Raw genomic sequence first — 144179 nt, 5'->3', positions numbered from 1 at the left:
TAAGGGAAATAATTCGAAGAAATCCTGTCCGAAAGCAAAAGATTTTATCTCGGGAGATGAAGATAGCACCTAGAACCATGTCGCGTATTTTAAAAGATGACTTAGGACTTGCAGCCTATAAAAGACGTGCTGGTCATTTCTTAACTGATAATTGAAAAGAGAATAGGGTGGTAAAATCGAAACAACTACTGAAGCGGTACGCAAAGAGAGGTCATAGAAAAATTTTGTTTACGGATGAGAATTTTTTTACAATTGAGCAACATTTTAACAAACGAAATGACCGTATTTATACTCAAAGCTCTAAGGAAGCTTCCCAATTAGTCGACAGAGTGCAACGTGGGCACTATCCGACTTCAGTGATGGTTTGGTGGGGTATTAGCTATGAAGGAGTGATTGAGCCATACTTTTGTGAAAAAGGTATCAAAACATCGGCACAAGTGTATCAAGATACCATTCTTGGGAAGGTAGTGAAGCCCCTTAACAACAACATGTTCAATAATCAAGAATGGTCCTTCCAGCAAGACTGGGTGCCAGGTCATAAAGCTCGGTCTACGCAGTCTTGGTTGGAAACGAACGTTTCGGACTTCATCAGAGCTGAAGACTGGCCGTCGTCTAGCCCCAATCTCTATCCGCTGGATTATGATTTATGGTCAGTTTTAGAGAGTACGGCTTGCTCTAAGCGCCATGATAATTTGGAGTCCCTAAAACAATCCCTACGATTGGCAGTGAAAAATTTTCCCATGGAAAGAGTGCGTGCTTCTATTGATAACTGGCCTCAACGTTTAAAGGACTGTATTGCAGCCAATGGAGACCACTTCGAATAAGCTTTTTATACTTTAAATCTATATCTATACTAATATTATAAAGAGGAAAGATTTGTTTGTTTGTTTGTTTCGAATAGGCTCCGAAACTACTGGACCGATTTGAAAAAATCTTTTTCCATTAGAAACCGACATTGTCCCTGATGAACATAGGCTACTTTTTTTTTTTTTTTTTTAATTTTTTTTTTTTGGTTTCATGTGTGTTTTAATGTTTCCGAAGCGAAGCGAGGGCGGGTCGCTAGTTGTTTTATATTTATGTAAAAGTAACAAATGTTATTTGCAATACAATTTTTTTATTTTTTTATTGTAACAGTATTTATGGCCAGACTAAGTATAGATTTAAGTAGGTACGTATCAGTCTCTGTTTCGCGTACAGGCAACATTACAGTACAGGGAATCGTAGTTTGGGATCAGATGACTGTGTGTGACTTGTTCCCGGTTATTACCATTATTAGCCACTAGTAAACTTCAAGTTAAAACAAGCGGTACATATCCTCCGAATACCCAAGTCAAGATGAGGTTCTAGCTGGACTTAGTGGCATCAAACTATATCAAACATGAGCTCGTCAACATTGGTCTTCCTGTCGAGCCCGGTTGCGTATTAACTCTTATCTCTCGAAATGAATCACAGAAACACAGGGAAGATCGGCAGATATTTCTCTCTATGCAATTTCCGATTAAATATAATGATAGTGTTTCCTGATAGTGTTTAACGAAGGATGTTGCCAATTTATATCATCAAATTATGTTCGTCTCACATGATACAAAAAATGCAAGGTAATAATACTGTCTACGACGCCATTGTCTGTTTAAGCTCAAAGCACTTCGCTGCTGTTCTTTATTAAGATCAAATCGGTAGACGGTTTCCTCATTGGAAAACTAGACTGTACATTAAAAACTGAAAGACCACGCAACAGTGATACATTAAATGAAATGAATATTTGAAACATGTCATATAGAAAAAATACAAATAAATAAATTAATAGTAATCACTTTTTCACTGCTGATAGCGAGAAGCTTAAGATCTAATATCAACTTTTAAGTTTTGATTAAGGCTTGAGAGATGAATTATTTATGATTTAAACCGGGCTACAAAACAGCTGATCAGTGGCGTTGAGTGGCGTTGGCGATAAGTGGGTAAGAAACACCTGACTCCGCCTTTGGATGTCGGTTCAATACTTTCTTACAGGAGTATTGTTCATACTTATCGTATAATAAAATGATCATTGTTATCCCTATACATTTGCGTGGTATATCATTTTATATATCCCGTCCACCCGTAGTTGGAATATTTACTGGTGGTAGGACGTCTTTGGAGTCCGCACCGGTAGGTACCACCACCCCGCCTATTTCCGCCGTGAAGCAATAATGCGTTTCGGTTCGAAGGGTGGGGCAGCCATTGTAACTATACTGAGACCTGAGAACTTATATCTCGAGGTGGTTGGCGTATTTACGTTGTAGATGTCTATGGGCTCCAGTAACCACTTAACACCAGGTGGGCTGTAAGCTCGTCCACCCATCAAAGCAATAAAAAAAAAAACATGTCTATAGGCTCCAGTAACCACTTAACACCCACCTTAACACCACCACTTAACTCGTCCACCCATCTAAGCAATAAAACAAAAAAAAGTCCCGTAGTCTACCAAGCTTACATAGGGGGGAAATAATGATATATCATATTCTATCATATTAGATATGTCATATCTTTTTTTTTTATTGCCCTTGTAGGCAGACGAGCATACGGCCCACGTGATGGTGAGTGGTTACCGTCGCCCATGGACTTCAGCAATGCCAGGGGCAGAGCCAAGCCGCTTTATTAATTGTTCATATACTAACGATTAATAAATTATACTGTTTTAAAATATTTAGTATTTGTTTTGGGTTTTTATGTAAATATTATTATATTTGAGAAAGAACAAGCTTAATTTGATTTTCGTTTTGATTTAAAACAGGCATTAGCTTTTTTGTCTTCGGCTATTATTTAATATAATATATCATTTGCACCCTGAATATATTATTATGTATTAGTGTACAGCTGCACTAAACACTGAAAAACACTAAAAATATGTGGGCCTTGAACATTACAAGTCAAAACAATTTAGAATAGACTTAGGTTTAAAAAAAAGAAGACAGAAAAAAAACACCGAAATAAATTATACCTACATCCAGTAAAATTGCCAAAAAAACGAATGTTGTACCCAGAAATACGATTATAGTGTAGTGCTATTGTTTACAGCCACAGTAATATTTAAACAAGTGATTACTGTCACCTTCAAGTTAAATCATACAAAAATAACGTCACTTGTATAATATAATGTGTATTGTATCTTCATCTGTTCATATGTACCGAATCGACTAATTGTCCTTGAAAAAAATAGTAAAATTATTTTAAGGACACTGGTAACAGCAACAATTTTTTTTTATCACATTTTATATCTTGAGATTAGCCAGTGAACTGGCCATCTGTCTGTTATAAAGTGTTACTGGAGTTACAACAAGACATGAATATCGCCGCCCACCTTGAGGTATGAGGTTGAAGCCTCAATTGTGTAGTTCGATCGCCGTCACACCCTAGAAATCAGAACTCAATACCCTAAATGATTCCGAAAAAAAAAAAACATCTACTTGTTTTGGCATTGAACAATGACACAAATGCTAATTGTGTGAATGAAACCTCATTTAAAGAAAAATCATATTAGTGCTTGGAATACATACAATAAGGGAAGTTCCATGTTTAAATATATTAATAATGCTTACTCAAAAAACGAGTATTTAAAATTGGGAACAGAAACAAATAATTCGATATAAAAAAAATATAAGTATATGTCTAAACATTACAATTCGATACAGTTAGGTTAACTTTTCACATGTTACTTGACCCGTTTTCATTTTTAATAATAACTTTTATTTAAACACGTGGTTGAATTAAAAGTAGTTATTTAATTCATTTCAAGATGGTCGCACGATTTTCCTTTCTGAAAAACTCTAAGCTCACATATACGTGTATGATAAATAATGAATACTCACGTGTTATTGAAAAAATCGTAGCTTTATTCACAGTTACACTAATCTAAGAATATTAAATTGAACCATTCTTTTTTTTTTTAAATTGAAAAGGGATTTATAACGAGACAGCTTCAGTTAGCACGTTCAATTTATTTTCACAGCAGTGAGGCGTCTGCGTTCGCGCCATAGAACCAGTGGCCGAATGTGGCCGCGTAGCAAGATATGACATAGCACTCCCAACAAAAAACAGTACAGTTCATAAAGATATACAAACAGTGCACCTGTTTTTGTAGTTTAAACATTTAATATTTGTATAGTATTTAATATGTAACAGAATTGGTGCAGACGTATGTATACTGTAAAGTTTAATAAGAAATTATTCAGTTTGTTGTACTAGTAATTGTTTTACAAGATATTTTTAGATTCTTTTAATAGAATTTCAGAATGCTATATTATTTTGTTACTAGGGTCGCTGCATGACCCAGCTGATGGTTACGAAAGTCCATAGACATCATAGCCTGAATGACGCAATCTACCTTGAGACATGAGGTCGAAGTCTCAAAATTATTGTATGACGACTATTTCACTCTTCAAATCGAATTATTACTTTGCGGCATAAATAGAATAGAAAGAATAGAACCTACCTACCAGTGAGGGCTTACAATATGCAAACACAATTATTACCAATTGTATTGAAACAACGATTATGACAGTTTTGTCCATCAACGTGGAATGCAGGTTTAATTCGCGGCAGAACTAGATAGAACGGCGGTATAGACCCACGGTAGCCCAAGATGCCTCCTACTTCCAATACTCAGGATTGTAATTCGAAGTAGACACCCACTGAGCTTCTCGCCGAATCTTCTCAGTGGGTCACGTTTCCGATCCGGTGGTAGATTCTGCGAAACACTGCTCTTGCTAGGGCCAGTGTTAGCAGCACTCCCGGGAGCCCCGTGAGCTCGCCTACACGTCAAGAAGAAGCTGAAATAGCCTCTCATGGCTATCATCATAGGTAGGAGGAGAAAAAAATCGAGGTAGACTTAGATAAGGCAATAAAAAGCAAGGAATGATCATGGAGAAGTCGAAGAAGTCGAAGAAGTCATTAGCACGTCGAGAAACCGAACAGAATATCGTCATGTCAAATATTCCGGCCACGACTGCTCCAAATCGAATCGTGACGCAATCTAAAATTAAACTTTCATATCAAAGCTATCGGTAATGGAACGGTGCTTTAAGATAGGAAACATTTTATATTTCACTGGTAGGAAGTATAGTGTGACAAAAAAAAATTAGTAAAATAAAACTCTTATCGACGCATTAAAACGTTCTGTCGTTCTTCGTATGAGTTATTTATCCTTTTAAAATCAAGTTAGGCCAGTGACACCGGCCTGCCAAGCGCCACTTTTTGTATTAATTAAAACGGACTCAATCCTAAAATAACGGCGCACACATTACTATGCTAATTTATTATTAGGGTATTTTCTTGGCATCCGCAATGTGACATACATTTTTTTTTTTAAACGTAACTGTAGCGGAAATATGATTGATGTTGGCCAGTTAAGTGTGCTTCAGTAATCCTTATCTTTTACATACAGTCACCAACACAACACTACGTGAAAACATAATTTTAGGCGGCTGTATTACATTTCATTTGAATTACGACAATAATATTAGAAGATAATAATATAATTTTTTATTGACTTGTAGCCAGACGAGCATATGGCCCACCTGATGATAAGTGGTTACCGTCGCTCATGGACGTCAGCAATACCAAGGGCTTAGCCAAGTCGCTATCTATTGTTGATCACAAGTTCATGAAATATAAATATATGTAAACTTAATGTCTTAAGGCAGGTAGCTCGCCATTCTTGTTTTGATGTCTGTGCGGCACGGCACGGACGATCGGCACCGCTTAACGTCAGTTGAGGCTGTAAGGGTGAATACCCAGAAACAATTAAAAACAAACATGAAAACATGCCCATGATTTTATAATAGACTCAACACTAATCAACGTTACATAAATTATAAATACAGCAAAAAAAAATGTTTCGGTGAGTTCATTTGGGATCTTTTTTACATAGACATACCCAAAAAGAGCATTGTAAAAGAAAATTTCATCTTAAATTTGTACTGATTTATTTTATTAACAAAATAGAATAATATAAAAGCATGAAATCGTAAAAAACTCTGTAATGCTTGTAATGCACAGAATTAAGGTCCGTTAAAAATGCGCGATAACAATTAGCATTCTTCATACATACAGTCGGCAACGACTGTACATACGGACTTAAATTCTATGCAAAGCTTAATCTCCGTGCTAAATCACAAGCACTTCATTTACGAGACAAAAATCATTTTATCAGAGCACAATAAATCAGACGAAAAATAACACAGTCGACGTAGCCAGACTACATTTTTGCTGGGAATAAAATTGCAGTCAATGCCTTACTACATAGCCTCAAATAAAAAAAACCGCAACTCTCACAAAATACCCTAAAAGATTCATAATCTATAGAAACTGCTGTTCCGGTTAAAATTAACTTTGTGTTTGTAATTTATCTTTTTACCTCCATTTTTTTACAGTAACCAAAACAAAACCGTAAATTTGACATTTTCGTCTTACGATATTAACCGCACTAGTGACTCGTGAACGTCGGCGTAACTTCGTTAAAGAAAGATACCCACCCGAGCATAAAGAAGCGTGGCTGTGGGCCCGCCACCTGCTACTGAGATAAATATTGGGCACACAGGGGCGAATGTAAGCTAAATAAAGGATCGCAATGTGTGCAGAATCCCCGCGGCAGCTTGTAGGTACCAAATATTGATTTTGTCCACCCCAGACCGATCCCCGCCACTGAATGCATCGTGTTCCGCCTAACACTTAATTCGATTTGTTATTATTATTGATTCCTATCGAAAATAAAACTTATATGGACGCATGACGGGCTTTCGATTTTTTTTAAGAGAGAATTAAATATTGAACGAATGGTTAATGACCTTTAAAATTTTTATCATAGATTTTGAAAATATTTAGATAGAGATAAAAATAGATATGTATATACCTATATAATTGAAAAAGAAATAGATCCATTTCCTTTAATTATTTACCTATAATAAATTTGACATTGCCTACTAAGTATGTAGTACGTTTATCATTTATAAAATATTTCTTGTCATTAAATGAAATATTCAGAGAGCGGAGATCTTTGAACTTTGATCCTTAAATGTTCGATGCCTTAACGCTCCTTTTACGCACTTTGCGTCTATGCAAATCGTTCATTGAATCACGATCTAATGTGATAGCTTTTGTGAGCTCTAAACCACCATTCTTTTGTTTTAGGGCTTCGTGAGCAAACGGCTTAATTAAGAACTATTCGTTCTTTAAGAACTAATTCGTTCTTTAAGAATTAAAAACTATCCGTTCTTAATAAAGCTTAAGTAAAAAAACAAAGAAATGAATTTCCAAACTATTAAGATGACAGTTTCCAAAGCTGCCACGGCGTTTAATCTACTACGTTAAGGTTTTTTGTAAGTCCGTATTATTCCGTAAGTATACGGACGCAAACGGTGTGCGGTCGTCGCAATTCACAAAAACGCACCCCGAATTGAGTTTATTGTGATTATAATGTCATCACCAGCCCTTCTGCACATCTTCGTTTTTTTGTAATGGTTACAATACGCTCTATATAAATAAGTAAATATGTAAACAAGATAGTTTCTTTGATAATATTTAATTTATTTGAAACAATAAACACACTATTTAATAAATAAACATACTAAAACTAATAATAAAGTCTAAACCTAATCAACCCCGCATCGAAATTAGGAAAGAGTAAATGGAGGTGGCGTGTGTACGGAGTGTCTGCCACCCCTAATTATAACTATGCGAATTGCGTGCACATAAATATTTCTATGAGATACTGGATATTCGATTTGTTTAAAAATTATATGCAGGTTACAGATATATATTATTTGTTTAATAGTCCTGTGGTTCTGAAGGGTTCAGAGACAATTATATAGCGCAAAGATTAGAATAAGAATAGATTAAACTTGTTTTTTTTGTGATAAACAGAAATATACACATCTTGTATCTATAACGAACATCAAGAATTATTATATAAAAATAAAATAAAATAAGGATTTTTTCATTATTCGACATAATGTGAAATTTAAATTTTTTGTATATTTAAATTCAACAATTCAACATTTCACCATTAATTCGGAATTTATTTTTGTCATCGAGAAAAATCGGCCATAACCCCTTTTTTTTAATAACTTATTAAATTAAATGAAATAGGTCGGCATTACAGATACTGACATCATAATATACTTTGTAACGATACATTCACACTAAAAGTAATAATTTTTCAAGTACAGAAAGAATTACTCGCACTACGACGCCGCGACGTTCCGCAGTAAATCCTTAAATGTCCAATTTAAACTTAGAAGAATAAAAAATTAAAACAGATTTTTGTCTATGGAATATATTTTTGTTCACTATTTCCATCTCGAATCGGTTTTTTTATTGCCTACATTGGTGGAAGACCTCACGGCTCACCAAGGCTTACTAAGTGTTTACCGGAGATCATAAGCATCAACATAAATGCCGCCACATATAATAAAGGTTGTAAGTAAGTAAGTAAATCACAAGTAAACCTTGAGACAAGAGTTCTCTTAGTTTTACAGTACAACGGCTGCCTCACCCTTCAAACCGAAACATATTTTCAAAGTTTGAAACGTAAAGGAAGCAAATACAAATATTTCGCTTGTGTTTAACAATGTTCTCAAACAGCTTTAGAATATACATATTTTCCGAATTATGCACGAACTCATTCTGTTCGTGCATGCTTATTCGATTGTTTCCTAGAAGTATGCGTACTCATACGAAAATTATTTTGCTTCAATTAATGAGGAAAAAGGAATACATTAAAACACTAGCAAATAACTTCGATGCTATTTCTCATTTTTATTTAATTTTGATAAAACTAAAAATACGTATATAATATGTATCGTACATTAGGAGCTTATTTTGTCGATGAAATGAAGAATCGTATTTTTCTTTTATGAACGTATATAGCCGACGTAACCTAATAGGTGTATGTATGGCTCTAATAAAGTATTAAAAAAAAAACCTATATTTATCTAGGTGTCTTTATCTTCTGTGACGTGTGATATTCAAACGGTGTATTAAAATATATTAGATAAAAACTAGACTCTCACCGTACATTTCAAAGAAGCTTTGTTCTTACAAGAATTCAAAATCGAGATTAGGGTCCTAAGGGAGAAATGAAGGTTTTCTAAGTATGAAATGGAGGCTTTCTACGTATTATTCATATTTACCAAGCTAGAAATAAAATTATAATTTGTTACCATTCTCCCTTTTCCATTCTCCACTAAAGTCTTGTCTTGAGAAACATCAATTATATTGGTGTGCATCGAACTACTGTTTTAAGAGTCGAAATCTAACAGAGTTGGTTAAAATTGGATCAGTCAGATATATGTGTTATATAACATTTTAATTTTTCGTTTTCTAAATTACTACTATATAACACTATCGTTAATACGACACAATATGAAGAAAAGTAAAACTGGAATCTCGAAATACCGTATGACTTTTTACGACAGTTCGCATGAGCTAGACTTGTTTAAAAACAGTTGAACACCACAAATCCGAATACTAAACGCGGCACGGTGGACGTGATCGTAACGGTTTTCTCATTTCCGAAACAGAAATTCGTTAATTACCAGTACCGAAGAATATTCGCACGGTTTGTATAAATTACCAAATGTAAATCTCGCCGGTTATTTAAATACGACTCACGCAAAGTACAACACATGATGACAACTTTTTTTGTTGTTGTTAATAAATTTGCAAAACTTTTTACTAACGTAACTGTACCTTCTCAACTGATATCATGTACGTCGAATAATTAAAATTGATTGATAAAAATGAAATTTATCACTAAAAATCTACCGCACACAAGATCGTGCATTTTATTCGTCTCCAGTATAACTTCCATCCGTTTTCTCACACGAGATTGCATTCGAAGTCATACAAAACAACAGTAAATGGCTATTATACAAAAACGTTCGAATATATTACGAAACTAATGGAGCAAACACCGTTATTATAGGTCCAATACATTTTGAGGAAAGCCGAGCCAAGAATTTTTACTCAAAATTGTGTTTGATTTATGTACCATTCTCTGGAGGTATAGCTGTACTATGCTGATGAAACTCGTTACCACTTAACAGACGTCTACAATTAAGAAAATTATTTCAAACATAAATGCAATTCAGAAGCTATCATTAAATAAATAAAATTAAGCTATATTTGGATTGAGAATTTTCACCCACTGTCTTTGTCCAATTGCCTTGGGGGATCTGAAAGCGTGGCTTAGAGATAAGTCAACTACAATTAAATGTATCTGTATGTAATTTCTGTTGCATTGCGAACCGTTACACTTAAAAAAATAATAAGCAATAAGCCATCCTGCATTTCGTAAGATATTAAAAACACATCATCAAGTATTTTAGAGACGTCGAACATAACTGCTAACTATAGGTGGGCGGAGAGTATCCAAGTTAATTGCCGCTATCCATTAAAGGGGCAATTAGTCTGCTGATTTAAGTCCATAAAAATTCTATATCTCCAGTTTTCTATCTTTTGTCCACATACCGGAATCCAATCAAAATTTATGTTAAACTAGAAATTCGTCTGGTAATCGGACCGAACATTAAATGTAGACATTTCGTGTTTGGTTGTATTTATGTTATTTCTGGTGGCCATTACAGAAAAGAAAATCCCAACTATGGCCCATTCAATGTGGGATCCTAGGAATAACCTTCGTACATATAAATGTTTGAGTTTCAATCAACTCAAACGATGCGACTATGCCGGTGTTAAAATCATGCAAGCAAGTCCCAAATTTAAAGGAAATAATACATCGTAGTAATAGACACATGTCCACGAACGACATCCACGATTAAGGATGTAACAGCATGTAATAGAAATCAAACCTGAAAAAATTGTAATTCGCGTAATTACTAGTAGTTGGGCGTATTGTAAGGTCGCCCGGCTAGGGATCACCATCCGGCTTACTTCAGTCGCGGAGCCCCAATCTAGCTCTCCGGTTTTAAGAATGGGACAGCCATCATACAATACAATTGAGACTTCCATTTCTTGTCTCAAGATTTGAGGTGGCGTACGTTGCGTTGTTTTTTTTTGTGATTGATGGATTACTGGTGGCCCGGAGGCCTTTCCAGTTTCACCAGGGCAGATGGCCGAGAGGGGTGGAATTTGCTAACAGCTGCCCGATCGCCTCCGAAGAAGAACTAATAACTCAAGTTTTTTTATTTTTTTTATTTTATTGCTTAGATGGGTGGACGAGCTCACAGCCCACCTGGTGTTAAGTGGTTACTAGAGCCCATAGACATCTACGACGTAAATGCGCCACCCACCTTGAGATATAAGTTCTAAGGTCTCAAGTATAGTTACAACGGCTGCCCCACCCTTCAAACCGAAACGCATTACTGCTTCACGGCCGAAATAGGCACGGTGGTGGTACTTACCCGCGCGGACTCACAAGAGGTCCTACCACCAGTAAAGCTGCTGGAGCTGCTTCTCGAATGAATCTACCGGATCGGAGTCGCAATACGCTGAGAAAATTCGACGAGAAACTCAGCGGGCTGATGGATGGGTTAGGTTGCACGTCGAACTCTTTGCCGAGCTCGACGAGTACGGTTACCGGGGTCCCTGAGCCTGCTCCTAGTGTTAGAGCTGAAGGCGTCTAATGCAAGAGGGATTGGATCTGATAGATCCCTAAGGACGTGTCTAGGGCGACGACGGACACTTGCTCCTGCGTGATCAGGATTCGGGGAGACGCCGCGTTGTCTATGGCTCCGGTAACTACTAAAGGCCATGACTCGTTTACAATTCTATTTTTTTATTTTTTTATAAATACATAAAATAATTAAGTAAATATAATTATGTATGTACTTCTTGACTTGTGATATTTCAATAAATGATATATCTATTTTTGTTGTTGTCATTTTGTGTCATTTTCTATATTTTATTCATCTACATCTTTAACTTCACTTCAGATCCTACATGATAATAAATAACTTTGTTTTGACTGACGTGTGTTGAACAGTTTTGTTTGTTCCTTATCTAGGTGTTTACTATTATGTACATCTCTTCAAGCTACGGTCAGCGTCCTCGTCGAACTCGTCGACTAGGACGAAGAGTTCGACGTGCGAACTAGCTCATAGACCCAACCCACTGAGTTTCTCGCCGCGACTTCTCAGTGAGTCGCGATTCTGATCGAGTAGTAGATTCAGCGAAGTTATGCTCTTACTAGAGCTGGTTTTAGCAAAACCTCTGAGGTTAGGCTCGTGAGCGCGAAGGAATACCCCGACGATTAGAAAGGGGGGGAAAAAATTGGGGCTAGATGACAGTGTGTGACTCGTCCACGGTTATTATTATTGTACTTTATCGAGGTATTGGTCAAAACAGATAGGTTATTGGATAAATATTTCTAATTCCACCAGTAATGAATGACAGAAAATTGTATGACACCAGTTTTTTTTCCTTAAATTATCTTTATCTATATATATATAAATGAATTGCTGTTCGTTAGTCTCGCTAAAACTCCAGAACGGCTGGACCGATTTGCCTCATTTTGGTCTTGAATTATTTGTGGAAGTCCAGAGAAGGTTTAAAAGGTAGATAAATAAGCAAATGCTCGGAATTATATAAAAACAAACAATTTTGTTTTCCCTTTGATGTCCCCCCCGTCGGACGGATTCCTTTTGTTTGTTTAACGTTTATTTTATACAAAAGTTTAGGTCTTTTATTTAGCGATTGAGGCACTACGAAGTCTGCCGGGTCAGCTAGTTATTAATATTAATTGATATGTTTTACAACATAAACGAACTGAAGATGAAGAGACAAAGAAAAGAAAACCTAAAATTGAACCGTGTGAGGTGATTGAGACAGCCGTTATGTAATACAACATCGAGTTAAAGTCTTAAGTTTGTAGGGGGCATACTATGGCCTCTTAACTGAACAACGAATGGGCCAAAAACACTACTACCCAAAAAAAAAGTACATGAAAATATATTCAGCTTAGGGAGAGAGCAAAAATCACATCATGTATAGAAGCGATTCTTGTCACGTTCAAAAGGATAAGGGAGGAGCCTTGCCATAAAACCTTGTTCGGATTCACACACTTAAACACATCTGCGTTTTAGTACGGCCTACGACTGTTTTTTTAACACGTTTTTATTTTCCGTCTTCCTGCGGCCGTTTATATATTGTTTACCAATATACAACCATTGACACTCGTATTAGAGTTTGTAACATGTGTGAATAGTCTGGTACGTTCGTCTTTTCTAGTTCAAACTTGTCAACATTGGAATTCACTTCCTCTAAATAATATCAGAATGATCGTTGACCGCTTAGCTTTCAAAATAAAGGTTCGGCAAATATTTCTGAACGAATTGGCAATAAAATCTAATTATTAGACTTGCAATCAATCTATACTAATATTATAAAGAGGAAAGATTTGTTTGTTTGTTTGTTTCGAATAGGCTCCGAAACTACTGGACCGATTTGAAAAATTCTTTTTCCATTAGAAGCCGACATTGTCCCTGATGAACATAGGCTACTTTTTTTAATTCTTTTTAAATTTTTTTTTTTTGGTTTCATATGTGTTTTAATGTTTCCGAAGCGAAGCGAGGGCGGGTCGCTAGTTAACTATATTTTTACTTTTATTTTTAGTGTCTAGTAAATGTTATGTAAAAATGTGTAAATTTTAGATTACGTTACGTTATGTACGTATTGTTTGTATGTATTTACTGTGTATGTGTTCGTATATATATAATATTTTATTATGATTATTTTTCTCTTACTCTCAAATAGAGATACACCTACCACTCTTGGTGGGCTGATAGAGAATGCCTTAGGCATTAACTCCGCCACTATGGTTTTGTGCACAAAGTTAAATAAATAAATAAGCGTCGGTTGTATATTAAAAAGATTATAATACTGTTATATTCGAAGTTGATATTAATACAGCAATGCATCAATATCTAGTAAAATATTACGATATTAATGTTTGATATCGCAAGTTAGAAGTGGAAGGAGGCCGCCGAATGAATAAGGCTCGGCGCCAGCGACAATTCTCGTTTGCACGATGGCTATCAGAAGCGCAATCCTCTATTCCTCGCAGTGCTAATCAATGAATAATTACTCTGTTTAAGGGGCATCTCTATAAATAGCCGTCTGGAGCGCTGACCTGGAGCGACGAGTTAGTCCGGCCTGACAGCCACGGACACTCGCAGCAGCCTCACTCCTTCACCCCCCGCTGCCGCCTCCGCTGTGGCTGCCGGACCACATAGGGCTGCCGTGACACTTCCTAGAACAGGAAACGAACCATAGACATAAAATCGATTTAAACTCTCATTTTCTTTGTTTGATGTTAGACTATTTATGCCTTATTGTGATAAAACATGTCGAAAGCGTGTCAAATATTTCATTTCACATACTTTTTTATATTATCATCAAAATTGTGGACTTTATCTATACTAATATTATAAAGAGGAAAGATTTGTTTGTTTGTTTGTTTCAAATAGGCTCCGAAACTACTGGACCGATTTGAAAAATTCTTTTTCCATTAGAAGCCGACATTGTCCCTGATGAACATAGGCTACTTTTTTTTAATTTTTTTTATTTTATTTTTTTGGTTTCATTTGTGTTTTAATGTTTCCGAAGCGAAGCGAGAGCGGGTCGCTCGTTCTTATATAAAAATACCATTTTATGTTACTTTTTGTTATTGCTTTTTTAATAACAGTTATACTTGAATATCTGTTTAAATATTAATGGACATTTGTAGCAGTCGCTAAAGGCTAACGTTTTGTTTAAAGTTTCTTTTCAAGCTAATTCTACGTTATATTGATATTGATGATATACAGGCACTGTTTCGCACTAAGAAAGTTATTGTCCTAAAAAGAACCGACGAAACAGGATCAACGACATTTATATATCACTATAAAATCACATTTACATATCGCTATATATGTATACGAGTATATGCACATGCATATGCATTTGTGAAATAATTGTAGAATTTGTTAGAACTATTCGTTATCTTACTTACTACCTATCTCAGATCATACTCTCTCAGATACATTTCTCAGATCATACTATCCTGAAAAAAAAGAAATTGTAGGGTATTGATTTAGACAATCTGTAAATGTATTATTTATTGACGAATATGGATTAATGAGCTCACAGACAACTTGAAATCACAGATGCCCTAAGACACTTAGTATAAGATCTTAAAATATGACATTCATTTTTTTAAATGAGGACACGTAAGGATTCCTCCGTTCCTATCGGACTCTTTCGCAACGAAAAAAGGCAAAATTGTAGTGCTTACCCGTGTGGGTTTACAATACCTCCAAACACCAGTAATGTCTATTGTATTAAATCGATGATTAGATAGACATTTAAGTCATAAGAAATTACTACTTTTCAACAGAGATAAGCACGAGTTTCAAGTTTAAAGTCCAAAGCATCGTGCAAGCTCAAAGTATACTCTATCTTGAATCAGTCAATTAACATTTGCATAATTACTAAACGTATTTCTTTTCAATAATTTCAGTAATGATATCGATTTGGCTGGAGTAGCAATGTCAAATTTAAATATCGCGGGACTTAACATCGATAGCAACGTGAATGAAATGAAGATGCCTTCCGAGATGTCTTCTTCTTCGTATCATATGTGTGCATGTTCTTCTGTTTTTCACCTTCGCTTATACTGAAAAACCCAGTCTACTCTTTAACTTAAACAATTACATGAGGAGGCCATTGCAGTTTGAATCCACCGTTATACTAAGGAAAGCAGTTGAATCAACAAGCTTCAATATCTCCCCGCCTACTTCGACGCGACTACATGTTTACAATTTATTATAGTAAATTTTATTGATTTTGTTTGCCTGTTTATTAACGATTTAAATTGTAAACATTGAATTTAGTACACCCGTGATAATTTCATTCGTTTTATTAATATCTCTAATTTCCCGTTTGATTTAAATGTGTATGGCTGGCTGCTTTTGAAATAAGATTTCGTAATTATTTAAAAAAAAATGCTACATTATTAATCACATTGTTACAGTCCCGACAAAAAAAAATTTTTAAAGAAATATATTTTCAGTGAACTTAACCTGTTTATTTAGTGGGAGACTAGAATATGTATGTATTTTGTGTTGTAGTGTTTATTTAGTTTTCGTTTCACGTTCTTTCGAAATTGTGTACGAAATTGACAAATTTTTATCCCCATTATTTCATTCTGAAGGCCATTAGCTATATACCCAGGAGCCCAGGAATTATTTACACTTAAACATTTGAGATTGCTGTTGTTAAAAAAATATTGAAATTAAAAATCGCGTTGTGGAAGCACCACTTGTTGCAGAGAGAAATTTAGTGTGTTTTTAAATATGAACTTTAAAATAATATAGGTATAACGAAATCAATCTAATACTTTTTATGTCATATACAAACGAACAAACAAACAAACCATTAAACAGATTTGCAGTCCACTAATGTATTCTGAACACCAGACTTAAGTGGTTTGTACCAGCGTCCATAGAGACCATTACGAGAATGCCACTGCTTACGACGAAGTCTCACTTGTATTTTAGTAATAGCTTAATTCTAACCCCTAGAGATGTACCTATACTTCAAGGCGGAATTACTGAATTCGGTTCGTGACAAAATATAGGCAGGATTGTGGTAGCTATTTCTACACAACACGCTACCAGCAAATTTATAACTTCACAATTATAACGACGCGTACCCTTCGAAAATTTAAATCTTAGAGATGTGCGGAATAATATCATTTTACTACTCGATTATAAACCAATGTTCAAGTGTACAATTTAATGGTAAGTATAAAATGTTTCTCCGCTGAGGAGACTTTAAACGATATTTTCTAAAAAAAAACTTAAAAAAATCAAAAGATACATAATCTACAAATGAGGGCATATTGTTTTAATACGAGAACTTGATACTCGGCAGCCCTGTCTCATAGCTGAACTACTCGACACGCTTGCGACTCAACATCCTGTCGCTTTTTGCAAAGTTAGCTACAGGGGATCTTTGAAGACAAAATGAGGACACGGGCTCTCCTAAACTGTTTATAGGAATTAATTTTAAAAATACGACCTTGAACGTTGGGCTTATTGAGTCTATTTTGAATTGAACGTTTCAAAAACTAAAATTAGAAATAGTGTTGTGATTCGTTCGATAAATGTCTGGTTGGCACTGGTAATGCAATGTGAGGAGAATTGTGCGTGTGATTTTACATGTAACGGCAATTCTAATCGAGGCGAACAAGAAACAACGTACCCACGGTGCCAAGGGGTTATCGGCTGTTGAGCCCTTTACACTGTAATGACGTCTGCACACCAGCTACAAGAATATTAAACTGAATTACAAGTGGACGTATTATTACTCTTATAATAATATTAAACTAAGTATCATTTGATTTAATTTACTTTTCCAATTAACTTGAAAAATAAGCAGACAAAGTACGGGTTTATTGATGAACTAGCGGCCCGCTCCGGCATCACTCGAGTCTTTAACAAAAATTTCAACGATATTTGACATTGTTTTATTTTTTAAAATAAAAGAACACTTATTGCGGTATAACTATAATAGTTAGACAATGCTGCCGCGACACTTTTTGTAATTAATAATGTGTTCTACAAAGTCGTAATACATTATTTTATTTTATTATCAATAGTTTTCGCAGGGCACGTAATATTGTAGGTATTTTTTTACACCTTGAGTTGCATTATTGGAGTTTTAGTAAAGATCCCTATATTTTTTTCAAAAAAGATTATAGCCTATGTCACTCGGGAATTGTGTAGCTTCCGAGCAGTGAAAGAATTTTTCAAATCGGTTCAGTAGTTTCGGAGCCTATTCAATACAAACAAACAAACAAATCTTTCCTCTTTATAATATTAAAGTATAAAGTATAAAGAATAGAAGTATAGATTAGTATAGATAAATAAGATATTATTTTGCAATGAATTAGCGTGAAACGACCTACAATGACAGACACTGTCAAGATGACATGGCAAGGCTGAATGTGGCGCGATCCGCGACTGGCGACCGACCGGGCAGCGTGCACCGGCCTGGAACAAATGCGGAGACGACGCCAATTTTGCCGCTCTCAACATGACCGACACTCGCCACCTTATTTGTTTAACGTTACTATGCTTCACTAAATCCATATTTAATAGACACTAAAACAAAAAAAAACGAATCATTTTATTTTCAAGAAAAAGTAATTAGTGAAATACAAGAAGAGTTAATGGAAAATTGTAGCTATTATCGCAAGATTCTTCGAAACCGATTTTATATTGGGGATATGACCAAGGTTTCGTTGCGAAGCCTTTGATCGTAAAACGAGGTGAAGATCTTGTAAAGAAGAAAATAACGAAACTAAAAGAATTAACCTCGTAAGGACGATCAAGGACAAATACACGTATAATGAATTACGACATTGCAAGGACGCAGTAAAGTTGAATATTGCATCAGAACGATTGCGAGTAAGGGAGGCAACGATCGCGCGGAATGTTGGCGGCCCCAGGGTCGGGAGCCAGTCGCCTCATGCGCTGGTTACGCGGTCCGCGACCGCCTGTGACTCATCTCACTGATATCTTGCTTCTTTTGGGGAAGTACGCGCCAACGTTTCCAATAATCGCGCCGTTTAACATTTATACCGACGTCAGAAGCAATCAAAACAAAACAAACGTTAAATGAACTAGTTTTATGAGTCATCAAAGTGGTTAGGGTAACTTATTTTTCGTCATGTATTGCAAGTGAATATCCTATCAGGAATGTCTCATGAGAATCGTCTTCGTGCCCTCTTTGTTTCCCGCAAATTACACATAATCACGCTCATACCCTCGAAACAACATAATAGACTGTAATCTGTTGACATAATTTATATCATGTATTGTTTGTTGTATGTACATGTACTAGCCGTCTACATTCACACGCTTATGTTAAATTCATTTTCATTAAATATTCTCGAATCAGGTTTATCTTTCGTTATATTATTTATCAAACTATCAACATCATATAACACGAATTCAAGGGAGATAGAAGAACGTGTTTAATATAGCCCTGTTGATAAATAATCGATTGTGTAGCGCGGCAGATGGCCGGTCAGGAAATCAGGCCTGCAGTCTGCGACCCTCCCGCGCTAGCTACCACCGTCCTCACTCCACCCCCGATCGACATTTATCCTTCCAAAAGCATCCCCTGCACGAGAATAAATTGGTTTATTTCTATTAGATTTCCGTAAGTTGTGGGGACATAATTCAACCGTTAGTTGATTTCTATTTTGTAGAATAAATGCAAGGGAAGACAGGTGCTGCGAAATACGGCGAAACAATGCATTTTACGATTAATATGAAAACATCTGTCGTATTGCGAGTATAATGCTGACTAACTATTTTATCAAACATCTTAAGTATTCCAAAACGAAAAAAACAAAACAAAAAAGCTTAGTACCCATTTAAACAGAAAATAGGAGCAATTCAATACGATAGCGTCCATAAGTTCGTGCAAATTGTGCAAATAAAATAATATGATTCGAAATAGCAGCACTCTTTGTGTTATATTTTCGCTGCGAGTATAGGATCTGTAGTCCGAATAAATTTTACGTATAATCCTTTAAATATTACATATAATCTCCACATAGAGCAGAAATCTACTTGCGGATTGTATTCTCCTATTGAAAGCGGCGAAGACCACACCTATGCAATCTGAGGACTGACTATTATACTCGTAATATAAGAATAATTTATGAACCTCTTACACAAAAACGTTATTCGTGCATACGCCGTTTTCTTTGTTACTAACATATTCTAAATAAGACAAATATACTTTAAAAATGTGAAAATTGTGAGCCTTCCTTTATATTTGAGGTCGGCTAAAACTATATACGGCTATACTATAAGTATATAAAACGGCTATAGAGTAAAAGCATTTTAAATTCTAGGCTGGATCCTAACAATGGACAACACGATGACCATTCTTGATTAAGTCAAATTAAGCCCAGAGGGTTGTACAAGGATGGTTATACAATAAACCCTTTGAGCTTAGGATCCTTAATTATTATTAATTACATTCAAACGAGACCTTTAATATTGTTGATCCTTTTATTAAAGGTTCCTTTATGAAACCGTAGATATTCTGTCACATTTTGTGTAATTGCAAGGATTACCCTCTAATTTTATATTGTTATTGTGTTAGATTATACAAATATATAACAGTCTTAAAATCATGAAGAATGTTCCGTTTTAAAACAGGAAAATAATGGAATTCACATACGACATAAGACAGTGTTAGTATAATGCCATAACAAGGCACTGCCGATATACTCTCGTGACCACTTGAGACTTGGTTAGACGAGTTTGTGGACAAAGAGAGAAATGGGATTTCTTGTGTCAATACAGTTCGATTTTGTTCTACCGACTGAAATAATACAAAATTTTCATTATGACGGAAATTAAAACTTTAAAAATTAAAGTACATTTTTATGGAGAGCACAAAAATAATTTATGCAACATAATCTCGAATCGTATTTCCGTGGAAGCTTGTATCGTACATTTGTTAATGATTTGGGCTTCCGTTTGGTTCTCATAAAGTTTTTACTCGTTTCTCGCGCTTGGTGTAGCGGATTCAGCGAATTAATTTGGCCAATGAAAAAGACTACCGATCTCACACAACAAGTCTCATTATATCGAAGGATTCCAACACAACCGGGTTTCATGATATCGGCATTGTCCAAAAAACAACATTATAACTTTCTTCGTTCTTGTTTTTACTCGTAACAGACACAATGGAGAGCGAAAATATGCCGAAATTTATTACAAAGAGAACACGCAATTCATTTTTTAAAGAAAACTTACTAGTTAATTTTTTGTCTGTAATATCAAATATGTAAAATGACATACTGACATATGTACATATATGCATTGTAAAATTCCTATAACAGTGAGTAACAGTTTTATTGGAACTTATAGAATTAATAGGAAATAATTACCGTTATAACCCATGAATATTATTATCATTATAATCAACTAATCACAGTTGGTAAGTCCAAATGTGATGACTAATTTTGCAAATTGACTCAAAAACCCCATTAGGTATCTGAAACCTCATTATAACATTTTTATACGAAATCGGTATCACTTTGCTTGCCATTCTGATGATATCATATTCTTGCCGGGTTCGTTGAAGCATGACACTTCAAGTTAGGCTCCGTGACGAAAATCACGTTAAAATCTAGTCTTTTCTATGTAATTTATGGATAAAATCTATTATAATTCTTACAACGTAAATTGATATAGAAAACAATATGTTTTGCTAAAACATAACTGAAGCCATCATTAAAACAGCTTTTACGGTTTAAGCCAGCCTTTATTATTGTCACTTTAAGTAATTGCTTCAGACGTTTCAAATACTTTACATGACATCGATACGATAAATTGATAAAATGACAATGATCCTGAATTAAACCGTAAAAATAATTCTAAGTGTGTACTACTCGCGAAAACCTGATTATTTTTTTAATTGAAGTGTTCATAAATTAATCTTTAGTTAAAAAAAATGCTTTAACTTGAAAATGAGTTTGAACTGTGTACAAAAGTGTCATTGAGCGGCGTCTGATTCTCGGTTCGCAAGCATTATTCGTAAGAATTCTAAGGCGATTTACATACCCAGTTTAAGATTCAAATCTGCTGAATAAGTTAAACCCGTGAATATAAATAAGGTGGGCACCGATCTCTTATTTATATTTTAAGGCTCTATGTATAAACGTTGACTGACTATAAAGTTGACACCGAAGACGTAACTAACTGTACCTATCTGATACCAAACTATTCAATGAGATAAAACGGTAGGTATGCAGTTATTTAGCTTAGTCATAGCAAATATTCTCGATATGTTCCCAAAAAACGCGTTTGATGACGCGTTTCGTTTAATACGGTTTATTGCTCACTGTTTCCTTGCCATTCACCAATTAATTATCTTGAATTTGTCTGAAAAAAATAAAAACTCGGAAGTGTATTCATATTGACTGATCAAACGGCATGTCTGGATTTAAATCCAGACGGAAGGTATGTGTATATTCTTTCTTGGTCAATACATACATATTACACATACATTATACATACATATTTGAAGGTCCAATCGATAAATTTGCCTACGATTAAGTTCTTTTTGCGATTTAAATTTCAAAGTAAATTATTCGTTTACATTTCTGATGTTTTGAATGTGTTAACTCCCAATTTCATATTGTAATGGATAACTACTTTTTTATCGGTGGTAGGACCTCTTATGAATCCGCCCGGGTAGATACCACCCTGCCTATTTCTGCCGTAAAGCAGTAATGCGTTTTGCGTTTTGAAAGGTGGGGCCAGCCGTTGTAACTATACCTTAGAACTTATATCTCAAGATGAGTGGCGCATTTACGTTGTAGATGTCTATGGGCTCGAGTAACCAGATAACACGATTTGGGCTGTGGGCTCATCCATCCATCGAAGCAATAAAATAGAAAAAACTAAGGTGTTACACGAAAATGAAAAAGACGAGTAACTATAAAACTAGTCTCACACATAAATGATGTCTCATCAAAATATATTTATTTCTAAATTAGAAATTGCATTACGTCGAAATTAAATTATGATTCTATGAAATAATTTTTCTGTCCTTAAATTACTATGAAACGTCTTAAGATTCTCATTCTAATATCAAGGCACTTTAGTTAGATAGCTCAAAGCGCTATCGCTTTGAGCAAGGATTGATATATTTTCTAATGATTATATATCTAGTTCTCTCTTGAACGTTTTAGATCAATAGATTATTCACTTTACGTATCAATGTTCCAAGACTCCATAAAAGTCGTGATTGTTTACAAGTATCGCCATAACAAACTCAAACTGCCCCGTAATAATACTTAAACATGTTCTTCCTCTTCCCAATATTTAATTCAATGTAAATATTCCAAGCTAACATAAAATGAATGTGTACATAGTTTCCAAAGCAAACGCACAGTTCAGGATGTAACCTTTCGACTTTTTTTTTTCTCGAGTCGAATTGAATTACAACCTCCCTCTCATGAACTTTATATAACGCTGCACGAATATAACACAATTACACTGTTACATTATCTGCTCGACATACCAAATTAAGTAACTCACTTTACAGGCAAAGGGATGAATTTGCGTGCAAAATATAAAGTGGAGTTATTATGTTAATGTTGCTAGCGTCTGTAAAATTTTGCTGTACATGGAACTGTACTATTGCCGACTGTAAGGTACTCTGAAGTCCAAGCTCCTCTGTGAGTTATAGTTGGGCGAAGCCAAGACCATTACGATGTCGCAATCAATAACCTCCGTGCGACAACTGATGAATTTAACTTATATCTAAAACCTTTAAAGTGGTTGGTCTAAACCGGTACATATAACTGTAAATTTTAACGGATAACAATGATGTATGCACATGTTTATTTATCAAAATTTAATGATATAATGGCAACATTCAAAGAATAAAAATTCCAAACTCGTTTTACACAAAGTTATGTTCTGATTTATGAGCGTAAAGTTGTGCATGGAGAATACCTTTAACCGCGTCGTGAGCACTATGGAGGGTAGAGGTAAGATGCACCAATTTTGTTTATCAATCTCTGTAAAAAGGCATAAAGTAACCGCCACTTTTAATTTATTGCTTCTAGTTCGGGTCGACCAGCTCACAGCTCACCTGGTGGTAAGTGGTTACCGGAGCCCATAGACAACTACAACGTAGATGCTGTCACCCACCTTGAAACATGCGTTCGAAAGCCTCAGTTATTATACCTATAATACAACGGCGGCCCCACCCTTCAAAACGATTACTACTTCTACTACTTCTCGGGAGAAACAGGCGGCGAAGTCCACCGCCAACCTACCTGGTACTCACTACACTACCTCACTACAGGTCCGATCACCAGTAATTACGCAAATTATAATTTTGCGGGTTTGATTATTACTACACGATGTTACTCTTTCACTGCAGAAGTCAATCGTGAACATTTTTTAAGTACTTATTTAATAAGGAAAATTGGTACGTGAATAAGGGATTCGGACACCACTGTGGCTCTTGTAAGAATGTAACGGACATCTAATCTATTAGACTATGACGACTTCAACATAATGTATCATAAAAGTGTTAATTTCCTTACCACTTCTTATTTGTCTTTCAAAGTTTTTAAAAAAGTGTTTACGCGATTTCGTCCTTTAATCTAGTCACTATAGTATATTTTTTCACACTGTGTATGAATGCTAAATCAAGCCCTTCGGATATACTAGCACTAATCTGTTTAGTACTTTTAGAATATCATATATTTGGTGTGGTTCCCATGAAGAATGGTTCTCTCCTACCTCTGCCCTCCTAGTAAAAAAACGATACTGATTATCCGTAGCACTGGAAAATACGTTTAATAAAATTACCTTTTCATTTTAAAACATAAAGTGATTCATAGTATACCAAAAACCAAACTAATTAATTATTTTGTCACCTTTATACCAAAACCCAAAATACGTTCATATATCATTTCAAATGTTTGAATATTTTTTTTCAATGCCACCATTTTTGTGTTTTGATCCCGTATGCCATCAGTCACACCTACAAGATTATTGATTCTATAATGAATTTGAATAAGCTGCAAAATATGCCAATCATATGTAAATGAGTTATTCGGCGTTACCTTCTCGAGGTAAGCAAATAAAGATGCTTGAACTATCTTGCCTCAACGGTACATTATAAGATACATATTTGAAACAATAATATTCTTCACACTGAATTTTTAATTAAATACTGTTAATCTTCTTTAATTGTCCTTCGAATTGAAAATAAAAACAACAAAAATGATATATGTAATATAATATAAGATATCTTATATTACGTATATCCGTAAAAACCATTGTAGATTTATCTATACTAATATTATAAAGAGGAAAGATTTGTTTGTTTGTTTGTTTGTTTCGAATAGGCTCCGAAACTACTGGACCGATTTGAAAAATTATTTTTCCATTAGAAGCCGACATTGTTCCTGATGAACATAGGCTACTTTTTTTATTTTTTTTTATATATATTTTTTTTTGGTTTCATGTTTCCGAAGCGAAGCGAGGGCGGGTCGCTAGTATATTAGTATAGATTGTAGGGTATAATTTAAGATATCTATATCTGTTATAACTACTGAACCATGCATCCGATTGACTTGAAACTTGGTATCCATGTAGAAAATACATGTATTTAATGGATAGGCTAATATTTATATGAGTGTTGAACTCCCTACACCAGTTGCGGGGGCGTTAATGATGAGAATCTTTGTGGGGTTGAGAAATAATAATGTTAATTTTAAATGCCCAGCGAAGCGGACGGGCATAGCTAGTATAGGATATTTGTAATAATGCCAAGATCTTATTTTTATAGTATGAATTATTAGCTAGCTATGAATTATTCTGCTACATAGCTGTTTACCAGAGCAGTTCCAGGGAAATTTTAAATATTTCGTAGGTCTTTTTTTTTCAATTATTTTCTATTGCGTTATAAGGTGGCTGAACATATGGTGGTGGCATAATGCATTTACGACACGCTTTATTCCTTTAAAAAACGAGCAAAGACAAATTAGCACCGCTTACAAGTGTTATTTTTTGATAAATGCATTCGCAGATAAAGGGACATACGACCTACCTGATGGTGAGTGGTCACTATTGTACATTGACATCAGTGATGCTAGGGGCATAGCCGAGCCTCACCCTAATCAGTGAGGAGTTTGAGGAAGAGCTTTAATACGATAGGTAATCGTAATCAATTTAAGAACTGTTAATACACAAATGTTTTAGAGTATTATTTAAGTACGCCGTAGACTTATAGGAAGAAGAAGAACTAAACTAGATAGTGGAATATGTGTAGGGCCATTGGAATTGTTAGAATCATTGAAATTTGTATAAATTTAATCTGTTATGTGACATTTTTTATTTACCAGTACGAGGGCTGCACTAAAAGTATCGGGAATGGAATATTTCCACTGTTCCTGTCATATTAAAATATTTTTAATTGAAAACTCCTTGGTTTTAAAAATCGAATACCATTTATTTATTTAAAAAAAGATTCTCGGTCTTGTCACGAGGTTTGGTCAAACTTGTTTAGTCGTTGAGAAAATGGAATTGACTCGAGAAAATTCAAGAGCGATGATTTATTATGACTTTCGAAGTGGTTTAACACAAAAACAGTGTGTTGACCGGATGATTTCTGCATTTGGTGATGAAGCCCCATCCAAAACCACAATTTATCGCTGGTTTGCTGAGTTTCAACGTGGACGTGTCAAGCTCAGTGATGATCCCCGTCAAGGTCGTCCAAAAACTGCAGTCACCCAAGAAAACGTTGATGCTGTGCGTAAGCTGATTGAGGAAGATCGACATGTGACATACCGCGAAATTCAGGCAACTTTAGACATTGGCATGAGTCAAATACAAATAATCTTGCATGAACAACTAGGTGTAAAAAAGTTGTTTCCCGATGGATACCGCATTCGCTCTGTGAAGAGCAAAAAGCGACTCGCGTTACTTGGTGCGTCAGAACTCTCGAAAGATTCCACGCAGGATCCTCAAATGCTGTATACAACATTGTATCAGGTGACGAATCCTGGATATACGCGTACGAACCCGAAACAAAAAACCAGTCACGAGTTTGGGTGTTCGAAAATGAGTTAAAGCCAACAAAAATTGTTCGTTCACGGAGTGTTGCAAAAAAATGGTGGCCACGTTTGTCTCCAAAACCGGCCATTCCTCTTGAGGGACAAAGAACGGTTAATGCAGAATGGTATGCTAGCATTTGTTTGCCACAGGTCGTTTCTGAACTCCGTAAAGAGAACTGCAACCGCCGCATTATCCTCCATCACGACAATGCGAGTTCTCACACCGCGCACAGAACAAAAGAGTTTTTAGAGCCAGAAAACATAGAATTGTTAGACCATCCGCCGTACAGCCCCGACCTAAGCCCTCATGATTTCTATACTTTCCCTAAAATAAAGAGAATAAATTGCGTGGACAGAGATTTTCATCACCTGAAGAAGCTGTGGACGCCTACAAAACGGCCATTTTGGAGACCCCAACTTCCGAATGGAATGGTTGCTTCAATGATTGGTTCCATCGTATGGAAAAATGTGTCAAATTTCGCGGAGAATACTTCGAAAAGCAAAATACATTTTTAAATAGTAATGTTGTGTCACTTCGTTAATTTCCCGAAATTTTCAGTGCCGCCTATGTAGTTGACGTTGTTTTTGTCGTTTGTCGTTCAGGGCAAAGTAGAAAGCACCAAACCGCGTGGAAGGTTGCCCATGCGATGGACCGACCACGTCAAGTCGGCAGTTGGCGGTTGTTTACATGAGTGTACCAGGCTCACTACAAGCCGTGTGAAATGGCGATTGCTCGTGAGGCACATAACATCTGTCCACAGCAATGATACTGAATGATGGCCACGACCAATCTAACAAGAGTGATACGACAAAGAAAAAAAAAGTTGACCCGTATAGTCACCTGCATTGGCAGACAATTCAAATATACCTCCCTATGTTTACCTTACAACTTGACATAATATTGATAAACATTATTTATACTATTAAAAGCTGAGTTCTTAAAAATATCTTAACATAAGTGACACCGCTGCAATCTTTACTTACGGATTGCTTGCAGAGGCATAATCCTCTTCACTAATGCACGCCACTTTAAAATGCTTTCTACCATCTAAGCCAGCGGCTCCCAAACTTATTTTGTCTACTACCCTACTACTACTTTGAGAATAAATTATTATTTAGCGCCCCCCTTTTTTTAACCTACTTAAAAACTACTATACCGAGAACTCAGTCGGTGTCTAAGAGTCCTCCTAAGTGAAATTACAAATCGCTTACCAAGCCTCTATACAACACCCCCTTTTTTTTCTGGGTCTCTTACCGCCCGCCTTTAGGCTGGCAGCGCCCACAAGGGGGCGTTATCGCCCACTTTGAGAAAGGCTGATCTAAGCACATCGGCCACCGGCATTTCGTGTTACCATAAACGCAATTTCATTGCGCTGAATCCGTCGGAATCAGATTAGCTTCATAGATGGATGGTTGTGGATAGTCTCTGATTGGCATAAACGAGAGATTCGCCTGTAGTTCAGAAGGAAACAGTAACTCATAATCAGAGGAGCTTAATTATGTTCGGCTGTTAATTTGAAGACATAAACATACGGCCTTGGCTACTTCCAATTTACTAGTTCCCTTTCTTCCGAGAATTGTTTGTAATATATTTCTTAATACCTAACTGTCTACACTATCTAACGTAAGTAATAGTTGTAGTGCATATTGCAGGCCCATGCTGTCTCTTGATACAACTTTAAGGTTAGAATAAAACAAAAAAACTAATGAAGTATCTATACTTTTATTTATTTATTTATTTATGTACACACAAAAAAAAAAGACATAGTACAGAGTAATAGGAAAATTAATTACAAAGGCACTGCTTATTTCTTTAAGAAATCTCTTCCAGCAGACCTCTATACATTAATTAACATGATAAGAAATAGAAAATGAATGTTTGTGCATTGGCTTGTGGCACTGAATGTCTGTGTGCTTCACTAACCACCTAACATCAACTGTACGGTGAGCTCGTCCAGCCACACGCAGCTATAAAAAAAACTTAAAAATCGATTCGATCGAATTGCATTGGTTTAGTACTAGTAATATTCACGGTCTCAGCACTAAGCAAAACAAGAATACTATGCAGTTACAAAATATTTACACAGGTGACGTAAAAAAAAATTTTTTTATTATATGATAATAAAAAAGTAATTAATTTCAAATGGCAACGAAAGTAATTGTCTATAATTCGAGAACAGACACAGAACGCAACAGACGTTCGAAATCTTAGAGATGCTCGAAAGCTCCACGAAAGTATTTCCCATTCATCGCGCACGAACATTTCACACGCCAGTACAGTTAAAAAATTAAAGTACTCGTCATACATTTGCTCACAAGAATTCCGTATTTACTTTAGGTGATTATTTACACAAAAGTAGTTAGGAGGCTCGCGGTCGTACGGGCACCTATCAGCCTACACTCGTATATGGTCAAGAGAACGGAGGTCTGTCTCAGCCGCCAGAACGTCTATTTGTCTTAACGCAATACCTGTCAATACCCGTCCTAAGTTCATTGGCACTCGCTTTGGCGCATCCGTTGCTTAGATTTGTGCACTCTGGTTGCGCCTGCGCACGAGCAATTGTTTAACAGACTCCCTCCAAACTGGTACCGATGCTCGTAACATGATCTTCGGTATGCCATTAGCTTGTTTACTTATAAAATACTAAATAATCTTACTCGACAAGAGCTTAACAACCTTTTAGTTTGTTAAGCTCTTCGAGCTTCGAGAGCTTCAGTCGTAAAATATTTTAATGGTTTAATTAATTCTGTACAAAGTATTGCATTTAATTTATTATTATAAGAAAAGCTACATGAAAAAAACGTTGGTTTTCGTTTAAAACGAAAACAACAGTATTGATGAATCTGTTTAAATTTTAATAAGATCGTGTATGAATCATTTGCATCTCTTAACTCCTTTTAGCTGAAGAACCACTCCGAGCGTCATTGCATGTCGACCACCTAATTTGAATATGAGTGTTAAATAAAACGGTGTTCAATATTTTGTAACAAAACAAGGAACACAAAGGGCGTTACACTCTATAAGTAAACATAGAGACCGATGGGTACGGGCGCACGACGACACGCGGCTCACACCAACTCTTCGATCATCAAAATAAATGACCACATTGCATTCACGGCAGCCACAACCGACCATTCCGACTGTAATCTTTTAATGATTTTCATTGTTTATAATAGATGATACAAGATTAACTTATGTTTTGCGATGTAGTGCGATCTAGATCATAACGCCGAGTCGACATTATCGTTATTAATCAAATTCAATGTTTCAAATGCCAATACAAATCGATTATTTATCAACGATATGCCAGACCATAGCCTAGGAAAGCACAGTTACGTATTTCTAGAAACTTAACTGTAAGTAAGTTTAAAATTAAATTTTCACACGTATTTAATGAGTTGAGTACTAATTTACCGCCAAGTAGATATATTACTATTCATTTCTTCAAAGTGAAACTGCACTAGGCTATTTGAAGTCCTCCAGTTAAAGGAACTTATTAAAATAACAAATTTATGTTAAAATAAATTGCAAGTCGTGATTAGTCCTTTGTAAATAATTTAAACTTGTTTTTGCGAATAACGACACTTTTAACTGCTTTTAATTTAAGTCCCTAAGAAGCGCTCACATGTAGCACAGGTTTTATAAATTATATTTTCGGATAATCTATTCATTCTGAGACCATTGTTTTTGAATGCGTAGAGAAAATTCCTTGGCGGTTAAATCGTTTGGTGCAATAAAATACCCGTTTTGGAAAAATTTGATGTGCCTTTTGAATTCTAATGAAATTAATTAATTTCGATGCATTTATTAGTCATTTCACACGTCGTTTATCGAGATTGTGCAACAGTTATGTTAAATTTTATTGAATCAATTCGTTTTAGTAATTGATAAACGGACAGCTATCGGATAGTACATAATAAATAACGAAAAGAAACATTAGAGCATATTTTGTAATTTATTTATCAGTAGTTATGTATATGTAGTTTTAATTGGTACATCAAAATCTTCCTACATTCTTTATGATAATCAGGTGCATTCCTTTTTCCAGTATTGGGTGAAATAATCGTTGAGTTAAAAATGAGTTAACAAAAATTCGCACAATGTTTTGATTTATAGAGTAAAATTGGCTAAAAGGGCAATAAAAAAAACCCTTTTTGTTCGAAAGGCATGACAAGATTATGGACACAAAATGACTACAGCATGCAGCTTAAGCTAAACAATATGAAGTCGTCGTGGCCTGCGTGATAAAACGCCCGGTTCTTTCGTATCCAGCGATGAGACTATGCCGGTGTTCGAATCCCGCAGGCATTTACCAATTTATCTGATGAAATACGTACCTACTTAACAAATGTGCACGAACGAGTTCCACGGAATGAATATCAGCGTGTAATCAAACCCGCAAAACTTTTAATTTGCGTAATCACTGTTAGGGCGTCTTATGAGCCCGCACGGGTAGGTACCACCACCCTGCCTATTTCTGCCGTGAAGCGGTAGTATGTTTGAAAAGTTCCATTGTACTAAAAAATTAAGAATGAAATAGAACTTGATAACTTAGAACCCATATCCCAATGTGGGGTGCAGCATCTGTGTTGTTGATGTCAATTGGCTTCAGTGACCACTTAACTATGGACCGTGAGCTCATCCACTCATGTTAGCAATAAAAATGCTGCTCACTATAGAATGAACAAAATACTATGCTGAATGCGAATTATATTAATTATTATGCCTTGGTTCCATCATAATAAGAATTAAATTTACCAACATATAAGATTGGAAATGAGTACACGAGCGAAAGTTCGAAACATCAATGACATAAAAGCTGAAGAATACTAGATTTCACAGTATCATAATGTTAGAAAAAGGAATGAATGGAATGTGGCTCGAAAAATGTTAAAGTAAGTGAATATAGCAGTAGAGAAGGACAGCAATGAAAAAAAACAGATTGTGTGGAAAATTAATGAATGTAAATTTAATTTGTGAGTATTAAGATGATAGATGATTGAACCTCTGAATTTCATCCCTGATTTGCGGCAAATAATCCTGTCTCTAATAATCCTTTGTGTCGCAATAAACACACCTTTAGAAATCGTAAATAAATGTGATAATTTTCTGTAATAGTACATAATAAAAGTCATTTGAATCCAGAAAGCGATAAAACAGTGCACCAAGCAAAACCGGACACAAAATACTTACTACTCTATATAGTAGGGTTTTTTCTTTGTTAAATTATTTACAAAATTGGATCGGTGAAGTCTTCGCCCTAATAGATATCTCTACTAATAGATATTTTAAACGCCTTCACACGTATCTCGTGTGAAGATTAAATTACTTACTTGGATACTTTTAACGTTCAGTAATTATTATGTACCACCACATTTTTATTACTTACCCAGCTTGTAAAAACAAAATGCTTGGACCTAAATGCCTTTTCTTACTTGAGTCATAAAATTAGCTACGGACATTATTAATATTTTCGGTTAATCAATATGCTAATTACGTTTTCTTATCTTCGTTACGCCGAATTATCAATTTATTTACCTAAAGACTGATGTTTGTGAAATAGCGACGCGGATGTGGCAACGGGAATAATTGAATACCTTCCACAAAAGCCAGGTATAATTTTTGAAGGTGCGTATGACGAAGCGCAATCAAATCCGCGGTCAATGATCGACGCCCATCATTTGGAAGGTCGCCGCGCGGCCTTCTTTCGGCGAAATATCGTCTAAAATACTCGTGATGTACATACATACACCCTGTGTTTATTTCGATACTCTGACAGTTATGAGAGCTTCGCATGTGTACATGTAGGTTATGTTTCTATGTCGATGCGCATACTCGTTGTAACACATTTTACTAATAAATTTAATTGAAATCTTGACGATCGCCGAAAAGTATTTCAATTGGATTAATTGTAGCGTAACGAATGCAACAAATGCACAGTGATATCGCATTCCGTCCGAGTGTATTCTCAATTTTGTAATATTATCATAATGGCTCAATAACTCTTTCGCGCGAATACCTTTGTGGGAACGTCAGGACCGAAGGCTGACTAAGTAACAAGCATCACATGCGAATCCTTTATGTTTACGAATCACATACTTAAGTATTCTCGTGTCTGTGTGAATAACATGTTCATTAGATGGTGCATTGACATATTATTTGAAAAGGCTATTTAAAATGCTCACGAGAGGTGAAGGTGCCGGCCAACATATAATACACAGCTTCCATTCGTCGTTCGTCGTCTATCACCATCCTTTGCTTCTTCAACATCTTGAATATCGATTGCTCAAGAAATGACTTTTAAATTTAATTACGTGTGTGATTAAGACTTATTCATCGGGAAAATAATACGGACTATTGCTAAACACGTCTCATTGCAGTCTTGTTTCATTACTTTACAATTCACCGAAAAATTTATTCAAATCATGAATCGACTAAATAGCATGTAACATGCTTCACAAAGAAATATAGTGACCTCGAAATGAAAATCATGCAGCACTCCTAACCGTTATAATAACGAGGTCATTTATCAACTTTGTATTTGTTTGTGTCCATATGTATGAGATCGTATTAAGAACGAGTAGATTATAGACTTCGGTCCATACATTTTGTTACGTACCTTTACGGAGCTTGGAGATGGAATTTCACTTTATTTGCTCTAACAATTGCGTGTGTTGTACCTAATCGAAAAACTAACTAACAATCATACAGGAAATGGCTATTACTTCGAATAGAGCTTTGTAATATCATTTGTTAATGAACATACCAATTATTCCTCTAAAATTTTGCTACGTTTAAAATGAATAAATTAATAAATTTTACATTATCAATCTCGTTCCAAATAAACGATAAGATATTTGTAAAAATTGCATCAGTCTGAAATTTAATCCAGTTACAATTTAGTTAGTTACTGGTGCTAGGAGGTCTTGTGAGTCCGCATGGGTAGGTACCACCACCCTGCCTATTTCTGCCACGTAGCAGTAATGCGTTTCGGTTTGAAGGGTGGGGCAGCCGTTGTAATTATACTCGTACTGAGACCTTAGAACTTATATCTCAAGGTGGGTAGCGCATTTACATTGTAGACGTCTGTGGGCTCCAGTAACCACTTAACAACCAGGTGGGGCTATGAGCTCGTCCGCCCATCTAAGCAACAAAAAAATTTAAAAAATAGTTCCTACAATCCTTAGTTTAGGTTTGAAAAATCACGGAACCAATTCAATAATATCAAAAGGGTTATTTAATATGAAACTTAATTAATCGGTTCTTAAATCATTTGCCAAGGGCAATAATACTTCAAAAAGTTGGAGTCGTGAACCTGCTTGTTCTAAATAATAACCGTTAAAACGAACGATCCATTACATAACATCTTCTGATAATTTATAATCTATAAAATGTATTAGTGAAAACATAACGTTATCTTTTTAGCATGGACATCTTTAAACAGAGATTTTTCTATAAGTGATAGTCAAATATAAAAGTCCACGTATGCCGTGAAGAAGTCACGTAGTTACTGAACAAATACTTCTAAGAGCAGGAAGTAGTTAGTATCAGACATATCCCATGCTAGTGTCGTGACGTCTTCAATTGGCCATTAATCAAGTAAATACCGTATTCACGTTTTATTTAAGTGCGATTTCAAAATGATTGATGAATGATTGAAACCAGCTATGATTGGTTTTACCGGTCAGGAAATGCAATTCAAATAACAATTAAACAGCGGAAAATCGACTAAGTCCATGTAAAATTGAAGCCTACAACAACATATTACCTGATTCTATACAAACGTTAAAAATTCTTGTTGTACATATGTATTTATTTATAATTTACATTTTTATTTATGTATGTATTTATTTAAAAACGTATAAAAGTGTATCTATATCAGTTTCCATGGTACCCATAACACAGGGAATCTTAAATTCGGACTGAATAATGCGTGATTTGTTCACAGCTATTTATTTATATTTTTTTAGCTATGTCATTGCTTAGAACAGCACCAACCGATCACTTTGCGTGTCGTAAAAGGGAACTAAGGTATTCACCAAAGAGTGGGCAGCAGCGTTATGTGAGTATTATTTGTATCAGTGTATTGCGGTCGGGAATTCGCTGGATGCAAGGAATACAGATCTGGTCGTTGCGGCGAGGCTTGAAGAAGACCTATACCCAGCAAGGCTCACTTCCATCTTATTTCACATCTAGGCAGCAATACCAATAAACTTTCAAGACAGCAACTGAAAACTTATGTTAACCAATGACATGCATAACGAAAAAGTTCTTTGCATAGATAATTCTTCTCATATAAAACCCATTTTTCAAACAACCTTTCAGGAACATCAAGAATAACCAAAATTCAAAACCAACAGAATTCAAAATCGAATTAAAAAAAAAAAGCATTTGAAATGCAAATAAATTAATTCATCGTCGTGTTCAAGGCACTAAGGAAGTACTTGAAATAAATTGAATTCAGATGGAAAGTTAAGAAGAGATGTTAGGGGACGAAATAATAAAATTGTCAAAACGCGCTTACTATGTCCCCAAATAGTATAACTTTAAACAAACCAATTTACTTTTTACGATAGTTTACCTTTTTATTATTACTATTTTAATTTGTACACATCACTCTGTACTCGTACTCTTTTATAATTAGTTAGTTCATTGTGCTGAATGTAATAATGATATATAAATGTAATATTTCTAATAATAATATTCCGCCTTGTATCGTCTGCGTGAAGTACAATTTATGTCGCGTAGGCGGTAAGCCGAAATGGTATGACAAGTAAGTAGCCTATATTCCTTTGTAGAGAATAAACTATTTCCATACCGAATTTCGTCATAATCAGTTTTGTAGTTTAGGCGTGAAAACGTAACAGACAAATCAGCTACTTTGATATTAGTATAATAATATTTATTAATATATAATTTCGAAATCGTCGTGGCCTAAAGAATAAAACGCCTGGTGCAATCGTATCAAGCGATGCAACTGTGCCGGTGTTCGAGCAGGCAGGTAACAATTTTGCTAATGAAATATAATACGTACTTAACATTTGTTCACGATTGACTTCCACGGTAAAGGAATAACATGGTGTAATCAAAATCAAACCCGCAAAATTTACGTAATAAATTGCGTATTATAATTCGGTGGTAGGACGTCTTGTGAATCCGCACGGGTAGGTACCACTACCCTGCCTATTTCTGCCGTGAAGAAGTATTACGATTCGGTTTGAAGGGTGGGGCAGCCGTTAAACTATACTGCATAAACTGACACCTTAGAACTCATCTCTCGAGGTGGGAAGTATAATTTACGTTCTAGATTTCTATGAGCTCCGGTAACCATTCAACACCAGGTGGGCTGTGAACTCGTCCACGCATCTAAGCAATAAAAAAAAATAAAAAAATAAACAAAAAATGTATAAATTATATATTTTCCTTTTTACCGCATTTGATGAAAAAAACCCATATTCCACTTTAAAATAATCACTGCCGTCCGTTCGATAGTTGCGGAAATGTGTGCGAACACATGTACAAACAAACAGATACACAGACAGGCAGATTTTTGAAATAATTTAAAATGTTCTCCATTACTCTTCTTTATCTCCTTTCTATTTTTAATACGCTTCAGACTTATGTGTGTAACGGAATCTTTGAACATTATTTTGACCCCCTTCAAAACGTCGGATTAACTAGAAATTTGGTATACTTATTAAGGACCGATGACAATTCAAAATAAAAAAATAAAAATTGAAATCAACAGAAAAATGAAAAATAAATAATAGTTTGAAAAAACTAACAAAATACGCTTTTATAGAAAATCCAACTAAAAAATAGAAAATAAATTTTAATAAATTTGAATTAAAAATAGTGTAAGAAAAAATTATTTTATTGTAAAAAAAGCGCGGGGTGCATGGTATCAGTAGCTATAAATATTCTATGAACAGATATGACTAGAAGGGCTATCTTGATAATATCCTGAAAAGCACCCCACGCTTTTTACAATAAAATCATTTTTTCTTACACTATTTTTAATTCAAATTCAATAAAATTTATTTTCTATTTTTTAGTTGGATTTTCTATAAAAGCATATTTTGTTAGTTTTTTTTAACTATTATATTATTTTTATTACCTTTCTTCAGTGTACACAGCGAATTGTATTGTTTCATCACAAACATTGATAATTTTTTAAACTTTGTAGAAGCTGTAGGTAATACTGCTTTTTACGCTTCTTTAAAAGTGACGAGATTTCCATACTTCACCCACATAGAAATAAAATATGAATAAAATCCATAGCGCGTACCTATCTGAATTTTCAGGCTTATTATTTTTAACATAACGGACCATAGAACCGTACTTTTGTCATTTTACTCCTTACCAGTAAGATTTCCAGAAACCTTTCCTTAATAAAAGCTTAAAGAGATTGCCAAAATTTTAAAACTTAAGGACCCAAGTGCGTTAATGAATGAGTCAATCATTACAAGTATCAAATAATACCTAATAAATAAAGTTAAGGAATTTCAATTATTTTAAACAACAAAAACAATCCCAACACAAAATCATAGTCTGCGTATATTGCATGATTAATTAAAGCAATCGTTTTATCACGGCGTCCTTGCGAAGGCCGCTCGCTGCACACAAGTTATGTTAAACCGTATAAATTCTAATCGATGGACAGGTACGTGACGCGTCTCTCCATTACCCACACTTGAAACACGAAGAATAAGGAAATAACCTTTAACATCTGAAACTGTTCAAAATAAACATAAGTAAGTATTAGGCACATAACTATTAGGCAAGCACGATTTTAAGAAAATAATCAAAGTTTTGATCGTTGATTAAAGATTAACACTGAACATAATAAGTTTTTTTTTTTATCTTAGATGGGTGGACGAGCTCACAGCCCACCTGATGTTAAGTGGTTACTGGAGCCCATAGACATCCACAACGTAAATGCGCCACCCACCTTGAAATATAAGTTCTACGGTTTCAGTATAGTTACAACGGCTGCCCCGCCCTTCAAACCGAAACGCATTACTGCTTCACGGCAGAAATAGGCAAGGTGGTGGTACCCACCCGCGCGGACTCACAAGAGGTCCTTCCACCAGTAAGTTGAAAATAAATAATGAAGAAAAACCACCTAAACCCACTAATGCTAAATCAGTTTCTTATATTTTGTTTTCGTCTGATCTGATGTTTTTTCGTGTATCAAAACACATTTTGGACGATAAAGTAGACTTATGAATGCCCGGACATTAATATTAATATACGAGTTAACCTATCTGCGCCGTGAAATGCCCCGACGTCTAGTAATGATTGATGTCGAGTTCGAAAACTTCAGTGAAAGCATTTAAAAAAGCGCTCACATATGTACGTCTTTAACCGTAGCGGTATCAAACACGACCACAAAAAGTGTATCCAAATTTCAAAACACGCGTTACAATTTTTCTCCTACATTGCACAATACGAATTTGTTAACGGGAACCGGCCATCTACATTCGACTTTTTTGTTTGTGTACGAGCGAGTATAAATTGATAATGTTGGTAATTTGGCGCCCGGCTCGAGTGCCGTTGCCCGCTATACTAATGAGTTTATAATGGACATGATATTACCGGATGATAGTATATTTCAAAAATCAATGTCTAGATATCAGTTCTGAAAATACGATTTATGTTTGTTTGAAATTAATATATTCCATTGAAGTCCACGTAGTATTCGTACAAAAAGGTGGACAAAGCAGTAAGGGAAAGAATTCGAAGAAATCTTGTCCGAAAGCAAAAGATTTTAGCTCGGGAGATGAAGATAGCACCTAGAACCATGTCGCGTATTTTAAAAGATGACTTAGGACTTGCAGCCTTTAAGAGACGTACTGGTCATTTCTTAACTGATAATTTAAAAGAGAATAGGGTGGTAAAATCGAAACAACTACTGAAGCGGTATGCAAAGGGAGGTCATAGAAAAATTTTGTTTACGGATGAGAAATTTTTTACAATTGAGCAACATTTTAACAAACAAAATGACCGTATTTATGCTCAAAGCTCTAAGGAAGCTTCCCAATTAGTCATAAAGCTCGGTCTACGCAGTCTTGGTTTGTAAACAAACGTTTCGGACTTCCTCAGAGCTGAAGACTGGCCGTCGTCTAGTCCCGATCTTAATCCGCTGGATTATGATTTATGGTCAGTTTTAGAGAGTACGGCTTGCTCTAAACGCCATGATAATTTGGAGTTCCTAAAACAATCCGTACGATTGGCAGTGAAAAATTTTCCCATGGAAAGAGTGCGTGCTTCTATTGATAACTGGCCTCAACGTTTAAAGGACTGTATTGCAGCCAATGGAAATCACTTCGAATAAGCTTTTTATACTTTAAATTGTTTTATATTTATGTATTAAACTAACACACTGTAAAATTAATAAATGTTATTTGCAATAGAATTTTTTTTTCCTTTGTCTCAGTATTTATGGCAAGACTAGGTATATCCATTAAACAATATCCCCAAAGTTAATAGGCATAGATGATGTATGACTGAAATTGACAACTGAATGAATCTCGTATATGAGTCGACTAGTATCAAAGCCGGCAATGTGACTTTTGGACAATTATTTTTGTATTCCATTGGCAGCCACAAAACTCTTCTGAACGACATCTTAGATAAATAACAGGTTAAGTATTAACCTTTATTTAATGCAGGTTTTGAACCGTATTCTTTGAAGGAGACGATTATATTCAAATCAATCTGTATTGACATATCAATAACATTTTCTTGTTCAAATGCACAGATTGCCACCTTTGATAATAGACGACTCATATGTGGGATTATTGAACTATCACTAGATTACTGTTTTTCTTAGAAAGAGCCAGTGCTACACCACCTATTTCTTAAATTATCACGTTTAACCTATGCGTGAGGCGCTAGCGAGAAAACTTGTACTAAGTAACAAAAACTTCTAATTGCGCACTTTACTACAGGAAATGTTTTGTATAAACTAAAATTACGTGCATAGTCAAGAATAAAAACATATTCCCAGTGATTGTTTTATGTGTATTAAAAACGCTTCTTGGAGACGGAGGGATCTGTGTCACGCGATATTGTTTAGCAAGAAATAACCACTAAGAATTCGTACGTGACCCAAAAATAAATTAAACATGAGATCACATACCAACATGTTTCCAATATTGAAATTACCTCTATTAGAACTTCAATTTTCTCAGAACGACGCTATGAATGAATTGAGAAAATTCGTTTGAATATTATTCACTTCTATTTGTCTCATTTAGAAAAGTTAACATTTTAATGAAAATAAATATTATAAATAACTAGCTGACGCGGCAAACTTCGCTGTGCCTCAATCGATAAATAAAAGACCTAAGTTTTTGTATAAAATAAACTTAAAACAAACAAAAGGAATTCGTCCGACGGGGAACACATCAAATGAAAAACAAAATTGTTATTTTTATTTAATTCCGAGCATTTTCATATTTATCTACCTTTTAAACCTTCTCTGAACTTCCACAAGTAATTCAAGACCAAAATTAGCCAAATTGGTCCAGCCGTTCTCGAGTTTTAGCGAGACTAACGAACAGCAATTCATTTTTATATATATAGCTAAAGATTATTTAAGGAAAAAAAACTGGTGTCATTCAATTCATGCCGATCCATGCACTACCACTATACAGTTGTCTAGTAGTGGATTCTCTTACTTATCGTAGTCATTTTAACAGAGATCTATAAGTTGTAGGTTTCTAACAAACAGGCTTCTGTGTGTATGCTTCTATGGATCCAGATAAGACATCGGCTGACGTAAGCGGCTGGAACTAACGGAGTTGCATACTAGCAGGTGCAATGTCTTTACATTCCAAGGCCGCTCGATGAGGTCTTGGGTGGAAAAAGAATAATTTCCGACGTTACGCAAAAGAAACGTTAAGTATTTGAGTAGCGGAAACCTACCCGTCTTCCAAATTTTCAAGATCATTCAATACCGTGAAAATCAAACATTGTTATGGATTATTGTTCAGAAACGAATGAGCAATTCTAAAACAAACACGCATAAAACATAGATATTCTTGTATATGAATTTGAAAATAAAGTGTAATTAATACACAGATTTGTAGCGTTTCAATAATACATACATATACATATTTCAATATAATAGGCCTATTTTGAAGAAACTACCGCGATAAAAACGAGCTTGTGACTCTGCGTGCGTGGCTATATTATTTGCAAAAGGTATTTTCAAACTAGAAGATCTTGTTGTAAGATAGTCTTTTTAAGTAGCCCACACGTTTGGATGAGCTTACGGCCCACCTGATGTTGAATTGTTACCGAAGCCCATGGATAGCACACCACGAATGTCTCCATTCAAGCTGAGACATGAAGACAAAGTCTGAAATATGTATATTGTATAACGGCTGCCTAACCATGCTAGTCTCTACGCACGACATAAGCATAATAAATTTTCTTATAAAAATTTAGTCATTGCGACAATTATTATAAGTACACATGAGAGTAGTAGTAGTAGTAGTAACAGTAGTAGCAGTAGTAGTAGCAGTAACAGCAGCAGCAACAGCAGCGGCAGTAATAGTAGTAGTAGTGGTAGTAACAGTAGCAGTAGTAGAAGTAGTAGTAGCAACAGTAGCAATAGTAGCAGTAGTAGTAGTAACAGTAGTAGTCATCGTAACAGTAGTAATAGTAGTAGTAACATTGCGACTTGTTATTCCTGTTCTATTTACACATTGTGGTCTGTAGCTCGAGTGAATACTACCATTCGGATTTTTTCTACGCCGCTGTAATCATGCATTTCAGATAAATTGACACAACACTTCGAAGGAACTAGACTTAAGGAGAAACTTAAATACTGCTTAAGATAAAAATCACACTGAAAGTAGATCTCAACGTGGGCTATATTGTGGTAGTTACCGGGAACTAAGCAAGCATTATTTTATTCGTATATTATTGTAAAAGCAGAAATAAGCATGAAATAAAATAAATGGCCAATCATGTAAAAGCAAACGACGCAATATGCTGTAGATTCTTAACACAAATAAATCAATCAGGCGTGCCTGGAACTAGAAATCTTCAGTAACATCTACTGATTAGTCAGATATTAAAAATAACCATAGTAAAAAGCGATCATTAATTAACCTATGTTTTATAGAGATAAACGGCAAATCGTGAGCGGGTACGAGGCGATCGCGGCAGCGGCTGTTCCATCGGCGCGGATGACGACATTGCTTCCAGATCTTCCTCGTAATATGACTCACGGTGGTCATGACCCAACATAAAATACATTTTGTTTACCGACTCCACTAGAGTCTATATTAAAATGATCAAACCTTTAAATTTTTTTTTCATATGCAAAATTATTCTTAGTATACGATACAGTGACGTTATAGTATACATCAAAAATACGTTTTACATCCTGCTTATAGGCGACGACGGTGTTATTTGATCATTGAAACGAATCAAAAAGCTTTCATCTATGACTGTCATCAATTATTATTTTATATTCCTTCGTGATATCAGCTTTTATGCAGCACTGACTGAAGATGCAATCGCATATTATGTCTTGCTATAAAACGCATGGTCGCCACATCCGGTTGAGTTGTAGGTATTCTTTAAACTGTACTTGGATAGATAAAAAAACAAGTTCCAGAACTGCACGATTAACCAATAGTAAGTACATTAATCTATATATATATATATATAAATGAATTGCTGTTCGTTAGTCTCGCTAAAACTCGAGAACGGCTGGACCGATTTGGCTAATTTCTCTTCTTCTTGAATTATTTGTGGAAGTCCAGAGAAGGTTTAAAAGGTGAATAAATATGAAAATGCTCGGAATTAAATAAAAATAATAATTTTGTTTTTCCTTTGATGTGTCCTGCGTCGGATGGATTCCTTTTGTTTGTTTTAAGTTTATTTTACACAAAAGCTTAGGTCTTTTGTTTATCGAATACGAATTCTGCTGAGTCAGCTAGTACATTATAAAAATATTACTTTTTCGTTGTTTAATTAAGATTTTTATAGCTATCGGATTTTAAACGTAATTGAGGAAGGTTTTCTAAGTTTTTTATTTTGCGATGTAGAATTTAAAAAAAGTAACTAACTTTGAAAAAATGGACTGTAACATTTTATCCAGTCCCTAGGTAAATGTTATAAGATATAAGAAAGATATAGAAAACGTCATATGCGGACTTTAAGTACATATGAAGCTTATTCACGGTCGGTGTATTCGGAGTGATGCAATTATGCACGGGGCTAACATTCTATGACCGGGATTTTTTTCCCAAGTAATTACGTACTTAAAACGTGTTCACGTACAATTTTCACAATGAAGGAATAACAACACCGTGTATTAATAAAGCGTCTACTTGTGTAGCGTATCCTAAATATAAGCAGATGCAACAGTTTGTTTTTGGGCAAACCAAGAAGAATCGTTCCCGAAAATGAAGACGGTTTTTTTTTTTTTATGTGCCTATCTGCGATCAGTCCTGGACTATGAGCTGATCCGTTGCGTGTGCCATCGCGTCGAAGAGGCTCCTCACCAGGAGACTCCTCATTAATCACCATCTGTCACCAACTCCCTGTATATCATGACGTTTCAGTCGTTTGGTGTAACTGACTTTTGTCAACGCATTAGCTAGGGTATTTGGGTGGTTTTCCAGCTGAGTTCTGTACTTAGTCCCTGTCAACCTTATCTCTTCCTTAACAGTTCTCATGTTCATGGCTTCATGGATCTCAGTGTTTGTCACAAACCATGGTACGTTTGCTATGGTTCTTAAGATGCCATTCTGCATTCTTTGCATGATATTTAAACTGGAGTCGCATGCACTTCCCCACAGTTGCAATCCATACGTCCATATTGGCTTCAGGATCATTTTGTAGATTAGGAGCTTATTGTCAGTGGAAAGCTTCGAGTTACGTGCCATCAGCCAGTAAATGTTTTTGAACCGCATGTTTAGCTCATCTCGTTTTGATTGGATGTGTTTTTTCCATGTCAGTCTTTTGTCCAGGTGCATACCGAGGTATCTGACTGTATCACATTGTGGCAGGGTGATATCGCACATTTTTACCGATGCGCAGCTTCCTTTTCTAAGCGTAAATGTTATGTGGACGGATTTTGTAGTATTAGCCTTTATTCGCCATTTCTGGAGCCATTCAGTCACTTTGTCAAGGTTGTTCTGCAAGGTAGCAGAGGCAACAGCTGGGTCCGTGCTGCTTGCAAGTAGTGCTGTGTCGTCCGCAAATGTAGCTGTGGTAACGCCTTGTGTTTCAGGAAGGTCAGCAGTATATATGGTGTACAAGACGGGTCCCAGGACAGTACCCTGTGGGACTCCCGCCATTATATCGTGAATATTTGATAGCTCTCCGTCTTCTCTCACCCGGAAAATTCTATCTATCAGGTATGATTAATGAAGACGGAAATGAACACGATTATATTAACAGAAAAACTTTAATGTCACAAATTCGTGATAGAATTTCTCATTATTTTATTTTGCTATGTTATGTTAATAGTACACTATGTTAGTAAAAGATAGTCATTAGAATTCGTGTATGGCGCTAAAAATTTATAATGAGATCGTTTATTAGCTTGTCTTCAATATAAATTAAAAATACAAATAAAGATAATCATTAACTGATTTCGGTATTAAGTGGCAAGTTATCGATTAAAATTAAAAGTTTATTCTTATGAAACTGCATTTAGATATGAATGAATATAATATTATTATGTAGTCGAAAATTAACTATTTGACTATTTGAAAACTATTTGAAAATTGACTGTTAGACTGGACATAAACTCAAGATTACTACGAATCAATGATGTTGATGTTATATCTCAATAAATTTAAGCCAAAATTGAAATCGCCATTTTCCTATTACATGATCAAAGCTTAGAATTTACATAAATCTCAGATTTAGCCTTCCTTGCACACGACTCGCAAACACAGCTCCAAGACTTCAAGATCTTTATTTTCGAGTGTTTTTTTTTTGCAATACTAAAGCTTACTTCACGACTCAATGTTTTGCTCGTGCTCTGAGAGAAGTGAACAGTATATGGTGTTAAATTAAACTAATAAAATGTCCATAAAAATAGATAAATTGGAAGCTGCTTGAGCTTCATTTGAAATTAAGGGTGTAGTATTAATTTCCCGGAATACTGACGTCAAAGTGAAACTGTAATCAAAACATGGTCACGACTGAGAATCAAAGAATAACACAATAAAAAAAAAAGGACGTGTGGCACTCGGAGACTGCCGCGGTAAAGCTATTGCATAGCATTTTTTATCAACTTATGCAATTATAAATCGACAATAATAATAATTTAATATTAAAACAACAATAAAATAAGATCCGGCGAGAAACTAAGTGGGCTAACTTTCAATGAATCTGCTACATTGTGAGTATTCCATTTTGACCGCGCACTCACTAGAGGGCGCTACATGGGATAGAGACACGCCTTTGGATGCTAGTTCTAACTCTCATTCGCCCAGAATCAACGGTTTAGCTAGTTTATTTTTAATGCCACTCCAATCACTGAATGAGTAGTAGGAGTAGTAATAAAATTCTTCGACTAAGCGATTGAAAACGCATTGTAATGTGATATAATTTTCTATTTTACAATTCCGTTTGTCGCCGATAGAAGGCGCTTGACGAAAAGCTGAATCGCGCTATCGTTGTGTTACCCATGAAATTATATCACATATTTTGATAGTACATAAATCGGTGTTTACACTTCTTACTTTAAACACTACACAAGCGCAACGTGTGAATGTGTTGAACGCGAGCTACATAGTAGGCGTAGTGAGGGGTGGAAGGTTTTTTTCGTTACGGAATTTCATGATTCCGCTCTCAAGCCGCGCTCAAGGCCCGCGATAAAATCTATGCAATAGCTTAAAAGTGTGCTTTTGAACTCAAAATTACAATTACAGTGAACCAGACGAATAAATCCTACATAATGTATCCGGTCACACCTAAAAAAAATAATCAGACCCAATAACGCTGTGTGCTCCAGTTTTAGCAAGCTGCGTTACGAATTGTCAGCGGCACGCCGCCGTACAGTGTAGTGCAGTTAGTGGCTATCTGTTGTAGTGTTGGCGATCGATCGTGTTAAATAACGGAACATTACTAATTATCTATTAAGGCAACAATGGGCTCACGTCGGCGTCGGCGGCGCGCGATCACGTCGTGTCGCACGCACATACTGTTGTTGCCACTACACAAACGACGTGTAAGACAATTTTGAATAGAGCCATAGGAAGTTCTAATCATAATAATATTAAAAATGTTATTGAAATTTTTAATACTAGAACTTAAATATAAGCGTGTTTAAAAAAAATCAACATCGCATTTTGTTATAAAATATTCAAGTATTAAATATAATTAAATGTATTTTAAGATATACTGCACATAATATGCATTTTTGTGACCAATTCACTGTCTCTGTTCTGCTTATTTTGACATACAAATATATGAAAATTTATGTTTTGAGACACTCTATATGTGATTATAATGATTATGTATCAATAGAATCAATGTTAATAATCACAATTGTGAAACATTATTTCAGGTGTATAATTAACAATTTAATTATTACTGGTGGTAGGACCTCTTGTGAGTCCGCACGGGTAGATCCCACCACCCCGCCTATTTCTACCGTGAAGCAGCACTTATATCTCAAGGTGGGTGGCGCATTTACGTTGTAGATGTCTATGAGCTCCAGTAACCACTTAACGCCAGGTGGGCCGTGAGCTCGTCCACCCACCTAAGCAATAAATAAATAAAAAATAACAGTCAGTTCAACTTATTCAGTCGCTATTTAGCTTTCCATTATAACAATTTTTATTGTTCCTATCTATATTAATACCTACTATATAAAAGCACAATCTAATTAATTAAATTACTTTTCAAAATTAAATAAAATTACAAACAGAATAATCTTTAATGCGCTGTCATGTTATTCACAGCTATAATTTATTTTATTACCTATACTTATTTGATAAAATACAGGAATTGCTTCCGCTGATCTCAAATGTCTCAAAACTCAAATGTTCCAGTTCACTAATTCCGCTGCACGATTGGTAAAGTTTTTTTTATTATGTTTATTGCCCGTGTAGGCAAATGAGCGTATACCTGATAGTGAGTGGTTACCGTCGCTCATGGACATCATCAATGCCAGGCGCAGAGCCAAGCTGATGCCTACCGTTTAATAATCTCCATAATCCTCGTTTGAAAAAGGACATGCCATAACGCTCGAGATACCGTGGAGAGGAACTCATTCCAAAGCCGGAGATACCTAGTAAAAAAAATCTCTGGAAACGCACTGTGGATGAACGCAGTGGCTCCAGCACTTATAAACTCTACTCCAGTGACGGGCGGTACGATAGTTAAAACGAGATTATGGTATCATTTCAATTCCTCAGAGCAGAGTTTTCAAGGGATTTTCTCGTTAATCCTTATTTTAATATGAACTTTCCATATACTCTGTAGAATATTTAGATAACATACATATGTATGACCAATGACAGAATAGGTACTATGAAAACTGTAATATGATATAATGCTTTAATTTGTTTTTTTGTAGTCTCCGAGATGTGATACACAGAAGGGATGAAAAATTACTGGTAAGTATATTGTGAATCTACACGGGTATGTTCCACAATCCTGCCTCTTTCTACCGCGGATGCTGTCTTGGGTTTCGAAGGCTTTCAAGGGGCTGTTGTTATCCAATACGATTGATACATTTACCTCATGTCTCAAGGTGGGTGGCGGCGTTTACGTTGTTGATGACTACTATGGGTCAAGTACTAAGGTAAGTTAAGGTATTGGTAGTACTAAGGGGAACAATAGGTGGGTCGTGAGCTTGTCCACAGCCATCTACACAAATAACAAATATATATATATATATACCGTTATGTATATATAAATATATACACATAACGTTTTAATAGACCATTACGTTGATATGTTTTAAAGATTCAACACACATTTAGTTCTTACGACCTTTTTTTTTTTACCTCAGCTGGTAGCCTAGTGAGGTGAAACTCAGTGGGCTGTATCTGAGAGTTAATTTACTCGTCGAGCCCTTCGTCGCAAGCGACGGGTTCGACGAGAACGGTGACCGGTGCTTGAAGTACCTAGAAGCACCATCAGTGGATCGGGAGGATCAGAGATGACGTGGTTTTACGAGCATGTGCTCGCGATTACATTTAAACGAGACCTTATTTTTTCATCTTAAAATTGAAGGCAGACCTCATTCGTTTATCAACGCCAGGGACGAACGCTGCCTCCGCGAAGCGACTGGACTACCTCGGTAAGACTTCAGGGCTTGACGAAAGCTAGGTTTTCGTTTCTGCCTTAAAATAAAGAAAGTAAACGAATATAATCGTCACTCAAAAGACTGCTTTTTTTTATTCCTACCTTAGCTGATAGCCTTGAGAGGCTATTTCAGCGTAACCTTAACTAATAGGTGAGCTCACGGGGCTCAAACCGGAGTGATGCTAACACTGACCCTAGCAAGAGCAGTGCTTCGCAGAAACTACCACCGGATCGGAAACGTGACCCACTGAGTGTGAGACTGCTGTCATCCGTACGTAGGACAGTTTTCAATCATTCGAAAGTCATCAGTCAGCAATGTGCAGGTGAAACCGTGTTAAAAGATCAACTTTATCGTCTTAGTGGAACCTATTGAGAAAATTGAAGAAAGAAAACTAATGTTCAATAAAAAACGACTGAGCATTCGCCTTAGGTTAAATTTCTTGTTCCTTAATTAAAACATCTATGTTTAAAAAATCGGATGTTTTGTTCTCAGGCGAACGAAATTCACCGATTTAATTAAAGTTAATTACGATTTTTAGTTTTTTTTATTTATTGTTTAGATGGGTGGACGAGCTCTCAGCCCTCCTGGTGTTAAGTGGTTACTGGAGCCCATAGACATCTACAACATAAATGCGCTACCCACCTTGAGATATACCTAAGTTCTAAGGTCTCAGTATAGTTACAACGGCTACCCCACCCTTCAAACCGAAAGGCATTACTGCTTCACGGCAGAAATAGGGAGGGTGGTGGTACTTACCCCCGCGGACTCACAAGAGGTCCTACCACCAGTAATTACGCAAATTATAACTTTGCGGGTTTGATTTTTATTATACCATGTTATTCCTTCACCGTGGAAGTCAATCGTGAACATTTGTTGAGTACCTATTTCATTACAAAAATTGATACCCGCCTGGGATTCGAACACCAGTGCATCGCTCAACACGAATGCACCGGACGTCTTATTAGGCCACGACAACTTTTTGAGATATTAACGAAAAAAAGTAGTCAGAATGATCGAATGATAAATTAGGTTTAGCTATTAAACTTTATCTCGCCTTATGGCTAAGTCCTTATGTTCGTGTAACAAACTCTAGAAACATATTTTCCTTGAAAACAAATATATATAATTGCTACATTTTTCTAAAAGCCCAAAAATATTTGTTCATGCCAAATCAAGTTAACGACAGTACGGCTCACTAAAAAAACATGTAATACCGCTATTTCTGTACTAAAAATAAGAAGAATAATTCTTTTTGTCGTAATTTTATTCGTATTTAAAGTTTCGTGTTAAGTTTTTGAAATGCACGAATTCATTCGTAGTTGCAAAGCGTTTCGCTTAAAAATGCTAAGGATTTTCCCTCGCCAAATGAGAGCAGCATTTGCCTGAACTATTCCCAGGCTACATAAACAAATTCTGATCACACCAGCGTTGTACGGCGGCGGCACGGCCTCGTAACTACCTCGCCGCTTGCCCACTTTGGAGCGCACGCTCTTCTTGTCTTTATCCGATACACGCGACCAAACAAAGAAAACTACTTACACTTGCATCATACATTGTCTCTTTACACTAATAAAAAAGTTATCAAATAACAAAAACGCAACACCTAATTATAGGATCAAATATCAAAGATTTTTCAAATTCAATATTTTGCGATATCTTTATACATATAAAGAATATTAGCAGACAAACATTGCCTAATTATGGTATTAGTCGATTTATTCTTGAGCTCAAATAATATTATAAGCCACACTAATGAGTATTTATTCCATGGTGTTGGTACACATTTCAACCAGACAACGTCTAATTCAGCCGCGAATTTGTTCGCTGACCTGAGCGAAAAAAATAATTTTATACTTTACTTTTCTAAGCATCATTTTACAAGTACATTATTTTTTTCAAGCGCCAAAACCCAACAATAAATTATGATCATTATATTCTACAGCCATCGTAACAATGCCATGTAAGCTCATATTATGAGTATCTGGTGCTCGCATGACTATCTTTAAAATCAGTCAGAGCAAGATTTAGGCGCTTGGCATAACGGTGAATCGCTGGCGGCTTTGCACACAAATTAATGGTTACCGCTCAAGGCCGCCTACAAGTAATCGACATAGATACATCGGTTTGTCGACTATGAGAACAAGGCGCTTTCCGACTTACGGTCAAGAATGAGGTCGAGAAAGCGGTCTCAACACGAGCACTCGCTGCTGAAGCACACAATCCCGACGCGTCCGCTGCGATCCGTCTAATGAAAGTATTACTAATCGTTTTGGTAAATCCACGACAGTCGAAACCTAATTAGGTATCTTCACAAATATTGATTACTGAATGGAAACGTACAGAAATCGAACCAATTTCAATTTCGATGAACTCTCTCTCGTCACACAAAACTCTCGAGCCGAACAAAAAATAAATACAAATTAAACTCAATCTAATTTCCGACACATAATATGCGAATGTGATCGCTAATTAAATCTTTAGCGCAAAATTGAGGTGTTGCACACGGCATTGGTATTATAGACAGCGAATGGCCGTCCATTCATGTCTGTGTTGTCATTAAGTCGATCATCGGGTACAAAGCTGACATCGAAGAAGCCGCAGTGGGTGATCAGTTTTTTTCGTGTACCGTGGGTGTACTGTTACTGCTAGCCGAGTTTTGGCCGCCCCGCCACTGGCTAACCTTGATACTTTCTGTTACGACGACTGAGTCCATTTCGCACTCCTCTTGTTACCGCTGTCATCTTATTGTGGCCGAGTTAACTGACAAAAAATATCAATCAAAATTCTAGCACAAAAGCCCCAGGCGCTCGTTCTGTCTCTTGCCTAACAGATAATCGAATGCAATATTTAAAAACGTTATTAATGCGCCTGCAAGCGGTATCGCATTGAGAACGAATTGAGAGCTGTATTTAAATTAACACACGTGTTTCTGGCTTCCGCACATAATAATCAAGAGAAATGTTGGAGAGTAGCCATGGATTAGAAGGTAGGTTAAGCGATTTAACGTATTTTAAAAATGAAATGTGTCAATCACAGTCTTAGATAATTTTATTTTTCCGAATAGCTACACTCTTATTATTAGACGCTTTGAATTATAATTATAATTAATCAACCACATATTTTAAACTTAAGAAACTATGATAAACAAAATCCATTCAGGGGTTGTAAGGTAGGTAAGCGTGGCTACTAAGCTGCAGTGAGCAACATTCTTCGAATATCGAAATTAAAAAAAATGCCTTTACATTTATGTTGATGTGTTTCTCAAAATGAAATATGATTTAATTAAATATGTATATTAAAAAGAAAAACGAGAGTCCAATTGTTTTAAGTATCGCTAGAACGATGAACGTAGTAACGAGATGTAGCAAGCGACTTACAAGTTCAGTGACTTCACCTTCCCTTCGGGATTGGCAAGAACTTGCATTCGTATTCCCCGAACCAGTTTATAAAATCCTGTAACATTATCACAGCGTTTTCGGTGTTCCGTGTACATGTGTCCGCTTCCACGACTACGTAACATTGCCTTGTAATGAATATTAAAGTGCGTCGTTTGCGATGCACGTAACTTTTCTCTGTTACATAACAATTAGCGACCGAGCTGGACCGCGACGCGCGCGGGCGCCTGTCGAGTGGGGTCATTGGCAACGCGGCCGAGAACTGCCATTTTAAGTTCAAGGGTATCTAGGAAATTTCTACGAATGGTTAAATTACGAATTTAAATTAACAATAACACATAGTTTCTTGTAAATGTAACAATGGACACTTTATTGGTTAAAATTATAATTCGCTCTATTATTTCGAAAAAAAAAAAAAGAATCCAGTCTAAAGCCGAATATAAATGAATGGACAAGTTATTTCTGAGCAATTCAGAAAAATACAGTATTTTACCAAAAATATTATTACGGTTTTTTCTTCACAAAAAGAAAACAAAACCTGTTTATTTCTACTGGAAAGTTGCCGCAATAGTCACGCAACTGTACTTTTCTTGTTGTAGCCACGTACTACTTGCTAGGCTGCTGCTGAAATGCTAACGTGAAATCTTATCTACCTTAGACATATCAAAAATACATTTATGACGTTTGTTCCACATTCTACAGCTTCAAGTGGATTTTTTCTTCAGTGTCATAAGTATAAGAAATAGATTAGAAAATAGGTATGAATGGTGATGAATTGATTGTGGGCAGAAGAACTGAGACACAGAAACGAGTGCTAGAAGGCATCAGAAATTCGTATCAGTTGTAGTGCTAATAATATACTAGATATAGGGTGATGCGAAAAAAAATTAGGACTAGTCCAGTAACTTCTATACTATTTTGTTTTTCTGTTATTTTTATAGTATGACGCCAGCGTTTTAAAACATTAACTATTATATATAATGGTAAAAAACCTATTATTACAGCTATTTAAAAACCGTTTTGATATTTATTCATTTGTTAAAAAGAAAAGAAAAACAAGATTAATTAAACCGTTACCCGCGTGTGGATAATCACCATTGTTCAAATTTCTAAAATACATTTAGACCAACAACAGAATCTTTAAAATAGTTTAATGAAAAAAACCTATTCGAAAATGTAGAATTTTATAGGTGTGGTAGATGAATAAATATAAATATTTTATGGAATCAGAAACAAAATACGCAACAATACCATTCTTTGGACTATCAAAATTATAAACTGCGCATAACACCGATAGATTGCGTCATTATTGGTAAAATATATTTTAAAACAAAAAACTACACTTAACTTTGAGATATACACAAAAAATGAACGATTAACTATGGATATATCTATCAGCCGACATTTTCGACACACAATAATTATTTAATTTATTTTCATGTAATGATTAAACAACTCTTCTTTGATTGTCCATAAAATTTTAAAATGGTAACATTATGCAAATGGCAACAATTTTCTAAGGTCGATTCATAGTACATAATTTCTTAGTGTAGGTTGATTAATAATAATAGAAGAAAAAAAATAGTAACAAAATAAATGATGTTGCAATCACGCCGATGGGCTGAGCGGATAGCCGTTAGCTTTTACGATTGAAACAGAGCCAAACATGTACTGTATACTGTATCTATTCAAACAAAATGATAAAAAATTATCAAAACGCTTAGAGAATACACGAAATGAAATCTAAACCTTAATATTGACGAATTTTTATTGTTGTCGAATCAATGTTGCCGGGAAAAAAGAATTGCAGTAATTTCTAAGCCTCCCATTTATGTAATTGAAATATACGTCAGTGTAGGGAGAATTTAAATAAAAACCTTCAATGTACCAACCGTCCTGCATGTTTCGCAGTAGTCAAAGCATACAAGAAGAAAAGTTGGAATGCACGAGTAACTTGCATACAAATTCACAAAGAGTATTAGTACCAGTTGAGAAACTTTAACGTTTTGCAAAAGACGGTAACCCCTGTCTTTAAACGAGCTATGCACGACAATGACGCATGTCCTATAGACGTCAGTCACGAACAATTCTTGTGCTATATAATTCACTCGGTTTTACCTATAAACAAACCTATTAATTGATGCCGACCACGAAAAGCAATCTCGTTGGATGGCAGCTAAGAGCCCTCAACTTATTTTATAACAAATCTCATTAACAGCTTGAACAATCTGAGCCAGGAAAATACGTCAAGATACAGAGCTCTAGAGTCGATTCTCACACAACGGGGTAACAAGGGATTGCTCGAGACAACATTGTATGAATATTACAAAATAACATAATTGCCATACAAATTAAGTGTAGGTTTCGTTCATTAACCCACATTGTATTACGTTCTTCCTGGCTAGCGCATTTATTTGCTATTAAACATAGATGCACCTGATAAGTGCATCTGCCAATTCAGTAAGTTAAAAAACTCTTATTAAACCAAGCACTAAATAGACAGACTTAAGGAAGGATAAATCGAATTGAAAAGACTGTAATAACAATTATACGCTTCACGGTCCCTATTTCCACTAGTTACGATAGAATTATTTTTCAATCATTGAACACTATAATGTTTCAATCTCCATATCGTATCATGGTGTTTAAAATAAAAATCATCCACCCACTTGTTTTAGCTAGAATAACAAGGGGTTTGGTATGTGTGTCTTGTTTTCTAAGTGGCAGTCACGTTTTTTTTGTCCATGGCCTCCAATAGTCACTTCAAATCGGGTCGTCCGACAGCTCATGTAACTTTCTATGCAAACTAAGAATATGAAATCAAAAAACACTAAGTATGGCAATCAAAACAGTTTAAAATAATTTTTACACCGCAGTATTTTTACATCCAAACTATGTATAAGTGAACACAATAATAACATATACTTATATTATTAATTAAATCTATTCAACGAATACACCTACCCTTAATTCATATCTAAAACCTTTACATTATCACAATGACTATTTTATAATACTATTTTTCAAAGTTTCCGGTTTAAGTGCACATGCGTTCGTTCGGGATAAATAATTACAAGTGACCTTATGCTCCTATTTATTATACTGTCCTGTTATAAACTACAAAAATTGTACGGTAAAAACCAATAAATATATTTTCGAATATAAATTATTGTGTCGGTAACGTTTCTCGGTTTCCGTCATCGAGCGAACATTATTTTATAATATACCTAAACTTCAAAACAATATATTTACGTAATTTCATTTTAATGGAAAATAAAAATAAATACTTACTACCTGTATTAGTGTAACATGTGCAGTTGAAGAAAAGGGTAGGACGGTAGTAGATGGTGACAGACTCATATAGGCTCCTAGCGTTCTCAAATAATTATAACTCATGATATAAAGGTAGATTTAGGTGAAGTGAAGGTGAACAAGTACGATTGTATTATGAGTATGAAATCTAGGAAATTCTGTTAATAAACTTAGCTTTAATACGTATTCTAAACCTATGAATTGAAGCACAACCAACCAAATTTCATTAATACATTACATCTACAATTAATAAGTAAAATATGTATTTTTTTTATTTTTTTTAGTGCTTAGATGTGTGGCGAGCTCACAGCCCACCTGGTGTTAAGTGGTTACTGGAGCCCATAGACACCTACAACGTAAATGCGGCACACACCTTGAGATTATAAGTTCTAAGGTCTCAGTATAGTTACAACGGATGCCCCACCCTTCAAACCGAAACGCATTACTGCTTCACGGCAGAAATAGGCGGGGCGGTGGTACCTACCCGTGCGGACTCACAAGAGGTCCTACCACCAGTATAAGTATAATTCATTTCATAATTCATTCTTTTTTTCTGATATTCACCAGGCAATCTGATAGTTAATCCTTTAATACGCAATTCTTAATTCAATAGGCAAACAGGGGAAAAGTATAAATGAATTGAAACCATGGCGTCATTTGTTTTGAGAAGTCGTGTTCGCCGAGGCCTTCCTTCGATCACAAAAACCAACAAAATGTTTGCCGGATGAGCTAACCCGCCCCGTCCTAGCGCACGACTCATTGATTACCTTGTAAAAAATTCAATCATCTTCCAAATTTAATAATTTCCAATGAAATCCGAACATTCCGTTTTATTATATTTTACTTCTAATAAAATAGATAGTCGTGAACGTTTATTTATTATGAACGCAAGTATTGAACGCGCATACATGCAACATGTTGGTATGCATAAACATTTTATAATATTATATTACTTTAACAAGTTAATTGGTTTAATGATTTATTTAAAAACAGACGCGTTTCAACAAGGGAAATCATTTCGTAAGTTTAGCGACAGTGATAGCGAAGCATGGCAGAGACTATGTTGTCTAAAAATAATAAATATTTTTATTTTTACTGGTGGTAGGACGTATTTTGAGTCCCCACAGGTTGGTACCACCGCCCTGCATATTTTCTGCTATGCATATTAAATACATAACGCATAAGTCGAAGTCGTCGTGGCCTAAAGGATAAGACGTCCAGTGCATTCGTGTTGAGCGATGCACCGGTGTTCGAATCCCAGGCGGGTACCAATTTTTCTAATGAAATACGTACTCAACAAATGTTCACGATTGACTTTCACGGTGAAGGAATAACATCGTGTTATAAAAATCAAACTTGAAAAATTATAATTTGCGTAATTACTGGTGGTAGGACCTCTTGTGAGTCCGCCCGGGTAGGTACCACCGCCCTGCCTATTTCGGCCGTGAAACAGTAATGCGTTTCGGTTCGAAGGGTGGGGCAGCCGTTGTACTGTTAAAAGTGAGACCTTAGAACTCATGTCTCAAGGCGGGTGGCAGTATTTACGTTGTAGATGTCTATGAGCTCCGGTAACGATTTAATACGAGGTGGTCCGTGAGCACGTCCACCCATCTAAGCAATAAAAAATTTAAAAAGTCACGCAGGTTTACGAATAATTTTTGTAGTGTACTTAATCTCCAAAGTTGAATGAAAGATGAATCACAACACTATTGCTGGATCATTACGAGGCAGACATAAACCGGATACTATTCAAATAATAAGCCTTAGCTGATGTCAACATCATGACTTATGCCAGAAGATCGTTCCATGCATAAAAACATGATAACTAATGTGATGATAACACGTTTTATAAATCAAGGAAAAAAAACTGTACTGTGCTTGTGTTGTGCTTGAGCATGAACACATTATGTACATTAATTAGGAGGTCATTATAACTTAAATAATATATGTATTTATTTCTACTTTTTCTGCAAAAAAATATTTACAGGATAAGTCGAAGTTTATGAGATTTTTTTTAATACTTTTTGCTTATGGGTTTTTCTTAAGTGACCACAGAAAGAACACCAAGACGCAGAATTCATTCCAGGATCCGATAATTCGTATAGTAAATTACCTCTGGAAACGCACAGAATGAGGTTATAAGAGGTCTCAGGTTGAACTTCACAAAGGCAGTGAATGAGCGATGCTAATAAACTGAGATTAGAACTTTCTTAAATGGTTCCTTAGATCACTCCACATGAAGCATACAATAAAGAATTAGAGAGACGAGTCACTACGGTTCAACAGTGACGGCTCCTGCCAGAAATATTTTTTTTTATTGCTTAGATGGGTGGAGAAGCTCACAGCCCACCTGGTGTTAAATGTTTACTGGAGCCCATAGACATCTACAACGTAAATGCGTCACCCACCTTGAGATATAAGTTCTAAGGTCTCAGTATAGTTACAACGGCTGCCCCACACTTCAAACCGAAACGCACCACTGCTTCACGGCAGAAATAGGCAGGGCGGTGGTACCTACCCGTGCGGACTCACAAGAGGTCCTACCACAGTCAAAACTGACTGGGGGGACACCTGAGGGATCGAACAATTCGCCTCTGGTGTTAGTCGAATGGAACGAGTAACTATTTGGGAGCTCTGACTTATCGATGAGAGTAGAACGCCACGCGAGCTCTGACCTAAGCTTCGTAAAGTAAAAGCCTTTGGTCTGACGTGACATGATTAACAGAAAGTTTCACGGTTTAATCCCGTGCTTATTTTTTGGTCACGAACTTTGCAGATTTCGTGGTCACGTGTAACTGTAGTGAATTCGAAACGTCGGATTATAAAGTAATTAAATAAATACGTGTTTATCCCTATTACCTGGAAACTGTGCGATTGTGCATAGTGCAAGAAATCTCTTTGCCGCATGTGCAGCTCTCGAACAAATTCACGTATCAGTCCGTAGCCGAGCTCCAAGCGCTATGATGTCTTTATTCAAACGATTGATAAGCGCCGTTAACTATAAAAGCTGCTTGATTATACACTTGGCATTGCAGATGTCTGGCATAGGCGGCGGTATAAAATCAATTATTCCTAAATTATTCCTAGATGCCTATTTCAGTCGTGAAGCAGTAATTTTTTTCGGTTTGAAGGGTGGGGCAGCCGTTGTAACTATACTGAGACCTTCGAACTTATATCTCAAGGTGGCCTCATTTACGTTGTAGATGTCTATGGACTCCGGTAACCGCTTAACACCAGGTGGACTGTGAGCTCGTCCACAAATCTGAGCAATAAAAAAAAATATGTATTTACCATAACTTAATACATATAAGAAACAACGAACCAAATAATATCGAGAAGCCAATAAAAACAGCTAATTTTAATTAGAATCTGCGTACATAAATTTGAGATTAAAAACATATTTTCTGCCCATTATAAAATGAAACGTCTTAAAGTACTTGACCGCGTTATACCGGATGCTATGACACCAATGAAAAAAAAAGATAATGGAAGAAAAATGGCTGAACTCTAAATATCAGCATTTTTCACGGTACACCGTACAATATGTCAGTACACATCAGGTGAATAACATTATTAAATAAGATAATTAATAGCTTAACGGTAAACTTTAATGAACGCTAATCCGTAAATTCAGGGACAGGCAATATACTATTACAGCCATAATAAATACACTCACTTCCGCATTTTAAACGTTAAAAATGTAAATTAATTAATGTTGTGATGAAATAGCATTTCGTATCCTACTAAATGCGAAGCGCCAATAATTATACATACCTTATCTTGTTTTAAATCTGAATTAATAAAATTGGCGCTCCACGAAATACTATTACTGTTTTGATTTTAACTGTAGAGTTACTGTGTGTATTGATACGTGATTAACAAAAAAATAACAAAAACAAAAAATACTGTAATCCAAATGCATATTATGTCACGAGAAATTATGTCAAATTAATTATGAAATTTTGGTCAATTTGTCATAACCCTTTTTCTAATTTACAGTTAAATTCTAATCAATTTTCAGTGTATACGTAAGCCAAATAGCATACCTTATCAATTTCATTTCACAGTTTTACGGAAACAGTAAAACAAAAACCTTTTACTTACCTAATTTTAATCGGAGTGATTTGATTTGAATAAATCGTGTTATATCAAAACACAGTTGACAGAAACTGTGAATGTTTCAAATCTATTTAGGAACAATCTTTCCACATTAAATAACTATATAGACTTCTGGATGAAAGATAAGCAACCGGGTCAGTAGTGAAAAGTAGAAAGGATAAGACTTTTACCCTGTGGGTGTGCGCAGTAATCCAAAAGGAAGCAATCTGTTACAATTCAAAGGCTTATTGTTTTACAATATTTTTTTCATAATTGCTGTTGCGGACAGTCAGGCGTGTAGCTCACCTTATGTTTAGTAACTGCCGCCGCCCATGGACGCCGAAAACCCCACAGGCACAGCCACGATGTTACCTATTGTAAATTACTGTCCTAAAACCTTTTCCGGAGCCGCTTTGTACAATTATTTATGTTTGAAATTTGTTCATTAAATACTCGTAATTCCGTATACCATTCAATATAAATAAACCTCAATTGAGTAGGAGCATATCTTAGTGCTAAAGACTTGAAGAGAGGTTCCAGATCTGACATTATGCGGCAGATGGGGAACGCATTCTACTTCTTGTATATTGTACATGGTCATACAGTTAAGCCCTGCAATCGACGCCAAATAGTGCGATTCTAAAAAAAGAAAATGACGGTTTAAACAGTACTGCAAAGCATTTCCATACGGTCAGGTTTACCAATATTAATTTTAGGCAGTCCTAGATAATCTTTTCTAGCTTCAATTAAGTATAGCTTCGAAATCTGGAACCATAGTTTTGTACAAGCACGGATAATACTGGCGCACAGATTCTATGGGAGCTAAGCATACCAGAGGTTGTTGATCCCTTACTTTTCTCCCAATTCATTGCGGGTTAACAAATTATTCAAAGCAATAAGCGTTTGTGTATAACGTAGCGAATGATTGTTATTATCCGTTTCCTTTAGGTTAGCAGTTTATTACCGTTTAGTCTTTGAAAACGCATAAGTTATTAACTAATTTTAACGTTATCATCAAATATTTACAATTTTTGAAAACAATGATATCTATACTAATATATAAATCTACAGTGGTTTTTACGGATGTTCCGTTATAACCACTGAACCGTGCATCCGATTGACTTGAAACTTGGTATCCGTGGAAAATACATGTACTTAATGGATTTATATGAGTTTTGGACTCCCTACACCAGTTGCGGGGGCGTTAATGATGAAAATCTTTGTGGGGATGAGAAATAATAGTGTTAATTTTAAATGCCCAGCGAAGCGGACGGGTACAGCTAGTTATAAGATAAAACCGTAGCTAAAATCTTGGCAATCAAATTCCATGTATGACGACAATTAAATTTGATTTATTGAAAGAATCAAACAAAAGTATGCTATATCGATGAAACATAATAATAGGGGACACAATACCCACGAGAAATACCTCATTCCCCTACCCCATACATTAACTACAGTTGCGCTTCAACACATATAAAACTACAACACGTTTAGGTAATACTATAAAGCATCCGAATGTGCCAGCAAACTTTTCTATAGTGAGGTGTACCCAAAACACAAAACGAATAGTTAACTGGATGTGTTTACGTAACAGCAGTCATAAATATTGTGGGTTTTATAAACGTACAATTACGGTTTTATCTTCTAATATAAATCATTTTGAATCTTTAACTGCATTATAATTATTGTACTTCCCATCAAATACAGTTAGCATTTGTAAATAACGAGTATTAATAAATAGTTCATCTTTATTTTTATTACTTAGTTATTTTGCATTCAACATCGAATACGCTTCAAAATCGTGCAGGAGGATATCTAAATTATTTATTTTATCTTTTTCTGAAACAAATTCTCTTTTTTTTATTTGGGTTCAGTATATCTGTATTCTTATTTTATTTGTTAAGTATAAACCAGCTTTTAGGTAGGTAGGTATTCGACCTTTTACCAGGTGATACAAACCCTACGGAATTCCATCTGACTAAGACCTATGTAATTAGATCAATGGTTCATTTACAAATTTAAAAAAATCTATCATTTTGTTAGTGTACATTTTAACAGCTTTACAGATTACCTCGACGTTTTGTTAAATGTATAGAATTAACAGACAAAAACTTACTTATTTATTATTTAGTTACCCTTGAACGTTGGTCCCTACCTCGGGACTCTTGGTATGGTTGTCGACGACCTTACTGTCAAGGTATTTCATCCGATAAACTGCAGCTTCGTCATACTTTTGTAGTCGTCGTGGCCTAACGGATGAGACGTCCGGTGTATTCGTGTTGAAGCGATGCACCGGTGTTCGAATCCCGCAGGCGGGTACCAATTTTTCTAATGAAATACGTACTCAACAAATGTTGACGATTGACTTCCACGGTGAAGGAATAACATCGTGTAATAAAAATGAAACCCGCAAAATTATAATTTGCGTAATTACTGGTGGTAGGACCTCTTGTGAGTCCGCGCGGGTGGGTACCACCGCCCTGCCTATTTCTGCCGTGAAGCAGTAATGCGTTTCGGTTTGAAGGGTGGGGCAGCCGTTGTAACTATACTTGAGACCTTAGAACTTGTATCTCAAGGTGGGTGGCGCATTTACGTTGTGGATGTCTATGGGCTCCAGTAACCACTTAACACCAGGTGGGCTGTGAGCTCGTCCACCCATCTAAGCAATAAAAAAAAAAAAAAAAAAAAAAATACTCCAACAGGGTATGAGTTGCTGTCTCACCAGCCTACATGCAATCCCTACACTAAGGACTGTTTGTTACTTGACTTGTTATTGGTTCGTGAAAATCACAACGGGTATGACCTTCGGAAAATCAGAATAAAACACATGTATCTACAACATCTATCTTCTATCTATATATATAAAAGTGAATCGCTGTTCGTTAGTCTCGCTAAAACTCGAGAACGGCTGGACCGATTTGACTAATTTTGGTCTTGAATTATTCGTGGAAGTTCAGAGAAGGTTTAAAAGGTGAATAAATATGAAAATGCTGGGAATTATATAAAAAAAAACATTTTTTTTTTCCTTTGATGTGTCCCCCGTCGGACGGATTCCTTTTGTTTGTATTAAGTTTATTTTATACAAAAGTTTAGGTATTTTATTTATCGATTGGGGCACTACGAAGTCTGCCGGTTCAGCTAGTTTTTTAATAAAATACATACCTAACAATGTTCACATATGACATCTTTTATTGCACGGACACAGAACTTTCAATATTTACTTTAGACAAACGTACCCTAAGTTTGTCAGTTCTCGAACAACAAATAAGGTCATTCCCTAAAATCTCTTCTGTGTATCTTCATTAAAATCTAATAATCAACGCCGTTACATGGGCCTTACACATTTAAAAAACTGTATGATTTGAAAACCTTCTGTTCTTCTGACCAGCAAATTATTAATTATTTTCTTGAATCTAATTAAGAATATCCGTGATGATGGCGAATTTTATTAACAGTAATAATCGTACCAGTCGTAGAATATCTTCTTATGCTTAATTCGTATTAAATATATGGTATAGTGAGGCGCTGCCTGAAGAGAGATGCGCACGGTAAATAAGTTTAACGGTGCTTTTACAACCTCAACGGTGCACACAAGCCTCGCCTCGGAACATTGCCAATTCCCATTGCTCAAGTCTACGTACATATATAGATAGAAATCTCTCACTTGTAGGAAAATATTTGGATTTAACATTCTTCTAAAATCTTAATTATCAGCCCTATAAATGCGTTCATAAAATTACATTTTCAATACGCAACCTCTTAATCAATGCCAGGCGTGAATTATCCGCACTTTGAGTGTCTTTAAACTAAAAGGTATAATAGAGTTCATCCTTGTCCGAGCGCATAACATCTAAGAGCATCATTAGTATCCGATAATAAAATATTGCATTCATATTTTTGTTGTTATTACGTAAGTTCCAATGATATTTTATATTTCTTAAACATAGGAAAACCAAGCAATTAACCGGATACATATCGTGATGCTGATTCTCTTCAAGCGATATCGCGATAAATCCATTGTAGACGGAATTCTTGTACTATGTATTTAATTTCGTGATAATGTGTGGTAAAATATTCCATGCGCATTTCTGAACGCACAGAATTCTTCACATTTTAATTGTATAAAATAACTGCGGGTGTTTAGATTCATATATGTCGGCGCAAATATGACTATTTACCTACCGATCATCAACTAATTACTCTGTGATAAGAAATTGATGTTAAACAGTTCCTTTTATTGTAATTTCAATACTTTAAAACGTGTTTGAAAAACGTGTAAACCCGCTCACGTGTTTGAAAAACGTGTAAACACGCTCACGTGTTTAAAACGTGTCAACACGCTCACGGGTACGAAGCCCCATAAATACGGCCGTGCTGTCTAGCACTGATTGATTCGTGTCCGAGCCGTTGTACTGTACGGATATCTCTGTAACGTTGTTATGCTTCTCGTGCAATATACGAAGTTCTCGTGAAGTTCTCGTGAAGTTTTGTTTCGGAAACCCAAACATGAGTCATTCGTCAAGAAAGTGATGACCGCGACGTCAGCGGTGCTGACGTCACACTTTTTACAAACATCACGGCGGTCCCTAATCCGTCATCAGAAGTGGGATCACACGCCGCCTCCGCTCAGCAACAACCTGGTGACCAGATAACCGTATCGGCGGATAATGACTACCCTCCAGCATCAGCCGATAAGCCTGTACCGTCTGCTTCACAAACCATCATGGTCGAGCGACGGAATCAACAATCAACTGATCAATGAATACAAAAGATAAGTTTTTATTTTTTATTACTAAAATTTCACCACAAAATTCATCTGAAGACCATGATATCCTTACACAACGAACAACACCTTACACATTCTTATCCCACCTTCAATAAATCTACGAGAACCTCCGAGAAATCTACGAGAACCTCCGAGAAATCTACGAAAACCTCCGAGAAATCTACGAAAACCTCCGAGAAATCTACGAAAACCTTCGAGAACCCTACAATAAAATCGCATTAATAGTCTCAAACTTACATAGTCACAAGTAACGCAAGTATAACAGATGCGCTACTCAGAGAAACTTTTTATTCCTGCAGATCAATGGGAATCAAAGAAAACCTACGAGAATCAACGAGGCTGGTGCAGAGCGCGCACCGCCCAAGTGGGATCACATGCCGCCTCCGCTGAGCAACAACCTGGAGACCAGATAACCGTATCGGCGGAAGAAGACTACCCACCAGCATCAGCCGATGAACCTCTACCATCTACTTCACAAACCAGGATGGTCGAACAACAAAATCAACAATCGGCAAAAGGATAAGTTTTTATTTTTGATTAATAAAATTACGCCACCACATGAGTATCACAGTGTACGCCACCACATGAGTACCACAGTGTACGCCACCACATGAGTACCACAGTGTACGCCACCACATAAGTACCACAGTGTACGCCACCACATGAGTACCACAGTGTACGCCACCACATGAGTACCACAGTGTACGCCACCACATGAGTACCACAGTGTACGCCACCACATGAGTACCACAGTGTACGCCACCACATGAGTACCACAGTGTACGCCACCACATGAGTACCACAGTGTACGCCACCACATGAGTACCACAGTGTACGCCACCACATGAGTACCACAGTGTACGCCCACTACATAAGTACCACAGTGTACGCCCACTACATAAGTACCACAGTGTACGCTCACTACATAAGTACCACAGTGTACGCCCACTACATAAGTACCACGGTGTACGCCCACTACATAAGTACCACGGTGTACGCCCACTACATAAGTACCACGGTGTACGCCCACTACATAAGTACCACGGTGTACGTCCACTACATAAGTACCACAGTGTACGTCCACTACATAAGTACCACAGTGTACGTTCACTACATAAGTACCACAGTGTACGTTCACTACATAAGTACCACAGTGTACGTCACAATATAAAACTACACAAAATAAGTTACTTTCAAAGTAACATAAAAAGGTACACAGATACCAATCTCAGAAACAGACATTCCATTGTTTCAGATGGACTCCAAGAACTCTCTGGTGATACACCATACATGGGTGGCTGGTGCAGAGCGCGCACCGCCTGTCAGTATGGCCGTGTCGGCGCAAATATGACTATTTACCTACCGATCATCAACTAATTACTCTGTGATAAGAAATTGATGTTAAACAGTTCCTTTTATTGTAATTTCAATACTTTAAAACGTGTTTGAAAAACGTGTAAACCCGCTCACGTGTTTGAAAAACGTGTAAACACGCTCACGTGTTTAAAACGTGTCAACACGCTCACGGGTACGAAGCCCCATAAATACGGCCGTGCTGTCTAGCACTGATTGATTCGTGTCCGAGCCGTTGTACTGTACGGATATCTCTGTAACGTTGTTATGCTTCTCGTGCAATATACGAAGTTCTCGTGAAGTTCTCGTGAAGTTTTGTTTCGGAAACCCAAACATGAGTCATTCGTCAAGAAAGTGATGACCGCGACGTCAGCGGTGCTGACGTCACACTTTTTACAAACATCACGGCGGTCCCTAATCCGTCATATACTATCGTTGGTCGAAGACTAATAGTCCGTCTTTTACTTCGACCCTCTAGGTGGGCAGCGGCGTATATGTTGTAATATCTATGAGATCCAGCAACCGCTAAACCGTTTGCCACTACATACTCTACTCCATTAAAAATCGACTCGTCTCTTATTGTTCTGCTCTTTAAAGGTAGCCGACCGAGAGCCTTTCACCAATGATTCCACTATAAGGCGAAACTACTTTACTGATAAACCAGAGCTATGGTCATTGGGCACTCTTAACGTGTTTTAAATTTAAGCTACTTTATGATCAAGCTTTCCACTGCATTGGCCTGCAAGATCCTGCTACTGCTCGAGATGATTGCCCGGTTGTTCAAAATGTATTATTATTATTCCGAAAACGTTAAAGGTATGCTCTATCACATGTTCGTCCTCCTAAAGACGTGAGCACCGCAGTTGCCGCCAGATGAAGAAAAACTCAAGGCAACTTTCCCGGACCAGCATTTTAACATTTCGCACACGTTGACGCAGAAAAACTGCACTTTAAGTATTTTCCTATAAGGTGGAAATAGGCATGCACCATGGGAAATGGGCATCTTTAATTTCTTTGAGTGAAAAACCATTTCGAGAAATAGGCTAGCAGATTATTGAAAAACATTTCTTGATGAAAATAATCTTTAATTGGGTACCAATTCTATTAAATAAATATATTTGACTTTTGTTTGTCTTCAAATGACATTATGATTAGCTTTATTGAAACAGATATACACTTTAGTATTTATTCGTAGACTTTAGCCAATAAATTTATTTAAACAGTGTACAAATGTCAGTTTTATTATTTTTTCGATAACCACATAACCGCTTTTAATTTAAACTCAGTCACTGGGTGGGTTAAGTGAGTTAAACACTGTTAAGACTGATAGACCTGTTTATCAATGCGGTGTGTAACAATCTGAAAGTGATTTCAGAGGTGCTAAATAGTTAATAAACCACCTTTAATCATATCGAAACCCGAAAAAACACTAAAGTAACAAAACAAAACAATTCACATAATTTCCGCATCGCATTCCCGCCAAAAACTCCGCAGTGATGAAAGAATTTATTTAAATTTTGATGGTTAAAATTTTTAAAGCAACGACTTCTCTTTATGTCACAGATGATATTGTCACCTAGAAAATGACGTTTTTAATTATTATAATATAATTGCCGTGAATATTTCAAAAAAATTATTCATAGATTGGTATATATTGTTAGATATTGATAGATTGGGTCTAATGAAATGATAAGTACTACTTTATTTTTAAATCAAAGCCAATTTATTGTCATAGTTCGGTTTTTCGTCTGTTTATTGATAACTACTGGTATGTGAGAAACTGTCAAAATTGATATGAATGCTAATGATAAATTCAAGAAATCTTGCATATTTTATATAAGTTTTGGAAAACTACAGTCAGACTGTCGCCGCGTCGATATGGCAACCAATAATACCCGCTCGTCGGAAGATGTTGTCATTCTTTTAATAGGGGTTAAAGTATGAAATTGCCGTTCTATTGTAATAGGTACTTCGAATTGACAACCTTCAGGGTTTGAGATGATAAGATGATGAGTGAAACTTTTTTTAAATTGTACCTATGAGGTTCTTCTTTTAAAAAATGTGCAATATTCGATTATCGATTTTCAGTTGTTTTTTTTCTTTCTATTCAGCCTAGACAAGAAAGAAACTTCGAAAATTCGAGTGATTTTTGAATACGAGTTCCGACGCAGAACTAACGCTGAGCTCTTACTGATGGTAGGATCTCTTGTGAGTCCGCACGGGTAGGTACCACCACCCTGCATATTTCTGCCGTGAAGCAGTAATGCGTTTCGGTTTGAAGGGTGGGGCAGCCGTTGTAACTATACTTGAGTCCTTAGAACTTACTCCTAAAAACTAATATCTCTATATAACTATAAGGTGGGTGGCGCATTTACGTTGTAGATGTCTATGGGCTCTAGTAACCACTTAACACCATGAACCACGTGGAAGACTGCCCACACATGTGAAAAACAATGAACACATTGAAAGAGATGGTGAAAGCCGATCCGAGCCAAACTACCCAGGAATTAGCGACATGGTTTAACGCTACCTTACCAACGACTTTGACTCATTAGCGTCAAATCAATAAAATAAAATAAAAAATAGGTGCCTTCGGATTTGACTGATCTGCACAAAGAAATGCGTGTTGAAGAAAAGTGGATTCTTTACGAAAGCCATTAGCGAAAAATGCAACGGCTGAACCCAGGTCAAACGCCGCAACTGTCCTAAAGCAAAGCTTACTAATAAAGATGTAATGATAACTGTTTGGTGGTCTCAGCGTGGTGTTATTCACTATAGCTTTTTCCGATCTGGTCAAACATTAACGGCAGATGTGCCGAACTCCGAACAATGATAGCAAAACTTGCAGTGAAACAGCCAAGACTCATCAATCGATCTTCACCATTATTGCTCCATGATAACGCGAGACTTCATACAGCACGAGAAACAGTTTTAGCTCTACAGGAACTGCAATTAGAAACCATTCGTTACCCTCCGTATTCGCCAGATTTCGTGATTTGGACAATTTTCTACGTGATAAAAAGTTTTCTTCCCAGGAGGCAGTACAAAATGCTTTCACACAATTTGTAGCATGTAGATCATCAGAGTTCGCAAAAGCATAAATGACCTTCCTATTAGATGGCAGCAATGTATAGATAATAATAGCAGATATTTTGATTAAATAAATAAGTAAAAAAAAATACTCAAATTTTCAGTACAAATCGGCAATTTCATACTTTAACCCCTAATATTTAATATACACACAACCAAGTTTACTTTTAGTCTTTCTTTCTGACGCTTAAATGCAACATTTACCTACCTTTATGAATGTCATACACAACATTTTAATAGTTTTATTACGGACTAGCGACCCGCCCTCGCTTCGCTTCGGAAACATTAAAACACACATGAAACCAAATAAAAAAAAATTTAAAAAAGTAGCCTATGTTCTTCAGGGACAATGTCGGCTTCTAATGGAAAAAGAATTTTTCAAATCGGTCCAGTAGTTTCGGAGCCTATTCGAAACAAACAAACAAACAAATCTTTCCTCTTTATAATATTAGTATAGATAAGTTTCTACTAAGCTAAGAAAAATGAATAAAAATTGTGGGTTTCAAATAATTCATGGTTTATTTTCAAAACATCTCGATTTAAATTTAAAAAAAAAACATAATGACGTGAAAATTGATCGGAAAAAGTAGATATTTTTGTACAATAAAATTGTTAACGATTTTCTAATTATATAATATTAATAATCTATAAAATACTTTTTATCTACAAACCAGAACAATCCATTGGTTACAATTGAATTATGTACGAGATTTTTTGATTAGTTTTTTATTTTTACATTTTTAGTAACATTTAACTCTACTATATAGTATATTGAAATAAAGACATTTTTTTATCAAATCGTAGAACTGTAAATTTGTTATAGCAAAATTTTAATCCAATACAATTGTTTAAAACAGAAATGGTATTACTAAATCTGCAATGAAGTTCGTTACGTATTCATAGCTTGTCTCAATCAAAACTTCGAAGCAACAATTCAGTGTGTAAATATATTTTTTACTTACTATCGTGAAAAAATAATTAAGCTTAAACAAAAGTAAAAAAAAAAGAGAAATAAAACTAATTAAAAAAATATACCCTGAAGCACACTTCAGAACATGCACTATATCAATAATAATAATAATAAGATGCAAAAACTATGCTTACAACCGATATAAAGAACGATGGAATTATGAATGGCACGTAATATATCGATGCGAACACAATAACGTGAAAGAACATCTATAACATACATACTGTCAAGTTTTATTTTAACATACATAAACACTTAATTTTAACCATGAAATTTTATCTTTCACAAATTTAAGTCAATAACATATAAACACAGATGTATTCGGTCGGCGGTAAATTTTTATATTTAACAAAAACAACAGTAATAGCACAACAAAACTATTTTTTTATTGCTTAATAACCGACATAGGTAAAACTTAAATTAGTTTATTAAAATACAAATAAAAGAGAAGCACGAGGTTCGAATCCTTTAAGTGGATTTCATGAATATTAAAAAACAACAAACCGTATTCGTGTATTTTGATTTAGCTTAGACTATTCAATTCCTATACTATGTTGAGGTGCGACAGATAAGGTACAGTGCGAGCAAAAAACAAGCACTGACCGAAAATATTTATATAATTCATCAATATTTATTTAAATTAAGCACTAATGCTCCGCAACTTTAAGTCACATTTAGTTATTCCGTATCAACTAGAAATAAAAGAGAACACGAGCTTTTATATATCACGTGAGCTTATCTTAATAAACATCATTTGCGCTCCGATGTCGCCTCGTCGGTCGTACTTAACGACTTCTGTGAAAAACAAAACGTTAAATTAGTAAATTAAACTTAAGTATTAAATTCTAATCGTGTATTAATTCGCCTTTTTATTTGCCTTTCTTGCTTTTTAATTATAAATTGGGTAAAGTCAAACTTACTCGGTTGTTGGGACAAAGATTAAAAAGTAATTTCGCAACTGTTCTTAATTTTTAAGTCATGGAACATCAGATTTATAAAATTAAAATTGTTTTTACGCTTTATTACATTTCTTATATTGTTTTCGATGTTCTGAATACTTTACAGTTTTCATGGTTGTTTGTGATCTCGTTGACTGTTATATGTATACATGATATCTTTGTTATATATATACATGATATCTTTGTTATATATATACATGTATATATGCCAGCTAGTAATAAACCTAAGAAAATGCTATATATAAAACGCTTTCAAATTTCCCACTAAAGCGCTTGAAGCTATCATTTAATATTGATTAAGCAACAATAAGGTCAAATTTTATTTTTCGTTCTAATTTCAAAGCTATTATAACCTAAAAAAAACAACGAATTTTGTCAGCTTTCTGTACTGATTTACAATATAATAAAAAAGGGTGCGTGTACTTATGTACGTGCGTATGAAGTTATACTTTATTTTTATTAAATTTATTTCTTTCTTTTTTTATTTAAATTTTAATCAATTTGAAAAAAAATCGATTAAACAACATCCTCAAACACGCATATTGGACATTCCTTTTCTTGACATCGTATAAATTCGGTAATTCTCGGTACGGTTCGGAAAATTCACCTGCGGCTATATTCAGACTCGCCAAGTTACGTCGGTCGTATTGTAATGAGCGATTTAGTGGGCAACTTCATTCTGTTAATTTTGTGTCACGGTGCGCGCGCATCGTAAAATTTCACTCTCATCAATTTTTCAAAACGCGCCTAAAGAAGTATAACTTCAATAAACATTCACCTTATCGTTTCCAGCACTCAACCCAGCCCATTGTACGAACGAAGGCAAATCGCGTGTGGGCAATTCAGCGGCCAGGGCCTTCACGCGCAAGTTGCGGTCATCCGTCAGCAGCACCACCTCTCGCACGCTACGGTTCGTCTTTGAATCACCGTTTCCTTCCTCTGACTTCGTTTCTGATACATTTAAAAACGTTGTTTTAGTAACACCCCGATATTTTCATATTGGCCGTAGAGAATGCTGTACGCGTTGATACCATAGTTTTGTCTCTTTTTGACATTAAAATTTGCCGTTCCGAGTCGAAATGCTCAGAGTGGACAGCGGAATTCACATGGTGATGTCTACGGTACCCGGTAACAGCTTGGAACAGTAAGCTCATTATCTATATATTAATACGTGAAGCAAAAACTTTGTATCCCTTTTTACGAAAATTGCGCGGACGGAGGAGTATGAAATTTCCCACACTTATAGCAAAAAAATATAGAGAAGTAGTGCAAAATGTTAATTTTTTTTTAATTATTCATATCAATAAAAAAAACATTACACACACTACCATGTATATGACGCACACACGCATGCATACTATTTGTTTATTGTCAAACTTTTCTTATTGCTTATAATCTGTGGTCAAATTGAAAATAGATTAAATGTTCTTGGTTTTTAATAATAGGTATTTGTCTAAAGTGGAATCTTGGTGTAATCTGTGATTATAGAATTACAATAGTCTTTGACAATAGAATCATAATAGTGTAAAAACTTTTAATTTCAATTAATTATAGTCGAATTTCGACTACTGGGGGAGCATTAATACAAAATAAATATGCAACGTTACATACCGGTGTCTGGGTGTGGTTGGGCGGCCACGAGGTTAGCGTGCAAGTTGAGGGCGGTGGAGAGCACGCGGTCGTCGTTGGTCGCGCGGTCGGCGTCGCGCTCGGCGGTGAAGGCGCGGGACGAGAGCAGCGAGCCGCGCGACGTGGCCAGGCGCACGCCTGCCGCGCCGCCGCCCGCGCACACCCACGCCAGCGCCGCGCCCGCCATGCCGCCCACGCGACCGCACTTCTTCAGCCCCTCCAGCTCGCTCATTACTGACGACCACAAATCACGACCTCAATTGAATATGCAATTTCGAAAAGGGCACATGTCGCATATTTTGTCAACTACAAGTTAAATCAATTTACTATATTTATTTTAATGATTTATTAAACTTCATGCACAAAAGTACAATGGCGGACTTAATGCCTGGGGCATACTCTACCAGTCAACCAAGGATGGTGTAGAGAGTCCTGTGGTAGGTGCATTACTTATTGCGAAAATAACAAAATGGATAATATATCTATATATAATCACCATCATATACTCGTATATTCACATACATATATAATCAAATACACTAAATTCAATTCTGTCAAATACTAAAGGACCCGAAAGGTAAAAGAAAACAGAGGGCATGTACTCACCGACCAGAGGCACGGCTAGAGTGTACGGCTGAGACGGCGCAGCGACCACGGCTTGCAACAGTGGTAGATGATCGATGAAACAATTTGTATCCGGGACTAACCAACGGGGCCGCACTTCCACTTCCATACTGGTCGAATCACTACGTAGAATCTCCTGTTAAATTTGTAATAACACTTGTAATTACTTACTAAATTTTTTTTAAGGGATTTTATGACCTGGTAACTAAGATATTTTTTATTTTTTTTTATTGCCTTTGTAGGCAGACGAGCATACGGTCCACCTGATGGTGAGTGGTTACCGTCGCCCATGGACTTCAGCAATGCCAGGGACAGAGCCAAGCCGCTGCATACCGCATGACCATGAAGTCATGTCTTATTTTAATTTTATTCTTATTTTTATGAAAAATGTTAATATGGAGTGAAATGAAATGAAGATTATTAATTTGAGACATTAATCAACTGGGATGGAACTAAATGAAAAGAGATGATATTGGATGAAAAATAATATCAGTAAAATGGTGGTCATTTACTGAAATTTTTTCAGTGGACTTTTTGGAGGATCCCGAGAAGTTACGTCCAGCGGCTTTGTTTCATTTTCCCACATTTGTGCACTTTCACAGATATTAAACAGTTAATAAACCACCGTTATTACACATTTAAACTTGAAGAAACACTAAATAGACAAAATAAAACAAATTACACTGCTTCACTCCTCGCGTTCCCGCCAAAAAGTGCACTTACTAAATTAACTTTAGTTAGTGGTGCACATGCACAAAGTGTTCATTACCCACTTAATAATAGGTTGGGGAAAAAGTTTCTTCGCATTTTTTAAGAAAATTCACAACATTTTTTAACATAGTTTATTTACGTTTAACTAAATTATGTAGATACTTTAGCAGTAGGCAGCGGCTTGGCTCTGCCCCTGGCATTGCTGAAGTCCATGGGCGACGGTAACCACTTACCATCAAGTGGGCCGTACGCTCGTATACCTAAAAAGGCAATAAAAAAAAATAAAAAAAAAAGATACCATTTTGTTCGATATCTTTATGCCATCTTGTAGGTAGGGACATGATCCCATTGCTATAGAAGTTTTGGGGCTTCTGATCAAAATGCCGCGACAATTATTATTGGTTTTGGCGGTCCTCTCGTGATGTTAACCGGATACAAATAGTATAGCCAAAGAGATTTTATTACAAGTTCATACATACTATAATGCGAAGATTTTTTCCCCAACCTATCTATACTAATATTATAAAGCTGAAGAGTTTGTTTGTTTGAACGCGCTAATCTCAGGAATTACAAGTCCGATTTGAAAAATTATTTCAGTGTTAGATAGTCCATTTATTGAGGAACATCACGCTAAGACTAATACAAGCGGAACACCAATGAAGAATGTTTCAAAATCGGGTTTTTTTCCCTTTTGAGAGCTTCCGCTGCGTGAGCTGCAGAAACGGTTTCGCTAAAATAATGTATGACAGAATTGTTTTTAAAAGATCTAGAAAAAAGTCCGCGACAGCATATATCTATATGTTTAGGTTGGCTCACTATAACGTTTTTTATGCTAACCAAATTTGTTCTAAAATAAAGAATTATTTGTGAACTATTCCACGCGAACGAGGTCGCGGGCAAAAACTACCTGTACACGTTGTCGTTGTCGTTCAAGTGTGGCCTTCCTGTTCTCCAGCTGTTCCTTGCGGCGGAGCAGACGTCTGGTGGCCTCGTCTGCATCCGGAGCCTCGCTCACGCTGCTCGGACCGCTCCTCGAACTCTCTTCGTCTTCCGAATCTTCGGCCTGTTAACAAAATAGAGCTCCTATAAATTACCCTATACCCAGGGCGGATTTAAACTTAATGCCGCTCCGGAAAAAAATCCGCCCCAATACTGGGAATTTTACTTAAACTTTACTTTCAAAATTAAAATAACTAATTTATTGCAGAAACGTTATTATATGTTATATATTAGAAAAATATAAATAAATATTTGTGTTTTTTCTAACAATTATAAATTTTGCACTAAGCGTGACTCATAATTGTATTACATAAAAAAAATATCTCTTTAATTCCAGTAAATAGAAAATCGATTATTATTTTAAATGTCCAAGGAAATAAATTTATTAAATCATTTTGATTATTAATTTTTACCAAAAGTGTCAAATTTATAATTCACAAATAATGGATGAATTGAATTTGTTGAATTATCAATTAAACAGAAAAGTATTAATTAATAGAATTAATTATTTATATAGCAATCCTGATAAGACTAAAAAAAAACTTTTCACTTTAAAAATTTTGCCGCCCTAAAAAATGTGCCGCCCTGGGCACTTGTCCTGACTGCCCCTAGTGTAAATCCACCACTGCCTATACCAGGCACACAGACGGTATATGAGTCGCAAAACGTTACTAAAAAAATTATGGCCCATCATGAATTCGGCAAATCGCAAACACGAACCAGAAATTATACTGTCATTAACACATAAGGAAGTTTAACTTGCCGTAACGTTACTGTGAAATTGTGAACTTTAGCAATGTTGATCCGAGCAAACTTTAGATTAACGGTTTTTGACCGCATTTTACGACATTGATGTGTGTAGAAGAAATTAAAAACGAGCCTATTGTTTTTTTTTTTGAAATTTTTTTCTGAGACATTGTAAATGGTTTTTTTTTTTCCATGACATCGTTGAAAAAACTCACAGCCTACCTGGTACTAATACCGTTAAGTTCATACACATCATAAAGTGGATATATAACTTTACAGTTTGAAACATAATATGGTCAAAGTCTAAACTATGTAGTTATGTATGCAGCTACACCATCCGTCAAATGAATGCTGGCTCACACTGCGCACTAGCACTGATAGATTAATATGACCTACCAATTGGATATCTGAAAATTGCCCCTAGATTGGACCACGTTAAAGACGAACGACACTTATGCGTGTCTGAATTATTACTGTGTAATTGTGTTATTATTAAAGTGTGTATTTAGTTAATACATACGTTCCTAGCATTTGTTCACTATATATTTTTTCGATGAAGAAAAATCATCTTTTATTAATAATGTTTGTTGTATAATTAGTAATAATTGCTAATATTAATACCGCTAATGCTAATGGCGATTTAGAAAGTAGGATCTAGTGATTATTTCAACCTTATCGTACTCGATTCTACATCTTAGCGATATTCGATCTTAAGAGAGAATTAAAAAAAAATCGTTATTGTTTATCGATAATAATGTTTAACACCCTATCCGACCGACACAGCCCATTGAGTTTCTCCCTGGATCTCGTCAGTGGGTCGCTGTTCCGATCCGGTGGTAAGGTCTGCAAGACGCTGCTCTTGCTAAGGCTAGTGTTAGTAAATTCTCTCAGGTTGAGCCCGTGAGCTCACCTACTCGCTCGCTCGTAGCTGGAATAGTCCCTTAGGGTACTTTTTTTATTGGATATATGGGTGGACGAGCTCACAGCACACCTGGTGTTAAGTAGTTAACGGAGCCCATTAATATCTTATAACGTAAATACCGCCACTCACCTTGAGATACAAGTTCTAAGGTCTCAGTATAATCTTTACACTCAGTATAGTTACCTAGCGAATAGGTACGGGAAAAAAACACTACAAACGAAGCGCAAGCCGGCCTGTACATCTACGCCGATAAACACACTAATAATGATACATGTCAGTAAGAAGATTTTTTCGTAATTTAGTAATCTGTATTAGTTTCTCTTAGCAAGGCGATTGCATGCAGCAGAGATGCGAATGTTGCGATGGATGTGTGGAGTAACGAGAACGGATAGAATACGGAATGAATATGTTAGAGGAAGTCTGAAAGTGGCACCTGTGACAGCGAAGCTGAAAAATGCGCATTTGGAATGGTATGAACATGTGATGAGACGAAATGAAAATGAGGTTGGTAAGAGAATGTTAACTATGAATGTGGAAGGTTATAGAGGAAGAGGTAGACCTAAGAAATAATGGATGGATTGCGTGAAAGACGATATGGGTAAGAAGGGAGTGAGCGAAGAAATGGTATATGATAGAAGAGTATGGAAGAAGAAAACATGTTACGCCGACCCCAGGTGACTGGGAGAAGGGCAGGATAATGATGATGAATGATGATTAGCTTATCTTATAACACCAATGCATTATTGTATATAAAGTGTCCATACCAAGAGTTGCAGCGGCTGGTGTTGTGGTTTAGTTTTCTGCACTGCGCTGACGTACCGCGGCGGGGCGTCAGTGGGGTACTCCAAGCGCAGCACCGGAGGCTCCACACCGACCAGATACCTTTATAATGAGAACATTCAATAATGCTATGGAATTAAAGAGCTTGTGTTTTTTTTTATTGCCTTGTAGGCAGACGAGCATAGGGCCCATCTGATGGTGAGTGGTTACCGTCGCCCATGGACTTCAGCAATGCCAGGGGCAGAGGCAAGCCGCTGCCTACCGCTTAATACTCTCCACAAGCCTCTTTTAAAGAAGAACATGTCATAGCGCTCGGGAAACACCGTGGAGGGGAGCTCATTCCATAGCCGGATGGTACGTGGCAAAAAAGACCTTTGGAAACGCACTGTGGATGACCGCAGTGGCTTCAGATAATATGGATGAACTCTGCTCCGATAGCGGGAGGTGCGATGATAAAAAGGAGATGAGGAGATCATCTCAAACAATTCCTCAGAGCACTCCCCATGGAACATACGGTACAAAATACAGAGGGAACCGAAAAATAATAATGATATTAACCGAATGTTTCTTTAACATGCCTGAGAGTCTTGAAATTTTCGATTTTCGAAATTTCGATACTCCATAAGTTTTTCAGCGTTTGCCTACTTTGCAATACCCTTTTCATACTATTCCTATTAACATAATTTCCAGTTTGTTATTTTTTCATTGCGTTAAAGCAGGGGTTCCCAAACTTATTTTGTCCCACTGCCCATTTTGAGAATAAATTATTTTTGAACGCCCCCCTTTTTTTCACCTAATTAAAAACCACTTTAGCGAGAGCTAAGTCGGTATTTAAGAGTCATCCTAGATGAAATTTCAAATCTCCTCCCAAGCCTCTACACAACGCCACTTTTTTTTTCTGGGTCTCTTACCGCCCCCCTTTAGGCCTGCAGCGCCCACAAGGGGGCGTTATCGCCTATTTTGGGAAAGGCTGCGTTAAAGCATTGTACGCAATATAACGATAGTAAAAGTGAACTGACGCACGGGGTTAGTGAAAGCGCACCTGTACATGACATGTTATTAAACAATGTTTTATCATATCGAGAGGCGAAAGACTATTTTGTTTAAGCGAAACTTTACAGGACAATGGCTCTCTTGTAAAGTTCCAAGAATTTCGCTAAAAATAAAGTTTAACATTTGAAAAAAACACCAAAAAACTGTTTCAGCTATTTCAATTGAGTAAACTTAATTGAAGTTCAATTAAAAGCATCGAACTTTTGATGCTAATACTAAACAAAACGCACCTTTAATTACAAATATAAATGTCGCGTATTAAGCGAAATAGCGCTTAAGCCGAATAACCTTTCACTTCTCGACATGTAAGTAGCGTGTGGTACACGTGAAAACTCACTCGGTCCCGAAGAAGAGCAGCTTCCTGATCCTCAGTACGTGTTCCGCGGCGTGGTTGTGCGCCGACGGATCCGGGGGCACCCACGCCTTGTCCGGCTCCATGTACATGAGCGGAGTGAACCCGCCCAACGACGCGTCCTCCGCCAAACGGATGCAAACGTAGCCTACGAGATCATTGCGAATTTACAGATATCCATTCTACGAGCAATGTATCCTGCCCACTGCCACGTCAATGTCGCAATCCTTTGGGCTAAGTCGGTTACCATGGTTTTCCTGCGAATCTCCTCATTTCTGATTTGATCTCGCAGGGAAACTCCGAGCATAGCCCTCTCCGTTACTCTTTGGGTGACCTTGAGCCTTCTCATAAGGCCCATTGTGAGCCTACTAGTTAAGGTTACGCTGAAATAGCCTCTCAAGGCTATCAGCCTAGGTAGGAAAAATAAAGGTAACCATATTTTAAAACCGAAAGTTTGTTTGTTTGTAACGATTTCACGTTTCAACTATTTGAGCGATCAGTGAAATTCGACAGACACGCTGACAGATGTACAAAAAATAACATTTCCTTCATTAATACATTATTTTCTAGATAAACGCCAGTCAGGTGTTCTAGTAGCAGATAGGATATTATAAACTGCGACTAAAATAGAAAACCTTGTTAAAACGTTCCTATTGTTTTGCAAAAAGTTTATGATTATAATTTATTTTGTCTGTGCCAGTGAAGCAAATTAGTTGCTATCTCTACCAGTGCCTTTCTATAGTACACATATCCCTACTTTAGAACTGTGGGACCAGATTCGAAGATAAGCGTATCCGTTGCATTCGTATCGACCGATGCGACTGTGCCGGTGTACGAATCCTGCATGCCATTTTTTTAAATGAAATACGCACTTAACAAATGTTCACGAAGACTTCCACGGTAAAGGAATAACATTGTAAATAAGAAACAAACCCACAAGAAATGTAATTTGCGTAATTACTGGTGGTACGGAGTATTGTGAGCCCCTACGGGTGGGTAATATCGCCCTGTCCATTTCTCCGGTGAAACAGTAAAGCAATAAAATATATCAATGATCTTAGCGTATATAGTCTGGCAACGAATACTAAAAAAATGCCCCAATAAATAAATAAAACAAAATTACATTTGAATTTAGAACCTGTTAGTCTCACATGAATATTCATTATTTTCTCATTCTCTCGCCAATACTTTTTAAATATTATTATGGTATTCAAATGAAATGGAGAGCCAATTTATGTGATTAAATAAAAACACAGTAAGTTTGGAGTCATCTTGTTTTTTTGTATTATTATCGTTTGTTTCGGTATACCATAGGTATAAATTCAACGCCGTCTTTAGCGTGTAAACTAAAGTACACTACGGTAATAAAAGTTTCAAGTTTTTTTTTTATTGCTTAGATGTGTGGACGAGCTCACAGTCCACTTGGTGTTAAGTGGAGCCCATAGACATCTACAACGTAAATGCACCACACACCTTGAGATATAAGTTCTAAGGTCTCAAGTATAGTTACAGCGGCTGCCCCACCCTTCGAACCGAAACGCATTACTGCTTCACGGCAGAAATAGGCGGGGCGGTGGTACCTACCCGTGTGGACTCACAAGAGGTCGTACCTCCAAAAAAATAGTAATAGTAAAAGTAATAGAAAATAAACCATAGGCGAGCTCGCGGGGATCAAACCTGACGACGTTGCTAACACTAACCCTAGCAATCTACCACCGGATCGGAAACGCGACCTACTGAGAAGATCCGGCGAGAAACTCAGTGGGCTGTGTCTATGGGTTAATTTACTCGACGAGCCCTTCGTCGCAAGCGAAGGGTTCGACGAGAACAACGACCGGACCGCCAACCACTTTTACTGGTGGTAGGACGTATTCTAAACCCGCATAGGTAGGGACTACCTTACTTTTTTTCTGTTGCGAAGCAGCTCTCTTATTTCAACGGCGGAACATGAGACCCCATGAGTCAAGGTGTCACATGGTATTCTCTATGAGCTCCAGTAACCATTTAACACCAGGCAGACCCTAAGCTCTTTCACCCGTATAATATGGAGAATAAAAAAAGTGGATCAGCTCTTATATCGCCAAATATTTCAATACACAATTCCAATATTGTGTTGTTCACATAGCTGTGCGCAATAAAAAATTCAAAGTAGATCAGTGCTTATGCCACGAAATATTCTATAACAAAAAAAACATGTTTAAGAAAACCACTGATGTTATATATCGATAATAACTAACAACATATGTTACAAAGCTACTAAATACTTTGAAGTGTGGCCAAGTTCATATGCATATTTTTGTTTTAAACAAATCGATTTTATCTTTCAACGATTAAATCGTATCGACTTTGGTCGTTGTCGGATTCCCGCAACCTTCATAATCGCGTACTAACGATGCACGAGTAACGGTTGCTTTAGAAAACTTATCTTTATGCGATATTTATGGCGAGAACCTTCCTTACACCGCTTGTAACTTTTAATATTCCAAAAAACTTGATACAATTAAAAAGGTTTTTATGGAGTCATTTAATTCCGCTTATTTTGCAATTACACTCACAGGATTAACCACATAACAACAGCATTAAGTAAAGATATCAAACTTTTTATGTGCACTAGTCGCTGTGACACTATAATTGTCAACGTCTCTATTTATTTACAGGTAAACCGCATTTCAACACCTCCGATTTACACAAAATACTTTATATTTTTAATATACCTACGATATTTAATTTATTTTTTTATTGCCCTTGTAGGCAGAGGAGCACACGGCCTACCTGATGGTGAGTGGTTACCGTCGCCCATGGACTTCAGCAATGCCAGGGGCAGAGCCAAGCCGCTACCTAACAACCTGTTTAAAGTTATCTTTTAAGTAACTTAGAGCCAAGCTTTTGTTAACTAACTTAATATAAGTTTATGTTTTTCCGAGTTTCATACTTGCCTTCTTTGATTTCGTTTTCCAATTTTATCGTTTTATCGTCTAATATTTCGAGTATGTTCATGAGTTTCGCTAACCAATCCCATGAGTCGCTTTCGAGTCTACAAAAAACAATTAATAAAGAATTATTTATTATAAATTAATCGATACGGATAATCGATACAGGCTTAGTTGTTTAAAAAATATATATACTTACTCTACGTTGAAATTGGTGAAGGAAGGCGGTGGGTTCCAGACACTACTGTGACACAGCATCCAGTCGGACCACACCTGCAAAAAATATACATAAAAGCTTGCATTATATGTAACGACGTTATGAATAAATCATAACATAAATGGTAAATCGATTTTATAAAGCGGTACAATATACTCGTTACATACCAAACATTACTGCCTTAGATTCATATTGTTTTATGAACCACCAACGGAAAAGGGGTATTATAAATTACAACCTTGTGTTGTTATTTGTAATGCCTAACTACCTAGACTGGCTGAACGAGTTTTATGAGTTGTTGCTTTTAAACATTACTCTTTTTTTTTCTTTCTACATTCTATATTACACATCGTCGCTGTCAAACCAAAATCTGCTATGTGCAAAAACTCTATTTTGAATTAACGAGTAAAAACATTTTCGTATAAAATTTTATATGAAGATGAATTTTTAAGAACTATATCAAATGAAAGCTATAGATAAATATGAAAGCTATGAACACATAGCAGTTTTTTTTTATACGGTAGATCCTGTGATACGAAAACGTCAAAAAGTAAAAATCTCAAAAAGTGCACATAGCCGATTTTCGTTTGACAACGACGAGATCGTAAATTCTTAGGCACGCAATGATAGGTACGTGGCGTAGCTATAGCGTAATACCTTTATCGAGGGTAATAGCTGCAGGGCATCAGCGTGGTGCTGGGTGTGAGTTGGTTCCGGCAATAACGCACAGCATCTTTCCACGAGCGCTCCGAACATGAGCAAGGATACGCCGAGAGCGCACTCCAACCAGGCTGGTCTCTCTGTACCGGAACAACCTGCCAACAAAATCAAACACTATATCTACTTATACATTCAACAATCGTTAGCTACATTTAAATTACTACCTAACAGACAATAGCACAAATTTAATTTTACGAATTGCAGCAAACTTTATTATATTTGGCCGAACGTTATGGCGCCATTTGCGTCTAAAACAAACTACTAAGTAACCATAGATTAAACACAATACAAAATTATTAGACAAATATGAGTATGCGCGATGTAATCGGTGTTAATAATGTATTTTTATACTATTGCACTAAATAGATTACTATATTATTAATTGATAGGGCGCATTTTAACTGACACGGGTAGTTACCACAAGGCTGCTATTCAGCTGCGAAGCAGTAATACGTTCCGGTTTCCAGGGTGGGAAAAACGCTAACATCACGTGATTGGTGGAAGGTCGACTAACCTGCTCCAAGCCAGGTTCCAGTGACCTTGAGAATCATATCGCCTTTAGAATACCTAATGCAGAAGTACGAAGGAAAAGGAAAGCATGACGTTTATTTGCCGAGAAAACGTCAACGTCTTAATAAATTTTATCCGACAGAATCACTGAGAATCATCAGTTTTCAGATTATTTTAATTGGGGTCCGGATGGCCAATCACTAAATATTTATTAAAAATATGTTAAGATATGATAGGATCAATGCAGAACAGACCGCGTTACTCGTTACGTGAAATCAGAATTTATTATTACCTAAAAAATATTAAAGTATGACAAGTTAAATTCCTGCCTACAATTGTTTGTTAAATAACAATGTTTTATTAACTAATAAATTCACACTACAACACAATGCGCTTAACGAAAACGACATATAATTATCGGCATGTTAGTGGTCATAAAAATAAGAATCAATGTTACCTCCCAAAAAATATTTTTAATAAGACAGATTTACGGAACAAATTTTACTATTTATGTAATTTAGAAACGTAGTACTATTATAATACTTTTGTTACTAAAAATATTTTATGGTTCATAATCAGAATCATGTAGAATTTCTGAAATTCAACATACACAACACAACAGCTATGATCTGAATTTTTGAGACCGTATGTTTTACATTGTCTACATTAAACACTAAAGACGCGCGCATAAGTTACAACAGGTGGGAATTAAATCGTATTCGCAACATAATAAACAAAACATTATCGATTCCGTGCAAGAATCATAATAACATAAAACGTACGTACGAATTCAAAATTCTAGTTAAAAAAAAAGAAAACAGATACTGACGAAGCAATCGTGCGTACAATAATCGACAGCAATGTCTAGGTTTACGAGCAAACACTATATGCGAACGATCGTGAGACTCATTTACATCACACAAAGCAGTTTGAATTAATCGAAAAACCATCAGCAACAACCGGAATCGGACTGTTTCAATTAATTAATATTCGTGCACAAACATTTGTATAAGACATTAACGTATCTACAAAATCATAACAAGAATTACGAAGCTTTTCCTGTATTTATTTTTCATTTAAATCTATTTTTATCTTAATCTATGATGTTGCTGATTACAACGAAAGCGTTATTATCATAGACACTTTAGTCTCGTGTTCATTGACACGTCCATTGACACGTTATAACGCTAGAAGTTAAATATTAAGTTTTCCAAATTGGAACGAATTTAAAATTTTGGTAGGTACTTTAAGAAAAATAAGCTTCATCCCATGTATAATGCGTGAGGACATAATATTAAAAGATATTATTTTTCAATTCACCGTTTTTTATTAAATCTAGGTTCCTTTTCCAGGGAACTCCAAATTGAACAATTTCAATAATTCATTATTAGATTTATTAGATAATTAGATTTATATACTAAAATAGCATTTTTAAACTTAATTTTTTCATGTTTACCACTTGTGACAACCGAGACGAAACAACGTCATTATGTGCACATCATGTTATTGCTCGTATTATCGTAATTACAAAATTAGAACATTACATTTCAATAGCGCAGTGATACAGCAACCAAAGAACGATGATTTTATTTGTTTAAGTTCCTCGACAGGATGCAGATATTGAATTTCGAGATCAACTGACAAACCCTGCCATTATTGGATCATACACTGACAAGTCATCGGGGTTCCGAGCCGGTCCCGTATAAATAGAATCGTCTAAAAATACACACAAACATACGTGCATGCACCTGCAAATGCAACACGCCTACAATCATAGTAAATAACCGGGTAAGCCGTGTCTCTTATCTTATTATGGGGTTCGTGCAATGTATTTAAAAACTCACATAAACCTATGTTTCTCAGTCGTACTAGGCCGCGAAATTCATTCAATTACTTAAACGCCTTATAAAAAAACCTTCTACAACTATCTCGATGTGTTACATGCAAACACATTACGTGGGTAATCGTATTTTTGTAAATTATTTTACTTATAACAGCGGTCGGGGAACCGGGGTAAATTACCCCAAATAAGGTAAAATGAAATTTTGGGGGGTAAAAATAAATCTTTTGTGAGTAAAAAAATAATATAGAAGTGAAACTTCTTTAGAATCGTTAAATTTTTAGTTATTGTTTTCTTTTCAAAATTATCATGGGGGCTATAATACGAAAGATACTAAAAAGAAGCTATTTCGTTTCTTTTTGTTCTTCGCCATGGGGAAACTTACACAAAAATATTTAGGGGTAATAATTAAAACAGTTCCCCGACCGCTGACTTATAACATACATCAGAACATTTTGTGAAAGCACACAATTGAAAATATTTCATCGGTTTTATAGTTTCTATGCAAAGCAAGCAAAGGGGGAAATCATTTTCAAGGGTACAGAAAGAAAAGTAAGAAATATAAAGGTGTAAAGTACGTAAACCCTAATATATATAATTAATGTTTTTATATACGTTTTGTCAGGTCTTTGTAATAAATATGCTTATCGGCAATCTTTCTCGGAATATCGCGCGCTACATAATACTAAAGGGCAACGCCTTACCCAACGATTTAATGAAGGGTCTCGGGCGCCATAATTTTTCTATAATAATCCAAAACAACATTACAAGTAATGGAGTAAAAGCGTTCGTCACCGTGGCGTCGCGGAGTCAGTTTGTTGAACCTGTTCCCGTGAAATGTGTGCATTTGTGCGGTGCTCGGGCGCGGTAGGCAGCCGACCGGGAGCTCGGTGCATCAACCTCCGATAACTTGTAATTTGTAATTACTTCACTGTGCGCCGTCGGAACGACAGGAAACGAATACAATCATAACTTCTGTTTTATTATTGATTTCATCAAGATGAGAGTTAAATAAGTTTTGCACCCGATTAAAATGTACTGTGTAAAATGTAAAATCTAATTTAATTTGCCTCGTCTATTATTAGATATATGTTTTTGCTTTTAATGTATCATAATAACGTAAGTTTTAATGCGTTATAATTTTAAAACAAATAGATTAATAGGTTTTAGGTAAGCCGTCGATCATGTTGTTTGTATTGCATTCGTAGCACAGTAGTACCTCAGGTTCCTTTGAAGTCATATCATCGATCGGTAGACACATGCACCTTTTTTTTGGGCCGAGGGCCGAACCTCTTGCGAGATGCTCGCGGCTAGAAGGCGCGCGCGAAGTGTGGGCCTGGACGGTGCGCAGGTGTTAGGAGGGAACCGCGGGCCCAAGCGATGGAATTTAGGACCCTACCCACTGAATGTCTCCCCTGCACTCTCGCCCAGGCGTATGATACCCCCGGGGTCAGAACCCGGGTGGGGTACCTTACCCCGGGTTACTGCAACCAGACAGTGCAGCTAATTTTTTTTTTTTTAATTATAAGTTCTAGATATGAAGCTAATGGAATGGAATACCGTTGTTTTTATAGTATTATACACATAATAAAGCTTTAATTTAAAAAATATTATTTTTACCCCACGACCATATGTGCTTTGTCCTACGTGTACAAAATGAGTCTTCATGTACTGCAGTCCTGAGTTTTTAATATAACAGCACAACTTTTACAGTTGTATAAGGCTAGGTATATAAATAATTTTAACATTATACATTACGTCATAAGGCCATCCACACACTTCCTTATAATAATTAAACGTATAAATATTAAGATACATTTCGTCTTAATACATATTGCAAGACCACTATACAGAGACATACTGTAATGCCACGATAAAGAACAATACACAAAACAATTACTCAATACTTGGTTTATTTTAATATATTAAACTACATTATAATACAGGTTGTAATGTTGTATTGAATGTATGTGTGAATTTTGCAAAAAATGTGCGTCGTCTATCCATTACGCCAAGCATAGGCAAGAAAGCATTGTAGGTACATTACGACTATTACGTAAATTGCCGTCCCCTGCGTGTGATCTTTTGCTATTAAAATTTACAGGAAGACGTTGAACAGTTACCATGGGTTTGATACATTCTATAGTTTTTGTAAGCTTTGAGAGCTCTTTACAAATATTATCCGAAAACACTTTATGGTCACTTACGGACGACTAAGATTTTGTTACATGTTAACATTTGAATATCGTTTTTAATAAATTGATAATTTAGAAAAACATTAATATGAGTACCACGTAATACGTGTAATACAAATTAACAGTAATAAATACACTGAATTTTTATCACCGGAATCGTTGCCTAAAATTGTCATATTATTAATATAAACACCACCATAATATTACAATTTAAAAAAAATTAATCTATCTCTATATCTATTAATAAATCTCTTAATATATAATAGAAATTATATATGCAGCATATCTTCAATATTACCGATAAACCAAAATGGTTACAGCGTAAAACGGTCTATTTGCGTAATTAGTCGTGGTAGGGTCATCTAATGATAGGTTTCATTTTGATATGTAAAAAAACGATTATTTGTAAGTGATATCATAGGATATTTATTTAATTGTAAAAAGGATGTTATGCCATTCATAATGGGAAACAAAATCAGTCAAATGACCAACGTGATCATTACACTTGTAGGACAAAGTTTTTTTCATAAAAAAAATTATCGCAAATTCGGACATATTTGTGGCCTTGAATCGATTATAACCCGATTCGATTCGATTATAATCGATTGTAGGCTACGACAAAAATAAAGTGTATGAATTGGCATAGGCTCAAAGAAAAAAGTGAAAAAGTGGTAATCACAAGATCTCGGTGGGGAATTCTTATCATTTCTTCCAAATCACACGGTCAGAAAACTTTTCATTAAAAGAGCTATGGTATCGTTACTTTTGTTGCACGTGGCGCCGTCTTATTGGAAATAAACGTCGCCCAGATCAATATCTTTCAATTACGGTTATACAAAATCATTGTTCGATAACCGTAACAGTTGCTCCAGCTTCATTTTCGAAAAAGTAAGGTCCAATGACCCTATTTTCCAATGCCCATTGCGATTAATTTCCGTTTCAGTTTGATGCATTTCAAAGACCTAATTTGAACTAAACTTTAAAAGCCTTAAGATTTATGTCTTTATGAAAAATACGGCGTAGCCGCGTAATATCATTTGTGGAATGCTAATTCTAAAGATAGACGAGAAATGGACAAATCTCGGTATTCCTCAACACTATAGGCCGCAACAGCAATATTCTCAGTTTTCTTGATCGACGCGTTAAGAGTTAAATTCTTCACATCACTAAACTTGACGCAGGACTTCATGTTTTTCCACAAAATTCACAATTGGTGCTTTGCGACGATCCAGAAATGCTTTAGTTTTGCAAACTGTGACCGCGAAATGTTCACATTTTTGGGAGTGAACTTTTAATGCTATGTTGAAACATTGGTTGAACAGCTTGATACATGACAACTGTTAAAATGGCGGGATATTCAAAGTGAAACAATTTTATTGGAACACCCTGTATAAGCCCGCACGGGTATTTTTTTTTTTTGCTTTTTTAGGCAAATGACACACACAAACCATTATAATAATTCTGAAGCACGAGATAAGCGAACAAATGTTATTATTCGATCGTAAAAATTAACGTTACCTTTATATGTGGAACCGGTCGTTTCAACTGCAAACATGTTGAGTGCGGTCAACTGAAGGAGTCTAGCGGCCGGCATCGGCAGGGGCTGTCGGTGCAACAGCGTGCGGAACTGCCGCAACATGAGGCCGGCACTTTCGTGAAAGGTTTCCATTCTGGTATCAATAAATAAAGCTGAATAACACAATAGTGTAAACCCTGATTTTATTTTGTCATTTATTTTCATGTTAAGCAAATAATTACGCGCGAGCTATTACACTTTTATTTTAACCCCGATCGTTTGCCAATTCAGTAATTCATTTTGTTGGTCAATTCTGAGTACATTCATATATACAGTGCCGACAGTCTCACGCGTATTATGCCCGTGCAGACGGTGTGGCCAAATTTATTACTGTTCTATGTTTATACAAACTCCGGAATCCTAATGATAAAAGTAATAATAATCTAAATGAAAAACTAAAAGTCGCGTGTTAAATGGTCATACACGTTAAATGCACGTAGTAAATATGTTTGCGTTTAGTTTTAATTTTAAGTACAGCTAGAAGAAATAAAGTAGACAAAATAGATTTCGATTTACATTAACAAATATTTTTTTAAACACTAAATTAAACTACTATCAACTCGGATACAGTAATAAATTTTACGAATAGCACAATCACTCACCCTATTTTTGTTATTAATTTCCCGTGAACATGTAAATAGCTCGTTATAAAGCTCTTGTTCAACTGTAAGAAAAAAAAATTGTGTAAGCATAACTTTTAAAAAAGCGGAACTATAGATAAGATGTTATAGCAAACAAAAAAAATTTAATTCAAACCATAAATTCGTTGGTTACGTAATTTTCGATATAATAAAATTTAAAAGATATGTAATAATTACTACTACTATTAAACTGAAACTATAACAATTTGTTCGATTTATTTTTGCCCTCACGAAATGACTCAATAATCAATTAGTGAGTTCTATAGCTCGTCTGTCCGCGTGCATCTTAGTAAGAGACACAGTTACCTCAACAGAAGTCATCGTGGACAGTTGCTCGTCGATGACAGGTTGTCGCGGAGTGGCGGTGACGTCACCGGGCCGCAGCCACACCTCGCGCCGCCCGCCGTCGCCGCCGGTGCCGCCGCCGGTGCCGGCTACAGTTTCAGTGCCACTGCTTTTCGCTTTTTCTATTGCTGCACGCCTTTTACGTTCAGCCGCTTCATACTGTTTAAAAATGTTGCCATAAAAAGGCTGATTTTAATACAGAGCTAAGCGATATTGATAATCTAGATAGTATGGGTGTACGATTGATATTATGGTTTAAGGACAAAATGCCTCGAAATGATCGACGAATTAAAAAAACGTCGCATTTAAATTTTTGCAACTCTGAAAATTCGTTCGCGATCCGCCAGATCTTCGGGACTTCTTTCCTCGCGATATTCAAAAATGAATACAGAGTAGGGAAAAATACTTAATCTCTGGTAACAAAAAAGCCGGTTTCAAAACTGTTAGCAAACAGTGTGATAGCCCGTGCAAAAAGATCATTTTTTATTAACCTTATTTGCATGTTTCACTCTTCAGTTATTATGTATGCTTGCAAAAAAGTTAAAAATTCAATTACTGCCTAGAGTATGCATACGATTCTGTATAATCGATTCGATCGTTCAGTGGGATTAGGAGCATGTATCGATTTCAAAACAATCAATGTAACAAATTGTTTGTTAACAGTGCTCCTGTGCTCTTTAACCCGATTGCTCGACAAAGAAAACTTATTTCTCCTAGTTCATCTTTAATACATATAATAAGTACTGGTTTAATAATACTTCGTAAATTTTGTGCGATGAACATACGTTTAGAAAGATCACGCCCTAAATTTCTTGATTCTTCTTAGGCATTCCGAATAGCTTGTAAAGTTATAATGAAGTAAAAGCGACTACTTGAACAAAAACCTTTTTGATTTATAGTACATTTAACAAATTAGCAAATAACTATTAAAACTTTACTTCACATCATATCTAATGTAATAATGACAATTAACATACTATACATACTTTGTCTAAATATGTTTTTTAATTAATAAACGAATGCTCTACTAGAATATTTGGTCACCTTTTTTCTATTTTCATCAAAAAGTGACAATAAGCTCTCTCTGGCAGATTGAAAAGGATTCGATGACATCAAACTTCTCATATAGTAGTACACGGCGTCCAGTTTTCTTCTCTGAAACCAAATTACAATTTTCAATGAGAGCTGAAATCGATAACTGAAAAGAATTAATGAACTTATATGCTAAGATACTTCCAACCGTTTATGAAGTCAGAAGATTGTTTCCTAAAATTTAACCCTATTGGAATCAACTGTTGAACACTGATTGTAGAATGAGTTGAGAGCCAGCCTAAGTTAATATCACCGTCTTGTCTAATTCTCATGCTAAGCTAATAACGCGTTCCAGTTTCAATGATTGTTAATGCAATATAACTTTATCGTTAGTGTATCTCACGGTGGCCGTGGTCTCGTTCGGTCATCTTCGCGAATAAAGAGACAAATATCAAATGACTTTTTATATATGACCTATACACAAACAGACATACTTTTTGTCAATAAATTTTCTTCTTCTTTTTTTTTAACCTTAACGTTTAGTTAGTCAATAAAAGAATTTAGACGTAGTTTGCCTTTCAAACTTGAAATGACAAAAGAAAATAGTATTTAAATTAATTTATACCTTGAGATATTAGCGATAAGATCAAATTTCGAACGATTGTGCATTTAATTAGATTACTCACTGAGTATATCGCCAGGATCGCCAATTGGTTATAGGGTCGTCCGTTCTTGGGATTTATTTGCTGCGCTTTGGTGTACCAGAGTTTACTTTTGGCGTAGTTGTTTGTCTCATTTACGAGTTCCTTGTAGCGCGCCAGGTCGCCGAGGAAAACATATAACTTTTGCACTGAGACTAGAGCCAGTCCGACGTAACCCAGCCCTTTCGGCGGTAGAACGTGATTATCGTTTATGTAATCATCAATGTTGAACTTGTAGCATTTTTCTAACGTGTGCACTAAATTTTCAAAATATGTATTCCCTTCCTCTATTATAATATTGATCAAATTAACAACTTTCGCCTTGACCTCGGGTGTTACTTGAGAAAAACTTTTTCTTAAGGCCTCAATGAAATTATAATATAAAATTTTCCAAAACTGATGCTCCACGTTATCCGCCTGACAGTATTTGAGATCGGACATGAGCAGTCTTTGAAGAGCATTTTGCAAAAATGTTCTGAAACAAAAAGAAGACAATTTAATGTTTTCATACATTACATATATTAATAATATCACCATTTAAAACACATTTTTTCAATACCATCAGTTATCCTTGTGATCAGTGAAGTCGAAAACTGAAAAATGTCTAGTATTATTCCAAAACCGATTTAGATAAAAGCTAATTAAGCTATATCTATACATATAAATAAAATTGGTGTGTCTGTTTTTAATATTGAAATAGCCGCTTTTTACTACATGCATATGAATATATATACGGTACACCAATACACCAAAATAACATTTTTTACAACTTTTGTCTGTCCGTCTGTCTGTCTGTTTGTTCCGGCTAATCTCTGGAACGGCTGGACCGATTTTGACGGGACTCTCACTGATAGGTAGCTGATAATATAAAGAGTAACTTAGGCTACTTTTTTTAGACTTGCTTCGCCTCGCGGCGTCACCCGCGGTACGACAATAATGGCGGGTAACATCGCGGGACTCAGCTATCAATAATAAAATTTAATATTTCCGAAGCGAAGCGAGGGCGGGTCGCTAGTTAATAAATAAAAACAGTATTGTGATACTATTTTATTCGTGCATAGTTTTACATTTAAAACCGTTTTTCTGTCACGATATAATATACAACCGTATGATTTGAAATCAATATTGTAGAGCTTTAGTTACCTCGTTTCAATGACATCAGTCCAATGGTCGGCGAGCGCGGCCGGCCCCCTGAGCATGTGCGCCTGCAGCAGCACGTCGGCGCGGTCCACCTCCTGCAGCAGCGCGCGGTGCCGGTCGGCGCGGGCCGCGTCGCTGTTGTCGCAGGACATCGCTCCACGCACCGAAGATTCTTTTATACCTAAAAACCATAATTATACCGTGGACAATAGAGTATGATTTACCTTACGCTAAAACAATACCAACAATACATTGATTTTTACTGGTGGTAGGACCTCTGTGAGTCCTGTGAGTGAAGCAGTAATGCGTTTCGGTTTGAAGGGTGGGCGCAGCCGTTGTAACTATACTCAGACTTTAGAACTTATATCTCAAGGTGAGTGGCGCATTTACGTTGTAGATGTCTATGAGCGCCAGCACCACACCAGATGGGCTGTGAGCCCGTCCACCCATCTAAGCAATAAAAAATCAAAAATATTTATTAGACAAGCAAACAAGCTCACTGCTCTCCTGATATTGTGAGGTTAAAGTCCATAGGTACATACCACAATGGAAAAAATTCTCATCATCATGTTACGACCTTCGACCGGAACGCATTATTACCTCAGCACAAACAGACAGAACACTGATTGATAACAACCTATAATAGGGTCACAACACGCTCTGCCACCAACAGATTTATCACCATAATGAACGGAATAGGGACTTCAGAATTATTATTATAATGTACTTACATCTTTCAAGACGCATGTCTACTTTTGAAGGACTAGTTTGTACTATGATCGGTTTAGACGGATTCTGATGGTCATATAATGTTTTATGATTTTCTCCTGTATTTCCGCGTCTGTGAAATTTAATAACAATTAACATTAAAAGGTTATAAAAGTTTTGTTAAATTAAGACACAATTATGTATAATATTAATTACGCACCCTAATTCTTTCTGAAGGTTTGATATAGAGCTTTGAGGCAGCATTATTAGACCAGGATGAGAGGTGGACGATTCTGATTTCTCTGGCTTAGCACTGTTGATTCTGTTCCTTTGGTTTGTCGGTTCTGGGTGCCTGATAAGCCAACGAATAAAGAATTTTAATTCCTGTTAATTAGTTTGCAATTCAAACTAAAACTGCTTGTATTCAAAGGAAATACAGAAAGCTTTACTAATAAGTGACGGAAATAGTTATTATTGGGTCGATTACTTTTCAATTCAACAAAATGTATAATATGTTTTCTATAGTCTTTTTTTTTCTTAGGTGGGTGGACGAGCTCACAGCCCACCTGGTGTTAAGTGGTTACTGGAGCCCATAGACATCTACAACGAAAATGGGCCACCCACCTTGAGATATAAGCTCTCAAGTATAGTCTATTGTTTTCTTAAGGAAAATCGTAATAAAACAGCCTGTAAAGAAAAATGCGAACTACCAAACTTGGGACTGACTTTTCATGAGTATTGTGTCGCTTGGACTCTAATATCTCCTCTCTCCAGTTGGTAGAAGCGGAGGAAGAGGAAGCGACGGGAGGGGCAGCGGGCGGGTCGGCGTGCCGCGCGTGACGTTTTTGTAGACGGCGGCGCGAACGTCGCGAGCCCCCCGCCTCCCCGGCCCCTCCCTCCCCGCCGACCGGAGACCGGCGGCCGCGCTCACTGCTGCCTGTACGCGTGTTACAGGGGACGCTATTCTTCCGCTATAATAGATAGATTTCTATCAAACATTTCAACATAAATGTGGTAGGTAATTACTCCTACTAGTGATCCTGCAGTAGTCGAAATTCGACTATAATTATAATTAATTGAAATTGTAAGTTTGTACACTATTATGATTCTATTTTCAAAGACTATTATTATACTTCTATTATCACAAATTTCGCCAAGACTACACTATAGAAAAATATTAATAAAGACAAACAATACTTAATTTATTCTCAATTTGACCACAGACGTCAAGAACAAACTTTGACAATAATTATATAGTATGCATGCGTGTGTGCGTCAAATACATGGTACCTAGTGTGTGTAATATTTTTTATTTTTTATTTAATGTATATTTTAGGCATAATTAAAAAAAATATTAGCATTCTACACTCCTCTATATTCTCTAGATGTGTGGGAAATTTCATACTCCTCCGTCCGCGCAATTTTCGTAAAAAGAGATACAAAGTTTCTTCTTCACATATTAATATATAGATGAACAGAGATACCAAAGTCGTCTGGCTGAAATTAAGCCCTAACGTAAGTAATACTCACTTGAGAGGATAACCAGGCGGCCGACTTGCTGACAGCACATGGTACGCGGAATCCATCACCATCTCTAGGACTCGTAGCGCGGTTTGTTGATGTATCTCGGCTGTTACATTGAGAAACTATTCTCCTAAAAAATATGTTTTCCTATTTGAGTGAGGTTGCAAATCACAGAGTAGGAAGAGGGTACGCCGCTAACGAGCAAACACATCTCTTATGCTATCATGTACGTGTGTATATACTCATTTTTATATTTATTGATTCGACAAAACAATTTCGAAAATATTATTTACATTATAAATCCTAATACATAAATATTGCATGTGCTGCGATCTATTGTGAAATGAATACTAGTATTTCTATATACGAAAAAAACCTATATGTGAAATATTGTTTTGACAGAAGAACATTGACACTACATTGGGCGTGATAATTGGATACAATACACTATGGCCGCATGGCCTAGAATAGCACCATATCTCTTCCCATGGGTATTGAAAAAGATGACTAAGGAATAGAACATATAATTGATAGTAGCATTCGAGTATACAACATACTGCGATCGCCAACTTTAATTTACTGGGCACATTATCAATCTGCCTCGGTAGGTACAAACATACTGGATTTTTCTGCCATGAAGCATTCCGGCTTGAGGTGGGGGAATATGTTTAACAATGCCATTGACATTTCGACCCTCTCAAAATGGGTGGCTTTTTTTTCCCCTACCTATGCTGATAGCCTTGAGAGGCTATTTCAGCTTCACCCTAACGTTTATAGGTGAGCTCGCGGGGCTCAACCGGAGAGTTGCTAACACTGACCCTTGCAAGAGCCGTGCTTCGCTACTTCGCTAATCTACCACCGGATCGGAAACGCGACCCACTGAGAAGATCCGGCGAGAAACTCAGTGGGCTGTGTCTGTGGGTTAGTTCGCTCGTCGAGCCCTTCGTCGCAAGCGACGGAGAGGACGGTGACCGGTGTGGGTGGCGGAATTCACGTCATGCTGTAATCATTGACATCAAGCTTTAATGTTATCGAACTAAATTATAAAAAAGGTTTTTTAAAATGAATCTAATTCTTGAGGTATCAATGACTTATAGTTAAATTAAATAATTGGGTGGTCGTGGTATTTTTACTATTCACTACAAGACATTCTAATAAATATATTTTATATACAACATTGTTAGAAACATATTATTACCACCTAGACTTTGTTGTTAAATCTTTTTATGCATACAAACTTTTTTTTTATTGATCTGTTTGTGTTATCATATTATGTAATTATGGTCAATGGATTGTGTTATACATACATACCCTTCAGTACTTTGTTCTCTGCTATAAGAACGCAAAGAACGCCAGCGGTCCAGATCATCTCTGCTATTTCCTATATTTGATGAGCGATTACTTCTGTGGCTGTCTCGTCTTTCTCTTTCCCTTCGCTTCAAACAAGCCGGTACTGCTTCATGATGAATGCTCACATTACTGTCTTTTCTGGAATGTTCTAGTTCATGGTGTATGCTGGCAGTACTGTCCTTTCTAGCCCTTTCTCTCTTATCAGAATTTCGCATGCTCCTGCTGGAACTCCTTCAAATCAATTAAACCCAAAATCCTTAAAAGATCATGTTAAATTTCATATTTCTAAATGAGCATGATTGGCACTACGATTTAGAGAAGCAGTGTACACTGAAAACTTTTTTATACGAGACTCTTCATCGGATCTCATGTAAGACTACATGACTGTATATAGTAAATTTTTGAGATTTAAGATTTGATCTATTGATATTTTAGCATTTGTGTAGCACATTGTTTTACATGTACTACCACTAGCATACATTAAATTTAATCTCCAGACCATGTGTAGTAACCATGCAGTCATGTCTATATAATGCACTGAAAGCACATAATATAAAATGTAAAGACAAATGTAGTTCTAAAAAATATATTTCTACCAAAAACAAGCTTATTATTATTCTACCAAAATGACCGAGACCAAAATGGCATGATATTATTATATTCCCCTTTTTTTGTTTATAATGTAAGGTTATAAATTAACAGTACCTCTTGTCTTTACGCTTCGATTTTCTTTTGGACTCTTTTGGTTCCGATGTTCTAACTTCATCAATATTTGACTTTTTCAGTTGTTCAGAAAAACTACTTGATGTGTCACAAATATCATCTAATTTTATATTCTTTTCTACCTCCTCGGTCCAATCCTATAAAAAGTGATTTTTTAAACTATATAGTATTTTTTTTAATGTTGTGAATTAATTTGATAGCACTGCTTCAATTAACTGTGTGTAATTTGTAACTATACCTGAGAACTTATATCTCAAGGTGGGTGGCGCATTTACGTTGTAGATGTCTATGGCCTCCAGTCACCACTTAACCCCAGGTGGGCTGTGAGCTCGTCCACCCATTTAAGCAAATAAAAAATAAAAATAAAATTACATAACACCAAGAGGGCTGAAGTTCTCTAGCTGTCAAGATCAACAAACATAAATATGAAATTTGGTCTGTTACAACTGTTTCAGTCTACAGGTACTATTAAAAACACCTTTGCACATACTGTGTGACTGATATCATAGGCAGCAAAATATTTCAAGTCCTCAAAGAAGATATTCACACCATGATGTTTATATAAAAAGATAAAAGATGTGAAAACTGAATAATTTCTTAACCTATTGTGATTTTAAATTTGTGGGTCTTTATTTTATTCTATTTGAATACCTGTTATATGATATTCAAAATGTAGGAATTATTAGCAATTAACTTACAGATAATACTTACTAAGCTCGTCAAATCTAGTTGCTTTGTCACTTGTGACATAGTTGGACCGTTACAATCATTATCTTCCTCATGATTTGACTTCTCATAATGAATATTCGAACCATCAACTGATGCATTGCTTGTACCATTTTGTGAAGCTGAAGTAAAATTGCAAAATATTTTTAATCAGATTTCCATTATTTAATGTATTAATTTTCAAATAATTGCTTAAAATAACGCAACTGTGTTGGAATGAAAATGGTAATAGGAATTTATTGTAGTGAAAAATAAAAATATTTTTCGAAATCATTTAAGAGACATGATAAGTAGAATATTATAGTATTACCATTACTAATGAAATCATTTTGACTTTCGATACTACTGGTCATCATATAATGGTTTTCGTTTTTATAATCTTGAAGATCCTGCGGAGATTCATACAAGTTCAAGTAAGAATTACTTGGAGTTGATTGTCGTGAAGTACGTACTTCATAATTTCTCAAGTATGAATTTATAAATTTTTCTCTATCAAAACTGTCAGCATCTTTCAATCGCCCTCTACCTCGTGATGGCAAAGTTTGAGACCAACTTGTGCTTGTATTGTAATGAAGTGGATCATTATTATGAGATTGTAAAGAATAGTTTGATGTTTGCTGCTCCTTGCGAATTTGATCAACATTTTCAAAACTATGATGACCAGATGATTCAAGAAATTTTTTTCGTAATCTTGGAGGTAAATTTTCTAAGTTTATCATATACTTTGGTCTTGATGTATCGGACATATACCCTGCTGAATTTCTTCTTCCAGAGGGTGGTTTACCTCCAGAAGCAGGAACGTGACGGCCAGAAGATGTCTCCATACTTCTACTGTCACGATCATAATTGCGCCCAGTAATATTGTGCTCATGAACACTTGGTGATACAGATCTAGTTTCAGAATTTTGTCTAAAGCTTCTAACACTATTAGGATTGTTACTATCTCTGCTTTGATAATCTCTGTAAGACCTGTCTTTCCTCGGTGAGCCTCTAGAATACCCTGTATTTGTGTTTTGTTTGTTTGTAGTGCTTGATCTTCTACTATTGAACTGACTAGAATTATCAAACTTTGTAGGACATTTATTGTTTTCTGAAATATGATCGGGCTTAGAAGCATACAGTTGTTCAGACTTCTTGTGATTTTGGCGTACATTGGTCATTGATCCTTCACTATATGCATCACTTAAATCATCATTGACCGAGTTATGAGAGCCATAAAGCGTATTGTATCGTCTGGAACTATTATTTACGTCGCTAGGATCCATTTTACAGTCCAAACCATATCTTGAACGTCTTAGAGGCCCACTACCAGGTTTGTAAAACTTTTGCTGTGGTTTATTCCTCCTATTTTCTTTAATTTCGTCATCCATATCACTGGTTTTGTAAAAACTTTCCGGATATACAAACCAAATAATAATCCTGCATTAAATGTATTTTATTAAAATTATTGAGTTAAGAGTTTTCAAGTAATTTAGAGGTTATAGTTATTTTGACTTAAAGATTGATATTTATCGCTAGGTCTTTGTATATTTAAATACCTCGGTTTCGACCGTTTTGTAGTAATATTTATTGTTTTCAAAAGTTAAACGTCTTCAAATAAAGCTTTAATAATGACTGGTAGGTAAATACATACTTTGATGTATATTTGCTCATTGAATTTTTTACTATGGTAACTTATTTATTAGGCTTAAAGTATTAAATTAATCTCCATCATTCATAAGCTGATATCATTGAACTATGGCGTATGCAATATCGAAACAATTTATGTGAGTGGTACTAATTCACACCTTAAACAAGTTTACAAATTATAACAAAGAATTTGGTATAATTCCAGTAACCACAATGGCCTACTCATAGCTCTGTGTTTAAAAAATGTATTGTGAATTTATTTCAAACTATACTTTTGCTATTAAAGGATATAAAACCCAATCGATATAACTCTCTGTTAATTTGAAACAACTGCTTTTAATTTGAAACTAGAAAACAAACAAAAATCTAAGGCTGATATTTTATAAATAATAATAGGTGTGTTTACACATAACGAAACTTCATAATTAAAATACAGGTAACGAGCATGACGTCCCAGATTAATAATTAAAAAAAGTATATTTTAACCTATTTTCTAAGTCTGCTTAGAAATCTTATGCCTTGTCGGATCCCCCGATCGACTGTATGTATTTTGGGCTCTCAAACACCGTTCGACGAGCGATCTAACCCATAGACACAACCCATTGAATCTCTCACAAGATCTTCCACGCGTGAATCGCGTGGGTCGCGATTTCGATCCGGTGATAGATACTACGAAGCACTGTTCTTACTAGAGCTAGCGTTACCAAATTCTGTCAGGTTGAGCCTGTGACTCACCCGTCCGCGCCTAGCTGGAGTAGCTCAATAGACTAACAGCAAATAGGTAGGACACATAAAAAAAATGAAAATCGTAATAATCATATTTTACCTACCACTACTACTGGACTCCCTTCCAATACATAGAAAACAGCATTTCATAAGACTATTATACTGAACGCTCGTAATATAAAAAAAAGTTGCGATATCTCTTTCTGCTCTGTCACTTTATAGTTCCATTCTGCGAAAAATTAGTTTTGCTAAATTATTTGGCATCTTTGAGATTACGGTGTCATATGCTGCGCTAACCTAACTGATTTGAATGCGAATTCCTCCGACATTTCGAACTCCAACACTCAGACCAGCTACTTCTATTTGACTCCATATAGAACTGGCCCGTTCGCATTGGTGAAATCCCATTTTCACGGATCGTTCTGAACCTCTGGATCTGCGGAGGGTCTTCGGTTCTCTCTGTATTTTGTACCTCATGTTCCACGGGGAGTGCTCTGAGGAATTAATTCAGATGATTCCAACATCTCGGGTTTACCATCGCAAAGCCACCAGTGGTGTTCATAGTTCATAGTACCTAGAACCACTGTGTTCATCCACAAAGCGCTTCCAGAGATCTTTTTTACCATGTACCATCCGGCTTTGGAATGAACTCCCCACTGTGAACGCTATAACATGTCCTTCTTCAAACGAAGCTTGTGGAGAGTATTTAATGGTAGGCAGCGGCTTGGCTCTCCCCTTAGCATTGTTGACGTCCATGAGCGACGGTAACTCTACTCACCATCAGGTAAGCTTGTCTGCCTATCCGGGCAATTAAAAAAAAATCGGACTCTGTGGAATACATTACCTTTGATATAATCCCCCAAAAAGAAATCCTAAGTCGTTAAATCTAATTTAAATAGAGGCCAAGCTACTAATCCTGCCCTGAAGTCTGAAGTTACATACCTCCGTATTTTATTAATATTTTTTGCCCTTTTTTAAAATTATTTTCAAATTGAATCATTCTTAGGACAGACAAAGAGGACATGTACAGACTTATGTTGTAACAAAGTCTGCGTATAATAACAATGCAACTGCAATACAAATGCATCGTGTTTTGTGTGAAATTTAAAATACAACTCTTCACTTCGTTTTCAATCTTCGAGTAGGACGCACAGTGTCTAGATTTTTGTATTGCTATGACCAAAAAAAACAAAGTATGTGAGTGATGTAAAATGTCAATTTTAGAAAGTTGTCTATTACTATACTCCAACTTCTCGATATTGATACTTCCATGCCCTGAAAATCACTTTGATATTTTCTAAATTTATTGTTCAAAACCTTTTGGTTAACATATGTTTTCAACCTGCAAATTGCAATGGGTTCGTAACCCGTAGGTGACGTTTAATTAAATTTTATTTATTTTAGATGAAGTTAAATTATACAATTTTCTAGTAATAAGTATAGTTATTGTGTTAATTTTCATCAGTTTTTAACTATATTGTTCATGAAGAATAAATAATGTCTTTCGAATATTTGCCCGTTGCTGAAGACGAAAATGAAGAACCCATAGAACTGCCTATCGAAGAAGATGGAGCTTTGATGCTATCGACTGTGTCTGCACAGTTTCCAGGTTGCTGCGGATTGAAATATCGACACCCTGAAACGAAAACCATCAGGGGAATTCGACTAAGAGATGGTCGACTATATCCTCCTCCAGAAGGATGGGGAAATTATTTGTATATATGTAGTTTTCCTAAAGAAAATAAACGCAAACCTGGTGAAAATTCCGAGTCCACAATTATGAGACATAAAAGAAATGACACCTTATGTTCGGACCTGATAGTTTTGGGACTCCCTTGGAAAGCCACAGAGCAGACAGTGCGAGAATATTTTGAAAAATTTGGTGAAGTATTAATGGCTCAGCTGAAAAGAGACCCAAAAACGGGAATGTCTAAAGGTTTTGCTTTTATTCGATTTGCATCTTATACATCCCAAATGAGAGTTCTTGCTCAAAGGCACATGATTGATGGGAGGTGGTGTGATGTAAGGATACCAAATTCCAAAGAAGGATCTATACCGTCTATGCCTTGTAAAGTTTTTGTTGGCCGCTGTACTGAAGAATTATCTGCCAATGACTTGAGAGAGTATTTTTCTCAATTTGGAGAAGTTACTGATGTGTTCATCCCAAAACCATTCAGGGCATTCAGTTTTATAACATTTCTTGACCCAGAAGTTGCGCAGAGTCTATGTGGACAAGACCATATAATAAAAGGTGTTTCTGTTAATGTTTCGAATGCATCTCCAAAGCAAAACAAAAGTGGTACAAACCAACGTGCCATGCCTAGTAGAAGTTATGATGAAGGTCATCCACACAATGTGTCTAATAATAATTCTTGGAGCAACCGAAACATGGATATGGTTAATATGCAAGCACTTGGTATGTCTGGTCAACATGGACAAACAGCTGTAGCTGGTGGTGGAGGACAAGCACAAGGTGGCAGTATGCCTATAGGAATGGGAGGACTACCTGTAAATCAAGCTTTAGTAGCAGCAGCTCTTAACCAGGCAGCTGGATGGGGTCTTATCAACAACATCCCTTCAGGTGCATCAGAACAAGGTGCCTTTGCTGGTCCAGCATCATCGGCACCTCCAGCACCACCAAACTTCCTGTCTTGGATGCAACAAGGTAATTCAGCACAAGGACCCTCTAGTCAGTGGGGACAAAGACATCAGTCCCAAGGCCACTCTGTCTGATCAATATTTCGACAAGCTCACAATAATCTCTGTGATTGTAGCAACATTTTTTAGATAAATAGTACTTGTTTTTATCTTCAGTAAAAGATGGGTTGTTGTTGGTGGCAAGTGGTTAACCTAAAAATTTGCTAATGATGTTATTTATTTATGGAATTGCTTGTTTTCAATTTTGTTCTTATGAATTTTATCCTAGATAGATAAAATTATGCACCATAACAAAACATAACACTTTACAAGCAGTTTCTGTATAAAAATTATGTAATACTTGTATCATATGTTTTAGATTAAGATTGTTGTTGTGCTTTTATTTGTCATTTCATATTACTATTTAAAAATACTAATAAATATCGACATAACTAATTAGAGCTGAGATGTAATCAACAGATTCCTCAACTTTGAGGTAGATTTTTGTAATTTTTACATTGTCATGTTTAGGGCCGTCCGTCCATAAATGAGATAATGGTAGGTAAAGTAATATAACCATCTAAGTACAAAATTAACAGTAACTTCCCTTAAATAAATCCAAGAACAGAATTTACATTAAAATGATATTTTGAAAAATATTCACCTCTTTATGACTATACAATTACAATTTAATTTAAAACATGGCAATTCTGTTCTCTATGACAAATAATATTTATCAGCAAGTTTGGATTTGTTTGAATTCATTCTTACATTGTACACTAATAGTACCATAGATGTACAGATAATATCATAATTACAATGTAACTTGCAATCACTAATCTGAAATCTCATACCATTTGTAAGAGCTAGCTAGACCTTACATTAGGAAATACAAATGGATATGAAAAAGTTACAGCAAAATTACCTAAATCTTTTTATAATTTATAAAAAAAAATGCTGATTATAAACAAGTCCTATTTAAAAAAATGCAGGTGTTACTTTTATCTCTATCCCCTATTTTCAAGGACAATAACAAGAACTCAAACTGTTACATAATTATAATATATAAAAGCCTATAAAAATGTTGAAATTGAATAAATGTCTATTTTTAAATCTATTTGATGCTGATCATACTTAAGAACAGTCACAATCGAGATGAAAATATGTTAAAATGTGGACTATAAAATTTCTTTAAAATTAGCATTCAATTTATATGTACAATGATATAAAATATACACACTTTGGCAAAAAAAATGTATATAGGATAGATAGTATGATAAATGTTATTTTGAAATTAGCGATATATGTATATCATATCACATATTGTGCTACAGTCAATTTAATCCAACAATTTGCCTTATTACAAAAATAGATACTCTGTTTGAAAGTTTATTAGATAGTATACAAGTGTTGTTATATTGAAAAATACATTTAAAAAAATAGTATACTCATTCATTTTAAAAATATAAAGCTAAATAAGATAAAAATCTGTGCCTCATAACCAACTAAACAAAATAAAAGTTTGTAGATAGTTTAATAATTGTTATTTTTTTAATATATTTAAAGAAAAGTAAAGGTACTTGTGACAACTTGAAAATAAAAATAAAAAATAGGATGTATTATAAAAGTTACCAAAATCATTAAACATTCAGTTATAAATGGTCATTTTAATGACTTTAAGTTACCTAAAATAAAAACATAACATATTAATAAAATGCTTAGGGTCTATAAATATTGATTGAGTGAAGTACTGACATGTGTATCATACATACTCTTTTTATCTGACTGTTACAAATGTATGCTTTTGGGTTATTGTAATGTTATTTTTTAACAACAGACTGTTATATTCGTGCATTGTCTAGTGAAGGATAAAGTTTATTAATTGTTATCATTGTTTATCAAATAACGTTGTTTATTTTTTTGTTATGTGTGTTTCTTCTGGTGTATGTGACAATGATGCTATAAGTATAACAGGTGTAGATAAGCCACCGACGTAACAATCTACCTTACAAATGGCACTTTATAAACAATGTAATATTGTAAAGTCACACTATTAGATAACACAGAGAAGAACCTAGGTCGTAAAACTGTTGAAAGAGGAACACTTCTAGGTATCTTAATTACGACCTCGAATTAGGTATAACCATATCTAGACTCCTCCTTCCCGTCACTTGGGATCTATTCTATAATCTTCATAGGTACTAAAAATATAGTAATGACACAGGTTTTGATTTAGGGAATTCCGAGTTAAATTGTACACTAAAATTCGTTTTCCCTTCTTTTTTAAAAAAAAAATCTCTTTTAAGCACTTTGGAAATTAAAATTAATGTCGCCGTGAGATATTTTGTGCCATGTCTCTTAACGTAATGCCATTTCTGTTTGATATGACAAGATTTGACTTTGCATCCTCAGATTGTTAATGCTTAACTACACCTTACATATAACGTCACAGGGATGTGGGTAGGTACCGTATGTAACATTATTTTTTTATGCAAACGATAGATATTTTATAACTGTAAAATGGGATCGTTAATTGAATTGGAAAATATAGATATATAGGTAGGATTTGATAGACTGTAAAATTTAAAAGAAATGATTTATTTGCAAGACTAAGCACAACACCCAACTATTGACTATTTAGCCTGAAAGGCAATTAGAAAACACTCGAAAAACCAACAGTCTTCTACTAAACTCACAAATCACGAAAATAAGATTATTATCACTGAGTGGTTCAAACGAATTGGGTAGGTTCAATTTTTAAGTTAAAAACCAAAACCTGTAGTGAATTAAGTTTATAACTCTAAAAAATTTAGGTATATCTGTTCGAAACAAAAAAAAGTCTACCCATGTCTAAATAGCGAAACAGTCTTAGGGAAAATATATCTAACCCTATTTAAGCGTATGTAGGTATCAAATATCCGAGCTATAGTTTCAAATTATATCAAATGAACGTGATGAAAACTTCGTAAAGATGATGAAGATCACACACATATATGCCATGCCTATTTATAAAAGTGCAATTAAAATTGTTAACTCAATTAATAAAAATTGTATGTTTAAATTTCCTCGCTATAACTATTATAAATTTTATAAACATCAAATTTTGGAATTCTGTCTTACAAACGTAATTTTACATCCTAAACTAGAGAGTAAATCTCGCAATTTTTGTTTCTAATTTTTATACTTGCTACGTACTAGCTACGTACTACAATACTATGGAGGGTAGAAGTACATACCTACAATACGACCGAAAATTATATATTATTATATAACGTCATTTAGGTTACGTACCTGCCTACTTTATTTTATGAAATTAAAATTAATAATTAAAAATCAAAACAAACACACATGCACACTTGTAATTTTATATTTGATTTTCAACAAAAAATATTCACAATTAAAATCTCTTGGTATTGTTCTCTTTTGGAATATAATAGTAGTAGATTATTTGCTAATTTCACCGTCACGCCTTGGCGTTTATTGCTACGGCAGTCGACAAAAGCACAGCTTTCAAAAATAATGCCTTAAATAAACATTAAATTATTTAACACTTCAATTACATATGTGTACGTGTAATAATAATATGTATATTGCTACTTTTCTTTTTTGCTTGAATAAAAAATAATTATTACAAAGCGCGTTAGTGTGTCTAAAGTGCAGTGGTGATCGGAAAAGCTGCACGCGGCTTACTGTTACCTGCGGTATATAATATTATTTATTAATTAATTTTATGTTTATATTATTTAATTTCATATACTTCATTTGTTAATCGGTTTTAATTATATGAGTGTTGTTTTTTATTTGTAAAGAATAATACAAAGTTATGGGTGTTGAGTTATAGTATCAAATTAAATTTTAATAACACAAAAATATTCTTTTTTATGATATATTTTATTTTATGTTTAAAATTGACAATACATAAAATGATTATTATCCGATTTATCAACTTTCAGGCTACTGAATTTAGTATATACATACATGATAGTACTTTAATATTTCAAAGGCTACGGTACAGGGCCGTACCTAAATTTATGCATAGTAAGTATGCATATTAAATGGTAAATTAACATTACAAAATTCGAACATAGAGATGGATCCCTGAGATGATGGCACTATTGTTCAACAAATTCAACCGTCTCGTGGCGTCCAATGTCTGCCTTCACTAAATTTGAACTTACTAAAACAGGTATTTATGCTTAACTTATCAAATTAACGGGTTTCAACTTCGGGTGCGATCGTTTGACACTGGATTTGCTTTGTGACATTATTCATTTTATTTACTTTGGACATGTGTTATCAACATTATCGTCCACTATAAGACTTATCCTGTAATCTACTATCAAAGCCACTCGTATTATTCAAATATAAGTTACAAGACTACAAGCTGTATTGAAAACGTTCTCGAAAACGACACCATCACGTTAAGGATTACTAATACGGTACAACCGAAAATGATCGACAATTTTATTTTACTATTTACAGTTTTTAGCACGTAATGTAGGTAACACAGTTAAGAATCAACTGCCAATCTGCCAATCTCTTCTATCAGCCATCAGCTCAACACTCCATCCATGTCTTCTTCGGTCGACCTCTTCTAAACCCTTCTCCTCTGAACTCTAAAACCTCTTTTGTTTAATTTATATTTAAAACTGATTTTTATTGTTTATGCACAGAACGATTTTGGTTTGAAAATTGAAACAAAAAAATAATGAAATGCGAATTATATATTATATGTCTCTTAACACTTAAAATTATGAAATTGGATTGAAATTCTAATTGCCATTCGGTTTATCGAAAATACAACAATAAATTGTTCATTTAATGAACTTTTTATCTTGAAAAGTCTCGTTTAGTTGAAGAAAAATGCCGATTACTGAAATTTTCACACTTTCACACAACTTCTATAAATTAGATTGCAACCAACCTCATGTAGGTTAACAAGGTGCTTTGCGTTATGGTTCTTTCAAGAATCATGATGTGTAAAAATAAAGTAAGAAAATTTTAAATTATTTGTTTTGTAATGTGAATAAATAATGCGTATGTTATCTGATGATATGCTGTGTACAATGTAAATGTTATGAAATGAGGTCCCAGTGTTTTTTTTTTACTATTTTAGTAAAGTGCCTAATAAAGTATTTTTATGTTGAAAATTTAAATCGTTCAGCACATAAATTCACATTTCTGTTTTATGGTGTGCGGAATGGTTAGCTTCTTGATCAATCGATTTTATCTAATTAAAATCGCAATAAAATGCTTTGTCAAATTCACGGGACACCACAGTTTTAAATTACCTTGTTTGGGCAAAATAACCTACGAACCGACTGACAGTAACAATAGTAATAAAAAAAGCCGATAGCCGCTAGAGAAATAATTAGTGCTCCTTTTTACATTAAATAATTACATTTAAAAAGATTCTGACCGCAATTCTATTGGTTATGAAAACTGTAAAGTAATTAATCAAAATCTTGGAAATGATAATTTAACCGTAAGGGCAATATTAATAAAAAAATTACATATAGGCCTTTTAAATAAATGACATCATCAGTAAAAACTTAATATTTTATGAACTTAAGAGATCGACTTGAATTACTTAACGGACGCCAAATTATTTCTCTAGTTCGAACACTGTATCCTAAACTATATAGACTAGTTAAACAATACAAAATAAATACTTATAAACTATTGTAATAGTACCAACACTACTAACATAGAAATAAGTCTAGGAGTCAAGTACCCTGGTGAGGCAGAGCAGCCGGCATAATAAATAATTTATTTTTATTTTGTTCGTGTGGTCGCTGAAAGAAAAATATGTATTTCTGCCGTATTTTCTATTGGAAATAGATATTTGTAGCTATTACTACGATTGAAGTGGTCATTGTATGGATAATGTTGAGGTCTTTTTACCAGGAAACACCCTCGTTGTTTATCTACTTTTAAGTTGTGTTTTTCCTCAGAGATAATAAAATAATATATAATAATGCTAAGCTGTACTTTAAATTATGGTTTGAGTGTGAAAAATAATTATGGACATGAAATAAAATTTATTTAGCGTTGCATGTTGTTTTTTTTTTGTTGTTACTAGATTTAATTTTAAATCGAAATTCGAGATGCTAAAGTAATTACATATTTGTTTAGTACGCGTGTATTTTCAACAAAGTGATATATTTTTCAAAAAGTATTTTTTTTTTATCGCCTAGTTGGGTAAACTAGCACACACCCCTTTTGGTGTAAAGAGGTTACCGGAGCCCAAAATAGATTATATACGGTTATTTCATTTATATAGGGGTTGAACAGTCAAATATTTAACGGCCGTCTGGTGTAGTGGTAAGTGACATGGTCACTACACAGGGGGCTCGCGGGTTCGAATCCCGCCAAGGGAAGATATTTGTATGATAAATATAAATGTCTTTTCCAGGGTTATGGATGTCTATTAAATATATGTATGTGTATAATAAAAATCTTACATTTATATCCGTTATCTGGTACCTGTAACACAAGTTCTTTACGAACTTATCACGGGACCAGTTAACGTGGCGTGATTGTTAGTAAATATTTATTTATTAAAAAATAAATTAAAAAAAAATTGTGAATAAACAATTGAAGACACCTCCACCATGTTTATGTATTATGGTTTAAATAATATATTTCATAAGAACACAAAATTCGATTAAAATGAGGAACAATGAAATATATATATTATTAAGTGAAGCAAAAACTGTACCAGTATATAAAAAGTACCTACGTGACTATTAACTACATTTATTATATATCAAATTAAAAACTTGTTTCGTTCAGATTTATCATATGTAAAGTATCATTAGTTCATAAGGTATGTATAAAGTTTAGATCAAATTTCGGAAGGCGACTGTTGTACATACATAGGTTCAATCATTAGAATATATGCTCTTATCCGACGGCGACGGGGCAACACAAAGCCGCCGTCGCCCGCAACAGGTCTTGTCGAATCCTCCGGATTCACTCTCGGTGCTTTTAAGCACCGGTCACCGTCTTCGTCAAACTCGTTTATTACGACCAAGAGTTCGACGACAGCTCAACAATCTGCAGGTGTTGAGAGCAGATCGCGGGCCCAAGGATTTTAGGGCCCACCCACTAAACGACTCCCCTGCACTCTTACACCCGACGTCCGATCCTCTCCGAGGTCAGAACCCGGATGAGGTAGGGGGGTTACCGCGGTCAACACTACAACCAGACAGCGCGGCTCACCCCAAGGACGCCCAGCCGACGGAGCCTTTGAGGCGAATCGAAGGCTCTGAAACGTCAGCCGTCTCGGTACGGCAGCCCGTCAGGCCACCCAGACGGTGCCGCTGGTGTCCCGGAATACCCCGCTGGATCAGAACCAGTCTGCCGGGTCGGGACGCGATACACCGCCAACCGGTCGCTCTTTCGTAACTCCTTGGCAGCGCGCTAGAGTGCTGGTAGCGCGCCGCGCGGCCCCTACCCCCTCAGGTCGCCCCTTGACCTTCACCGGGGGGAAACCGCCATCTACAGGGACCGGAGTCGGTGGTAGACTCTGCGTAACACTGCTTTTGTTAGGGCTAGTATTAGCAAATTCTCTCAGGTTGAGCCCGTGAGCTCACCTACTCGCTCGCTCGTAGCTGGAATAGCCCCTTAGGCTACCAGCGAATTGGTAGGGGAAAACAAGAAAATTAATATAGGGAAACTTAATCAAGTACAAATTAAACGCATTTAGTACAAACCGCATCAGTAGTTCCTAACAATTCACGAAAACAAAAGAATACCCTAAAAAAATAATCATTTATGGTACTGATATGTTACAAATACTACCTCCTACATTTTACGTCATTAATTTAGGTTGGTACGATTATTATAGTGCTAATATCTATACGTAGATAGGTCCAATGAATGGAAATAATTTATGAACGCCGCCAAAAGTCATCAAAGGCAGACACTGTCTAAGTCAAAATATGAAGTATGTATTTATCAATCGTTTACAAAATTTTAATCAGTTATTTTAAAAAGTAAATTTCATAATGGAACCCAAGCGAACAGCTTTAGCCGGACCAATGGCACCGACCAGTATCAAAACTGCTCGTAAAAGTTTCGCAGTTACTAACACTTACATCAGAAATGCTCCTCCAACTAAGGAAATAGTATCGGTACACACTAGCATGCCTAACGTTGAGCATAGATCGTTTCCTCTTGAACAAAATCAAGTATATCAAGGGCAAGTTAACGTTCTCTCAGTAATGTAAGTGATCTCATTTAAGATGATATTCAACTATATCGAAGACGAATCATAATATGCATTGTTCATATGACCAAAAGCACATTCGTATGTTAAAAGGTAAATAAATTAATTAATTAGATTCAAATATAAATTCGTAGAGACACAAACAAAGAAATAATGTGTTGTAAGTATACGGAAGATGTAAATGAAATTGCTACTGGTTTCACGGATGGAACAATAAGGTTATTCAGTTGCAACGATGGAACTTGCACACATTTGCTTGTCGACGATGAATGTCGTTCATATCCGGGACCCGTGACCGCTATCAAGCATCGTCCAGTCAGTAAAGCACACCCGATCACAAATACGCTATTATCATCGTGTGAGTTTGTACTTTACTAATTCTAAAAAGTAGCATTGTATTCCTGTTATTTAAAAAACATACAAGCATATAGCTAATCAAGAGCATCAGTGACCTATTGAGAATTTAACGAAGCTAGTGCTGATCCACTTGTCGAAATTCGACCATAATCACTGACATCACAAGACTTAAATTAATTTTACGTTAAATATATTTTTTTCTTTTTTAAATAAACACATTTAGGCAATTAAAAAAAAAAAGTAACTATGTAGTGTATATTAAAGATGAAGAAAAAATCTTTTTTTAAACTCCCATCAAGAGCTTTTACACATCAATACCTACCTACTACACAAAAAATAAAGGAAAGCCGTTGTCAAACGGATGAGAATAAGATACTATACTGTTTTCTTTTTGCCTATTTAAAATTAGTTAATGGACACAGAAGCGTTCTTATCTATTCTAGGACATAGGCTCCCCTAAGCCTTACCACAAAGATCGGTCCTGCGCTGCTTGCATTCAGCGTTCTTATAAAAAACAAAATAAAACGCATTTTATGTCTAACTTTAATATGTAAGAAATACATTTTACAAGAACATGTAACGTTAAACTAATCTTAGTAATATATAATCTTCTTTTATGGTACCTAATTTAAACTTTTATTTCATTTGATAATTATATTTATCTCTTTTTTTCGTTTGTGGAGTATATATTAAAAAAATGTAGTTTTATGTTAATTACATAATAAAACTAGTCACGCTTCGCTGTCACTATCAGTTTCCGATATCATCGGCTATCTACTACTTGAGTAGAAAGATGTCGTTGATCCACAGTAAGCCGCAGATCGTGGCCACCAATTTAAGACAGTGGTTCCGGAAGTGGCGGAGCGACATCAATCCTATGAAAAGCACAGTCGTGCTCTTCAAAAAGGGTGGCCTTTCCGACGCCACTGCCAATATCTCGTCCTTAATTAGGCGCGGTGACTCCATATCCGCTATCAAAATCTTTGGCAAGCCCGTGCTTTGGGACTCGAAGGCCAAGTACCTAGGCGTCACCCTTGACAAAGGGATCACATTCCATCCTCATATAAAACAGTCCGCGACCGGGCCGTGTTCCTACTCGGTCGGCTCTACCCTACGTGCCGTCATGACCTATTCAAATGTAGTGTTCACTCACGCGGTCGGCACACACAGCCCAAAACACGTCATCTCGGATCCGCCCGATCCACTAACGGTGCTTTTAGGTAATTCAAGCACCGGTCACCGTTCTCGTCGAACCCGTCGCTTGCGACGAAGGGCTCGACGAGTAAATTAACTCTCAGACACAGCCCACTGAGTTTCTCGCCGGATCTTCTCAGTGGGTCGCGTTTCCGATCCGGTGGTAGATTCTGCGAAGCACGACTCTTGCTAGGGTTCGTGTTAGCAACGTCATCAGGTTTGAGCCCCGTGAGCTCACCTACTAAAGTTAGGGTTACGCTGACATAGCCTCTCAAGGCTCTCAGCTTAGGTAGGAAAAAAAAAAAAAAAAAAAAAAAGGCACACACATGAACTCTCTCGAAATATCCAATCCATTCTGCAGGATAGCTTTCGGAGCACCGTGGTACGTGAGGAATGTCGATCTTCACGACGACATAAATTTAGAACCGATATGTACGTCAAATACGAAGAAGAGTTCGACGTGCAACTTAGCTCTTAGACACATCCCACTGAGTTTCGCGCCGGATCTTCTCTGTAGGTCGCGATTCCACTCTACTGGTAGATTCAGCGAAGCACTGCTCTTGCTGGGGCTAGTGTTAGCATTTCTCTTAGGATATGCCCGTGAGCTCACCTACCAGTCCAAGCGTAGCTGGAATAGCCCCTTTGGCTACCAGCAATTAAGTAGGAAAAAAGGTTCAGAACCGAATAGAAGACCAACATTGATCTTTAATTAAACATTTCGTCGTCAAACAGTCGTCGTGGCCTAAAGGATAAGACATCCGGTGCATTCGTGTCGAGCGACGCAACGGTGTTTGTATCCTGCAGACGGGTACCAATTTTTGTAATGAAATACGTACTTACGTTCACGATTGAGTTCTACGGTTAAGAAATAACATCGTGTAATAAAAATCAAATCCGCAAAGTTATAATTTGCTTAATTACTGGTGGTAGGACCTCTTCCGCACGGGTAGGTACCATCACCCCGCCTATTTATGCCGTGAAGCAGTAATACGTTTCGGTTTGAAGGGTGGGGCAGCCGTTGCAACTATACTGATACTGATATGGGCTCCAGTAATCACTTAACGCCAGATGGGCTGTGAGCTCGTGCATCCATCTAAAAAATAAAAATAAAATCAATCCAGCACCATCTGTTAGATACTTACGCAACCCAGACAACAAAGCACAGTCGATAAGCTAACTTACACCGCCATCTGTTAGAAACTTGCAGAGCTCAGAGATAGCGGACCGCTAACGGATAGCTACCCGTGCGGATACACTTGTCATCTTACCAGTAATTAGAAGTAAAGCAAAAACCTATAGAAGTTTTCTAATTGTTGTTCCTAAAGTTCTGTTCATTTTCAGATGTGAATGGATGCATTAAATGTTGGAAATATAAATATGATCAATGCTTGTATACTATTAGAGAAAAAAGACAAATATTAGGATTAAACTACCACCCTCGATTTAGTAAATTTATTACCTATGGAGACGATTCGAAATTGAACATGTATGATGAAGAAGCACAAACTCAAGAAAGGGCTTTTTATTCTAGGTATAAAAATATTTATGACTAAATTTTACAGTCTGGCCGTAACTAATGTACAGTGAAAAACATCTTTAAAAGTATGTACATAAACATAACTTTTTAAATTGGAATCTGTCAAACGTATATTTTTATATTTAGGGCTTTTAATTTTAATTCTCGCGAATTTTTATTATCTATTCTTCCGAAATTAAAGTGCGGTATAAGAAAACCAAACGACGGCAATTGGGTTACAAAAATGAGGTATGGAGCCAAATGCAATTTTACATGATGGTCAATTTTATAGCAGGGCATGCTCTAAACGCCTTCATAATTTGGAGTCACTAAAACATTGGCAGTTGCTAATTTTTACATGAAGAAAGCGCGCATTGCAATCTTTAACGAATTTTAAAATCGACAACGTTTAAAGAATCATGTTCTAGCTAATTATCAAAATATATTAATATGTATATGTATATAAACTAACCCACACTGCAGTAATGTTTCACGTAATACAATAAATTTGAAAATTTCACTGTAAATATTTATGGCATGAATACCTACTAAGGGTATGTAAATTATTAGGTGCATCCTTACATTTGAGGTACATAGTTGCATGTGATATTTTCATTTTCCCAGTCAACGTAAGAATATAATGGACGGACACACGTCAAGAATTTTTGCATGTGCTTTTAATCCAAAATCTCACCATGAATTAATATCTGGAGGTTGGGATAACACTGTTATGTTCTGGGATGATAGACAACCATATGCAACACGTTACCTTTTCGGAGTTCACATGTGTGGAGAAGGTTTGGATTTCGATAAACCTGGAAAAACGGTTTGCATATTTCCTTCATTATTAAGCTATTGTGTTCCATTCAGTCTCAGCTGACGAGAGGCGTTTTAATTTTGCCATTGACAAAATTGCTACTTGTCTAAAATTTTTATTAGTTAATTTAAATATTTCATTTTGTGATGTCCTTAAATATCTAAATTTTATTATATTATTTATGTCTATTAATTTAAATGCATATTTTTTGGATGTCAAGATGCAGTTATTATTGTCAAAAGCATTATAAATTGCAATATTAATATTAAATCTAAGTTTGTTTTCTTTCGGCAAGTCCTGCAAGTAAGGAAAGGTGAACATAATATTTTTTTTAATATTTAACATAATATTAACTTGTGTTTATGTGATTATTATCGCCGCTTACCTTTAGAATTAATTGTATTGTTAGTGACTTACCCTTTAAAATGTAACGCATGATTGCTTAACGCCAGTAAACTGGGTATGGTGGAGTAGACCCGACTAAAACCCTCTCTCATTCAACATCCCGCGCTTACGGCCTGGCCACGGGGATCGGCGGTGCGAACAGCGAAGCGGTGGACGAGGCGACCATTCGCGCAGCACCGTTTGCAGGCCACGGGTACTCACGTTCGCCGCCGCGACTAGTAAGGAAGTCCGACAGCGAAATGTCTATATCGAAATTATCTCGATATTGCTTACAAATTAATAGTTTTTTGGTTCAGGACCTATTATTTGGAAAATATTGTGAAGTACATGATTTGAATAAGAATCGGAGTATACCTTTAGATGGAGAATTCCACAAGAAGTACGAGAAATACTTTGGGTGGCTAGACTTCCAAATAGCTGGTCTAGCTAGTATTTCAGCTATATATTTTTTTTATTGCTTAGATGGGTGGATGAGCTCACAGTCCACCTTGTGTTAAGTGGTTACTGAAGCCCATAGACATCCACAACGTAAATGCGCCACCCACCTTGAGATATAAGTTCTAAGGTCTCAAGTATAGTTACATTGGCTGCCCCACCCTTCAAACCGAAACGCATTACTACTTCACGGCAGAAACAGGCAGGGTGGTGATACCCACCCGCGCGGACTCACAAGAGGTCCTACCCCCAGTAATTACGCAAATTATAATTTTGAGGGTTTCATTTTTATTACACGATGTTATTCCTTCACCGTGGAAATCAATCGTGAACATTAAAATTTGTTGAGTACGTATTTCATTACAAAAATTGGTACCCGCCTGATATTCGACTACCGGTGCATCGCTCAACACCGGACGTCTTATCCGTTCGGCCACGACGAGTTTAAAAAAAAAAAAAATTTATAAAAAATATAAAATATAAAAATTTCGGCGTTCATTTTTCGCGGCGAAAACAACTAAACTCATTTAATCACTCCACTATTCGCCGCGACTACCGCTCGACTCCGTGGCTTGCGCCGTCCTTATTCATGCATTTGTTTTGCTCGCCCGCCGCATCGTAAGTCGCCCGCGCGATTCGCTCGGTACATTTCGCCGGTCGCTTCGCCGGTCGCCGGTGCGCGTGGCTTGTTAGGTACATTTCTATGCTCTTATTTTAGTCGCTAGACGCTTCGCCGTTCGCACCGCGCGAATATTCGTATCGGCGAATGTCCCGTGGCCAGGCTGTTAATCCTCCAATGCGGCGCGTGCATGTATCATTCCACATGCCAAATTGACGCGTGTATCATTCTTCACAATCGTATTTCAGTAGTATTTATCTGTTGCACTGAGAACGATAGACAAAGCAATGGCAGAGTTCAGGGGGGTGCAACTCCCATACAAAGGAAAATAACATACAACTAGCGTCATCTTACTCCTGTGGCGACGTCATTTTTGTAACTTTTAGGCATTAATGATCTAATAAACTCACTAGATGGCAGATATGAGTTCTGACTCAATAAAAAATGTAGCGTACTTTGAAGCAGTGCTTCCACTTTTAGGGAATTCTCCCTTTTTTAGGGAAAAATAGCTGATATTTTGGATGATAAAGACAATTTAAAAAATACCAGGATTTAGGATATTTCGGGGTAAAAAGCAAAGCCTATACTAGTAACTGTTGTGAATTTTAAAATAAACGATAATTAAAGTAAAACAATGAACATTTTATTTTATGGAGAGAGAATGACATTAAGTCGAGTTGACAAGACAAAGAATAAAACAGAGTTGTGTATAAAAACTATAAAGGTTTGATTCAACAGTAACCCTCTAGTAAAGTAAATCATAGATTAAGCCACTGCTTTTTCTTAGGGATTCCCCAGAATCCCAATAAGTATAATCCGCCAAATTTTTATTTACCTATTTTCGTTGATGTCACCAGAACTTACTTGTATTGTAATATACAGGTACTTCATGTACCATGAAAGATTATCATGGTAATTTCATTTACGAAAACCTTGTAATTGTCATTTCACTTTTGCTAGCAGTTCCTTCTTCAAAGACTGAGGTGGAAAGATTATTCAGTGTTCTCAAATTTAAAAACTGACAAAAGAAACAGGCTTTCTAATGAAACCCTGAACGGCTTGCTTCATAGAAAGTTCCCAACTTTGCCAGCAAACAATTGCTCAATTTTAGAACCGAACAGTGTTAGGTTGTGCAGCAAAAGAATATAAAAGCAATGCGTCGACTTCCTTGAAAATTCTAATCCTATAGATCTATGATCTTCTGGGGGCGTTTATATTATATATACCTACATTAAATAATATGCTGTGGTTTATTTTCTGTATTTTATTTACGCTTTCTATATGAGTCGTCTATTATCAAAGGTGGCAATCTGTGCATTTGGACAAAAAAAATTTATTGATATGTCAATACAGATTTATTTGAATATAATCGTCTCCTTCAAAGAATACGGTTCAAAACCTGCATTAAATAAAGGTTAATAGTTAACCTGTTATTTATCTAAGATGTCGTTCCGAAGAGTTTTGTGACTGCCAATGGAATATAAAGTCAATAATTCGTTTTTCTGATTTACCAATCATTGTCCAAAAGTCAGATTGCCGGCTTTGATAATAGTCGACTCATATAAAGGATTTATGAAAGTTGTCTAGGAAATTTTAGGGTAAATTCAAAAGAAACTAGGGTAAAATGTGTTAAAAAAAACGTAAGTGGAAACACTGCTTTGAAGTTTTCAAAATTCCAGGGCCGTAAAACAATCTCAAAAAAAAAAAAAGTTTTCAAAATGTCGTAACGATTTAATTTTTTAAATCGTTTTTTTTTGGTCTTGGTGTGAGTTATTTTACGTTGTAGTATTAATTTAGAGCAACTTTTAGCTTTATGAGAATATTAGACGATTAGACATTGAGAAATTCTGTTTTGAATTCTCTTTAGACATAACTTGGCTCCAATACTTTTTTCTTCGTTAGCGTTTCGTAAGCCTGTGTAACTATTTTCATTTCTTACAGAATGTTTATTATTAAAAATCAGCATGCCTCGAAGATCGAAAATGAAATGCTATTTCGGATGCCTTGATAACGGTGAGTTTACACTATTTTCCCGGTATATTATTTGCTAACATAATTATTATTCATAATATAATTAAATGAATTAGCACCAACTAATGGTCCTTCCTATTTCTGCTGCCTAGCTATCATATATGTTAAGTTTTGATCAAAACAGTCGGTATTAAGTCTCGTACTATCACACACACACCTCAGATAATAAAATTGTCTCGAGTGGGTGGAAGTATTTATGTTTTGCAACTCAGCGTATTATATGCTTATTGTCAAGTGGGCCCGAACTAGTTTTTTGGAATGATCAATCAGTCATGCTTTCCTGTTTAAATAAAATACAGCACAATTGATCTCACATCCAAAGTTAGATGATGGCATTCACGTTTTGTTTCCTGGTGTTTGATAACTAAGTTACACCAAGTGGCCTGTGACCACGTTCATCCTTCTACCCAATATAAAATAATGTTTTTATTTTTGTAGACAAAGGTTTGATAATGACAAAATTTTATGGAAAAATTATAAGGAGCACTAAAATGTCTGAAACATGAAAATATTGATGCACTATATTTGAACCAGAACGTGTTATGTAATATATTAATTTGTAAGTAAGATTACATTAACACTAAATTTTTCATGGTCGTATTTTTTCAATATTTGTTACATACTTAAGATACTTTGTTTCTCCGTTTCAGAAGAGAAACTGATTCAGCAAGGAACGTGAACTCTCAAGGGATCTTAATTTTTTTTAAATATGTTTATAATTGATAAATTAATAATTGAAATAGTTCATAAGAACTAAATTGATGCCAATTTTGTTTTAAAATAGGTTGTTTAGTTCTTATAGTTATAGTATTACGTTTGAATAGTTGTAATTAGTAAGTTAGTAATATATGAAAATACTGATATAAATTTTTGTAAATAACCTTTTGTAAATTCTACGAGAAGATGATTTTAATTAATGATCAAAAGTCAACGGTCTTTAAAAGCATTATTTGCAATTATTTAGATTTACTGTGGAATATATTTGCTAAGTTGTGTTTTCTGTATGAGCAGATATAAATGAAAATGCCCAAACATGATTATGTTTCTTACATTTTCATTATGTGAAATCAATATGCTTGTGACTGAGTATATTAATAATTTATTAAAACTTAAGTGATAGACAGCAACCCCTATGGCACTGCTGAAGTTTATAAGCACTGGTGACCACTTATCACGGGCCGGGTTGCGTGCTCGTCTGCTGTTGAGTGCAATAAAAATTTTCGAAACCCTTTCTATTATTTAGATGTAATATTAGTGTACATTTAATTTGGATTAAAAGATAAATTTACATTTTATGTTTGCATGTGTATGTTTATAATTCATTTGCATGTAACGAACACCAGTTTCTTTTTTAACAAAATGTAAACTAATGGTTTGTAATGAATGTAATTAACTTTAAGATGATTTTCTTTCAATCTGCTGTTTGTTTCATCTAGTATTACCAAAGCTAAAGCATCAGAAACGTCAGAATAGAAATAATTTAGATAGGGAATAAAAGTATAACTAATGTAATCATGTCTAAGATTACTATAAGCGTCATTAAGTACAAACTATCAATATTTAAGAGTACTTTAAATCATCATTACATTTTTTAAACATTTTTTGTTTTTCAAATCATGTAATAAAACGTTTGTGCAGAACAAAATGTCACATGTTATGAACATGATTGTGGGTTAATCGTTTCTTAAATTTCTAAATGTTTATAAGAATGCTAAGAATAATTTAGTATTCACTTTAGTGTGTGTATTATCTCTACAATGCTAGTATAAATGACAATTATTGTATGACGAAGCATAGGTAGTGTTTATAGATGTAATATTTTCATACAAGGTCATGATCTGTCACGATCAACTTTAAGCAAGAACTGCTATAGTTAAGAAACAAATTTATTAAATTTAATTCAAATTGTCTACTATGTTTGTAATGGAAAGCTGACATGTTTATATTTCGCACAAATGACTTAAGTGACATTGAATGATTTGATTATCTAGACTTAATTAACTTTTAGATAACTTTCGATTTAATGTTATTAAGTACTCTAGTAGGATTAATCTAGAGGAGTTATTGTTATTCGAAATTTTATACAATTGTACGTTCATACTATCTTTTAACAGTAAATTGTTTGTAATATAGGGAAATTAAATAGCTTACAGAGAATTACAGCTTTTTATTTAAAAAAACTGTTTTCTCTCTGTATGAAAAGGTCTTATCGATTAGAATGCTGAACACAATCAAACGTTCTTTAATATTTCATAAGTACTACCGGGAATTTCAGCGATTCTAAACGATAAGATTTTTTCATAAAGAGAGTTAATTATAAAAAATATTAAAATTACTAAAAAAGCCACCTGGTGGGGGGTAGGGAGATTAATAATCGACAGCAGCGACGCCTGCTGTCCTGGGCTCTAACTAAAGCAAAAATAAAAATGAGAGTTGCGCATCTATCTCAAATATATTAAGTGTATAATCTATGGCAGAGTTAGGTTCTTGGAATATCGCGATAAGCCTGTGCTGATTTATTTTCTTTTTCTATCTATTTACATATATTCAAATATTGTACTTTTTATTTATTCTATAAAATTAATGTTAATTTTAATGAAAGAATTTTAACATTCTTGTGTTTTTTCCTAAAAAATTACCAGTATACTATTCTGGTTTTGTCGGACGGTAAGGCGAGCCACTGGGCTCGGCCTGAGACTGCTAACATCTGCTCTAGCAAGAACAATGCTCCGCCGGATCGGTACCGCGATCATTGGGTTGTGTCTGTGGGTTAAGTTGTACATCGAACTCTTGGTCGCATTCGAGTTGGACGAGAACACTTACTGGTCTTGCTAAAATGTCAAGTCTTGCTAACATCTTAATTTAAAAAAGCGATATAATTCTTATGAACTGAGGGAAGCTTAGTTTTTCACGTGTATTTGATTACTTTTAAGATACTCACTTGTTCATGGCAAGAGAACGATTGTATTCAGCTCTGGGATTACGGTTCGTGTAAATTGATTGAAACCATAAAACCTGATAACCAACAGTCAAAATTGTATTGTGGGAAGCTGGTTCCAGAGACAAACCTGATTTTGTGTGGTGGCTCAGACTCAAATATTTTGAGATTAATAGATGTTAACATGAAAATAGTGAGAACATTTTTTATTATTTTCATCCACATTCGTGAACGTAATTTTGTTTGAAACTCATAAAAATTACAGTTTATAAAAACGTAACACATTCATTTTTTTTAGCTTTGGTAGGTGGTGATCTATTTCATGATTCATCTGATGTTACGTGATTACTGGAGCCCATAGAATTGTAAATGCCGCCACCCACCTATGGCATCTTAATTACATAATTCTCGAAGTCTTAATTATATAATTATAACCCGGAACGGCTTATTGCTTCGTCGCAGAAAATAGGCAGAGCGGTGATACCCACACGCCCACACGTAGGTCCACTCATCGGTTTTTACGCAAATTAAAATTCTTGCGGGTTTCATTCTTAATGTGTTATGAAACGGTCCAATTCTATCTTAAACGAAATTAATTTTTTGCTAAACTATAACTCACTTGAAGACACTATTAAGGAAAGAAAAGTGCAATAGTGACGAGACAGTCAAATGTTTAGTTGAGCACTAAATTGTATTGTAAGAGTCAATACATTATTTAGTATTGTTCACAGACCGAGTGCAGCATTCGCAACAATCCAGGCGGTATATACGCATTTGATTTTGGCGTTATTAGAAGGAAAAATACGAAAATACCAGACACATACAAAAATATTAGTGAAATACAAAACGTGCCCCGCGTTTCCTTCGTCACTGGAAAACGACTACAGTGCGTGGACTTTGGCTAATGTTGAGAAACTCCAACATTTAAAATGAAAATGTCGTCAAGGGTGGACTTTCAACAAAACAGGTCTTTTATTTTACCTCTCTACTATTCCATGGTTTTTTTTTCTAATTGGCCCTTTTATAGCAGAATCCTTTAATAAAACGTCACATATAAAAACTTATTTTAAAGTTTTTATTGAGTTGTTTATTCTCTTTTTAAACATCTTCTACGCACAAACAGCTGTTCAGTACAATTTTACAAGATAGACAAATACACTGCATTTTCATTTGTAAATATAGGTATCATATAAAACTCTAGTAAGATAAAAGTTCGAGTTTGGCAAGAATTCACAATAAATAAAAATAAAAAATAAAAACAAATAGTTCTACATAGTGTTATATACAGGATTTGAACATCTATTGTTTGACCGATTTAGGTTGAGCCTCGTTAACGGATGCGTCTTCCCGTGTTGCAATTGTTTTTTGTTTTGAGCTTTTGACATCACAGTAGATACCACCACATCGTTATAGTCGATAGGAGCCAACGCGAGGACGGTGGGGGCGGGCGGCGGCCGGTCGGCGCCGAGCCCGCGGAAGGCGCCGCAGAACGAGTTCCGCAGCGCCACCGCGCCGCTGCGAGTGCGAGTGCGACTCTCGCTCTCCGCCGTCAACCGACATTTCTTCGAGACGGACTCTTGTGGACCTTTCGTTCCGACCGACTCCGACCTCGAACGCCCGGGCCTGTCGTATCTGTCTACTAAGACTTTCACGGAGAGATCTTCGCCGGAAGGTGGCGACGCCGGAGATCTGTCGGCGTGCTCGTTGGCTGCCGTCCGAGTGCGAGGTTCCGACCGTCGCAATGTATCGGTTTCGGAGCGAGCTTCGAACTCCTTTTTGAGGTTACTGACGAGTCCGGCGGCGGCGCGCGGCAAGTCGCCTTGCGAAGCACAGACAGGCCGGCGCCGCCGTAGGCCGGCTCGCAGCCACGTGTCGGCGGGCACGGAGGCGGCCAGGCGCCCGCTCCACGTGGACGCCCCTCGGTCTCTCGCTTTTTCCATTCTGGCTGCGGCGTTGGCGAGTTCTTTTAATATGGCACAGGTCTCGTTAAATTTTCTTTCATTGTCCGCCACGAGGCCGGATCTGTCGGTGAGTCGCCGCTCGGCGTTGCGTGCCTCGTTGTGTTCTCTTATGATGCTGAGATCGGAGAGCTGTTTTTGTGAGGCGGCCGCGCATTCGGCACCGCGTTCTGTATCATCCTTCTTCAAGTTGCGATCGTCAGATCGATCTTTGGCTCGTTTAATAGATTCCTCCCGACCGATGATCTGCGTTTTTGCGCCTCTCGTATCGTACGAGCCCCACGAAGAGTGCCGAGACAGATCGAGTACAACTGCGCTATCGAATGAACTCCACGAACTTTGTCGACTCGGAGGTGCTGCTTCTTCGTCGGGAACTCGTTTACCTTCACTTTCTAAATTCCGTTCTGTCAAATTGATAAAACTGTAACCGTCACTAATTGTCACTTTATTCGTTTTTATATCTACGATGCCACTGTCACTTTTTACTAAATTATCACTATTACTAAGATTGCGACCGATCTCGTCTCGACACGCAGACGTTTCCCCGGGGTCCCACGTGTGTATTCTATCTCCTTCGAAATAATGCTGCGCATATTTGAGACCAGAACTGCGCGTCGGAGAAGTTTGCGTTGGAACGCTCGGAGCGCTAGGAACATCGACAGAACGATCGCTGAGACAATCATACTGACTACCAAAAATCAATTTTTGATATCTACGACTCAGATCCCTGCGATCGCCCGACGTAGCGTTCTCGATTTCATTCACAATGTGTTTCACTGATGGAGCGCCTTCGCCTTTTAATCTGATTATTTGATTCGGTGATACGCTGTAGCTTCCGTTGGCACACGGCATTAGCATGTGCCTGGTCTCGGAGGCTAAGTTCTCGAGGGAAACCGACGTCGGCGGGAGGGCAGGGAGGAGCTGAGACGCTATCTTGGTGTCCGGCGACCACGAGCGCGGCCGGCCGCTGTACGATCCCGTCAAAGCTAAGACTAGAGGCGTCGGCTCCATTGATTTGTTCTCATTTTTCGTTACCGATTTAGGCAATTTTAAATTTGTTTCAGACTTTGATCTTTGTAATTTCTCTTTATTTTTCATTGCATCAAGGATACCTTGATAAGTCTCTAGTTGGTTCAAAAAATTCGTGTTCGGTTTGATACAACTCCTTTTCGCTTTAACGTGCTTCAGGGCTCTGTCGAAATTCCAATTGAATGCTTTCATTGCGTAAGCTATTACGACAGAGGCGGATCTGCTGATGCCCATTTTACAGTGGACGAGAACTTTTGAACCTTCATTTCTCGCTTTATTTATATACTTAAACGTGTTGTCCCAATGCTTCAATAGGTCAGTCTTGTCGTCATCGTAAACCCTTATGTTCAGATACTCAAACATTCCGGGAAAGAAATTGTCTATCTCCCTTGTAACGTTTAAGATGTGTCTGACTCTGCAAAGTTAATTATCATGCATAAATTAATATAGATCTCGTAAAATTTGTGACATTCTCAAACATTTCAGTGGCTAAATAGCAATACAAACCCGTTTCTCTGTAACTCTTCGAGGTTACTTGCGTTCCATTCCGAACCGAGATAAACATGGTCGAATATTTCTGTCGGCGCGTCCATCTGACCCAATATCGTGAGCATCTCGTGGTCAATGAATGACTTGTACTCGGCGAGGTCCATATCCAACTCCTCCTCCAGTCGACCTCTGATGGCTTTACTCGTCACTTCGTCCAAATCCACACTCATCATGATTTCTTTGAGGGTACATCTTATTACGCATTCTGTTTCGTCTCTTTCGCGTGGCCTGCAATAATAACGAAAATCATTTTTATAATAAAACACATTTGTTAAGCTTCCAAAAGGAAACAAATATTTTTTGTTTTGCATTAAATAAAAATTAATGATTCACGCAAGAAGATTTATTGAGCGTTTCCTTCGCAATGTTAATGCTAGTAATGTGTATTAATTAACGCATTGGCCGGCACTCGATCGTTTTCGAGGTCACCGTAAAGTAGGCCTAAGAACTACCACCTAAATAAGACATTATCACGATATAAAATGAGGCCGTCAGCACAATTTTTTTTTTGTTGCTTCGATGTGTGCATGTGGCAGAGATGCGAATGTTGAGATGGATGTGTGGAGTGACAAGAATGGAGAAGATAAAGAATGAGTATATCAGAGGAAGTGTGAAAGTGGCCCCGGTAATCAACAAATTAAGGAGCGGACGGTTAGCGTGGTATGGACATGTGATGCGTAGAGAGAAGATGCATGTGACTAGGAGATGTATGGAAATGGTAGTGCAAGGTAGAGGGGAAGAGGTCGACCAAAGAAGACATGGATGGAGTGTGTGAATCACGATATGAGAGAGAGAGGAGTGAGTGTTGAGATGACAGCTGATAGAAGAGAATCGAAGAGAAAAATTAGCTGTGCCACACCACCTAGTGGGATAAGGTGGAGAAAAAGAAGAGTTGCTTCGATGTGTGGACGAGCTCACAGCCCACCTGGTGTTAAGTGGTTACTGGAGCCCATAGACACATCTACAACGTAAATGCGCCACACACCTTGAGATATAAGTTATAAGGTCTCAGTATAGTTACAACGGCTGCCCCACCCTTCTAACCGAAACGCATTACTGCTTCACGGCAGAAATAGGCAGGGCGGTGGTACCTACCCGTGCGGACTCACAAGAGGTCCTACCACCAATAATCACGCAAATTATAATTTTGCGGGTTTCATTTTTATTATACGATGTTATTCCTTCACCGTGGAAGTCAATCGTGAACATTTGTTGAGTACGTATTTCATTAGAAAAATTGGTACCCCCGCTTGCGGGATTCGAACACCGGTGCATCGCTATATACGAATGCACCTGACGTCTTATCCTTTAGGCCACGGCGACTTCAAATTTCAATATCGACTTTGACTGTAAAATGGATTAAGTATGGATTACGATAATTGAGTATGACACTAAAATAATTTGAAACCTGTTCTAATATTATCGGGATATCATGAACACTCGTATTGTTTAAAGTGTTCTATTACAATTTTTATGTTTACATTCACTATAAAAAAATTTGAAGCAAAAATAACGACCAAATCACAACGCATGAATATTTTCTTATTCACATTACTGGATAAGATTAGCTCGTGGTTTATTTTGACCCCAAATGACGTCACACGTATTATTTGCGTGCCAGCTTTAGAAGATAACAGTTGCCTGATTCCTTATTGCAGTTGGGACGCAAACTTGATGTGTCGTAAACGATTACTTTAAGTATTTTATATCATAGTAAATCCACAAAAAAATTGTTTTTACTTTATTATTAATTCTCATCGGGCATCGGCTTTTACTTCTCTTTAGTATTTATATAGCCGATACAAATTACAACGCCGCCGCACCCTTAATAACAATTTGCGTGGAAATCTGCGGCCGAGCACGAAATTGGTTGGGTGTTGTTTTTAGAAGTGGACTAGAAAACACTTTTGAATTTGAAGCTTTTACAGCAACAGACCGTTTTTTTTCTCCTACCTATTCTAGTAACCTCGGGGGGTTCTACTAGATTCACAGAACTAGTATCTAAGCTCACGGGGGTCTAACTTGACGACGTTGCTAACATTAACCCTAGCATGAGCAATGCAGCCCAATATTAATGTTCTCTAATGATACTCACTTTAATCTGACTGAATCAGGCGATGGCGGTCGACGCGACTCGATGTTATCCATAGCGTGCCATTCGTTAAGACAAGAACGATCAGAGTCCACATGACTCTCATAGAAGACGCACCAAGAATGCGAAGGTCCCCCTGCAAAATGATTTAACTGTCGCGCTCTGGCACTAGCCCGATGGAGCGTTTGCAAAGCAGACCTGAAATAAAATACAAACCTTTTTTAATAAGCGACAACAATAATGGACGACGTTTTTAATCGTTTGATGAACAAATTCACGCCCCGCAAAACAATATTGAACCTTACCACATGGCTTGAACGGAGACTGGCTTAAATATATGCTGTTGGTTACATACACAGACGCTGAATCCGCTGTTGAAAATTTAAAGTTAATATTAATAATTTAATATAGGTAGTTAATATATTATGACACGTGTCAAATAATTATTTGAAAGATGTAATCCTCGTAGTGTTGACTTTGGACCGACTAACATCTACCTTCAAGCGCCTCTTTACATTTAAGAGAGACTATGAATTCAAAAATTCGTCCCTTTTAACTGTTATCTGGGAATATAATACCTATCACTATTTGTGTGTGTAAGAAAATTTTCCCGTTTTTTATAGACAAATTACTAATATAGCCATAAAAAAAACGAAATTCCCTTATTATTTCGTTATGTCTTTTTACAACGAGATTTTGACGGTAGGCAATGAACTGCTAATTGTGCTAGTCACTTTCCATCAAATAGAGCGTAAGCTCGTCTTAGAATCAAAACTTTGAATATGAAAATACGTGGTGGTTTCCTTTAGTATTCACAAAACCTAAGCATAGTTTATTAAAAATTAGTAACATTTTTAAACATATATTTGGGCAGACTCCAGCCACAACCATAGTGTTTATTATGGATTACACACATTAAATAATAAAATTTACGAACTAGCATGTACATACTTTTATTGAAAAGGTTGCCGAGAAATCAGTAAGTCCAGTTTGATTTTTTTTTTTACGCTATTACGCCAATGGACTGTTTGCTTTAGTTTTTCATATACCTTGTTTGTTATGAACTTATTGGTTTTCGCTACCAAAAAGGATAGCTAGCCTAATCTTCTCTTGTTTTTATTTCCTACCGAATCAGTAGCACTTACTGAATATACTTAGCAAAACCAACAAAATTAAACAATAAATGAACAAAATATTTTTCTAAAAAGAAGGCTTTCAATTTTATAAGCCAAATCATTCGAAATATGACAATCTTTGTTTGTTTAACATCTACGTGTTCGCGCACTTAAGGGAAAAATTAACAATAGTACTAGCAACATAAGACAGGTGGCGCGCGAGTAGTTTTAATGAGTGATGTTTATAATATTATTATGTTTCGCGATAGGCAGAGCGGAGCCTGGCCGAGTTTCACTAGTGATTGATACAACATTATTTCCATTTCGGTAAACATATGGATGAAGGTCGACGTTAGTCGGGATCTTAGTTTTCGACTTTCAAATAAAGCATTTATTAAGTTGTGTCTTTTTTACCCATCTCCGTCTAGTTTTATGGATGTGTCGGCCAGGACTCTTAGGACTAGTCCAACAGTTGTGCGCTCATTACAGTCGATACCCAATAACGCAGATTCTTCATTACGGCAAACCACTACCAGGTATCTTGTTCGGCCTGGGTGAGCGCTTTCCAGTTTCACCGCCTGAAACGATCGTTTTGCGACATTAAACAAATACTCGCTTAATTCGTTTACAAAATAAATCGTTTTTTTTTTTTACCATTTTGAGCGTCTCTTCAGGGCGCAATAAGTAGAACATAGATTGAAGGTGATTTTGTATGTCAGACTGGGGACATGAGCGAACTGGGGATCGTCTCTGATCCATGCAGCCGCGCTCCGTACCCCCCAGCACCACTGCTGAGCCCTTATTCGCGAAGTAGCATTCATTGAGGCTAAAAAACAAATTAATATATATATATCAAGTATGATGCCTCATCTATTTGTACACAGGCGAACAAGCCCGAATGCGACCACCTTATTCGAGTGAATTTTGGCACTAGCTACCAATAGGCGTCCGTTCTGTCTTCTAGCAAAATTGTTGTGATATACACGTCGACGCATATGACGTAATTAGAAGGGTTTTTACGATTTGTCCACGGAACCCTAAAACAGACCAGTCCACTATTCCACTACTAAATACGAGAGGCTAGCTCCAATTCGAGTTAATTGTATGCACGAACCGCAAGGCCTTGACCAGCTATTCAATGCCTAGTTATTTCATTATTTTTGTTTTAGTGGTGATAAAGCGCATTGTGCACTAGTAGATATCATCATTACGATAATTCCTGTGGCAAAACAGTCCTAACCTAAAGGTTGGAACACCCACCAAACTATACAATTACTACTTCCAACGTCTCAAAAGGAATGGCGGCAGTTTCTTAGTGGTGACTCCGGTACACACAAGATTTGAAGAGGTTGCCATGAAGAGATCGTTTTCACCGATAAGTCCACACCTTGTACTTTAATTTTAAATTAAATTTACTTTTTGTGTGAATTGACGTTATTTTGGTGTATTGTATAATTGGAAAAAAGTCCTTTTTATTGTATTTCTCTGTCAAGAAAGTACCGCAAAACATCGATAATACACAAAATGTTAGTTATTCATTAAATTTTATTTTATCACTTTCAAAGTATGCCCCTTCGAAAATGATACATTTTAAAATTATTAGGCCAACTAATAACCAAATCATCAAACCATTTTTATACGCTTTTTCGGGATTGTGTTTGGTTCTCAGCGTGAATTCTCCCTTATATCTTGTACACATCATCACAACATCGCGTGATTTAAAATAAACAGTTACAAATGTTCATAGCCTACCAAAGGGACGCAAATCTTCTACCACATCTAGACCGCTTTTGAACGCTTTTTATTTCGCGTTAAAAAGGGGAAACAGTTGCGTCAATATAATAACGATAAAAAAATTGCTTCGGAACCATAAAAAATCATCCACTCCCAATACTGAATGAATGTATAACACCAGGCGAACTTCGTCTTATTCAATTAGTGCAATAAGCTTTTAAATCTTAATCGTAATATGGTAGGTAACGATAATATTTTAGTCGGTCATCACGCTACAGCTACTAGCTCTACATTCTGATAACCCTTATTATTTAATTCCTCCCTCAACTCCCTTTGTTTCTTATCCCAAGTACTGTTGTTAAGGCAACTTGCGGGATGGATAGTACCATCATGCGTACCGGCTCGAGGAGCGTTGTAAAGCAATTATGACTTCACTTTTACGTTTAAAGATGTGTAGCGACATCGCTTTATTACCTATCTCCGGTTTCCACTTGACATGTAGGGTAAACGAAGAGCTCATATGTCCATAGTTGCTTATTCGACCTTGTTAAAACAGTAATGAGATGCCCAGTTCATGACGTAATCCAGCATTTACAGTACGAGCTGCATGAACGTGTCCGAGATCACAGCCCGACTATGCAAAGCTTGCAGGAGGTCTCAAGATATTGACGTTGATAAATTCAATGTCGAATCGTGTGGCAGCCATCATATTTTAAGTAAACTATTATTGGCTTAGAAAAACATTATTTTGAAATTAGAGAAAGCGGATTTCATATTTCATTCAGCTCTGCTGGAGCTTATAAACTTGTAGGATGCGCAGATGGTATATGATTGCGTGTAGAAAGTCGTATGTATACCATTTTTTTAAATGAATTTAACTTTTAGTTCGAGAAGGGAGTTTCAAACTCTAGAACATCACCCCATATTTTAGAGCTGTGGAATGGTTTAGAAAATTTGTGTTTGAAAACAATAGCTGCAGAAATAGTTAAATGATCTTTAATAAATTATACGTTATATATATATCTATAAATTTATCTAATAAAAAGTTTAAAGTTTTTTACGTTTATTAATATTAAACGGGTGGACCGGGTCACAGCACACCTAGTGTTAAGTAATTACCAAAGCCCATAGATTTCGCAATTTAGATGCCAACACCCAACTTGAGAAGTACATCAAAGTCCCAATTGTATTGTATAATAGCTATCCTTCAATCATAGCCGTGTGACTTCTTCGCAGAATTAAGACAGATTGGTAGTACCTGCACGTACCATCACTAAATCTATTTCTACCAAGTATATAAAATAATATTTGTTTCTTTTTTGCGTTTTTATTCGTCTTGGTGGGAAAAGTATTCTAATGAGTGTTGGGGAAACAGGAGTTGCAACACCTAGCCTCCTTACACCAAGTAAAATCTAGAAACCTACTAATCACTGACACCTCAAAGTTTAAATGACCACATTTCTCATATGTTTATTAATCGATATTTTGAAATTGAAGAATTAATGTCTATCTATGGCTTCTAAACAAACAAAATAAGAAAATCGGTTCGGAAACACCTGGGAATATGATATTTAATCTTTTTTTTTTAGCTTTGTCTATTTATATTTAGCTGAATTCGTTTTTATTATTATTCAATTAAGAATGAAATCACGGTGGTGCGATTCCATTTTTAGTAAGGTTGCTGCAATTTGTCTTATTGGCGGAGTATTTAACCTTCCTTTCACCGGTGCGAGTACATGCCGGGTCGGTGCTTCGCGAGGGACGACACGCTGGCTGGCTGCACAGGTTTATTGCATTTGGCAATTACTTAAATATTTTAATGTTACTAATTATGCAAATCAAATATTGAACTATTGTCTTATTAACCTTGGACTCGTAATTTTTTATATTAAAGCATAGCAACCCGCCCTCGCATCGCTTCGGAAACTGTAATTTATTATTGATTTCTCCACTATTTAATGGATGTTATTATACATATAAACCTTCCTTTCCAATCACTCTATCTATTAAAAAAAACCGCATCAAAATCCGTTGCGTAGTTTTAAAGATTTAAGCATACATAGGGACAGATATAGGGAGAGAGAAAGCGACTTTGTTTTATACTATGTAGTGATATACCTACTTAGGTTTTTAATCGATTTAAAAATCGATGGCAAAAACTCACTATGAATGAATACACCAGGCACCTTTGCGTTTTAGGTCACTGGCGTTTACCCATATCGAAACTTAGTACGTGATGTATAAGAAACATTTTCGATTACATCGACCAGCTCCCTTGACACTGTGATCCAGCTGACTGTTGAGTAACAAGCACTCTACAGCGCTCGGTTTAACGCTTAAATTATTAAAATTTTGCGGTTAAAAATACTTTTTACTTATAACGACAATTCGTGTTTATTTCTTTTATGTGACGTTCTTGTGGAACACAAAGTTGTCGATGAAGTTGTATTTAAGCGGCAAGGGCGGTTCATTCAAGGTTTATCAAAAATAGCGTTCGCGGCATGTTGCCAAAACATTGCGATGCCGCCCATGTGCGTCCGTAGACGTTAGAACGAACACAGAACGCCCATCGTCAGGCCAATTCAGGAGAGGTTTAACACAGAGACGATACCACGCATCGCAACCAAATTTCGCCATGATAGACTCATCTTGTGGGTTCTTTTTAGTTCTATTTAATTATTTTCATGCCTTATGGTTACTAAATTCAATGAATTTATAAGTGTAAATAAAGCGTGTAACGATTTTTACGATTAAAAATTTTAGATAACATATCTGGTAGGTATTTTTAGATAACATATTGCTTAGTTGTAATAAATTTTCTATAAAGTGCAGTTAGATTTACGTATTTTTTCATAATTTGTCGTATTTAATCATTTTTCCTTATATTACATAAAATTTGTAAAAAATATAACGAATATTGACGAATGTTTTATGAGTTAGTTCTAATTGTTCTATTTGATTTAATTAAATTTAAAAAAGGTACGGATTCATTATTAATATTGTCGAGATGTTTATGAAAGCTTTAGGTACGTTCTCGTCAAACGAATAATATAATCTGTTCATTCCCGTTTATTCCGCTTTTATAACGGTTATCGTTTCATTTATGTTCTTGTAATAATAAATTATACCTGAAAGCGACCATATTATCTTTGTAGTCATTTAGACCACACAATTATATCACTCACTGCACACATTTTCTAAATACTGTCTTTTTCTTCTCGCAAACACGGACATGTTGTTTGTGGACATATCGAATTTAATATCGATCCAATAATTCACTAGGCAAACGGATTATCCCGAGAAAAGATATATATTTCAGTGCGCGTGTTGCAACAATAAATTGAAACGATGAGTCTACCGAATGTAAGACGTCACAGCACTGAGAGCTTCCCTCTGAATGGAGCACAAACTAACGTGTAAATATAGAATACGGCGCAGAACAGGAACACGTTTAAGGAAAAGGAATATATTAGTATACTATGCTTTTAAATTTGTAATTACGTATTCAATAGTATTAATATTAAATATATATAAAAATGAATTGCTGTTCGTTAGTCTCGCTAAAACTCGAAAACGGCTGGACCGATTTGGCTAATTTTGGTCTTGAATTATTTAATTTTGTGGAAGTCCAGAGAAGGTTTAAAAGGTAGATAAATATGAAAATGCTCGGAATTAAATGAAAATAACAATTTTGTTTGTCCTTTGATGTGTCCCCCATCGGACGGATTCCTTTTGTCTTTTATTTATCGATTGAGGCACTACGAAGTCTGCTGGGTCAGCTAGTATTAAATAATAATAGTGTTTTTTGTTATTGCATAGATTGATGTTAAGTGGTTACCGGAGCCTATCAATAATATAAGTGCCATCAGTAAGACATGAGTTCCAAGTTTTTGTTTCACAGTTCAGCGGGTGTCCCGACCTTCAAATCGAACGCATCACCGCTTCACGGCAGAAATGAGCAGGGTGGTGGGCGGTGGTACGTACCTACCCGTGCGGGCCATTAAAAATGTGTGACAGTGACAATTAAATACATATTTACAATTATGTTTTTTTTTAACAGACTTCAAGATAATGTTCTGATGAATTCGGACCGTATGTTTTTTTATTGGTATTCTAACTCCTTATAAGTGATAACAATGCAGAACAATGATTCAATCTAAGAATATTTTTTATAAATATCAATTAACTATCGTACTTATATACGTGAAGAAAATAAACATTTTTTTATTGGTATTTTTCAGAAATGATTTCTTCAAATTTTTTTTCAAATGAATATCTGTGTTGTAGTTTTATAATGACTTGATAATATTGAAAATATTTGATTCAAACGTAATGACACAAACCTTTTGTTGACACGGTTGTTGGCATTGTCTTCGACCTTGTCACTTGATTTATCTGCTTCATCCTATGAAACAAAAATCAAAAATACATTTCTTGTACATAAATAAATACTTTAACTATACTATCTAAAAATGCAACTATACGGAAAAATCATAAAAAAAGGAAAACCTATCTCGGTTTATTGACAAAACTCGGCATATTTAACTCATAATTTGTATACGAGTATTTGAGTCGTCTATTATCAAAGGTGGCAATCTGTGCATTTGGACAAAAAAATTTTATTGATATGTCAATACAGATTTATTTGAATATAATCGTCTCCTTCAAAGAATACGGTTCAAAACCTGCATTAAATAAAGGTTAATAGTTAACCTGTTATTTATCTAAGATGTCGTTCCGAAGAGTTTTGTGACTGCCAATGGAAAACAAAGTCAATAATTCGTTTTTCTGATTTACCAATCATTGTCCAAAAGTCAGATTGCCGCCTTTGATAATAGTCGACTCATTTATAGTATTTAAGTATATTGCAAAGGAAGTCGTTCTTTCCTTTTATCCCTACATTATCAATTACAAGAACGAATTAAAACAAATTAATATTCAATTATTCAACGTAACGTTTCCTGGGTAAGCTTTAATTGTGATAACAGTCATGATACCGCTTTCTTAATTTAAAAGGTCTAGTATTATATCTATTATTTATCTAATATTATATCTTAAAGATGATTAGAGCCTTTAAGCCGTATTCAAATTTAATACGATCCTATAGGAAGCGGGATATGAGATAGAAGTGGGATTTATAGGAATTATACTTTTTTCCAAGTGTAAGAGCTATAAACATCGAACTCATTCAGCCACCACCGGATCAATTTTCATCCATACTTCTTAATAGATAGACACCGGGTCAAACCGACTTGAGTACCAACTCGAATACTTAGTAAGTAATCAAATACTCGAATATTTTGATCATAGGATTGGAATACACTGGAATATGGATGTCAAGTACTTTAAATTTATAAAATAATGGGTTGATTCGAGTCTTTTTTTAAAACCACAAAAAAACTGAAATGGGAAAAAGAGCCGATTCGACATTATCAATACGCCCTAGATCCATTGCGTTCATCTACAGTACGATTCCAGACCTATCCTTTTATCACGTACTACTTTTTACGGCTTACGGCTTTGGAATGAGCTTCCACAGCGCTGTAAAAGGTCTGAGGTTTCAGGAGTCTTCAGCAGCTTGACCGTGCCGCTGTAATTGCTAACGTCCATCACCGACGGTAACGGCTCATTATAAAGCTGAAGAGTTTGTTTGTTTGAACGCGCTAATCTCAGGAACAGGTTCGATTTGAAAAGTTCTTTCAGTGTTAGATAGCCCATTTATTGAGGAAGGCTATAGGCTATATAGCATCATGGTAAGACCGGACACGGTAAGTGGAGCACCAATAAAGGATGTTTCAAAATAGGGGTTTAAATAGCTCCTTAACATTCTATAATTCAAAAATATTTTCACTCTCTACGTAAATGAAGCGGGGGTAAAATTTTGCGTTAAGCCAAAGTAACTATCCCACGCGGACGGAGTCGCGGGCAAAAGCTAGTACGAAATAAATCGTTTCTGTTTTAGCTTCCCATCCTCGCTGAGATATCGCTTGAAAAAGCTCTGTTAGCCTGAACCAACAAAAAAACCACGTAATGCCCTTAGGGATGTCAGAGATGCGACCGAGCTATAGGAAGATATTTGGGACCCGCCTAAACGTTGCTACATGCGTCCTCAGAATAACCTGCTGGGGTAGAACCGGCGAACGTCGGTGAGAGCGACCTTCGCTCTTTATCAGAACTAGTGGTCCCCCGGTAGTCGGAATTCGATTATAACTAACTGAAATTATAAGTTTGCACACTAGTATGATTCTATTCATCACAGATTTCGCCAAGACTACACTTAGACAAATATTAATAAAGACAAACAATATTTCATTTATTCTCAATTTGACCACAGACAATATACCTAGTCAGGTCATAAATTCTGTCACATGTTTAATGTAAAATAATTGAAATAAGTTTATTCATTATGTAACCATTCATATACCAAAATGAACTTAACAAAACATAGATTCTTATGACACTAAAGTTTATTCAAAATGACCTCCGTGATTTTGAATACAGGCCTTCAATCTGCGCGGCCAGTCGTCTATCGCAGCACGAACGAGGTCCATGTCAATATCGGCGGCTGCCTTAATCAAGGATGTCTTGAGTGACTCCAAATTGGGATGAGGCTTTGAGCACGCCTTTTCTTCCAAGTGTTGCCATATCTTGTAATCTAACGGATTCAAATCTGGACTGGAGGAGGGCCAGTCTTCGTGCCGGATGAAGTCGATTTCACGCGCCGCCAGCCAGTCTTGTGTGCTCTTCGCTCTATGAGCTGGCGCCGAATCTTGTTGGAATACCCAGTGCCTGTTATTGAACATGGTATGAGAAACAGGTTCCACAAGGTTCGTCAGGACTGTATTTTGATACACAACTGCATTCGTTTTTACACCTTTCTCACAAAAATGTACCTCTGTTAAGCCCCAATAAGAAACTCCCAACCATACCATGAGCGAGGATGGAAAATGACCTCGTTGGACACGCGGAATACGGTTGCTCGCTTCTTCACTACTGTGTGCGTACACCTTATCATTTTGTTTGTTGTAGCTCTCTTCTACGGTAAAAAATTTTTCATCCGAAAAAAGTATTTCCCGATGTTTTTTTCCCGCGTACCGCTTTAACAAAGCGCGGCATCTCTTCAGTCTCAGGTCCATTAGACGAGCATTCAAACGATGTCCTGTTTTTCTTCGATATGCCCGAAGCCCTAAGTCTTCATTTAACACCCTTTTCACCGTGGTTCTGCTTAACCCCATCTGAAGGGCCAACAGTTTCTGCTTACGTTTAGGATTTCTTTGAATTCGCGCCTTCACAGCTTTTATCACTGCTGGAGTCCTAACAGACCGAGGGCGACCACTTCTTGATCTGTCATCTACACTAGAGTCTTCATTGTATCGTTTGATGGTACGATAAACGAATCTTTTGGTTATATTCAAATTTTTCAGTATGTTAAAAATTTGAATTGGCGCGTAACCGCAACGATGCAACGCAATAACTGCAACACGGTCTTCTTTAAGCGTCCACTTCATATTTAAAAATGAGTAAAATTCTAAAAGTATACATTTTTATTTTCATGAACAATTCGAAATACGAAATCAATAAACTTTTTTGTGGCCAGCATTCTAAAAGAAAAGTTTTTAGTGTGTGACAATACTTATGACCTGACTAGTTATAATATATATATATTGCATAAGCAATAAGAAAACTTTGAAAATAAACAAATAGTATGCATGCGTGTGTGCGTCAAATACATGGTAGTTGTTTATTGATTTAATGTAAAAAAAAATATACATAATTTAATAAATGACGACTCTTGTAGCTGAAAGTAAGTATTGTACTTTTTGACGAAGCATGTTGCTGATAACTCAATTTCTGTAATCTGACAAAGCATATTGCGGATAATAACATGTACTTTTAGGTTAGGATTATTATGTTCTTTTTTTTATAATAAATAAAGTTATTACTCATATAATAATTTAAAAAAATATTAACATTCTGCACTCATTCTCTATAAGTGTGGGAAACTTCATACTACGGAGGGGTACGAAATGTAAAAGTATACATACTGAAGTTTTTTAAATCATATTAATTAGATATGTACTGGGGAATTTACAACCTAGAAAGTTCCAAACATAGATACATAAGCATTTTAATGTGACATTCAAGATTCCCTCCCATCACTACTGCTAGTAGTGCTACGGGTGCTAGTGTTAGGTTTTAGGATAAAGATAAATTAACAGGCTTAATTCCTGGTATTTTTCATAAATAAATCTCTGAACTAAAATTTCAATTACAAATAAGATAAAATCCACAAACAAACAGTTAATTGTTCATATTCTGTCAAAATACAGTGGTTATATTGCAAAAAGTATCTGTTGTATTAGAACAACATCAGATGTCAGACTCAAAAATTATTGACTACTATTTTATACACTAATCATAGAATATAAATTATTATGACTTCAAGTATAATTTAAAGTGGCCATCATGTCAAAACTGCAACATCAAACTTCAAGTTAAAGTATGGATCTAATTTGAATAAGAGCTCTTAGCAGTAGGCAGCGGGTTGACTTTGCCCCTGGCATTGCTGAAGTCCAGGGGCAATGGTAACCACTCACCATCAGGTGGGCCGTATTCTCATCTGCCTACAAAGGCAATAAAAAAAATGATCTTATGACATTTTGGTTTTCGAGTTTTGGAAATATGCTGGTGCTGGTGTTAGCTAAAATAATAATATTTTTGATGAAATATTGAGGGACCTGTCAGTTCTCTTACAATATTATATTATATAGTATAGATCAAGAACATATTAAAGATAAGGAGGAAATGGGAACCCTGTATTTTTTGTCCTGTTAAAGGCTTAGAAAAACATTAATATGTAATGATTTTGGTAGGCTGCATAAACAAAAATAATAGTACCAATATATAACAAGACACTCATGAACCAACTGCAGGTGTAAATAAGTGCTTGAGGTCGATACTTCCCATATTCTGGCTAGCCACTATATCAAGTAAAGACCTCTGGTCTAAATGTGACCAAAACCTCATCACACAAGAATTACCCATCAGAAATGACGTTGGATACGATACATTCTACAGTGCATTGGAGTCAACTCAGCATCAATCGCATTTGAGTGGCAACTGCTTGGCAGGAAAAGGCCAGGTCGTCCTGTACACACTTGGTGACGCACTGTGGAGACCGAAATGAGGACTACCGATGGGACCTGGAGTGAAGTCAAGGAGCAAGCGCAAGACACGGTCAAGTGGAGACAACCTGTACGGGCCCTATATACCAACAGGGTGCCCTAGAGCAACAACAACAATAACAATATTTTATTTGGACCTTAGTACACCTTTGCACCATTAAGTAAATTTTAGTATTGTGTATCATGTAAAAATGAACTAGTCAGTAATCTATCTTGAAATAAACAATAACTCAAAGCATAGGTTGTAGGCAATGATAGTCCTTTGTATGTTATAATGAAATGTTGGGGCCTTGCATCTGGTGTTACCTATTTCTTAGTGTACAAGTATGTATATATTCTTGTAAATCAAAATAATACTGAAGTGCATATAAAATACAAAAACGTAATTTTATAAGCATTTTGTAATTGACATATACTAGAATATATCTGTACCAGTTTTTGAATTTGAACAACACAGACGGAACTTAGGTTCACGCGTGGTAACTTACCGATTTTCTTGGTGTTTGCACACTTGGAGAACGTCGAATTGTGACAAGTGCCATACCACATTAGCGTCAACGAAACATTATCAAGGTACACAATACACAATCACACAAATATTGAAAATACATATGAACTTATCATAGGATTTAACTGTATGAATCACAGACGAAACGTATGACATTCATACCGATAGATATTTTTAAACACGTTAATAATCTAGTGAGATAAATAAACTATCACAAACAAATTCGCTCAAATTTTGCAAATTGGTAAGTCCATTCTTGGTCATTTGAAAGAAAAGAAAATGAGTAGTAGTAGCAGTTTTATTTTTCTAACTGGAAAAGCAAAGGTATCACACCATACAGCCTTATCTTTTATGTTAAATTTTTTTTTTTAATAAGGTAAATGATACTATGATGTGAACCGAAATGAAGTTTATTAATATGAAACATGGCATGAAAGGAAATGAGATGAGATGAGATGAGAAAAGAAAAGGAATAAATGATTAATGGATTTTTTAAGCCTTGAAGCTATGGTATCATTGTAATTTGGGAGTGAGACTTTAAATGTCTTTTAAAAAACAGGTTATCACAAAAAAATTGAGGTTTGCGTAATGTTTTGAATAATATTTAATTTAATGTCAATTGAGATTTTGCCATGTATCCTGAAGCTGGACGTAATATTACATCCAGCTCAAGCCCTTATAGGAGACGGCTTCTTACAGCGATCCAGTTCGGGGAAACTAACAAGGCCTAGGCAACCAGAGCTAATGGATTGTATTGAGCTACTGTTTAATATAAAACTAGTGGTCCCGTCCCGCAGTAGTCGAAATTCGACTATAATTAATTGAAATTATAAGTTTGAACATTATATTGAACAGGTTATATTATCAAAGACTATAATATTATATTTCTATAGTCACAGATTTCGCCAAGACTACACTATAGACAAATAATATTAAAGATAAACAATATTTAATCTATTCTCAATTTGACCAAAAACGTCAAGAACAAACTTCGACATTAATTATTATATAGTATGCATGCGTGTGTGCGTCAAATACATGGTACCTAGTGTGTGTAATGTTCTTTAAATTCATTTAATGTATCTTTTATGCATTATTTTTAAAAAATATGAGCATTGTGCACTCCTTCTCTATATTCTCTATAAGTGTGCGAAATTCCATACTCCTCCGCCGCGCAATTTTCGTAAAAAGGGGTACAAAGTTTTTGCTTCACGTATTAATATATATATAAAATAAAGAGCGACTGGTTGGTGATATACCATGTTTCAACTCGATAAGCTGGTTCTGTTTCGGCGGAACTACCTGAAACAACAATAGCGTCAGCCGTTGCCCTGCTGTACATTTGGACAGGTAGCGATCCACTCACGATGCTCCCGCACCAAATGGGCACATGGGATGGATATGTTGTGTATGGATATGATAGGATAGCCCCTGAGTTCTAAGCGACTCCCGGCACTCCCACCCAAACGTCCAATCCTAAACCGATATAGAATCCTAGAAGCCAGGAAGGAGGGACTACGTATGAGAATTTACGGATACTGGGCAGATGGGGAACCAGGCTGGGTATGATTGGTATGTCGGATTTCGAAACGACTACTGACTGAACCCCATCGATTGATCTCTCTCATCGTCTAATTCTCGCCCGAGATGGAACTCGAGGCAACCAGCCTACTGGGCCTGAAACGCGATACATCACCACCCGTTCGCTCATTCTAATGCGCCCACACATGGTGGTTCTGCTTGCAGCGGTACGCTAGAATATTGATAGCGGACCGCGTGGCCTCGAGCCCTTCAGGCCTTTCCATGACCTTCGCTGGAGGAGGACGTCTCTGATAAGAGTCGAAATCAAGCGAAAGACCCTTTCCAGTCCCCAGCTCGGCGGCGACGTATGCCCGTACAGGCTATCTTCCCTTTGCCTGTAGAATTGAATGAGGCAAATAAAACAAAACTCTTTGGACTGACTCTAAACTCTAAATCTTTTCAAGATTTCAAGCGTCTTGTAATATTATTGAACACAAGCTTTTTATGTTTAAAGTACATAGGTACGGCACTTATTTAGTAAAATATTAGACCTACACTATTCTTTGAAAAGAAAAGCACACTGATACAAATCAATGATATTTAATAATTATGCCACACGATTGTGTTCTATTAATGCAAAGAGTGTTATGACTTCACTACGATTATACAAATATCTTTTACGTGAGTGTGAAAAATTACCTCCGAAAGCTTGTTCGCATTACAAATTTGCGGTTAAACAGGTAAACAATTTATGTCAATAAAGTGTTTCCTTACCTATAACCAACATACGATAACAACCCGCATAACACATAATAAAATTTACGATATAATCTAAGTAACATAACTTAGTTTCTCCAAGGTTGAATTGTTGTTCAGTCTACTAATTCATAGACCTCCTCAAAGATTATTACTTCTCGCACTAAAACTATATTTCACTGTAGATTTAACTTATTTAATTGGTTAAACTAACTACATATATTTGGTTATAGTGCTTATTTAAAATGTTAATTTGTTTAAGTATCTAATATTACTCAACGGCAAACGGAAAAAATAATAATTAAGCATCAGAATTTGTGTTTGAAGGTTAATTCTGATGATTGTAATGTTCAAATAAAATATCCAAATAAAAGGAAAAAATTACACAAGTTAACATATTTCAGAGTTTTAAACAACATAAATTTGAACCAGATCCTGAGCGAGTAAAAGAAATAATTTCGAAAAGCATTGAGGATGCCAAATGGGTAGTAAATAAAGTAAGTTAAAAAATAATAGTAATTTCTATTGTTATAATATCTATATTTGTTTTATATTTTAGTACTTAATATGTTGGTTAATTTTACACTGAAATGGTGCATTGCTTGAAAAATTAAAATATAAAATGAACACCCATAGCACACATTCTTTTCAGCAACATCATTTAATGGCTGATAAAGAAAGTCTCAAGCATTAAGTTTAATGATTAATTATCTGCAATGGTATTATTGTGGTAAACAATTATTTCATATCTTTCTTATATAGATTTGTTTTTTTAATGTGTGATAAAATTCAATTTTTTTCAAAATATATACCTTTTTCAGTACAGCAACCAATAATGGATCTTCACAACTCAACATACAATAATAAAGTGCATTTAAAATATAGTTTTATACATGATATAAGAGTATTTTAAATGAAACAAAATGTTTGGTGAGAAAGTCGAAGATTATGAAATATTGGAACATCTAGGCAAAGGTGGATTTGCACATGTTTATAGAGCAAAATGTCGAAACAGTGGATTGTTTGTTGCTATAAAAATGATAGACAAAGTGTTGATGGCAAGTTCTGGAATGATCAGTAGAGTGCGACAAGAAGTCACAATACATTCTCGTCTAAAGCATCCTGCAATTTTAGAGCTTTACACCTTTTTTGAAGATTCACACTATGTTTATTTAGTTTTAGAGCTAGCACATAATGGTGAACTCGCAAAACACTTTAAACTTGGTACACGTGGGCTTGATGAAAAAGCAGCTGCAGATATATTCCGGCAAGTTCTTAGTGGTGTAATATACCTACACACTCATAATATAATTCATAGAGATTTGTCTTTAAATAATTTACTTTTAACTAAAGACTTAAAAGTCAAGATAGCTGATTTTGGCCTTGCCACACAACTAAACGGGCCAGATGAAAAACATGTAACAATGTGTGGAACACCTAATTATATTTCTCCAGAAGTTGCTTCCAGAGAGGTACATGGCCTTCCAGCTGATGTTTGGGGATTGGGCTGTATGTTATATACCTTATTAGTAGGAAGTCCTCCTTTCCACACTCAGCATATAAAAACTACCCTAAATAAAGTAATTAATGCTGATTATAAAATACCATCAGAGCTATCAAGGGAAGCACAAGATTTACTCCAAAAACTTCTATGCAAAGATCCGATAAAAAGAATAAGTTTAAAAGGTATAATGGAACATCCATTCTTAAATATGCTGTCTAAACAAGATGAATCAAGAGATTCTGGATTTCTTACCACTGTACACAGCACACAGCATAGTTCGAAACTTAAATATGATAGCAAATTAAAATTTGAGTATCTTGGTATGCCTCAATCTAGCAGCTCAACAATGGAAGAAAAAAGACCAGTATCATTCAATATTTTTAATGGAATGCAAGATCCTATACTACTAACACATTTTAGTGAAGGTGCCAGTAATCAGCCACCAAGTAATATTGCGAGAAATCTGTACGGTGAGGTTTTGCAGCACAAGAAGCAACATACAGTCTTGCCACATGTAATTGAAAATAACAATGATAAGGATAATGAATTCATGCATTTCAAAAATTTACATGTCAAATGCAAGTCTACTCAATATATGAGTTCCAAAAGCAATAGTGATGAAAATAAAGAAAATATTCCCAAAGCTTGCATTAATACAAATTCATTAAATGTCCCACCCTTATGTGCTGACCGATTACCAACAATATCTCATAGAACTCGAAATGCCATATTGAAAATAGAACCATTAGGAGTAACTGTAGAGTTTATAAAGAAAAAAGGAAAAAATAGAGAAGAAAAGATTGTAGAAGTTTGCAAAATCTCTAAAGATGGAATGAAAATTGTTATTTTTAAACCTGACACTGAAAAAACCAAAGATTATCCTCATGTGGAGCATGACCCTAACCCTGATGAAGTATTTTCGTATCATAATTTGCCACAAAAGCACTGGAAGAAATATCTATATGCTGCACGTTTTGTTGATCTTGTCAAAGCCAAAACTCCTAAAATAACACTATATTCTAAATTAGCCAAGTGTCAACTGATGGAAAATGGAACAGATTTAGAAGCATTCTTTTATACTGGGGAAAAGGTCACAAATACAGCTTCAGAAGGGTTGAAGATTATTGATAAAAAATTGAAAACATATTGTAATGCTGTGGGGGTTCAAGAATTAAAATCTATATTTGAACATTTTGAAGAATGTTCAGGTCGTATGAAGCGTGTACAAGAAACACTATCATGCCTATCTGATGAATGTTACCCGTTAATTATTGGTAGAAGGCCCACATATTCAATGGAAAACATTTCATCACCATATCAAGGAAGAATTAACAGCAATCTTATGACACCAGTGATAAACATAGACTCATTTCACAGAGGTGCAAGTAGTTCTAATCATGCTTACAGTGATTACAACAGATAATAGACTATAGGCTATTTTGAAGAATACTGTATAGTATTGGCCTGTAAAATTGTAGTGACTCGATCTTATTATATGGATTTAATTATACTTTCCACGCATATTCATTTATTTTAAGTACATTTTACAACTTAGTTGATAGATTCGTTACTGGGCTTAGTAGAAAGCTTGGCTATGCCCCTGAAATTGCTGTTATCTTCAGGTGGACTATATGCTCGTCTGTCTACATCGGCAATAAGAAAAGATAGTGTTCTGAGCTGATGTTACAATTACCTAATAAGAGCGATTTACATATGACTGATTTTAGATTTATCTCTGGTCGAAATTTCTTATCAATTTGAAGAATCTAGTTGGCATTAATAAAGAAACAATAAATACTTTTATTAGATCAATTTAAGAAACTATTTTAAATATTCGCTACTGCTATTTTTACTAATTAACAAATAATATTGTTGTTTGAAATGAAATAGGAACCGTTGCTTCCAAAACTTACCTGTGATACACTCATAGATAATAAAGTGTATAATCTATGATATGTACCATAAAAATTGTGGACTTTTTGGCGGGAACGCGAAGTTGTGTGATTTGTTTTATTTTGTCTATTTAGTGTTTATTCAGGTTTGAATGTGTAATAACGTGGCTTATTAACTGTTTAGTA

General features: G+C 35.9%; 5 protein-coding genes and 1 long non-coding RNA gene across 9 annotated transcripts; 4 read left to right on the top strand and 2 right to left on the bottom strand.

Annotated features, from left to right (window-relative positions):
- Positions 1-68489: 68489 nt before the first annotated feature.
- Smg6 (Smg6 nonsense mediated mRNA decay factor) lies at positions 68490-98276 on the bottom strand. 2 transcript variants are annotated; one of them, XM_089730365.1, is made up of 25 exons: positions 98152-98276; positions 96924-98032; positions 96599-96735; positions 95870-96024; positions 95126-95395; positions 93821-93944; positions 93017-93261; positions 92511-92642; positions 92314-92423; positions 91586-91763; positions 90428-90917; positions 89754-89864; positions 88671-88868; positions 88326-88387; positions 87666-87817; positions 81540-81697; positions 80865-80938; positions 80672-80769; positions 77721-77883; positions 76315-76432; positions 73790-73945; positions 72154-72307; positions 71530-71781; positions 70697-70869; positions 68490-69754 (listed from the first exon to the last, which is right to left on the bottom strand). In XM_089730365.1, the coding sequence occupies exons 2-25, from the start codon at positions 97981-97983 to the stop codon at positions 69710-69712; spliced, it is 4815 nt and encodes a 1604-aa protein (XP_089586491.1). In that variant the 5' UTR covers positions 97984-98032; positions 98152-98276; the 3' UTR covers positions 68490-69709. The 2 variants fall into 2 exon arrangements, with proteins under 2 accessions (XP_089586491.1, XP_089586490.1); XM_089730364.1 differs by lacking the exon at positions 98152-98276 and having other exon boundaries at positions 96924-98132.
- Positions 98277-100095: 1819 nt separating this feature from the next.
- On the top strand, positions 100096-107661 carry LOC149502195 (TAR DNA-binding protein 43). The gene has a single exon (XM_089730363.1). It carries the CDS (start codon positions 100466-100468, stop codon positions 101699-101701), a length of 1236 nt encoding a protein of 411 aa, XP_089586489.1. The 5' UTR covers positions 100096-100465; the 3' UTR covers positions 101702-107661.
- Positions 107662-109199: 1538 nt separating this feature from the next.
- Positions 109200-121413, top strand: LOC114252088 (uncharacterized). Its single transcript, XM_028186573.2, has 6 exons — positions 109200-109835; positions 109973-110196; positions 112731-112920; positions 113530-113731; positions 120146-120343; positions 120882-121413. Exons 1-6 carry the CDS (start codon positions 109618-109620, stop codon positions 121053-121055), a joined length of 1206 nt encoding a protein of 401 aa, XP_028042374.2. The 5' UTR covers positions 109200-109617; the 3' UTR covers positions 121056-121413.
- Positions 115472-119369, top strand: LOC149502194 (uncharacterized). Its single transcript, XR_016323657.1, has 4 exons — positions 115472-116946; positions 117123-117194; positions 117651-117771; positions 117863-119369. It is a non-coding gene; the product is annotated as an uncharacterized LOC149502194 (long non-coding RNA).
- Positions 121205-138605, bottom strand: ssh (Protein phosphatase Slingshot). 2 transcript variants are annotated; one of them, XM_089730362.1, is made up of 8 exons: positions 138301-138605; positions 132971-133032; positions 127548-127719; positions 127308-127471; positions 126084-126149; positions 125782-125976; positions 123645-123914; positions 121205-123552 (listed from the first exon to the last, which is right to left on the bottom strand). In XM_089730362.1, the coding sequence occupies exons 1-8, from the start codon at positions 138352-138354 to the stop codon at positions 121419-121421; spliced, it is 3117 nt and encodes a 1038-aa protein (XP_089586488.1). In that variant the 5' UTR covers positions 138355-138605; the 3' UTR covers positions 121205-121418. The 2 variants fall into 2 exon arrangements, with proteins under 2 accessions (XP_089586488.1, XP_028042372.2); XM_028186571.2 differs by lacking the exons at positions 132971-133032; positions 138301-138605 and adding an exon at positions 131756-132024.
- A 1667-nt stretch (positions 138606-140272) lies between these two features.
- SAK (polo like kinase SAK) lies at positions 140273-143611 on the top strand. 2 transcript variants are annotated; one of them, XM_089730361.1, is made up of 4 exons: positions 140280-140581; positions 141002-141094; positions 141250-141327; positions 141419-143611. In XM_089730361.1, the coding sequence occupies exon 4, from the start codon at positions 141521-141523 to the stop codon at positions 143522-143524; it is 2004 nt and encodes a 667-aa protein (XP_089586487.1). In that variant the 5' UTR covers positions 140280-140581; positions 141002-141094; positions 141250-141327; positions 141419-141520; the 3' UTR covers positions 143525-143611. The 2 variants fall into 2 exon arrangements, with proteins under 2 accessions (XP_089586486.1, XP_089586487.1); XM_089730360.1 differs by lacking the exon at positions 141250-141327 and having other exon boundaries at positions 140273-140581.
- Positions 143612-144179: the final 568 nt, after the last annotated feature.

The sequence above is a fragment of the Bombyx mandarina genome, chromosome 10, assembly GCF_030267445.1.
Source record: "Bombyx mandarina strain Sakado chromosome 10, ASM3026744v2".
Lineage (NCBI taxonomy): Eukaryota > Metazoa > Arthropoda > Insecta > Lepidoptera > Bombycidae > Bombyx > Bombyx mandarina.
Note: the sequence above shows the minus strand (reverse complement) of the source record. Positions and strands in the feature narration are given on the sequence as shown.

What these genes read in the sequence shown, in the direction of transcription:
- Smg6 (XM_089730365.1), bottom strand. Translation starts at nt 97,983, where the DNA reads ATGGATGACGAAATTAAAGAAAATAGGAGGAATAAACCACAGCAAAAG. An exon ending in AACTAGATTTGACGAGCTTA is followed by an intron (nt 96,025 to 96,598) that starts GTAAGTATTATC and finishes CACTTTTTATAG; the next exon opens with GATTGGACCGAGGAGGTAGA. An exon ending in CTGCTCTTCTTCGGGACCGA is followed by an intron (nt 76,433 to 77,720) that starts GTGAGTTTTCAC and finishes CTCATTATAAAG; the next exon opens with GTATCTGGTCGGTGTGGAGC.
- SAK (XM_089730360.1), top strand. Translation starts at nt 141,521, where the DNA reads ATGTTTGGTGAGAAAGTCGAAGATTATGAAATATTGGAACATCTAGGC.
- LOC114252088 (XM_028186573.2), top strand. Translation starts at nt 109,618, where the DNA reads ATGGAACCCAAGCGAACAGCTTTAGCCGGACCAATGGCACCGACCAGT. An exon ending in AAATACGCTATTATCATCGT is followed by an intron (nt 110,197 to 112,730) that starts GTGAGTTTGTAC and finishes GTTCATTTTCAG; the next exon opens with ATGTGAATGGATGCATTAAA. An exon ending in TCGATAAACCTGGAAAAACG is followed by an intron (nt 113,732 to 120,145) that starts GTTTGCATATTT and finishes ATTACTTTTAAG; the next exon opens with ATACTCACTTGTTCATGGCA.
- ssh (XM_089730362.1), bottom strand. Translation starts at nt 138,354, where the DNA reads ATGGCACTTGTCACAATTCGACGTTCTCCAAGTGTGCAAACACCAAGA. An exon ending in CTGAAGAGACGCTCAAAATG is followed by an intron (nt 127,472 to 127,547) that starts GTAAAAAAAAAA and finishes CGATCGTTTCAG; the next exon opens with GCGGTGAAACTGGAAAGCGC. An exon ending in GTCTCCGTTCAAGCCATGTG is followed by an intron (nt 125,977 to 126,083) that starts GTAAGGTTCAAT and finishes ATTTTATTTCAG; the next exon opens with GTCTGCTTTGCAAACGCTCC.
- LOC149502195 (XM_089730363.1), top strand. Translation starts at nt 100,466, where the DNA reads ATGTCTTTCGAATATTTGCCCGTTGCTGAAGACGAAAATGAAGAACCC.